This window comes from Amblyomma americanum, chromosome 5 (genome assembly GCF_052857255.1).
Source record: "Amblyomma americanum isolate KBUSLIRL-KWMA chromosome 5, ASM5285725v1, whole genome shotgun sequence".
In the NCBI taxonomy this organism is placed as follows: domain Eukaryota; kingdom Metazoa; phylum Arthropoda; class Arachnida; order Ixodida; family Ixodidae; genus Amblyomma; species Amblyomma americanum.
In genome coordinates this window covers 180,507,731-180,650,884 of record NC_135501.1, presented here as the reverse complement: position 1 = coordinate 180,650,884, position 143,154 = coordinate 180,507,731, and the positions used below count along the sequence as shown (strand labels likewise).

The window sequence follows — 143,154 nt, the reverse complement described above, 5'->3', positions numbered from 1 at the left end:
GGAGCGACCAACTGCGCGGCGCGTGACGTCACTCTTTTTCGCGCATGCGCATAACTCACCAGTTCGGCTCACGCGAAGCTCGGCTATGACCCGCGTAGTGAAGCTTTTTGCTTCAAAAATCGTGCGAACAAAATCCCGACAGCGCAGGACACGTTTCGGGGGAGTATTATAAAGATTGCCAGGTATTCCAAAACAGTCCAGAGGCCTCCACTTTGGCATCTCTCTTAACCCGCATGCATCTTTGAAGCGCTAAACCCCGCATCTCGCACGCTCTAAGCCCATGCGGAGCACAAGAAGCCGCAAAGGAAAGGTGGTTCAAAGATCGCTTAAAGAAACAACATAAGTGTGGTCGATGGCGCCTACTTGTCGGCTCATTATGGTTGCTTCTCAAACCTTGATAAAACCTAATTTCTCGTCAGAGGCAGATCTTAACAGGAAAGAGACATCTCTTAACCAGTTTTGACTAGCCAGGTAAGAAACGCGTTCGTTTCCTTTGTTTTTGAAAAAGCATTTTTTGCGTCCATTCGCTTCTTTAACGCAAAACCAGTGATTTCTCACTGTGTTGTATATATATTGTTCGTTTAGTGTTCCTTTTGCTGGTCAGTGCAGCTTCTGCACGTAGTCTAGAAGTGAGCTGTAGATGTGTTTTTTTTTTGTTACCGCCAGGTCTAGTGCGGCATTTTCTCGATTGCAAACGTGGCAGCCGGCATCACTATCAATAATTAAATTCGCCTTACATCTCCACATAAATCTAAAAAAGGCAAACTTCCAAAACCACAGCTGCTCGCACCCATACTCAGGTCAACGCCCAACGTAATATTCATGACGTCGAAGCCATGGTGACTGCTAGACGGGAGACTAAGGTCTGCGTACCAAACCCAGGAGTGGTAGTCTATAATCTGTTCATGTTCCCTTGTCCATTTCGCGCCTATTCGCACCTCTGTCAGTGGTCACTCAGATATACCCGCGGCTTTCAAGCATCTGTGGCAAGCGACCCTGCCATTGGATAATTGGTGACCGACTTGACCACTCCTTCAAATATGCAGCCAATGGTGAGGTCCGGTCTTAAACCATACATTGGCAGGGTCGCTTGCCACAGACGCCTGAAAGCCGCGGGTATATCTGAGTAACCACTGACAGAGGTACGAACAGACGCGAAATGGACAAGCGGAAAGTGAACAGCTCATGAAATACGGTTCGAGGACACCATTTAGTCATCCAACACCTACGCACTACGACCGGCCACGCTGGCATGGCTGCTACGAAAATTGGCTGCTGAGCCCAGAGACCCTTTATCGAATCACAGCCGCGGCGGCCTCATTTCCTCCATTGCGTAATACAGGAAGCCCTCGAGTGGCGTGCGATATTAGTGCACGTTAACGAACCACCGGAAGTAAAAATTACTCCGCAGCCGCCCAATACAGCATCTCTCAGAGCCCATAAGCAAGTTAGACGCGTCGAACCCTGAAAACCATTTCTAAAGGTATAATACGTCCAAAGCTACACGACAGGCGCTAAGCGCAGACCGCGGTAGGCTTACAGGGTCGTCCTCACCACTAATGCGACGCCCAGCCTCGGCCCTAACATAGTGTTCGACAGGTTGGTAAATGTGTCTCCTGTGCTGTGTTCTCCTTCTTTAGTTCTGTTCTGTGTCACAGCGTTCTTTTCTAACGGCGACTTGCACCCTTAGTGTGCCGTCGCGAGATGCCCCCCACGGCGGGCCCCGCGCCCTCCTCTTGATCTGGGAAGCCACTCCCTCCTGTGGACGCCCCGCCGCCCACTCTGTCCTTCGGGCGGTCAGTTCGGCTTCCGCCTCGGTCGACGCTGGTCGCACCCTCTTCAGTAGTAAATAAATATTGTAAAAGTACCGCGTGTCTTTTGCTGCATTGACAACAACTACCGGACACGACAGTAAAAAAAATATCGTTTCTGATACTCTTACGCAAAATGTTGGGGTAATGTTCCGCAGCCGCGCGCACTCTTCAAGCATCGCGGAGGAATACGGTGGAACGTCACCACTTTTCCGCCGCATACGTAGAGCCTAAACCACTCACACGTGCTAACATCCTAACATCTCAACACATGCTCTAGAAACAACGGAAGCACTAAAGTTGAGGCGTCAGCAAGAGTTGTACAGTAGTCCACACATCTGTCTAGAGCACTGAAATGGCGCACAGGGGAGTACACATGCGTTATTTACGAATGGCGTAAGGCTTTAAACGTGACCTTATCGGGCATGTACATTCTCATGGGCAATGTTTGCCTCCTAATGTCTTGAAAGGCTTTACAACGCCCGCCAGCCGTCGGTGATAGTCGGAATGTGCAACAGAGGGCGCCATTCCAGCGCTGAAGACAAGTGCGTAGACGACTGTCATCCAGCCAGGGTATAGCACCACACGGAGTAAATCCAGTACATAGATGTACTAACAGATTTAGGTGTAGCTAAAGTGAATATTCAGTCAACGGCTCTGACTGCAATAGATGATGAAACTAGAGCTTCTACACAAGCGAAATCAGAACCATATTACTTCGTTCCTACTGCTTGCCTGCTACATACTAAAGTGCACGCTACTACACGTCTTAAAAGCGCATTCGCAACGAAACCGCCATTACGAAGCTCTAATCTCAGACACAATCAGAGCTTGCTCGAGTTTAGTCCTGTTCCCAGTATCCTATTCGGGTATGCAGGAAAGTAAAACGGGCGTTTAGTGAAAGCCGCTACGGATCGAAGAGCAACCGACAACACTTACCCATTGCTTATACACGTGAAGGCGGGGAGTACAGTGGAAACGCTTAGGACTGTTAAAGGGCTGAGCTCGGTGGACGCAAGAAAAACGCAACGGTAGCCGGCGGTTCTCGTCTCGCTCTGCTCGTGCAGACAGATATGCGTGCAGTTGGGGATCTTCGACTTCTTCGGCTGCCCCAGACTGTGCTGTTGTAACCGCCACAAATGAAACTGACTACATAAAGCTTGTACGATTCGCCGAGGAAGGAGCTCACCGAAAGGGCAAGAGCAGCTGCAAGACTAAACGGACGACTGGGATAGAGGGACCCACCACTAACTTTAGGTACAATTAAAAATGTTTTCATCATAATCATCGCTAAGGAAGGGTGGATGAGGATACTAATGCTCACTAAGAAAGTGTTCCAGAAATGACGTGGAAGTCTCAAGTAATTTAAGAATCGAAAACCTCGCTAAAGCAAGTAAAAATCTTCTAGGAAGAAATCCGAATATATAAGAGAATGATCAGCGAATATGAGTCCAACCTTAAAGGATACGTTTGCAGTGAAATTCAGTAAAGGAGGCGCCTTGATTTTTCATGACAGGTCTGCAATGCGGAGCAAATATATCTGTGTCCTGGCGCAAATGTAGAGGCTACTAGAAGAAAGGCAAAGTGTTAATAAAGAATGACGCCGATATACCGGACAGGAGTTCTCTGAAACTTCATCCTCAGTCAGCAGTTCTGGCAACAAGAGCAGAATACTCATTTACGTACTGTGGTGTAGCACAGAACGGGCACTACTAACGATACTGAATCAGTTGAAGTTCGCAGTATGAAACGCCATCGCAATTCTAGACTTTGTTTTAATAATGGAATGAACTCCTTCCATTTGAACAGAGCCAATCACGGTGCTCGAATTCCAAGCAAGCAGCGCCCAACACAGAAAGCCCAGTGTTGCACTGCTCCCACGTCCCTACATAAGGAGACCTCCAAAATATCCTCCCGTCAGCTCCTACGAAGATTTACATTCCTTTCGATGAACCCGCCGGCACATTCACGAATGTCCGGATCTTCGCATACAAATATCTCTTGACCTAAAACCCGCAAGGCCGCGGTAGCGATCCAAGCAACACAAAAGCTTGATCTCAACCTGTTACAAACCCCTATCCTATTTCTTCATTATATATGGAGCCGGGCTTTCCTTTTCAATGATCATTTTCTCATTTCGATAATACCATATTGCTCAAACATTCTCTCAATTTGCAGCTCACGTTAAACACATGTATGAAATAAAAAGATACTTAAAGAACGCAGATTGCACTAGAACTGACTGAACTGCACGGATGCTTAACTACTTTCGGTACAAGAGCTTCTAACATACTCAAATCTCCTGGCCGAGACCTACTTACTACAACGCAAAAAAATGAAACTACGCGCCCTATCACATCGCCTCGTATTGTGTCTACTGCACTTTGCACATCAAATGACATTGCTTAATTTTTTTCGGATAATAACTTTTCGATATTTCTGTCTTCTTTCGCGTCAGTGACAAAAATGCTCCTGCAGTGCCTGGGCCCTTCTGCGGTCAGCCGCACTCAACATACAAACCAACTAAACGTTATTCCACTACTGTATCCTCTCCAGCCTCCCCCGCCCCCGCGCACGCACACACAAAGCAAAGCTTCTTCATAGCCTCTATAACTCCTCAAAAACATCTTAAAGGCAGCGGCATCGGTAGACATGTTCTGCTTTTCTGCTGCAGCAGCCTTGACCTTTCCGCAGCAGGCACATGCATCACCGTGGGCGTTTATGCGCTCCCGCGTTCTGTAAGAGCAGCTGTAAGCGTTGGACGAAGCAAAAGATTTCCACACACATATTCTCCTATTGAGACGTCTAACCTTGAAGCAATGGAGCACGTGCGCTAAACGCACACGCGCAGCAATTCTCGTCGGGACGCGTTGTCTGTGCTGAAGTCCGCAAGGGCTCTATGTTGCCTGCGGGCACTATAAAACAAACTTATTTGCGGCATACAAACAATTTGTACTGCCAACTGCATCTTTTGCTTCCCACACGCCATTTAACTTCATTTCGTTGGGGTGCTGTTTTTCCTTTTATTTTTATGGTGCAATGTCAACGTGAGAATTCACCAAACAGCTTAAAACAAATTCATAATCGAGAATTGCGCTTTTAAAAGTTAATAAAGGTCGTGATGGCAACAAAATATGTTTAGAGGGAAACCGAAATGCATTTAAATTGCTACCTAGGATTCTATAATGTGCTTGCGCCAAAAATATTCTCAGTCTATCTTACTGTCGAGAGAAAATGATCGAAGCATGAAATGCATTTCACAAAGGGCGCAGCGCATTCTAGTACGGCTCATAGATGATGGTACCCGCACTGAAGTCAGTCTTTTAGCCTCTATAATCGGGACCGTTCTTTTTTCATAGCTTTTCTTAGCGAGCGCGAGTGCTCTAAGTTATCTTCGCTCTTTTTAATGGGAGGGGGGCACGGGGGGGGGGGGGGGGGGGGGGGGAGACCCATGCCTTCAACGGGGGCGTACGAAGAAAATGTGTGGCGTAGTGGTCAACAGTGCGACCGAAGCCGCATTTATTGCAGTTGCGTCCACATGGCAGTCGACTGAGCGGAGCAAGGCAGCCTACGGCCGAAGCGAAGGCACCAGGGTTCTGTCGTTGTTGTTGTTGCCTCAAAAAGGATTGCACATACCCCATGTGGGGGATTGGCCAGGGTTTGATGCATATCCAAACAGGAGAAAATTCATCCATGTTTATCTCAAACGGCTCATAAATATAAATAGAGGAATCTGTGAAAACAAATCGCGAATTTTGAGAGATCTCCAGAAAATCGGAATTAAAATCGAGAAAACAAAGCGGTGAGGGTTGAAATAAATTTTATAGCAATAATCAGAAAAAAATTAATATTGAGACAACAGTAAAAGCAGCGAAAAGTTAACACAAAACTTTCCCAGTTTAAATAAAATAACTGTGAAGAAGCTGACACACCTGCCTAAGGGCATGCCCTTTGACGGTCGCACCGAAGGAGAGGAGGACGGGAAGAGTAAACGGCAGCCCTAATTGAGCGAGAGGATTTGAAAAAACTGAAATATCTGCCATGCAAAGCGCCGGGGGGAGAGGATGAAATGATCTATCGTTTCAGCGTCCCCGCATCACGCACATAGATTCGACGACATGAACCCACAACAGCATAAAGAAAGATTGAGGCGAGGAATCCTGCGGCGCAACAGCGTCATGGAAACCTCATATTACCTTGAAGCGCACGTTCTGTGTAGAACGTGCTGTCGCCTCTTCCTCCTTTGAGGCTCGTTGCCAGTGTTGGTCACGCTGGTCACAGCTTTCTCAAAAACTTCGCAGTTAAAAAAATATTCCTCCTGGTCCGGGGTTCTAACACGGGACCACCGCATCACCGGAGAGGTGGTCCCGGGTTCGAACCCCGAACCAGGAAGATTTTTTGTTGAACTGCGAAGTTTCTGAGAAAGCTGCATATCTTTCTTTTTTTAGCCGTGTGGCAGCGCTTGGGGGGATGCCAATGACTAATTACTCTCTTATTACAAATCTACTCCACCTTGGAGATTCCCCTAAACATTTGACCACATATAAAGCATCCTTGAGCACTAACGTCGCGTCTCCTCTAAATGAATCGTATATTCCACGAATGCCCGGCTATTACATGGCTGTCTCCAGTAAATGACGAACTATGCTGTGACCTGCTGTGATGAATGCGACTATCAACGCGACCGCTTACCTCGTAATGCCGGAGCATTAGAAGCCCCACCGTGAAGAATATTGTACGGTTTCTGGCGGCGTAGTCTTCTACACACGCGACACCTGCCACGGTTGCTACGTGGTGAGCCAGCTGCCACTTGCCACGCCTGGTAGATGACAAAGTGGGGAGAGGGAAATCTCTCTTTTCGTGTCAAGATAAGAGGTGGGAGACGCCGGAAGGAGGCTCCCACGGGAAGAACTTCCCAGGAAATGACTTTTGTAAAAGTGACGATGGCTAATAATGACACCGAAAGCTTGTACAAAACCTAGTAAACGCACTGTCATCCCATAACAATTATTACGCGCACCCGTAATTTTTTCGCGATTACCTTTCGTTCATGGAGATTCACTGTGAATATTCTAAGCAAATTTGGGCTGAACCATTCTGAACACATGGCGCCTTACGACTAAAAAGGAAAGCGAATTAGCCTACACAGCTGTAAACCTTTGATACTCCTGCTACTATGTTTTTTTCTTATCATATTCTTTACACATGTCTATCTAGAGCAAGGCACCCTGAGTTTCAGAGAGTTGAGACAACTGGCTCGTGAGCGCACAGAAAAGGCACGTGTATTTTAACTGGCCACTGTGACCATATTGAATCCGACGCCTTCACGATGACGAAATCTCATTTGACTGTGTGAATAAACACTCCCAAACTTGACTTTCCTTGGGAAGAAAAGCAACAGTGATTTCTGTATCGCACTACCTACCGCCGCCTTAATGTGTGCATCCACCTAGCTACTGGTAAACTGGAGCCCGGTGAGTGCCGATCGAAAATTCACGAGGGCGGCGTACACGTGTTCCTAATGACTCTAGATCTATCTGGACAGCATGCTGATGACGATAATGTAGTAATGATCACTAGGAACAATAATCATGACGGATGTGATGACGGTTATGAATGTTAAGCCACACATTGCCATCTTAATTAAGCTCCTTAGAAATTCAAAAAGAAACTTTCTATTCTTTCGGAGGTGGGGCTGATCTTATTGTGTCTTTTCATATACTATATTGTGTCACGGTCCTTTGCACTGAGGCCATGGAATGTTCGACCAGTTTTTGTAACTGCATTTGCGACTTTGTGTAAATGGCGTTTTTTACGTGGTACAGGCCCAGTCAAGCCGAATTCGCTGATATTTTCTTTGTACTCCTGTCATCTGTGCATGTACATATGCAAACAAACTTGAAATGTGATCGTGTAATGAAATTCATGGGGGAAATTTTGTAACGGTCTCTTCTAAATAACTGTTTTAAAATTCGTAAATGAAATTCGCAACGTTTTTTAGGTGTGTGTAAATTAAAGTTTAATAAGACACGAATCCCTGCCCCTAGGCCCGTTTGCTTCGAATGTTATGAAAGAATTAAAGGTCGACGCTCATATCTGCTCGAAAATAGCAAAAAAAAGCAAAATACAACCTCGTCTCTATCTCGCCATAGTTTGGTTTATGGTATAGGGGGGCTTAACGTCCACAAGCGACTGCAGGTTATGAGGGACGCCTTAGAGAAGAGCTCCGGAAATTTCGACCACCTGGGGTTCTTTAACGTGCACTGACATCGCACAGTACACGGGTCTCTATAATTTCGCCACCATCAAAATTCGACCGCCGCGGCCGGGATCGAACCCGCGTCTTTCGGGCCAGCAGCCGAGCGCCATAACTATTCAGCAACTGCGGCGGCTCATCTCGGCACAGTAGCAACTCATGTGTTATTAGGTACGTAAAAAATTGGCTGTGGTTTAGCTCTGGTTAAACCTGGAGTGACGCAAAGCCTGAAGAGCTAATCGCTTCCAAAGGGTTCTGTTTTCAAAGAAAACCGAGTTGAGTTGCATCTTGATTATAAAAATATATGCGTAGAAAAATTAATATCACTGCATTTACAGGCCTCGTGTGCATTTTTCCAGAAGATTCTCAAGATATTTTTTTTTTGCCTTAAGCAGTCGCTTACTTCAGTGTTCAAACATAAGTTGAAAAGAGTGTCATGGACAATGATTTCCTTCATATAGACAATGAGTCCAAGCCATACTTGACCCACAAAACTTTCCTGCAATCACTCAATGACCATTGAATGTTGTTTTAAACTGCTGCTCATCTTAACAGCAAAGTGAATTGTCGAAATCACTGAACTTGTTCACACCCTCCATGGGGTCCAAAGCTCTTGATTTTTCAACCACGCAATACTCCCAAAGAACCAAGGTGATGCAAAAAAAGTGTCTATTCCGGTCCCGGATAGTAGGTGCACAAATAATTTGTTCCTTTTCACGAAGCTTTGCAGTGAATCACGGTTCTTATATTCGCTTCACACATTGTGAAATTAGCATAATAGCTTCACAACGTGTGACACCCATTAAAGTGCAAGTACCACCTCAAAACTTTTTTTTAGGCCACTAAAGAAATGCTGGTGATCATGTGAAGGCACGGTTCGTTTCTCTAGGAGGTCGCTTTAACCCTATCTTCGTCTCTTTTGTTACATCAGTGACAGAACTTCTGGACACCATCAAAAACCTAAGACAGGCCTTGTCCAGTAAGGCTCCCCGTATAACTCACCGCCTTGCGTGCATTTGCAGGTATTTCTACGAGCCCGTGGAGGCCAACACTAAGAGGCCCGGCTGGATTGTGCTTGGTACGGCAGTGGCATTTTCGTTCACCTGGTACTGACATGGTATGCACAAAGATAACGGCATCTGGCGCCTCCTCAGCGTGGTCGGAATCTCCTCCGAGGGGCTGGTGACAGATCCAGGTTTATCAAGAGCTTCGAGGTGAACTTCACTGCTTTGGCGGTGGACATCCGCAATAATGCAATATGTGAAAGTAATCAATTTGGCGTTTATTGGTTTTGGCTCTAACGGTGTACTGAGATTTCATAATTCGTATGAGATAAAATTGAACGTGCGCAGCATGTGTAGTCTGACTACTCCTCCACATTCATTGCTACATGTCATTTGAAGAGCACGCAATAAGAAGTTAATTCGCTGTTCTATGCACTTATCATAAAACGCGGAATATGCAAACGTTACATACTGACAGCACAACGCTACGAATTGCGACTGTCTGATCTTAGAAGTAGCTAACAAAATTTTACACCACAACGTGCACAAAAATTTGAAGTGATTATTCATTCAAGATCTATAAATAGAGCGCCCAAGAACCTTAAAGAGAGGTACAAAAACCTGTAATCTAAATGAGAAAAGGGCAGATTACTTGTCATAAAGAGTTTAAAACACACAATTGATGGACCAATTTGATTACAGGCTGGACACAAAGAATTCAGGAGAAATGGGAAGATGCTCAGACTAGCTGGTGGGGGGATGTTGAAAAACCTTATAGGGCTAACGAAGGCTTTATAGTTGCTGATTTCGGGAGCACCTGTAGCTGCCAAAGGCTTCCGTTGTCCTGTGCGCACATAGCGTAGAACAGCATGGCTGCTGATGTACTCATCGAGCGAGATCCACGAAAAAAATCTTGAGGCTGCATACATTCCCATAATCTCAGCAAAACCTTTTTAATACTTATGAGCTTCCTTCATTTTTCTGCATTACATGCCTAAAATAGTTGCTATTAATGCGAGAGTCAGCGGAGAGCCCGAAAGCACCGGCGGCATGAGAGGAAACGCCATTTGATCAGAAAGGTAGTGATATCAACCGTGCAGCAACGGATTTTAAGTCATTAAAGCATTACATAAACTGCAGCTATGTGGTCGCAGTGTGACTCAACGTCATTACGGCGTTGTGAAAAATCTGTATGAAGAATAAAGGGCATTACATCCAACATTTAACTCAACGTCAAGCCTAACTGAATACTGACGCTCAGTAAGCTGGTGAAGACAATATTATTTATTAGTCCTGATCCTGACGGAGAGGTACCTGTATTACTGTCTGTTTCAAATCAGAGTGAAGTGTGGCAGATCCTTTTGTGAGGTCTGCTCACCTGACCACCTTCAAATACTTGTAGGCGCGGTACCTCGGCTCACCTGAAAGAATGCGAGAGGCTGCAGCTGTCCTGGGCTCTCCGCAATACCTACTCACCATCCTCGCCTGCCTTTTCCACCTGGTGGACGTAGACGTCTTTTAACCATCTGCAAGAGGGCACTGTTCTGTAGGACCACGTGTTCCTTCTTAGGAAGCATCTCTAGCAGTGATACACCCCTTACCAGTGTCAGCGGACGAAAACAATACCCTAGACATCTCACGCTTAGAACAAGCGAGCGGCTTTGATATAATAAGGCACCGCACTGCACATTTTATTTCTAGACGCAGTGTGGTCAACATGCCAGTCATCTGCCGCAGTTTTTAATTTCGGTTGACTTGCGCAGTATACATTTTTGTTTCCATACGTGCTTTGTTTTTACAATTATAAGTTGATGGTATATTATAAAGCTTTCGTTAAATTTGGTATGGATCATGCAATTCGCCTTGCAAAACTACAGGTGAACACAAGCGTTCGTCAAACCAGACACAAAGATATGTGGTTCATGCCTACCCCTAGAACATCTTGTGATGAACAATATTTATCTTACACACTACCTTCGCTGCTACACCTAATAAATTGAAAAGACTGTGATCCAATCTGTTTTTGCCAACTTGTTTTTTTTCCGGACTAGTAAAAGCTTCCATTTTTGTACTCGTTTTTACTGACCGCTGCTTTTTATACTGTTAATTATTGCACGGTCATTTTTGTTTGTTTCGTGTTTTGCCGCTTACATGTTTCGTGTTCTGCCACAAAGTACAATACTGAAAACAATTTCCTTTTCGACTGAGTTAATGCCAAGTATTTCGTCGCAAACTAATTCATCTGCACCACAATTCTCTGTAAAATCCTTTTCCAGGTTTTCCGTTCCCTCATCTGCCTGTGTTTGTAGCCCTGTACAGTGCCTGTCACGTCTCTTTCGACGCAATCGCAGTGGGAGGCAGCTGCAGAGAAGAGGAAGCAAGCATAACCCTCGACGTTTCCTTTGTGTGCTTCGAAATGGACCTTCACATGGGATATACAGGAGTGCTTTTCTGTCGATTCTTTGTCAGTGTCACCGTAATCTCTGTTATTTAATACACACAAACTGTTACGAATAAAAAAAGCTTAACTGTAGGGGAACGACTAGTAAAATTTAGTTCCCTGCTCTACCGAAACACATACAAACGAAGACTGCAGCCACACCACAGAAGTCGCTAAATGTGGATGACTTGAAGAACCACAGGTGTTGAAAGCTCCTTCAAGTTTTGAAGGGTTGGCATGGGGTGACCGTGCATGCTCTGACAGCAGCTGTAATATAGTTATCATACCGATAACTCACTCAGCAATACCATTTATACTGAACGACCAGGGTGCTTCAGTACTCGTCTTAGGACTGCATGACCCGTTCTTCATGTGCCTGAACTTTTAACCAGATATTAATGTTAATTTTTCTCACGAAATGAAGCTTATGACTTCGAGCATTTTTATTTCTCGGGTGTCTTCATCTAGTAGATAAAAACCCTTCCTTCGCAATATCAAATAATAAACATTTAGAAGTAAATTGACACTTGAACACGAAAGCAAAAAATGCGCATCATGTAAATGCAACTGTTTGAGCAAGTTTTTCGGTGACACTAAAAGCAGCGAATTCTGTCCAAGCTTTGGGCTAAGTGATATGCGACGAATGTAATATAGGTCATCTTGACCTTGAAATCATCATAATGCTACCTTTAAGCATCTACTTTGAGCGTAAAGGACGTCTGTACAAGTAGAAAGTGTGCCATTCTTTTTAGACTGAAACTACTCTGACATAAAGTTGGAAGAATGTGCGTTTTATGCTAGCGCACGCTCAGAGTGTAAATGAAGCAGCTTTTAAGTTAACATTTCAAAACACAAGGTTATCCCAACAGCGGCATAGTGATTTTAACAGCAGCTTCTTCGTACAAGTCCCAGTAGTACCGCCCTTATCTTTCTTTTCTTCGTATGTCATCACATACTAAGAAGCTCGATTAATTGAGCGCTATGATTTTATTCGGCAATGCAGCGCAGTGGCCTACGTGGACATCAGCAAATAAGATTCCAAATCAATTTCTGATACACGGAGGTTCTTAATAAGCACTTAATTCTTATTAACGGGCAATTGTCCTCCACCATGAATGTAACTTCGTTAGCGCGCACCTGGCGCCGCGCAAGCCAAGTAAGTCAGACTGCACTTGCTAAGAACGCTGCAGACTAAACGCACGGAGGCGCTAGGCAGATTGTGAAGCATGTTAAGAAATGACATGACTGCGAAGAAGAGCGCAGAAATTTTGCATTCACGCCGAGAGATCTACAAATAAATGTAGAATATCAAATTCGTCGCATTTTTTCGCCTTTAACTCCTGGGCGGCACATATATTTTGAATAATTTTTCCGTGATCCTTCGCTGCAGCAAGAAGCCTCTTTCCGATGTGTACTGAATTTGGACTTGGACTCCCGTTATTAGCATATAGGTGTAAGAATTTTCGTTTCTTCTACTGTCCGAAAACGATAGTTGCCTGCGAAAGAATGTTTCTGTGTGGAAACTTCTTCCAGGCTTTTCTCTAGCGTAGTACCTAATTCCGGTATCGCTAATTCTCCTACCCGTTCACCTCATCCTAGATCCTGCAGCAAATAACCGTAAATGCCGAATAAATTTTAGGAGGCAATCATGCGAATATAATCGCAGAGACACTGGACTTTTCTTACCTGTAAAAAGAAACTGGTGAAAAACACTACTCGAAGGTAAAACACGTTTCACGCGCAAATCATGTGCGAAAATGTGCAGACAGTAAGGATTTCGTGTAAATAACCTTACGGGCCTAAAAAACGACGAGAATCCCTGGAAAAATCACCAATCATGCAGATACTGGCACATGTTGTTTACTAGGAAGCGCAAAAAACGGACGAGTTACGGAGTAGGCGACGCAAAAAAAAAAACGTCCCCTACTCCGTCCCTCGTCCGTTTTTTGCGCTTCCTAGTAAACAACATGCATCACCAACTAGCCCGGCAGCTTGCTCTCCTGAACTGGAACATGTACAGATCTGATAAAACGCACGCTACACCGTGACCATAGTAGTAAACAAGCCGTCAGCCATGGAGACACAATTTCTTCGTAGATATTCCTTGCATACCCGGAAGACATGCTCGAAACGATAAATTATAAGCGCGCATGCAGAGCAAATTGCAAGGAACTACTGAGTCACCCCTTATCAGCTCAGCAGATTGTGCTAAAGAAAAACATTGTCGTAGGCTTAACATTCATCTCAATCAATCTAAAGAAATGTTTAACACGATCAGATAGGCGCAACGATTTTTGATAAGTACTCCTGTATTGGAAAAAAGTATGGCTGAGTATCTACTCTACGGGGACTCTACAGTGGACAGGACCCCGCATTCATAGCCGGACCGCACCCACGACCGTGAAGAATGCCACACGCAACACCAAGGGATAGAAACCAGGCAAAACTGTGTATTCAAGACATCCCAAATCGATTAGCCTCCCTCGGTAGCGCAGGACGCAGGCAGGTATAGGCACAAGACGCTAAATATCTCCTGGGCGGCCGTGGCTCTCAGCGAGGCTCCATTCCCGTCAACTCGCTTTATTTTTCCATTCATTCGCTCCTCTCTCAACCCTGACCGCATCCCCCCCCCCTGGCCGCACCCCCCCCCCCCCCCCTACCGCACCCACGACGAAATGCTGCTGGCGTCTCTCCTCCGCATTTTCAGCTGCTACTACGGGGGACACCGGATTGACAAGTAGTCACGGTGGGCCATGAGTGGCGTAGTCTAAACACTGGCACAGTAAGAAGTGGCGTCAGTAAACTCAGCGAGCATTCCAAAACCGTTGTCAGCAGCTTAGGTATCCTTAAAAGGGAGAATACTGCACAGGCGAAAAAAGGACGATACAGTAACGGCAGATAAGTGACCTATATTAAGTAACAAACAGAAGCCGTTGCCTTCTAAGTGGAACTCGACTGGGGTAACTGACTTATGCGGGACGTGTGTTGCGAAAAAAAGATACCACGTCTGATGGTTTCTTAGTGCGAAAGAATGAATACGGACGAAAGGTATATATTGTCATAAGTGGTAGAGAGCCCTATAAGGGATTGAATTCCGACCTATGCTGGGGTAAGAGTGAACGCTGCTCGCACAAAACTCGGCGAATAAAAGATCCGTAGGAGAAACCTTTGTATTACAGCCGGCGTAATATGGCCACAGATAGCGACACTACAGGCCCTCAAGGGCCATGTCTGTAGCGACTACCTGTTTTCACCGATTCAGTGACCTCCTCTCTGGGATTAGCATTGCCCCCACTTGGCATATAGTGATTGAAAACTGCCATGATTCTTTCCTCGTCTATGAGGGCGTCGTACGGGTAGGCCGAGTAGTGAGCGCCCTTAATAATATGACCTTCTTGATCGGATCTAGGTGAGCATCATTTCGTTCTCGTTCGGAATAAGGAAACTCATCGGGTGATAAAGCTAGAAGGTTGCGGTGTAAATCTCCATAACACGTTAATATGAAAGAAGGCCTAAATATCTATGGATTGTATTCAGTTTCCTTGTCAACGCTTGCGTATCAATGTCTGTGCACGTTTAAAATGGCAAGCTTGGAGACTGGTGCACTGGTTCAGCTTCGGAGGGAGCGCGCTTTACGCTATGTGGAGGCTTTATGTGAGCAGAGAGAAAGTAAAAGCTACAAAGCTTTCTCATAAAAGCATAGAACTAGCATAGAGCTATAGTTAAAGCACCGTTGAAAATTTCATAATAAAGCGCGCTTTTTTTTCATTTTTTTGAGCTCGTTCCACTCCTTCTTTTCATTAATGAAAGAGACTACAAAAAGAAAAGAACCAGTATAACTCTAGCGCATTGTTCAGCAGATGTTTGCAATGCAACGGCTTTTTAGTCTTTTTATTAATACGAGTACATGCGGTACTCGCCATGAAGACCTCCTAAAGAAAACAATAATATTTAACTATCGGCTATGATGTCCCGGAAGCCTCCGTATCTGTTCTAAGCTTCAGGTACTCCTCTAATAACAGGCCTTCAAACAGCATGTCGGCCCAGGTGAAAGTTAAGAAGCATTCAAGAACGCATTTGAAGGGATGTCAGTGCACGTTAAAGATCCCCAGGTGTCTTAATTATTCCGGAGCCCTCCACTACGGCACCTCTTCTTCCTTTCTTCTTTCACTCCCTCCTTTATCCCTTCCCTTACGGCGCGGTTCAGGTGTCCAACGATATATGAGACAGATACTGCGCCATTTCTTTTCCCAAAAAAACAATTATTATTAAGGGATATTTCATTAGGTCTTCTTTTGATAATTTTTCCTGCTTCCCAATTTCATTTGCCGCTTTTTGTTTTACATCCAAGGATTCCAAGGAGATGGACTTTCTCGTCCTTGAGGATCGGTCGGATGTTTTCACATTCTATAAAACATGCTGAATCGTTCCTAATTACGCCGAATACCTTGTTTTAGAGTCGCGAGCTACATTTGCAAGTGTCAGTTCAGAAGCCCTTGTATTGAGTATTTTTTTCGTTTCTTTATTTCAAGAAAAGAGCTTGAAGACATGCGAAGGCACAGGCACTTTCGTGGCTGCCTCAAAGGGTGCGCTCAGCAGGTGGCTCGACCAGGAGAAAATAGAACCTCTTTCCTGCTCACATTCTGCGCCGTTTCAAACGGAGGCGATCAATTTTGTTGTCACTGTACGAAGCTCGCAGGACCTTCAAAAAAGCCCTTTAACTAGACCGTGCGCCTTAATGGGCGAAACTCAAGCGAAGTGCTTGCAGCCGAAATAGTAGTCAGGTGCAGTAGGCCTAGCGAAGCATGCCGAGCGATGGAAAGTGTGCGGAGGGAACTCACAGCGTAGCAGCTGCCTACCGAGGAATAGGTGGTGAAAGGTAGCAAGGCAAGATACCCGCTTATTATAAAATATTTGATAGATACCGATTTAAGTCACATCCACCCGTGGAAGGCAAGATCTAGAGGAGGATAAGGGTGAGGGCTAATTGGTGGCCCATGTCAACTTGTCTCTGTGTGTCGTTTTTTCTGTGTTCGGCTGGAATTTTTGGTCCCAGATCTTGAGGCATCGCTTGATTTTCACCAGTGCAGTAGGTCATCTCCGCAATTCTTGTACGTGTGTCAGAAGGCGTCCCTCAAAGACCTTTCCAGTTAAGGTGTCTCAGTGCATCAAATGAGCCGAACTGATAGGGACAATGACTCAGCTGCATGATGGAGCTTGAAGGTGGAAAAATCTTTGAACTTTCTGCACTGCTCGCTGTTTATGAGATGACGGAAGTGAAAGCTTTAAAAATGAAGCGAGCTGTTTTACTAGTTGAGCCCGGAAAACTAATTCCGCTCAATTCCTCTGTTCATGTACTACTGACAACTTTTCGGTTACGTAGCAGTAGATTTCACCTGTCATGCTTATTTCTTCTTGCAAGTCCATTGTTATTGTCTGAACGTCTAAGCACAAAATACAAACACCGACCAACAAAAAGACTAATTATTTCTACTTATTTAAAAAAAGATGCTTCAGCGTTCTAAACTGCTTCGATTTTCTCTCGTTTGCTTTTTGTTTTTACATCGGGTAGACTGTGGTTGACGCCACTAAAAAGTTGCACATTTAAGCCTCTTAGAACTCTGAAGATCGCCTTTACCTGCAAGGCAATTCCCGGAAAATACTCGGCCCTAGCATCCTGAACCTGAGCACCCCGCGGTCTTGAACAAAATGCCTTCACTTGATGGGGTTCTGACTTGTCCGAGTGACAAATGTATTCCATCTTTTCAGGTCAGTTTTTTGTGTCCCCTTATCACCTTGCCGAAGTTTGTCTCTTATTCGTCCCGTGAGAATGTGCCTATAGCTTTCCTCTTTCACCTTTCCTCCCATCGACCATCCCCATCCTGCCCGACTTTATGTCTGTATAATTTTTCGGCGTCTCTGTCTCTTTAACGCTTCCTTTCTCCTTGTATGTTGGTAATGCAGTTTTTTTCTAAACATATCAACAAATTTTCATTCGTGAAAAGCTATGGGAGGGCTTTTTTGGTGGTCTGTTTTATTCCTGGCAACGTAAACATACGGACAGTAATCACGCAAGCACTTGTAATTTCGAAGGTTGTTCGTAGCGAAAGGAGCTCAGCAGGTGAACTTGTCCGCAACCCGTTTGAATTTTTAATGAAGCCAGCCGTGGAATGCCCATTTCTGACTTGTATGTTACACGTTGCTGCCTGTTATATCGTACTACTATGCAACTATATGTTCCAGTAAGCGCCAGTTGTTACTATAATGTTCTCTTTACAGATGCGTATCGGAAATATTCAATTTGTTTCATTGTGTCGTCGGACTGACAGCGGTGGCCTACGCCTTCTGGCGATTTTCGACCAACGAACAAAGTAAGTCAACGAAGCAGCGATAGAACCCATGGCGTTTCTTTGGTGCTAAAGAGATAAAGCGGCCCCAGAATTTTTAACATTTACCAGGTAGTAAAAAATGACAGTGATAGCAGTGCGTTTTCAGCAGCGCTGCAATCCGTTTTTACCTACGCGAATTTTCATTTTAAGGCGAAAGCCTTTATAGTCTCATGACTCGCCAGTGGAGATGTTCGCCAGAACAGTGTCACATATATAGCTGTCAATCAAACTGATGACGTTGTCGAGATAAGGCACCAAATCAACTACAACAGTCTGGAAGCAGTTGCGCGCAGCCGCAATCAATCGATATAAGTCTGGTGGCATCGCAAAGAAAATGATAAAGCCGCGTGGCTGATGAGTGAGCGTGTGACGTCATTGAGTGGCGCTACCATCGTTCGAGAGGAGCGCTCCCCAGGCAATCTTGCCAGATGCCTCCTGAACGCCGATCTGGGAGGATGCCGCCTAAACGCTCTTTGTAGCCTTCAATCATCATCTTCACCACACATCAGCGACACAAGCAGCAACACCACGCTAAATGCTTTTGCCTCACCGCACTTTATGTCAACAAAGTGCCCCCCCCCCCCCCCCATTTTTAGAATTGCTATCCGCCCCTCGCACAGGAGTGCTATCGACTTCACATCATTCCACCGCAGGCCTACAAGCGTATTCGCTCCGAGCACGAACGCGCATTGCACCTACACGATGCAGTGACATCAACAATAGCCAAATGTAAGCCGCCGTGTTAATCATCGGTAATCTGACCGTACAGCAAATATATCAATGCGAACAATAACCTCCTTTCCGGTTTTCTCTCAAGAAGAAACTTTCTTGTAGGCATGATATATGATATTCAAAAACTTGCGATTTTTTTTACCGGTTGGTGCATGGTTTCACGAACAATAAATGTCTTCCTGCCATCTTCGTGCCTTTCGGACCATTTCTTGTTCATTCGAAGATATTACGCCGTCCTTATATTCTTGATAAAATTATTTCAGCGCCCATTTGGACCACTAATCGATCATATCTTACTACGTGGACAGCAGTCAACCAGCATGCCTGACTACGAGCGATTGAGTGATTGCTATCCTTGACCTCATCTACCGAAACCTCCCTGAAGTCATGAACCTATTGTGTGCGGAGATACAGATTGAGGTTTTTCGAATTTTGTTCTTGCTCACTCCAAATATGTGCTTCTAAAGCCTTCAGGCCACAGAGTTTGTACGTTACCAGCATAGTCGAACGCTTACTATACCTCTCAACGTCGATAAGTTCCAAGGAATGCAAACAAGAGTACACCATTCGGTTGGGCAACAATGAGCATTGAGTGTGTTGTAACGGCCCTATTGCACCGCGCAAAGAGTAATACTGCGACGTGAAGATGTTTAGTGAATGCTCTCTTCTGATAACTTGATGCAAGTTTTTGCAGCAACATACGTTTATTTCCAGACACTTTCCTGCTGCAAGAAATGCGCCGGGCCTTCAAGCCTAGTCCTTACGGGTTTCAGCGAAAGCAGGTAAGTTTTAGTCTCTGCTGATGGCAGCAGCAGCAAAAGACTACATTTGTTGACATGGTGGTTTTGAACCATTGCTGAATGGTTACTTGTGAAAGAGAGAGAGAAAAGTCTAGCGCTTGGCGAGTGAGAAAACAAACACTGCTGCATGCGTCAATCATGCAGGATGACACTCACTACGAATGGCAGACCATGAGGTCTTTCGTTACGGAGAACTGCAAATGGCTGCTTCTACACCCTATGTTGGGAAGGGCAACCGCCTTCGTTGCGCCATCGGTGAGTTCCCAGTTCCTTTTTTCTTTAGCGATCCGTGTGTAGGGGCATACTGCTTGGTAAAGTGGTGCTGACGTCGCAGGATTGTATATCGTGACTGGAAACTGCCTCTTTCCACAAAACTCCAGAGGCAATGTTGACGAAGTGGACCACCCCTTGGTCATAGTACCGCATGTATTCACGTACTTATGTAGACTGGGCATATGGCGCACTCGGGGAAGTTGCTGGCCTGATTTAGATAACAATGCTCGGTACGCATTATGTAATGATTCAATACGGTGTCATTTCGTTTGACCATTGCGCAAATATTCACAAGAAAAAGAGAAAGTGAAACACATGACCAAGCACGGATACGGTGTGTCTGGTCACGGCTCAGCCGCTAGCCGCCCTCCTACCTCCACAAGCAGTGGCTGAACCGTATACGGGACATGCTCCACTTATTCTTCGCTCAACCACCGCACAGTTTTTTGGTCTAGATGGCATTTCGAGGTTATGTTCATCAGGCGGGCCAAAACGTCGTCGAGTTCCGCCATTCCTCATATTGGCCCTCCTCCGCCAGAGCGACATGGACGTGGCATGCATTTATGCAAGTAAGTGACATCATGGTCATGACGTCTTCCCCCACGAGCTACGTCATCGGGAGCAGAGACCAATTGCAGCGGCCCAAACGAAATGAATCTTTACATATTAGAGCTCTGGGTATAATAAAACGCCCGGACAATCCTTACGACCAACCAGATATTTTTAAGCGTCCACAGTTTTCATCACCACGAGTTAGCGCAAACTGCATACGTGGGAGCCTAAATAAGTGTATAGCTAATTTACCTTATCCAAGAGACCTTAGAAAAAAGGAAGAGAAGAAGTAGTCGACAAAAGAGATAGCATAGACAAATAACACGGCATTCTATGGGCGATCGGCGGGAACGCACTTCTCCAGCAACCGCACCCATCGTTTCGCGCCTGCGCCCTAAATGTTTCTTTTGTTATTGCTGAAATACAAGCTTACGAGCTTTCGCCAGGTTTTACGACTCTGCTCACGACATTATTTATTGCCGTCAGAGTGCCGTCTATAATTACTACATGCACATACGTGAGCAGCTACTTAACACTTTCTGGCCTAATACGGCTTGTAGAAGTAAGCTACAGCTGCCGCGAGCAAATCAGGCACCCGATTCCACGAATATGTTCGCCTGATATGGCGAAAGAAACTGGCCATAATTTTGCTCTTGCAAGTCATCACAATGTGCCATGTGACTAGCGTAGCTCTTTGCATTCCTGCATGTAGGATGCTTTGAGCATCCGGCCCCCAATTCGTTGCCGGGCGCCATACCTTCCACACCATCGCCTAAGCACTTTGACAGAGTAATGTTTTCGTACAAGTTCTTCTAACTACACTTGTTTTATTCCGTTTTTTTAACATATGGGCCCCCTTCTTGTACGCTTACAGGTGGTACCCGTCTTCTACGCCACCTACTCTTCGCTGTTTGTGGCTTTCCAGCTAAGCTGGAAGGTGGCCGTAACATTAATGTGTCAGCACGCCGTTTTCTACGCCACTACAATGCTGCATATTCCTGCAGCGACCTACGCTGTAGCGCTGTTGATGATCGCCATGAAGCGCTTCGTGTTCACGTACGTACTGCACGTAAGTCCCGTTATTTCTGCCAGGACCATTTGGTAACTTTAAGCAAAACTACCGATATATAATGGGCGCCTACATTTAGCGTATGGCGATGCGAACTCGGTCAAGAGCCTCAGTGAACCCACAGAGGCCACTGATGATAAACGCTTGGCATATCGGGAAGACACTTTAAGTACACCTTGAACAACGCTGCAAAGGAAGAAATGTTGACACTGCATATTCATTTGCCCCGACCCGCATTGCCGTGTGCCTCATAGCCAGGCTACCTTGCATCACAGAGAGGTTATCAGTATGGATGCCACCCGGCACATAGACCCAGATTTATCACCCCAGTCCCCATTCCGCAGCGTATTCTCATTACCTGCCATTACGCGGAGAATGTTCTGTACCTTTTGACCAACAGTTCAGCAAAACACAACATGAAAAAAATACCTTGCGAAAACTTAGTAAGGTTTATTTGCATGACTGAGCAGCTAAGACAAACGTTTGACTTTTTTTTTCGTAAAAAGTGCGCTTATGGATGATTAAATAGACATCGGGAACTTTTTGTTAAGTGGATCAATATCTCGACTGGTATTGAAAACTAACAAAGCGAATAAGTTGGAAAAAAACGTGAACACTGAGTGCACACAAACGTGTGTATCAATATGAATGGCCATATTAGTCATGCAAAGTGCACCCCAAATGTGAAGGGCAAGCGTGGCCGCCGCTGTGGCTGAGTGGTTACGGCACTCGGCTACTGACCCGAAAGACGCGGGTTCGATCCCGGCCGCGGCGGTCGAATTTCGATGGAGGCGAAATTCTAGAGGCCCGTGTACTGTGCGATGTCAGTGCACGTTAAAGAACCCCAGGCGGTCGAAATTTCCGGAGACCTTCACTACGGCTTCCCTCATAGCCTGAGTCGCTTTAGGACGTTAAGCCCCCATGAACCATAAACCAACCGAAGGGCAAGCGTGTTTTTGTCCCCACCAGCAATATTGCCAACATGAACCCTGGAGTGTTCTCCACACCGCCCTCGCAGATCATATAGTAATGTCACATCGTTTGTCAAGTCGCGTTACACGGTCTATACCTAAAGCCAAGAAAGCGCCAGTTTTATGAAGCACATGCAATCCGTATGTTTACAGTTTTCTTAGACCGAAAGGAGACCTAGCGCATGCAGATCAGTACAGTGAACGATAATACATAAGTAGAATCATCAAAATTCTAGCTGCTTCCCAAAGAATTCTGAACAAAAGCATTTTCAAACGAGAGCAATTTTTTTATATATTGTAAGATTTCACTATACCAATCAATATACTCGTGGACCTCCCATCGGCAGGCTTTGATTGTTTGCGATTATTGTTTTTACTGTCGTCAAAAGCGTTTGCCATTGGTTTTCTAAGGGAGTCTTAACTGCTCGATGCAAGTCATGGAAACACTCTAAAAGAAACGTTTTGCTACATATCGGAAGAAAGGACCATTACTTTCAATATTTCCATAAGCATACCTCCCAATTCTAGCCCAAGAATGTCGTACATGAGGTATACGCTGAACAGCGCGACGTATGCCTTAAATATGAAGCTTTGTTTACAAATCTCTCTATCCATTAGAAATAGCATAGCTCAGTGGCGCAGAGCAAGGCAAAGAACCTCCTCAACGACTGTCCTTGAAATGGCTCCAGGGGTGGCCACACCATGCTGTAAAGCGCAAAACAGTTCCCTCTTAGCACCGCAAAACTGTTGTTTCACTTTTTGTCTCCAGTCCGTGTTCTATCAGTACGGACCCACAAGCTTCACGGTGAGCTACATAGCCTTCCAATGGAACATTCTGCGTGGTCTGAGCTACAGCGTCGACTTCGTCCGCGCTGAGAGGCTGAAACCCAGAGAGAAACGACGCCGACTGCCCCCATACTGGAAATCCCTCGCCTACGTACTGTACCTGCCGACGGTCGTTCTGGGGCCGCCGCAGAACTACGACGACTATGTGGCTCAGGTAAGCTGTCCCTATTTGCGGCTCTATGTTCCCACTGTAGAAACAATGGTCATTTGCATTTTGCTTTTTTCGTGTTCGTCGCGCAGTACTTGACGTAGCATAAGGTTACTCAAACCGGAAACTATGGCAGAGGGTCCTGTAATAAGAGAAACAATGTTAGAAAAAATTGACAGTTCTTAACTTCGCTAACCCTGGAATTCAGCGAAAAGCAAGCAGGCTTGCTAAGATTCTGATGCTCGTCCATGTCGCCTCCGCTACACGCTCGCGACAGCCTTTCTATATATACCTACACGACCACGTGGCTATGAGGTGGTATCACATGGTCTTACGAAACCCCCATCAGATGTCATCACGTAGCTTCACATCACCCCATCGGATGTTCTTAAGGTCAAAGGTCAAACCATTGGTCATCCAATATCAAAGGTCAGAGGTAAACTCAAGATCAGAAGTCAAAGGTCAGAGATCATTAATCAGAGGTCATAGGTCAACTAAATGTCATGGGTGAAGGTGTGAAGGTTAGGGTTCAAGGGTTCGATACCATAACTGTACCACATATGGTCACACACGGCTAACGCGATTGGGCTGAAGGTCGTTCAGGGTCATTCGCCGGCCTACGCGATGACTGCTTTACCTAACGTAGTGAAGCTTTTCACTTCAATAAGATCAAGTCATGCGGAAGTGTTTGGTCGACCTGTGTAAGGTGATGTCACCATCCTTGCTGTGGCAGTCGTTGAGTGTGAGGCGCTAATTAATTTAGCCACGCAATAGTCTCCTCCTTCGGTAACGATCACCTAGAAAAGAAAACGTGCAGCAACTGGCTACTGAGAAACCAACGGCAGACAGAACTGTAGAAGTGTATATTGGAGTTTCATCGCGCTACAGCTACAGTCGGTTAGCAATGTATTTCGAGCGATCCGAAGGGGCCTTTAAGAAATGGTAACCCTTGCAAATATTAATAAAGGGGGCATGTACTAAATATTATCTTAGAGTTAATAAGCGCGCAAACTCAGTGAAACTCTTCAGTAACCGGTCGTCAATGGAAGCATAAATTAAGGGCAAGTGTGTTTCCCTGCCGAAACTAGCGGATACGCATGCTCTAACCCATGTCCTTAAGTCTCTACAGACAGGATCGACTAATGCCATAAGTTATGCCCCGCTAAGAGTAACGCATGCATGAAGGAAAATTTTGAAGCGAACTGCGAAGCTTCTCGTATCATCGATCAACAACCTACATAATTTCACATATTATTTCTGTCTGCATGTTTGCAACAGTTGATTACCATTGCTTGTGTTGAATAATACAGATTAACCTTGCCGACAGTTTTTCAGGAAGAACAAAAACAATTTCCCTTCTTCTAGTCTTCAGTACTAAAGAGGTTATGTTATAGCACTCTTCCACCCAGTGCTCTTTGCATGCTACGCGAATTAGTTAACGCTCAGGTGTTTCACTCTCGATCTCACAGCAGCTGTAAATCGTGTTCTTGACGAGCGTGTTCGCTTTAGCGGAAAAGTCAGTGCCTTCAGGACCACATGCCAATTTATACTCGTAAAATCTTCCAGTTGCCCCGCCGCGGTGGCTCAGTGGTTAGGGCGCTCGACTACTGATCCGGAGTTCCCGGGTTCGAACCCGCCCGCGGCGGCTGCGTTTTTGTGGAGGAAAAACGCTAAGGCGCCCGTGTGCTGTGCGATGTCAGTGCACGTTAAAGATCCCCAGGTGGTCGAAATTATTCCGGAGCCCTCCACTACGGCATCTATCTCTTCCTTTCTTCTTTCACTCCCTCCTTTATCCCTTCCCTTACGGCGCGGTTCAGGTGTCCAACGATAAATGAGACAGATACTGCGCCATTTCCTTTCCCCCCAAAACCAATTATTATTAATATTATTATTATTATTAAACTCTTCCAGTTGGACAAGAAGAGGCCGAAGTGTACACCCCGGGAAGTGGCTTATTGCGTCACAAGATTATTGCGGAGCGCAGCTCATTTTGTGCTAATGGAAGCCATGACTCACTATTTATACAGGTCGGTGCTCATCTTCTTCACAAAAATATTCCACAATAATCCAGGATGGCTTCTCTCTCCTCCAGCCTTGGAAGAAAAAAAAAACTTGGAGGACCTGAATTTCTCGTTAACAGCGTCACTAAAGTCGCACTCTTGTGCACCCTTTCGCAGATAGCAACACGGATGCTTTATAACATACTGTTTTGTAACACGCAACCGTTCAAGCGATTGGTGGCGCTAATTATAACCCTAATTAACTAGGTGTTCATGTAATGTGATTCGCCTACTGTGCACTTCAGGTGCTTGTACATGGCCTCTTTCGATCGCTCGTTCCTGAGTGATGTAGAGGTGCCGCGCGCTGTTCCCGACCCGACCCAGAGGACAGCGGTTCGATTGCGCTGGGCGACCTTTTTTTCTTTTCAGTTAATGTATCCACGTGACCAATTAGAATTTCCTGGTCACAACGGCGCCGATGCCGGCTTTTTCGCCCAACGGGATCATGGATGATATCGCGTTTATAGGCGGTTTTTGTATAGCACACGCAGACATACGCAAAGAGATAGCAGATGCTAATATACTGTGGCTATACTGCGCAAGCACGCAACGCTATTTCAAATCAAAGCTTAAAGTACGCTCGCACTAAGTACGCTATTTCCCGAGTTCAGCGTGCGTGGCTCCGGCGTGGCTGCTCCGGGGTTTTTTTATTGATAAATGATTTGTTTAAAATATTGCCTGACGCGATGATTCTCCCTCCGCGAACGCGAATATGCCTTCAACCCGGCCGTTCCAAAGCGATATAGTTGTAAAATATTTCTTATCTTCTTGATCTCTCAGTTCAGCGATGGCCAAGTGGCCCTGGATGATCGAGCAACTGGACGCCGCAAGCCTTGTGGGCTTCGTTATGGCCTGTCATTTCTTCTTCTACGTCCGCCACGTGTTCACCTACGGCTTCGCCACTGCCCTGGCCCGCGCCGAAGCCGTCGAGATCCCGCCGCAACCCAAATGCATCGCCAGGATAAGCACGTGCTCGCAGTTCTGGAGGTATACTTGCCCTATTGAGTCGGAAGAAATTAAGGGACAGTATGTCTTATGTCCACAAGATGTTTGGAGCTACTCTTATTCGGCAAAATTTGATTTCAAAGCAATCAGCAAGAGCAAGATTTAGAGGCCTGCGAAGTTTTCACGGTACTCTGCCTGAGAAAGAGACGGCGATCTTTCGTGGAGGCAGCAAGAGTACCTAAAGCAGCTTATGGGGGACTATGGACTGAAAAATGTACAGTAATCATTAAAAAACTACAGTTACTAAGGCACTGCTCAATATGAAAAAAAAACAGTGGAAACCTGCCCCCGCGGCGGCGTTTCCGCTGCCGCTAGATTTTCCGTGCGTGCTACTCATCCTTTCGCACACGTTCAGTAGGCGGCTACTCGTTCGGTGGTCCGAGCATATCCTAGACGGCAGCTAGGCTGGATGCTTACCCTTTGTACTTATGATACTTCAAAACATATTCTGCCTTCATTGGCAACAATGCTCAGTTGCAGTGCGAAGCCAGGCGGCTTCGCACTCGGCCTCATATACGGCTGTATTGTGCAGCTTCCTCTTGATGGCATGCCCACAAGCAAGCCAAATCTCGGCTTTCTCTTGCATTTATCTTAAAAATTACTACTCCTCTAAATTTTACACTGCTGAGTCCTAAAAAATTAGAAGAAAAGAAACTATAGCAATGTCCTTGCGAATTTTATTACGATATTCGCTCAAGTTTTCTTTCTCAAATTATAAAGCTCGCTGCGACAAAGACCGGGTCGGCTGAATATGCGTGGGCACCAGACCTGCAAAACGCTTATCAATTTTGTGTTGTAAGCCAGTGCTGCAAAATGCCTTTGGCATAAGGTCACGTGTCCTTTGAACGCTCAAGAAGAGAGCCGTAGTATAGTACTCCAAGCAGTGGATTTAAAAATTATGTGCCTCATTTGAGCAGTAACTTTTAAAAAATAAAGAGACAAAATCCTCGGCATTCTTTTGCGAGATAACTACTCCCAAACTCCAACGTTCTGAATTCATATTGAAGTGGACAGCAGTACGAAAGGCTATATATTATGAACTGTTCTGACCTTTTTGTTAGAGCTTCGGCCCTGACCTTACCTTATTTTTCTGCTTAGGTACTTCGACCGGGGCATGCACTTGTTAATTCGAAAGTAAGTGGCTACGGGCTGTACACAGCAAATATTACTATTTGTTTTACCTATAACAGAATACCTACAGGCGGCATACGAGAAACATTGTGCTTATGTAGAAACTAACAACCGTCTTGCAAAACAATGGCAAGTAAACTAGACAGCCATAGCGGAATCTTGCTTAGCAAGCCAGCACAAACAGTATCCATATTTCTATGTAACATCTGTATTGCCTATATTCACCTGTCATGTTCTGCTAGACGCTCTCTTTAGCATATATTTTTGTGTAGCAAGTAAACAAAGCATAAAATAGAATATTCATCTTACCTGTTGAAATTTATGTGCCAAGAGTCGATTCCACGTCACTGTGCAAAGAAAGAAAATAGACCAGAAAGAAATTTTAGCGCATCTTTAACTACGCTATAAAAACCTTTAACTTCATCACTAAGAGTGGTTTAGAAAAACTGACATAACGACCAGCTGGTTGCCAGATTTTTCATTTTCTTAAGCGTTATTTCGGTGTGCGTTCATAGGTACTTCTACGAGCCCTTGGTGGGCAGCAAGAAAGAACCCGCCAGGCTGGCACTTGGTACAGCGGTGGCGTTTGCCTTCACCTGGTACTGGCACGACATGGAGAATGAAGTTGCCATCTGGTGCGCCCTCAGTATGTTCGGCATCACCATCGAGGTGCTCGTGGCTGAGGCACGGAAGTGGGCGCCCGTCAGGAAATTAGAGGTACGATAAGGAATATAACAACTTTTTCAAGAGTACCAGTACTAAAAACTTCAATTATTCTTTCGGTTTATACTTCATAGACTTTGTAGGGCAGGCCAATAGGGCTTTTAAATCAAGGAACACTGTCCGATATATCCCGTGTAGCACTTCCCAGAAAAAGGAATTGCGTCTGAGAGGCGCCTGGTAACCTACCATGACATCAACCTCCACTATCGAAACGATTGACTTGAATACCTACCCCCGCACAAACCTTTCACTAAAGCAGAGCAGGTTTCCTGGCGGCAGCTTCAGACAGGGACCTTCCCAAATCCTTATATCTAATCCATGTATCCCACGGAATACAATTCCCGCTGATCCAAATGCAGCTGATTGATCTATACGAGTTCACCTAGCAAGGGTGCACTCGAATAACCTGGGGAGGAGGTTCAGAGGAGAGAGAAATCCCAATAACTGTATCAATTTTGGTGCGTAAAATCTCTTGAGTACACCGTGTCCTCAATTCCAACAACAGGTGCTGTACCTAGGCGCTCCTCACCGCTTGCGAGAGGCCGCAGCCCTTCTGGGCTCTCCACACTACCTCCTCACCATCCTAGCATGCCTATTACACGTGGTTGACGTCGACGTCTGGCTCATCGTCTGTCGAAGGGTTCTGCTCGGTAAGCTCATTCATTAATGTCAGAAACATTTGATTTGATATTTTCTCTTGGTAACCACAGTTTAAGGACAAGAAGCGCAGGGTATGATCAACTGTTCGGAGCAAAACTGATGCTGGCCACTCGAGCTTCAGTTAGTCTGCATTGCCGAGTCTTTCTAGAAGCGTCTGATGTCGAGACAGACGACAGTGGGAACATTTTTATATCGGGTCCACGCTAATTTGCTCGTTTCGATCCGGAGAGCTCCTTCTGACCCGAAACATCGAAAGGAGGTGCAAAAAGCAGGCACACCAGCGGCGGCCTAGTTGTTTGAGCATCCCCCTCGCATGCGGGAGGTGGGTTCGATCCCCACTGCTGACGGGTACCCATTGGTGATACGATGGGTGCAAGCTCTTGGCCTGTCTTGTGCAACACGCTTAGTAAATGGCACTTAGGCCCCTTCTTTTGTGAAGAAAAGTACGTACCTTGTGCTATGGCGCTCCTTATCAGAAGCTGCCCTTGCACCATTCAAATTCAATATTATCATCACGAGAAAGTAGTGAGCATGGCCACCACCTGTGGTACACACGACGTTTGCGGCACTCCGTCGGCTGCACTCCTGGCGTTATAATGCCTTAAACAATTGCGACATCCGTTATTACTAACTACAGCCTTTGAACGTTAGGTGCCTTAAAGATCATCGCAGCGTGCTTCGATTACTATTCCAGAAGTAGAAAGACATACACCGTACTTTTTGCGGTAGCAGATTTCGTGATAAGAGCACAAAGACAGTTTGCGTGACTGCTGAAGCGTAAAAAAACTGAAGAATGGAAGACCAAGAAAACGCGGAAATGAGAGTACTGAAATCTGTAGAAGACCTACGAATTTTCCTTGGTTTTAGATAAAGTTTAAAAGCTAGAAATGATACCTTTTCGATTAAAGGTCAGTCTCGTGACAAACCTTATTCTTAATAGAACTGCGCAGATTTCTTCTCTGTGCATTAGAGGGATAGTGTCAAGATGCTTATCCGTTGCCACGAGCTCGTCTGCATATTGCGCGGGACGCGCACCAAGCTACATATTGCATGCAGGGCTGGCGCCTGTGCCTTTGCACTGCGCAAAGTTTGATTCGATCTTGTTCTACCATTTTGCCTCGAGCCTGTTAAACCGGGCGGCTAACATTGCTACCCCGACGCTACCCGTCATAGACTCGAGTTCTGATTCGAGACACGCAACGTACCTGACATTTCTCTAGCTGCCAACATTGCATTAGCCGTACGTCACTACGACTGATAATGCAATAGCTTTTCTTTTCGAACACTGGCGCCGCAGGAAATAATAATAATAATTGGTTTTTTGGGGAAAGGAAATGGCGCAGTATCTGTCTCATATATCTTTGGACACCTGAACCGCGCCGTAAGGGAAGGAATAAAGGAGGGAGTGAAAGAAGAAAGGAAGAATAGGTGCCGTAGTGGAGGGCTCCGGCATAATTTCGACCACCTGGGGATCTTTAACGTGCACTGACATCGCACAGCACACGGGCGCCTTAGCGTTTTTCCTCCATAAAAACGCAGCCGCCGCGGTCGGGTTCGAACCCGGGAACTCCGGATCAGTAGTCGAGCGCCCTAACCACTGAGCCACCGCGGCGGGTCCGCAGGAAACGACAATCACAAAAAGAGCACTCACACACAACCACCCCCAGTACTGCCCGTACTATACTGGCCATATTATTATTGAATAGAGGAAATGAGAGGAAAATTTCCAGCGGAGGTACCTGACACGGCTGCCTCTCATAAGGGAGTGATTACTTATTAGCGTCGGCCCAAGCGCATTCATGCGGCTACAAATGAAAGCTATACAGCTTCGACAGAATCTTCGTAGTTGAAGCAAAGCTCGTCCTGGTCCAGAATTCGAACCCGAGACCACAGCCTCACTGGGGCAGTCGCTCTACGAACTGATTCGTACGTCTAGCATATATACTAGGGCGAGAATTTATCAATGACTCGACATGGCAACACTGTTTTGTCCAGTGTTTTAAGGGATTCTAACTTGGAGGATTCCCCTTGGTGGGTCCATCTCTCTAGCACCCTCCATAGTCCTCCGCCCCTCACAATTTCAGCAAATAATGGCTCAAGTACTACTGCACACTTTCCGCCTACAGCGTAAATCCAGCTACAGCACACTCTACTACCAGCATGCTTCACGGGTCTTTGTTTGTCTTCGTGCGAAGGTGCCAATTAATGCATAAATGCTTCGGTTTTAAAACAGCGATGCCGGCGACCTACATGTACCACTAACAAGCTACTCTTTCCGTACTAGCTCCGCCCTCCGCGCTAGTTCAATGGCTGTGACGTTTGCCTATTATGAGCGAGTTCACGGGTCCTATGCTGGCCTCCGCGGCCACATTGCAATAAAGGCTTAAAACGTGAAAACATCTGTGTACAGCCTTTAATCCTCGATTAAGAATCTAAGTAGTGTGCCTTTTACCAGGTCTTTTCGCAGGGACTTGCCTGACAGCTTCCTGTGCGGAATTTTAGCGCATAAGAAAAAATCAATTTATTTACGCATAGACTTAAATGCTTGACCTCATGTTTTTCTTCAATCTCTTTTTTCCTGCAGACTTTCCGTTCCCGCTGGTACCAGTGCTGGCAGTCCTGTATATTGGCGTCCATGTCGAGTTCTACATACAGGAGTGGGAGGCAAAGGCAAGAAAGAAAGACGCATAGATGTATCCAGGCTGGGCTTCGTCAGTCAGACCAACCAAAGTTTTGTATCAATCTAGAACCAAAGTATTGTATCGACCTTTCTCCCTTTCGCCGTTTTATCTGCCTCGTTTTCATTTCTAAACGTTCACCGATAAAACAAAGTGGTTACGTGCAAAGATCACCGAAATGTAGCAGTGTGTTTTAATTATACAAAATAAAACCAATGAGAGATTCGTAAACAGAAAAAGGAACTCAGTATGACGTGGCACTTTTAACTGTTTTTTACCGTTTTTCTTGATAATTACGCTATGCGCAGGAAAGGACTGACTGCAGTTTAATGCATGTGCGGCACGATCGATTTTCGTTGGTAAACTGGGAGCAGATGGCTGAAGCGAGTGCAAAAAAAATGGCAGTGACTTAACTTGGCTAACCTTCGAATTCAGAAAAAGCAAGCACGCTTGCAAAGCGTCCGAGGCTCGTCCATGGCAGCTCCGCTACACGCTCGCCAAAGCCGTTCTATACACACCCACAGGACCACGTGGCTATGACGAGGTAGCCCATGGTCTTACCACACCCCCACCGGATGTCATCACGTGGCTTCACATCACCCCATTGGATGTTCTTAAGGCCAAAGGTCAACCCAAAGGTCACCCAATGCCAAAGGTCGAAGGTCAACTAAAGGTCATCGGTCAAGATCACGGGTCAAGGGTACGACACCATAACAGTACCCTATATGGTCATACACGGCTAACGTAGTTGGGCTGAAGGTCGTTCAAGGTCATTCTTCGGCCTACGCCACGACTGCATTACCTAGTGAAGCTTTTGCTTCAAAAATAAAAACCAGCGCCTCCTTTTACACCCTGTGGCTGCTCGTATTCTGCTTGCGCCTATCGTCGCAACAACGCGTGGCTGGCACCAGCACTTGGTGATGGCCCGCGTAGCCGCTCTTTCAGACGAGATGCCAGAGTCAACGATAGGATGCCTATTTTGATGCTGCAGAAGCATTTTGGGAGTGCTCAAGCCCGGATGAAAAGCACGGCGTGCTAGGCAAGGTGCCACAAGTCATGTAAAAAGTAAGAGGCCAATAGGCAGCTCGGTCAAGACCCCCGAAAGTTCGTGACGCCGAAGGCGCACCAAACTGGACGCGGCCTGACAAAGGCGGTGAGGCAAGGCGGCTTCAGCGTCAAGACCCAGAAGTGCATGCCGCACAAGTCAATCAGGGCATCGGACTAGATGTCTAATTGATGGCAAACAGCGCAAGGGCGCGGACAGAGCGGAAGAAAATACAGGACATGCGCTGTAGGTCAGCGCTTGTCCTGTATTTTCTTCCGCTCTGTCAGCGTCCTTGCGCTGTTTGCCACCAATATGTACCACCAACTCGCCCGTTTGGCTATTGTAGATGTCTAACTTTGGGTAGCCCGGCAAAGGACAAAAAACAAGCATGTACTGAAAACTTCACAAGACGAAGCAGGAATGCGTCGTAAGCAAGCGAAAGGAGCTGCGAAGGTGTTTCACAAACAACTCCGGGATAAAAAGCTTCGTTATGAGCGTTCTTTTTGTGGGCGCCTATCGCTCCACAGCGCCCTCAAGGCATTATCATAACCTGGCCATTTTTCACTGCAAAAAGCGTTACCGACTCCCGACTACAAAGCCGGATGTAGAATGGTTATCACAAAAATTTGAGTTACATTGCAGTTTTATCAGTTAGCTGGAAACTCTGCCTACGCAGATAGTCTTTGAAAATGTTTTGCTCAGCTTATTATAAATGTAATGAAGCTTCAAACTTGAAACATTCTTAACTTTATTAAAAGATGTTTCAGGGTAGCTTTAAAGCTTAAGATGCTGAAGTGCAGCCGCCATAATGCTGCTTTACACATCACTGTCTTCACCCTTCCCGTGTTCCCCGACAAGCCTTCAAGTGGCATCAACTCCGAACAAATACATTCCTGACTCCCCTATTCTACTCCCTCTCACTGCGTTCACCCCAGTGCCCGCACTACTGTACCCATACACCCTTCCCCACGTGATCTGGCACTGCCAGTTCATTCCTGAGATTACACCCTTCGCAGCCCTAGAACGACCACGTGGCAAGATCAGCTGACCGACAACAGGGCCACTGGCCCGCAGTGGTCTGTGGCGCATGCCAGCCCAGGGTTCCCGGATTGGGCGCCTAGCTACCCACGAGTCTACACAGTAAAATGTATTGCTACTACTGTGGCGCCTTCTGTTAATCTTAATATTCCATAGCCTTGCACATACCGGTCGCAAGGTCTAGAGGGAGTTTCATGTGAGCAATCTTCAGAATTCGATTTATTATACATAAAAAGCTGGAGGGATCAAAAGAGAGAGGCTTGTTTTGTAGCCTTCATTATTTTTTTGAATTTCTACGCATGGCGATGGCGCTGTATAAAACTCCGACAGCGTTGAGCCGACGATTTGTTCCCTGAAACGAAAATTTCTGCGACGTTTTCGGGGAAAATAAGAAATGCAGTATTCATCTCCCAATTGGGAAAGCTCTGTTTTGAGAACAGCTGCTGCTCCAGCTCTGCGTTATTGCAAGCAAAGATGTTTCGTCTTGTCGAAGTACCTCTGACCTTTCAACAGAAGGAAAACGCGATGTCTTGCATAAATGATTGCGCTATGCCACCCATGCTGTAGCGCCGGCACAAATTTCGAGACTGCAAAGCAGAGCATTCGTGCACGTGCGCTAGATTTAGCTTACGTGCTGTAGACTTCTAAAGCTTACGTGGCTTTTCTAAAGCTCACTCACTCTGGTTTCTTTTATCGACGCAACACGCCTGAGCGATGAACAAAGGACAAATTTAAAGAAAGCGAAGATCCTTAAAGAAATAAAACATAATAAATTTCGGGCTTTAACCACTTAGAACTAAACCATTCTCGGTTCAATTCCAGACGGCCGCGTTTTGATGTTGGTGACGCCTAGAGGCGCCCACGTGCTGTGCGATGTCACGGCACGTTAAAAATTCCCAGCTTCCCTAGACGACAAGCGACTAACTCCATCTGTCGACCGCCAGTAGCGAACGCCGCGTAACTGAAAGGGGATAATTTAAACTTCTAATTTTGAGAAGACTAGATAGTCCCGAGAGATTAGAGAGAACAAGGCTGATGGATGGATGGACGGACGGACGGACGGACTGAAGGATAGACCAAAAGAACGAACGAGGATGTACGGTAGGAAGAAAGGAAGGCCGGACGTAAAGACGGAAGAATGAACTGGCCAAAGAGAGGAACGAGGACGTATGGGAGGAAAGAAAGTGCAAGGAAGGAAATAAAGAAAGTACGAAGGAACGAAGACAGAAAGAAGGAAGGGAGGGGGAGGCAGAAAAGAAAAGTGAAGCCCAAAAAAGCAAGGAAAAAAGGAAGGCACTGACGGCGCAGGAGAAAAGAAACAAAGCTGTAATGTTTCCACGCCTGAAAAATCTGCAGACAAGCTGGCTTTCGAAGAGGATGAAATCCAGGAATAATGTAAAAGACATTTGGAACGAAGGGCCAGGTTTCGAAAAAGGCATGTGAGCAGTCACAATGGAGTTCTTGGATTTGACAAAAATATTTGTTACGTGAGAATGTCGCCAATTCTCCAAAATAAGGGTCGTTGCCAGGAGAATCCGTTTCCGCTGAATAATAACGAGCACATGCCTAGTTACAACATGCCACCTCATTTTCTGGGTGCGAACAACATTTCAGATTCCTTTTCAGAAGAAAAAACATTTGAAAGCGATTCCTCTTGATCTGCGAAAATAATGTGCATCCTTCTAAAACTCACATGAATTATCCAGAGAGATTTTTTTTCGTCAGAAGCCGCATGCTAACAGGTTAGGCAGGGCGGGAGTGCAGTGCCTCGAATACTTCTTTGACAGATAAACATCGTGCGCGCCATCTTGCCGTGCTTGTGAAGCGCTTCCATGCCTCATTACTTTCCCGCGGTCCAAATCCACTTCAAACCGGACTGCAGGCAAACAGGGTCATCAACCCGCACGAACCTCAACCCTTGACATTTTGTTGCTTGAGGAGTTTGTGAGCGGCTGAAATTTGCAAAAGAGACATAAGAATTGTTTAGGCAGTATTCCTTTCGCAAATCCCAACGAAACACTTGTGGTACCGTCACGTAATGAGAAAGCATGTCAGCACAGCACCATTTGAGTGCTGTGCTGTTGCTTCGACTCCTTACAGCCGAGCATCACTTTCTCAAGCACATGTCTACAGCATACAAATCGGACGACACCTGAAAACAAAATGCCGACTTAATAAGGATTCATTATATTCGGACCATCATTTACCAGAAACCCAAAATATAGGATACCACCCAGGGAGACAATGCATCTAACTGTAATGTCCTGCGTAAGCCTGGCATAGGGAATAATGAAAATAGAGCGCCCTCCCGTAATATGCGTAGACCCTACTTTAGATGCCAAAAAGTACTATTTTTTTCGATAGCGCCATGAACGCACCACCTTTTTTACCCTCAGTCTTCTCATGATGACGACGAATTCTAGCGCCTTTTTGAGAACGCCGAAACATCTACGCGACTTTTTAAATAGCCTTTCTGTCGAATGTCCCTACTACTATACGTCACCCCACGGAACTAGCAACTAATATGGATGTTTCACGAGAAATACCAGAATGAATAAAAATCCACCTGATCACATAGGATTTTTATGTCCAGAGCGACTCGACGGGCAGGAAACAGAAAAAAGAAAACAGCAGAAGTCCTCAGCAGAGTAAGCACAACTTCAAGCATGCTTCTGGAGTGCACTCTGCCGCATCTTTGTTTTTCGTCAAGTTTTACAGTTTTCTCTTTTGCAACGGCCCGTGTTTGGCACCACTAGATATCCCGCCAAGCCACCAGCGTGTTCTCTGTTGAGTGTGATACTCAAGAGCTTATTGAGAACATTGTCTCTTATTTCTGATGTGTAAACAGCAGATCTCTTAGGGGTCTAATGACGACCCTAAGGAGAGCACTAGCCATGTAACTATTGCTTTCAAGATCATTTAAAGGACAATGCCGCAAAATTTTAGAACAATTAGAGTTGAGGATCGCGTTAAATCTTGAACATCTATCTCATAGCTACGGCAAATAGTTCTGGAAAATAATAATCGGAAATATTTGCAAAAACTAAAAATTGATTCATTGATTGATTGATTGATTGATTGATTGGTTGATTGATTGATTGGTTGATTGATTGATTGATTGATTGATTGATTGATTGATTGATTGATTGATTGATTGATTGATTGATTGATTGATTGATTGATTGATTGATTGATTGATTGATTGATTGATTGATTGATTGATTGATTGATTGATTCAACTACCTACCTCCCTTACTCTCTGTAAAATTGTTGAGAGTGGAGTGGGTGCTACGAGCGCAAGTCTGCAGATTTTAAATCTGTGCCGAGGTTTCAAACACTCGAGGAAAGCGCATTTCTGGATGCCTTCGCATCGCTCTGTTAACCTCTAGTCCACAGAGAATAAGTTTTGGATAATATTAATAATTGTTTTTTGGGGGGAAAGGAAATGGCGCAGTATCTGTCTCATATATCGTTGGACACCTGAACCACGCCATAAGAGAAGGAATAAAGGAGGGAGTGAAAGAAGAAAGGAAGAGGTGCCGTAGTGGAGGGCTCCGGAATAATTTCGACCACCTGGGGATCTTTAACGTGCACTGCCATCGCACAGCACACGGGCGCCTTAGCGTTTTTCCTCCGTAAGTTTTGAAGCGCAGTTTAATTTTTTGGTGTATAAACAGTACCGCCCAGACCGTACCGTTCGGCACATAAGGTGGACATATGGTCTATTAAACCATGACCAGTTTGAACATCTTCACGTTTTTGTGCGGAGGGGGCGTCCACGCAAAATGACATCTGTTAGCAGCTGTGCCGAATGCAAATCACACCGCTGCACACCGCCGGTTCCCTCGTCTCTTAATTGTTCTCCTATTATTATACTCAAAGACGAACCCTGTTTCCTCGACTCCGAGTAAAGTGATGCTCTATACATGCCAGCTTTGAGTTCAAGCCACTCCCGCTTTTCATCTCCTCTTTTCTGTCAGCCCTCTCCGAACGAAGACGATCAATTTTCGAGACATTTGCGGCAACCACCATTGTACGAAGCCCGTGCAGCGAAATCAAAGCCACGTTGGAAACACTTGCGACGCCGCATTTGCTGTCTAGGCGCACAGTGACACAGAACAAGAAGCATGTCAGCGGATATCACCTCTGTGGAGGCAAAAACACGCAACGGAGCTGTTCCACACCCTGAATTAGACAGCCAAAGGTATCGAGGCCAACTTCCTGCTCTTTCTTCTCGTTGTTTTTGCTTAGGAAAAATTGTGACACGAAGTGTAGAAATGTATTGCACTGGACGACACGGGTTTTGATGGTGGTCTGCTCATATCTCCCGCAATTCACGCCGAAGAAGGTTCGAATAAGCACAGTGACTTCAATATCCTGCTATTCTCTTATCTCCTTCATGTTTTTATCCCCTCACCCCTTTCCCCTCGTGCCAGGTAGCAAACCGCTTAATCTTCCGGTTAACCTCCCTGCCTTTCCTCCTCCTCCTCCTCCTTCTCCCTGATTCGAGAACGCGCAGATTTTAGCTATGTTGCTGGTCCTCAACTTAGCGGCCACCATGACGTTATTTCAACTTATTTATGGGTCCTCTTTCGCCAGCGAAACCAAGTCGTCTACAGCCACTGCTTTGGACGCTGTTGCAGACCCGTCACCCCGAAGCTGAGTATAGTAAACGTCGTAGTTTTTACAAATTTTTAAAATTTTATCAGCGCTAGGAATGAAATTGGAAGTCCAGGGCTGAGCTTGAGAACTGTGATAAATTATGCGGCCTAACCCCGACTTTTGATCACAAGACCCAAGCCTGCACTAAACCTTTTCGAAGAAGCCAAATGCCCTAAATTCGTCTCGCCTTGCAAGCAATAACTCGAATGACGAGCTCAGGAGTACCATAAACTATTACCAAGAAATTAATGAAACCCATAGCAGCCCCTACTGGCTGTGTCAGTATGATAGGCGTGCACAATTGGGTGTGAGGTGCACTCCCTTATAAACATGAGGGAGGGGAGAGGTGTGCAAATCTTGTTCTATATTGTTTTTTTTACTACCCAGAAGACATGAACAGGCGAAACCACGAACACCTCCCCCCATCCCCCCCCCCTCTTAACTTTTATGAAGAGACCTTTGCACACGCTATTCTAGCCGTGAAAGGTCGGTGACGACGCCATCTACACCTCCGCTGCATCTCCACACATTAGGCACGTATATTGAAATCAAAGATCTACACTGTATTGCTGCGTACCAGTATTATCAAATCAAATCAAATCAAATTTATTTATTTCACCACATATAAACATGGTAGGAGCTCTTGGGCAAAAAGCTGCTCGGGGCAGCTTGACGAGGCCCAAGAGGCCATAACAAGGTAGAGCTGTGCATATACATGATTGTAATATGGCAAGAAAACAATATCATATGCAGTGTTATATACAAGGAAAACACGGCTTGTGTATACAGTACAAAAATTGACTCTGTATAGAAGTTAGCATATTACATGTTCAAAAACCAACTATCGTAGGCGACGTAATTTGTATTTGTATCAGTATTTGATAAAGAAACACAATGTGATCAAAAACTGGGCAGACAAAAAATGGACAGACAAACAACTTTAACCTAGTGGTTTTTCCCCACATCTCTTCGCTGAGTTGCACACCTTTACTCATATTGCAGTGTCGGCGGAAAAAGAAAAAAAGTCTACAACTCGCCTTCCTGTGCTATATGCTCCATGGTTTAAATGATATTTTACTCCGGCAGTAAATTCCCTCTCTACATGGGTGCCTGCACTAGCGAGACACATAACACATACTTATTTTCACTGACTGCGACCTGGCTGTGTCGGAAATATGTGAGGAAAGATTCATCAAGTGTACGCACAAAAGACACGTCCCCCTCCCCCCCCTCCTCCTCACTTAGTGAAAAATTGTTATACCTACAGAGCACTCACCGCAGTGACCGGGAGTCAAGAGCGACCAACTTTTGAGAGGGAGTGCACAGTCCACGTTTCATGTGAATGACTCAGGAGGGAGAGGGCATGTCAGAAAGTAATTGCGCTCCTCTGCACAGGTGGAAATGGGACAGGATGAAGGTGTTCCACTGGGTCTTCCTGGTGTCGGGCGTGGCATACGCCCTATGGCGCCTCTCGGTGAGCGAAGAAAGTAAGTAGAGAGAGAGGACAATTGTGAAAGATCCTCTGCCTCTCCTCGCGTGCCGAGAAGGAGAAAAATTTGTCAGCTAGGTGGCGCAGTCAGCAGCAATCAGGTTTACTGCACGCAAAGAAAAAAATACGAAATCCACTTAAGCTCCGCCTTAAAGGTATGAGGCGACCGCGTTAGTGGTTATTTGCTGCGTTCTTATTTAGTACCCCTTTCTAAATACACTCACTGATTAGCATACATCAATAGTCATATTAAACCACATGAGACACCAAAAAACGCACAAGCTTTCCAACCCAGTCCAACCAACGTGCCTCAACGGATTTGGTATAGCGTGTCTGACTCGTAACCGCAGGATGACCAGTTCGATTCTCAGATAATTATCCCAATTTTCTTCTCAACGTAATCAGTTACTTTACATCTCTACATTTTATAGCGATATTTCTCTCAATCTACAGCCTCCTAAATCTAATTTACGTCTAGTTCTAATCATTTCGAAAGCAAAGTCCAAAGTGTGACGTCACAACCCTCTTAACCAATCAAAAATAAGTTTAAGAACGCGCACGGCTTTTCCTGGGAACGTCCGCTTATGTTGCAGTTCATCTCAGGTGGCGATTACTGCTTAGCAAATTAGGGATAACGTTCTGAGTGACGTGTACTAGCAAGAGCAACGCACAGCTGTGTTCGTCTTATCATAATCAATCGAGAAATTAAGTTCGCAACGAGGGACGTCAATGATTGATTTTACGCTCAAGACGGCCACTTTTAACCAAGAGGACAATTTTTACAAAAGCATCCCCACTAAAAACAGCACCTCATGTGTAGTGGGAGGAAACCAGTGAGAAAGATGCAAGTTATATTCGTGCCAACATGTGCATTGTGTGAAAGGTGAATAAAATCGGCAGCCTAACTGTAATTTCGCGCTTACCAGGGAGCCATTCAGCTCAGAATTCGAAAGAGTGTCTTTTCTGTGACAAAAGCAACATTTGGTCAACATAACTTAGAGCAGGCACCACCTATCATGCATTCTTCCCAAAACACTTGTTGCATGTCGCTCACAACAACCCTCCTTTATCGCGCGTTGCCTCAAACAGAAGGCATCGCTTGCGAAGTGGCCTTTGTGTAATGCGACTGCGAGGCGCCATATGTTCTCGCTTGGTCTCTGTCTCGTCACGTAGCCTCGCTGGGTAGAAAAATATGATTCTGATATCGTAAATGCTCCACCAACATGATATCTTTGAAGAAAGATGAAAAAATATATCTTAATGCATGCTGGCGTTATAGGTAACAGAATGATCGTTGAAGAACTAATTTGCAGAGAGAGAAAAACAGAAGAACGGAAAGGCAGGGAGGTTAACCAGGCGAGGCCCAGTAGGCTAACCTACACGTGGGGGGGGGGGGGGGGGGGACAAAGAAAAAAAAGGAAAGAAAGAGCGGCAACGAAATTAGTTTTTCACTGTCCATCTTCCACTATGACAAGGGGACGGGACAGATGGCGCACACTTAAAGCTTAAAGCTTATAATCAGGTATGTTTATAGTTCAGGTGTGTTGTAGACGCTCACATTTTACATTCGTTTCATTAAAATTCCGGTGCCACGCTACGTCATCATTATGCCCATAAGATTTGCTGACACTGTAATAGATTATGTTCCATGTTCCTCACTACTGTATTAAAACCCGTGTGTGATATTATTAAACACACTAAACGTTGAACTCATTGAAACTGGCACGGCGGATACTTTTCTCCCAGAAGATTTTTCGAGAAAGTAAAATGTTTCTGAATAGTATGCATTCACGCGTACCCAGCAATTGTAGACAAGTGCTTTCTTTCCACGAGAAATCCTTTATGAACGCAATTTTTTTCGCATATCGTTATATTGCACCATAATTCTCAATATATGCGCAGGTCCCTGCTCGGTACGATTCGAGTTTTCTTCTATTTATTGCCAAAAACGCACAACAGAAGGTTTAACCATTCCTATCACTATGTTCGTAACTGTATCTTAAAATATTTCACATATTTCTCCCAATTAAAAATGGCTGTGGTTTATCTCTGGTTAAACCTGTAGTGACGCAACAGCTACAGCTGGCCGAGTGGAACTCGCTCCGTCGAATTGCAAAGTCAGTCTTTCGCCGCTCCGCTTCAGTGGGCATTCCTTCATCTTCGCCCCTGGACGTGGATTCACTCTCTCTCCCTCTCCACTCCTCCCCCACTCGGTTTCGCCGGCGCGCCGCACCGCCGGCAGCTGCCACGGTGGCCACGGCGCCGCCACGATAAAGGCTCTAAATGCTAGCATAATGTAGGCGATCGGCGCGCACACCAGCTGCGTGCTCTGACGTCCCTCCGCGTATGCGCACAACTGACGAGGCAGGCGGCGTCTGCTCCGCCGTCGGCGCTACGGCGAGGCGCGCGGCGCGCACACCAGCTGCGAGCTATGACGTCACTCCGCGCATGCGCACAGCTGAGGGAGCGGTGATGCCACGGCTCGCGTGCAGCCACTGACATCGCGAAGTGTCTGGCGTAGTGTAGCAATCGCTACAAAAATTATTTCGCAATAAAGCTGGACTTCGAGTCCTTTCAGAACTGCACGGACCGTCGGAGGGTCTCGAGCTACTTGTTTGAAAAAGATTAGTCACTAAGTTTCATAATTTCTTCGACAGTAAGCTCATCTACCATCAACAAGATGCGATTGTTGTGGAACCGCACGATCTAAATTCAACTTTTACAAATCGTATCCTGGTTTTTAGACCCATCATGGCCAGTTGGTGGAATCAACGACCAATGCTTAACATGTGTGCGTAACGTTATAAGGCTTATTTATTCGCAGGTGCATTTCTCGTGAAAGAACTTCCCAGAGCCTTCAAACCAAGTCAATACGGATTTCAGCGAAAGCAGGTAAATATAGACGTATTCCTTCGCAAAATGGCTAGAGAAAAACAGAGCACCTGCCTCTTTGACGGACGAGGATTTAGCTGCCGTTTAGCATGGCAAATTTTTCAAAACACCTTTATATAATCGTGTGGAAAAAAGCGCTGTTTCTTGCACAGTCAGGATACTTCCTTACAGATTTCACATAAACTAGTATTTTTCTAGTCAACCCCGCTGTGCCCTATAGATGTCTTTAAATTACTCAACGACGAGCCGAAGTTCTTAAGTTGTTTTGTCGTAAGCGTCAATTTATTGAACCAAAGTGCTAATATGCTCATCCGTCCTCATTTCTAGCACATAACGGGTAGTTCTAAATCTTAACCTTCTAAACTATGCCAGCTCATACCATGACGCAGCCCTGCTGGCACTGGACACAAATTCCTTGATTTCCCATACAAGAGAATTTAGACCATCGAGAAGCACATGGAACCTTTTAATAGTGAAATCACTTTTCGTGAAGCAATTAACTTCGTCATTAAAGGGTGGTAACGCCACGGATGACCTTTCGGGCGTTTCAGTGACATTACGCCAAACCTGCGGATTCACGTACCTGCCCAATGAGAGTACTCAAACGGCATATAAGAATTACCGAGGGCATAGGGACGTAATCGACAACAGAGCAAGAAACGAGCACTATCAGCCATAGGAGTATGCGTTCCTACTTACTTCCGACAGGAGTGTAAATCTTCTGGGTAGAGTTTGGTATTTATAAAAAGTCCAGAAAGGTGCTTGTAATTGTCTCCAGGTAACGGAATCCTTCTTTGTGCTCTTTCTGTTTTGGGGGTATATCCCTCTAGTTTTTCGTAGGAATTCTAATCTGTCTTTGAAAAGCAAGGTGAGGAGTGTGAGCTGAGCCGGACTAACTCGGTCAGTGTAATCTCAAGCAGTTTAGCCTGCCTTTTCTCTCCCTATTTGGCCCTTATGCCCAGGAGCCCACATGACGTTGTGGTAACTATCATCATTAGACGGATTGCGTGCCAGAAATATACCGGGACACTTAGGAATATTTGCGTCCCTGGTGTAAGCAAACAATTATTGCATACCAAACTCAAAATAGGACCAGTAGGAGGAGCAGTTTTCAGCTCGAACGCTTTGGTAGCTCGGACCACAGGAGTACTGGACTAAGGATTCCTCCATCATGACTCTCGCAACGACCTCTTTTGTTAGAGCAATAAAGTTTACTAGCTCTCTTTCTCTCTCTCGAATCTTCTGCAATGTCCTCGAAATATTTGTTCTCATTTTCATGCGCGTGCACGTATTACAATAATGATGCCTTCCGGCGAGCTGTGTATTGCAATGCTAGCCGCATAAGCCTAGCGCTCCCAGTCAGTGTCCCGTCCGCATGCAAAAAGATAAACGAATGTATACTTACGTACAAAGCTTCCGACTCGAGGGCACGGTCATTCTACACTGGTCTCCGCCTTCCGGTAAAGGCCTATTTAGGCAACTGAATTCGAGCCGTAGCCCCTCACCCGAGCCGTGACGCACAAAACACTTTCCCTCAGCCATGAGGCATGCTGCTGTGGCTGGTCGTGTGTTATCGGTGGCAGTTCTGTGGCGGGGGCAGTCTTTCGCGACGTCGTTATGTGTCAGTCATTTCGCGAACCAGCTGCTGTAAATTTTTGTGTTTGTCTTGAAGTTCTTTTCGTCGGCCACCAAACAGAAAGGTAGGCTTGTTTCAGTAGTAAACACACTTTGCTTAAGGCGTAGATTTGTGCCCCATGGGAGGAAAAGCGAGATAAAGAGAAGAACAAATTGCAAACGTTTACGCTATGTCGTCTAATGAGCCACACTCGGCGGGGACTCAGCTGCACGTGAACTCTTAAAGCTTTTTGCCGCTTCACGTGGCATTTTCAAACGAATTTTCTGCTGGAAACAAGGCTGCACTACATCGCCCTGACGCCCAAGCTTCCATCGTGTTTACCCTCACCCGCTCCTTGCCAGAACATCAGAGCCTTCTTGCACTACAAGTACCCCTCCTCCCCTAGCTTCCAGCCTCACCCGCGCAGAGCGGTGTTGACCGCCGTCAGTTGCAGAAGATGTCGCATGAACAGCTATCGTGGTAACACTTGAGCGCCCACGTCCCAGCCAATTATTCGACGCAGATAAATTTCGCTCCTAATAATGGTTGCTGTAGTCCTGAGTTACCCTAACCGTAGGAGTCTTCCATATTCTTGGGCAGAGTACAGCGAATGCAGCGACCCATCGGGAGAGGCCCGGCCTTTCACCCAAATCTTCAACTGCGTGCTGGTGGTGGAGGTTCCTAATTTTGTTTCCACGTCTCGCGCCATTATCCTTGCAGGACAACACGCACTACGGGTGGCGAACCACACGGTCTTTTGCCACAGAGAACTGGAAGTGGTTACTCCTGCACCCTGTGCTAGCAAGAGCAACTGCGCATTTTGCGCCGTCGGTATGTATACAGTTGGCCTGTTGTTTACTGCCACGGTTTCCTAATATATCCAATACTTCGATTCCATGTCCATGCCTGCCCTCCCCCGTCTGTCCTTCCGCAGTCAAGGTAGCCCCACCTAGCGGTAGACCTTGCAATAGAGCACGACATCTGCTAACATTAGGTTCCTCGCCTGCCGAGGTGAGTTTACGGTGGTGATGACTCCAGATCACTTCAGAACTACAAATGACTGTATGAAAAGATGTCACTCAAAACGACAAGTAAACAGCGGTTGCAGACATGGTGACTTAAAAGCAGGGCAGGGTACTGATTGATGTTTAGGATTTAAAGTTGCTTTATTACAGTTCTTATCTAGTATAGTTCATTATAGTCATTTTAGTACAGCTATTTTTCAAATACAAACCGTGGCGGTGTAAATTCGCATTCGCTGTCCCGAGTAGATCGCCGCGCAACAAACTATTGATGCGCAGTAGGCATGAGGCTGCTTTCACTTCTGCAAGTTCACTGCACGGCTGATAACTAGACCCAGTTTTCACTCGTTTGAGTTTGCGGCGTCTTGACGCACCTAGTTACTACAGACTGCACACAATCTTGCTGCTATTCTTGCGGAATCTCCTCCATATGTTTGATTTGTAGTGGACGGTTTCCTAAGAAGCTTATAGTATTAGTTACATTAGTGCCCTGAATGACACGGGAGATATGCAATTTAAAACCATGGTAGTCAAGTTTATTGCCTTTATCTACGCAACAAAAATTTGGACAATGCAAAGAGTATGTGGCACGCAGCGAAAAGCACACGACCTCCTGGCTTGCTGGGAGCCACGCTCATGACACGGAACAGAGAATAAGCACCACATAGCGAGTTAAATACTTCTATAGGCGGATACAACTCAAGAAAGAAGCGTCTTTTCCCTGTGAGGACCCTTTTTCAGCCAATGGCGTCAGCCTTTTCTCATGACCCTTCTAGCGTGATAATGCAGGGAGTGGCAGATGAAAGTAGATATTCCCCTCTCGGCATTGTCACGCCGCTCCCTGCATTGGCACGATAGCAGAGTAATGAGAATCGGCCGACGCCATTGTTCGCAACGCGATTCTTTGACGGGGAAAACCCACTTTGTTCTTGAGTTGTATCCGACGATAGGGTACGTTCGTATCGCCGATTTGTAAACCCTGCCTTCGCCATCTTCCCACGTATGCGCAGCTGGTGCCCATCTTCTACGCCGCCTACTCCTGCCTGTTTGCCGCATCGCAGTTGAGCTGGGAGGTGACCATCGCCTTTCTGTGCCAACACGCCGTGTTCTACGCAGTTACGGCGCTGCGCATCCCCGCACTGAGCTACGTCGTCGCATTCCTAATGCTCATTCACAGGCGCTTGGGGCAAAAAGACGTATTTTTGGTGAGTTTGCTGGTACTTTTTTACAGCGGAGGTTGTTACATGGGGCGCACAGCTCGTGAGCGTGTTCACTGGTATCTTCTACGGCTCAGGTGGTTGCAGGTAACGTTACAGGTTGCAGAGTGCCGTTGTTTCGTGTGGCAACCGTATATTTTACGGCGGAGGAAGTAACAAATTAAGCACGCGCACCCTTTTGGTGATTTCAATGGCACACTTTAAAAGCTGACTGATTAAAAGCAATGATATGCTTTTTATCGGCGTGTTGGTTGGTTCCTTTTAACGAGGGATGCCATTAAAAGGATAGGCATGGCCGTGGGCGTTTTTTCTTTTACGTTTATGACAGAGATAATTAAAAATTGGGCAGTGATGTTGTTTTGGTGAGTGGACAAAGGAACGGAAAAGAGGAGTTCGTTATGACATACATTACGGAAGCCAATAGTCACTGGAATCAGTCAGCATAGGGGATAATTTCATTTTTTATAATTTTGTAGCGTTCATGAGTGTGAACTTAATAGGTTAGTTATCTTTAGAGGTAATTCACTAGAAGCAGCAGAAAAATAATTACATGCCACCGGAGCGATCCGAACCCACAACCTCCTAATTTCGCGTGCGATGCTCTACCAACTGAACTACGGCGACGGCTGTCCAATATTCTGCCTTCGGGGGTATTTACGTGTTGTGTAACCTAATCTTGAGAGTGTTCAGCAGCGCCACCCTCGTCCTTAGCGGCGAACATCGTACGTCATGTATAACCGCGAGCATCACGTAGGAACTTGATATGACGCTGAAGGCGGAAGCTGTGTGAGAACCCTCTCATGCTACCAATGGCATCAAGACTGCCAGATTCGAGGCCCTCGTTAGCTATTGGCCAGACAAAAGGACGGGAAAGGGGGGCTTGCTTTCTTGTGCCCTAACCCTATAACATAACGGAGAGGAAAACAACCTTATGAAGAGGAAAGGCTAGTGACTGTCCAATTCGAAGTAGAAATTTAGCATGGCGTCGTGTTCCATCCCCACACCATTAACTTCTCCACCTTAATTTTTTTTTCCTTCGTATACAGTCGATTTCATCCAAATACTTCAACCGCTTAGCAGCTGGGTTACCGCAACGCGAGGCAATATCTTTTTATCTTTCGTGATAGCCATATTTTGTATGCACACATGAACAATGGCCACCTAATGCACACGTTAAGAAAACAGATGAAGCTTTGCGTCTATGGCCTGGTTTCTCTATATGATTAAAATAAACCATCATATGTATATTCAAGGAGTAGAAAAAAATTTAGAAAAGATAGAGACAAATTGAGGTAGGGACAACGCTTTGCTGAGCACGCGCGGGTATGAGCACCACACTCCCACAGATTCCACATTTCTTGCCGACTGGTTCATGTCCCTCAAGGAATAGTTCTTGAAAATGATGTACAGCGGTATTATCATCCCAGCGTAACAATATGAGAAACTTTCATTAAGTGCAATGTGTAATTCTGGTTCATATATGCCCTGCAGTATCTGTACGATCACTACGGACGTACATGCTACATGGTGACCTACGTCGCCTTCCACTGGAACATTCTTCGCTGCATGAGCTACAGTGTGGACTTCATTCGCTCTGAAAAACTGAAACCGGAACAAAGCCGCCTCCGACTGCCTCCATACTGGAAAACGCTCGCCTACGTCATCTACCTGCCCACCGTCTACCTGGGACCACTGCAGAACTATGACGACTACACGGCTCAGGTAAAGTGACCTAGGTTGCGGTCATAGATTTCCACAAACAAGGGTGGTGGTGGTGGTGGTAGTTGTTTTATTAAAATAATAGTAAAAAGAAAGGAAAAGATTTTTGCTAGCCCCGGCATCTGCCATCGATACTGAAGCACCTGAGCTGGGGCCGCGGAAATAAAGGATAGCAGGCAGAATTGAGAAATTAAATGAAAGAGGTGAGGGGACAGGAAGAGAGGATAGTGGGAGAAGTAATATGTACAAACTATTTAAACAATAAGGAATGTGTCCAAGTTGTGCGCGTGATTAGTTCTTTTTAGAGGAATTAAAACACACGCGCACAGCACTTTGTTGGCTACAACTGGAGTGGGGCGTCCAGTTATTAATCGTTCAAGATAGAACTCGCGGAGTGTTCGGTCACTGTGTGTAACTACCTGACGGAGAACAGACGGGACGTCAAGCCTGTGTGTTCGAGGAATGCACAGAGGCTTACCAAAGTTCGCTCACGAGTGCGCGCACTCCCCTGCGGCCACAATAGCGTCTCGATGGAGTCTGGTAGTATGCCCTGCGCCCTATAGGCCGCGAGCATATCGTGACGAGCATCGGCGAACGCGGCACAGTGAAGGAGCAGGTGTTCTAGTGTTTCCACTGTACCTCATCCATCACACACATCACTCATCGCGATTCCGTGACGCACCCGTCGTTCCCCGGGCCACACGCAGCCAATGCATTTGCCAATGGCCAATACCCAGCAATGCCAATGCCCAGCAGGCGCATTTTTTGCTGACGACCGTTACATGCAACTATGTCTCTCTGTGTAATAATTTTTCGGCTGTCCAAAGCTCCGCATGCACATATTAGACAGGGGTAATCGCCCACCTCCACATTCGATGACCTAAGCGTGAAAATGAGCGGCTTGTCCTCCAAGTTTATTCTTGGTTGACAAGCAGCAAAGCGGGACAGAACATGAAGGGAAACGACGGGATGATGGGGGCATGTTCTGCCCCTTGTTACCTCGAGTTCTTTCGCCTATTGGCTCCTTAAAACTAAGGATGAACCACAACCAACTAGCCCAAAAGGAAGTTTTCTTGTCCTGCAAGAAAAGTTTCAGTAGATTTCAAAATTATATTGCTCTAAACTCATGAATTTGTGGGCGCCGTGGTTACGCAGAACATTGTTTCAACTCCGTCTCAACAACTATCTCTTCAAACTAAGAATAAACCGTAACCAACTAGCCCAAAAGCAAGTTTTCTTGTCCTCGAACGAACGCTTCATCAGCTTTCAAAAATAAATTGCTTTAAATTCACGAATTTGTGGGCGCTGTGGTTACGAAGAACATTGTTCCAACTCAGTCTCAAGACTTTCTGTACACCTATAACGTATGTAACACTAACTGACTTAAAAATATTTGTTCCATGAACCGTGTACTGACTTCGCGTTTTTTTTTTACTTGCCTTAAATGTCAGTTCCGGGCATTATTTCGGAAGCGGAGGAGGTACCAAAAAATTCACAAAAGAACTGTAATAGATAACGCAGTGAATCATAAAAAAAGAAAACGGACGCAAAACACGCGCTATAAACCGACAACACAACTGGATAAAAGGGGCGTGAAGAACACACGCCAAAAAATGTAGACAACAAAGTTACGCCGAAAAATAAAAGCAATACAGTTATCAACAGTTTATGAAGAGTCAGCACGCACTGAGCAATTCAGTTTGCTGAAAAAAAAAAAAGCGTCGTAATTGCTCCTGGAAACCATCTCTGCAGGTAAATCCAATGGTAAATGGCTAGAAACTGTGGCGAATGACGCATAAGTTGCGTACGAGTGATCTTGCGTGGCACATTTTAAGAAGGTGTCGAATCGATGAAAAAAATGCGAATTTGAAGTTTAAGGTGACATTTCTGTGGATGGCGAAGGATTGTGATAAAGTGTGTGAAAGTGAGAGAGAAACGTAACAAGCCCTCGCTTTTCAAGTAAACATATATTGAGAGATGATTTAATATCAATAATGCTTGAGTAGCGAGAATACTTCTTCGTGACAAACCCAGCGGCTTTATTCTATAGTGATTCGAGTTTACCCATAAGGCATGCTTGATGCGGGTTCTACATGATTCCCGGGTATTCTAACTGCAATCTAACTAAAGTAATAATGCTAGAAGCTTGGTTGCCTATTTGCATAGTGCACGTGACGCCTAATAAAACCAAGGGTCTCGAACCCTTTAGTTTTCATGTAATCAATGGTTTTTTCTTGTTTTTTACACGTTCAATTGGAAGAAATGTAAACGCCCAGGTATTTTCTTGCAGGCGCTTTCTCAGTGGTCACGCAACTGATAAAATAAAACAAAAGCGCTGTGACTCTAGTCCTCGTAAATGCTAGTCTTTCGTCTTCGAAACTTTATTCGCTTAGATGTGCGTAAATTATGCAGTATGACTGCGGTCAAATAGCGCCAATTTTTTCATTGCTTTTTTTTAGCTTTTTCACTTTTTATGTAACTGCATTCACTTTCCCTCAAACATCAAGTTCTAATTCCGCCAGTGATGTGTCCATTTATTTTCAGAAGATATCTCTGCCAAACCAATCCTTGGCAGTTGACGTTCGCCACTTCGTTCAGTGCTACTGGTCACAAATGTCGTGTCATGAGTTACATAAGTGAAAAGAAATTAAGCTATGAAAAGGCACCTGGATGACCTTCAAATGGCAACGCTGCGGTCCCATTCTCCCAACCTGTGGCTCTTAATGACGGTCGAACCTGAAAGCAGTGTAGAGGTGGAAGATATCAAGAAATCGTGATTGTAATTTTTTTCAGCTTGACAAGGAGAGGCCCAGGTGCACGCCGCGTGAAGTAGCTTCAGCCGTCGCAAGGTTGCTGCGCAGCGGAGCCCACTTCGTTCTAATAGAAGCCATGACTCACTACATATATAGGTCGGTGCCCTCTTCCTTAATGTTCAGTTTGCTGAACCTCCTTAGTGTCTTCAGTACTGCATAAATGTTTCCGGTATTTCCTCTGTTTGCCTTCCTCAACGTTTGAAAGTACTTGCCAGTTTATTCAGCCTTGTCTCTATTATGATCTTGCAGCAATGAATGTCTCACACTCGGTGGACGCCTTAAACGCGCCTTGATGGATGTGAAGAAGGTGAAAGTGAAAGAAGGAGCCGCTGAAGCGGAGGGATACGAACTATTTTGGAACGCCTGTAGGGCACTTTAACATGGACTCACTTGGCTCGCATACGAACATCTTCGGCATCTTGCCTCCGTCGAAACGAGGCCGCAGCGCCTGGTATTTCATCCTGCGTCCTCAGATATAGCAGGCTAAGGTCATAAGCGCTGAGCCACCGCGCTGGGTGGACACATGAGAAATATCGCGAAGGATTACGTGCAGAACCTCTTCCCTCTTCTGCCACTAATGCTGTAATGCTGTCCTCAAGAGCCCAGTGTAAATTAAAGAAAACTTTGAGTGTTGCCGTTAAGTGTAGTTAAATTTGTTTCATGGATTGAATATGAGCAGCTTGGTTCATTTTTTGCATGGCGTCAGCTCAACCGTAGCACCAAGAGGTGTCGTTATGCATTTTACTTTCATGTGTTTTTTTGTTATCCTCGACCCTTTGAAGGCACTCCTCAAGTTCTTGAAGGACTCAGGACTGAGTGCAAGGTTGTGAACTATCAGTGTGTGCCCTGTGCACCCTGCAAGTAATTGCCAACGGACACGTGGAAAAGTGATCATCTTTCTATTTCTCCCTCCGTTCCCCTTCCCACGTGTAGGGTAGCATACCGGGCGCTGCCTAGTTAACCTCCCTGCCTTTACGTTTGTCTTTCTTTCTCTCTCTCTCTCTGTCGAGCTTAAGGCATGAAAAAGTAAAAATTAAATGATGAATTAAGGTGAAGTAAAAATTTTCGTGCAACGTAAGGTAACTTGTAGGCTGTATTCTTGCCCAGTGCGGACAAGTAGGTGCCGTGGGGAACCTCTGGGGCCTCAACTTCCCATCTTCCTTCCGCAGTTCCGCGATGGTGGACTGGCCCTGGATGATCGAGAAACTGGACCTTCCCAGCGTTGTGGGCTTAGTACTAGCCTTCCATTTTTTCTTCTACATCCGCTATCTTTTCACATACGGCTTCGCCGGTGCCCTTGCCAATGCCGAGGGCATTGAGATCCCGCCGCACGCCAAGTGCATTGCCAGACTGAACAAGTGCACCGAATTCTGGAGGTGAGTGAGCCCATTTGCTGACATTGGGAGCCAAGGGTGACCATTCCATCTCACCTTTTCTTCGAATTTAGTACTATTCCTTTAACTTGTGCCGTTTTCCTTGTGGTATGACGCGAATGTTACAGATGTTATGAATTCTGTTATTTTCTCTGTCTTCGCTCTGTAGGGATTCTCTGTGCAACTAGAAACATGTATATTTTTTTGGGGGGAGGGGGGGGGTTCACATCACGCTCATTTTTTCTCAGGACACAGACAAAAGTAGCTCCTCAACCCTGTCTTGTGCAGAGGGAACCTTTTTTCTGTAGTCCTTTAAATTCATGCAAATCTTAAAAACAACAACCATGCGTTAAAGCTGACGCTGTTTTACCAAGATTAGAGGCCTCAAGGGTGGAAACGTCATATATCGCGCCATCTCGTAAGGACCAATAAAATTACCCTGCTTTCCTGTTACATGATTAAGGGGCACCTAACAAACAGGCATACAAAAACTAGAAAAATATTGAGGAAAACGTTATCGCGTAAACAATAATGAAGCGTATTATCACTCTGGCGGAAAACTCCGAATGAGACTTGTCAACTTTGATCGCTTCCTAATGCTTACTGAACAGGCCGAAAGTTGGAATCACCAAGAGCTTCCGGGCACTGTCGAATTTAAACTCTGTCCTTATGTTACGCTTCTTTTCCCCTCAGGTACTTCGACCGGGGAATGCATCTACTAATTCGAAAGTAAGTGGTTTCAAAATTGAAAAGTATCGTTATTCAATGCACGTTTAAAAGAACCGCGGCAAGAATTTTACAGGGAAGATATAACGAAGACGTTAATAGGCAGCCTTTTAATTGTTTGTAACACAATTTTGCTCAGCAAAATTAGAGTGACTGAAGACCTAAGCAGGCAGAGCACAACTGTAGGCCTAAAGAGCAATATGAACAAAGCTAATGTCCATCTTAATTTATAAAACGGAGTTTACAATAGGTATACCCTTACTTCAGTTAAAGCGATCATCCGTTCACGTTAACTAATCAATAATTTACACCAAATACAAAGAAGTAACAGTGCGTTTTAATAATAATACTAATAATAATAATTGGTTTTTAGGGGAGGGGAAATGGCGCAGTATCTGTCTCATATATCGTTGGACACCTGAACCGTGCCGTAAGGGGATGGATAAAGGAGGGAGTGAAAGAAGAAAAGAAGAAAGAGGTGCCGTAGTGGAGGGCTCCGGAATAATTTCGACCACCTGGGGATATTTAACCTGCACTAAACATCGCACAGCCCACGGGCGCCTTAGCGTTTTGCCTCCATAAAAACGCAGCCGCCGCGGTCGGGTTCGAACCCAGGAACTTCGGATCAATATCCGAGCGCCCTTACCAATGAGCCACCGCGGCTGGTTGCAGTGCGTTTTGCAGATTCTTGCTTTTAACTGGAAATTAGCGATATCCTGAAAGCGAAAGATACATAACACGCGTATTTTACCTACGTCTGTTGGCCTGGAGCATGGATGCTCAAGAAAAAAGTGTTGTCTAAGAACAAGGCAGTTGGTTGCACAATTGAAATTTACAGGTCTAAACGCCAATGGGCAACTCCAGAAGATTTCCGGGCATATTGAGCTGACAATTGCATTGTATGTCTTTGTTAAACTATGTCACTACGCATGCCACTTCGCGCAACATTGCCCTGTTATGTATAGCGCTGCCTTCATTTGGCCTCGTTGTAACAAAACTGTATATGACGAGATTATCAATATGAAAAATATCTATTAAAATTATACAAATGTGCATTGTATACTCCTGCATCTGTAAAAAAACAATGCCTGCATTGAAATAGTTTCAGCGCACCTTGAACTTTATTTGCTTGCCAGTGTCTTTTCCTTACGGGCTTGTATTGTTTGCATTCGCAGGTACTTCTACGAGCCCGTGGCCGGCAGCCGCAAAGGGCCCGGCTGGCTGGTGCTGGGCACAGCGATGTCTTTCGCCTTCACCTGGTTCTGGCACGACATGGAAAAGGGGGATGGCATCTGGTGTGCCCTCAGTGTGCTCGGAATCTCCTTCGAAGTGTTCGTGACTGAAGTCAGGAAGTGGACGCCGATAAAGAACATCGAGGTGCGTCGCTTTGTGTGCCATTATACGGGTAAATTAGATACTGCCGACTTCTGTTAAAATTTAGCTACCTCAGGCGGATAACGACTGAGGTCTAACACAAAAAAAGAGATCGTGCTGCAAGCTATCCTATTTAAAGCTCTACCGTTGAAACTCGTTATACCGAAGTTACAGGGGCCCGGCGATTACTTCGTTATAGCCGTAACTTCGTTATAGCCAGTGTTGACCGAGCTTCCAAGGAGAATCGTTATTCCTTCGCTATATCCATTATTTCTTATGAGCCGTTTCATTATGACAAGGTTCGACTGCATATACTTCCCTGCTTTGATGAAATTTTCCATTCTTTGCTGGCACAAAAATAAACCATAGAAAGCTTAGGCCTACCTTGCTGCCAGCGCTCGAACATTGCGAGGAGGCGTGAGGTTTCATAACAAACAACCGAAAAAATAAAAATTCTGTGCCAATCTCAAGCATATGCCCAGTATATAAAGCAACATTTCTGGATCAAGGAAAGGGCAGCGCTGGCAAGGGGATAATGCAGTAATCTTCAGATCGGTGTTGCAGATAGGAAGGCTCCGTTAAAAACATTAGGAAATTAGAATACAGGAATGTGGCTGAAAATTCACGCGTTGGCTGCGAGCAATTACAGTAAATTAGATTGTGCATAATATGACTCTCAGTGTTGATCATGACACTTCTCATTACTCCAAACAAATCAAGCACCCCAGAGACACGGCAGATAAACCGAAAATTTGTGGGACGCATAAGATCCGCTTTAATTGTATAACGCCATAGCGTTGATAAGTCCCTTCAGCGGCCTGGGGTCCTCTTTGCATATCACTTCGCAGATACGGCACTGTTGTTTTCAACTTGCCTCATTTTTCACCGCGCTGCCTCATATACGTTGCGGCTCTACAAACACAGGTGATGGGTGGAAATAACTAGCCGTATGCCAATCTTTAGTCGCAAATTTAAGGAAAAGCGGGGTTTATGGCGGGAACCCTATGCTACAGTGTCTGATTCCCTCATCTAGGATCACGGGCATATTTAGCATGGAAGGATATTTGCTGTGCTAAAAATGTCACTCCAACCGCAATTTTTTATTTAGTGCTCTGACTAAGAAGTACCTGATGCTGCTTTCTCTCCAAGCAATTTTCTTATGAACACCCTGCGCTCCGGATCTCTCTACAGACGCGGTACCTCGGCACAGTTGGCCGAATGCGAGAGGCCGCCGCCCTGCTAGGCTCTCCGCACTACCTCCTTACTATCCTGGCCTGCCTTTTTCATCTCGCCGACGTCAACATCTGCCTCATCGTGTGCCGAAGGATCCTGCTCGGTATGTTCGTCCTTCATGACTGCAGTATGAGCGTTATGAGCATATGTCCTCTTGGGAAGGTCATTTTGTTTTGACGTAACAACGGGTACGTGTCATCTGATCGTTATCTTATTGCCTTTTTTTATGTTCCTGCCGCTACACTGTACTCCATAAATAGAGTGACTGCTTCGGTCAACCGTTCAGAACCGACGCATAGACACTCGAAACGTTACTGAGGCTTACGGCAAGCGCCAATATCATTTTGGTCACCAGTAAACATTGCCTAGTTCGGACAAATTATCAAGTTGAGATATTTGTGAAAGCTGAGTCTTGAAAAACAGCTAATTAGTGTAGGCATTGTTGGGGACTGGGGAAAAACAAAATCTGCAACTAAAGCAGTACGACGAGCAAAAGAGTGAGCATAGAAGGATTTTAGAATTCTGATAGCAGGAATACTGAGATCAGTGAGCAGCGTCGCTGAAAATTGAATGCTGGGACACGAGCGGTATGAAAACTGAGCTTTGCTGCAATTGCAGTACGGCGAGCAGTCAGTAACACTCGCTGCTGGGCCAGCTTGGCCTTCATGATAATTGACGAACCACCGAAAACATACAATGGACGACAGGAGACAGAAACGCCGAACAGCTCTTATTCCAGAATAAACGGGGACAACATATTTATAGCTTCTAGTGCAGACCCGTGATCTAGACAGATAGGCAAGAACCATTTTGATTTGAAAACGTGTCAGGAGACACCGAAAAAGACAAGAAACAACAAGACAAATAGAAAAAAAAATTTGCGCCAATAAAAGAAAGAGAGCCACTAGCCAGCAACATATGCCAACCGGATTTATATGACGCATCAAGGCAAAAAAAAAAAAACAGAGGTTCCTGACAAGAACGGCCGACAAGAAACACGGCAAAGACTAACGGTGAAAAAAATACAAGAGATTATATTAAAAACTAAAATCGACAAAGTAGGTGAAGTAGTTAAAGTAGGTAAAGTAGGTAAAGTAAGTAAAGAGGAACAACCAACACGCAATAAAAAAAACGTTAAAAGGTACAATCAAATCTTCATCTTTTTGGTACTGAACCACCAGGCAGTAAACGCGATCCGAAAATGAAGGGAATCAATGCGCGTCCTCTTTTATAATGCGTTCTTAAATTCCTGAAAATAGGTCGATTGAGAGTCGCCGTGCACAGGTCGACGGTTACTGACGATCGCAAGCAGGCGTCAAAACTGATAAGCCATTCAGGATTACACACGACCCTCAAGAGATGTGGCAATTTTTTTGCCCAATGCAAAAAAAAAAAAGAACGATGCGTCCTTACCCGAGCTGCTCCTGCACAGAGTTGCACTTTCTAGATATTAATACGGATTTTTAGGTCCCATGAGAACGAAAAAGATATATACAACTCAGAAAATAAGCACTGACTTATATAAAAAACAGAAAGTATTTGACTTTCTCGTATCTTTAAGGAAGTTTTAGTTAGAATGCATACTAAAATCTATAATGAGCTTTCCTAATACGACGGCGCTTTGCGATATCACTAGGTCCCGTTTAAGTAAATCAAACTTGGATTTAATGAACGATGTAAAAAAAAAGCAAACACCGCTTTTTCCCAAGCAAATTCTGCCCTTTTTTAGTAGGTGTCACTGCCGTTTTGCGTTTGACGCAAAATTTCGCTTACATTTATTCCTTTGTGCTAATGTCTTACTTTAATACTGCTACTGCAGGCTTCCCGTTCCCGCTGGTTCCTGTACTGGCAGGCCTGTACAGTGCCTGCCACGTCGCGTCCTACATAAAAGAATGGGAGCAGACGGCGAAGAAGAAGCAAGCCTAGGTGCGGCCGTTATCTTGGAACTCCTCTCAAGTCGCCCAGATATCAAAAGACCAGGAACAAAGGGAATCCTCCTTAGTCAACTACTGACCATGCTTTCGTGTTCCTGCTGCCTATTCATTGGGCATTTCCGCCAATAAAAGAACTCATTACACAGAAACATCAAAATATTACGGAACATTTTTATAGCGTACCGAAAGGGCACCAAATGCCGTTTATTATCTACCAGACGGCATTTCACAAATTAACTTTTCTCGATAGCAGGATCTAGCAAAGCTGATTCCTACATAACTTCCACCGGTTACCGGCTAAGATCATTTTTTTGTAATGTTTTATTGATAAAAAGCACAGGCCATGGTTTTCTCTGTTAAATGGATCTTATAAGCTAGAATGCTTCAAGGACCGCCTTTTAGCACCCTTAGAATAAACAGGGAGTCTGCTCTGCCTCCTTATTCAGTGGTACACAACCTAAAGGGAACTGTCCATTGCACAGATTTGACCATCCAAGATGCGTGTGCACCATGGCGTCTTTTTCCCACTTGCAAACCGATCACTAGTCACTAATTACACAAATCAACCGCAGCGGTGACCGAGTGGTTGAGCATCCGCCTCGCATATGTGGGAGGTGCGGGGTTCGATCCCCAGTGCCCCCGGGTACCCACCGGTGATACAATGGGTACAAGCTTTCTCTTGGTCTGGTGCTCGGCTTATTTAGGGTGAAATGCTTGGAAAATGGGTCTTTGACCCCCCCCCCCCTTGAGAAGTCAAAAAATACCTTGTGTCATGGCGCTCTTTGGCCATAGATGTCCTTGCGCCATAAAAATTCATCATCATCATTACACAAATTGCTTTCGGCGACAGCAGAATGTTTCCAAAAATTTGGCAGCTCCTTAAGGCATTGTTCGTGAAATGATGATGCAGTGTTTCAGTGGACGCTGTGTTAACACTTGCTGCATCCGGTGCCATCTTATCCTTCCTTTTTTTATTCGTTTAATAAACAGCTACTGCTACTACACTCGCTGCTTAGTTGCTTCAGCAGCATTTCAGCCTGCATTCAATTTGCAGGCTGGCGCGTCTTGACCTACATGACGCTTTTTTTTTTCCTTTATTTCGACGCCCATCGATTTGTCAGCGATGGTGAGCTGCTGTCGATTGCTTCGAAGTGGCCATCGAGCGCGCTGGTTCCGGAGACCGATCCGATTCTCGCATGCGCAACAAACTCACCATTTATTCCTTCAAAAGATTTTTTTACTCTCAAAGTTTATTCAATAAAATTTATGCTGATTGCAGCCAAGACTGCCTTCTATTTACAATAAAGAGGCTCTATGCTGGAAACCGAAAAATAATTTCCGCGCCACGAGTGCTCCATCAGTGAAGATTTCTAGCAAGCCTATTTTAGCGTTTCCTTCCTCTCTAATGTGAAAGAGGCGTCATATTTTTCTATATATGCGTCGGGTACGAGCAACGACAAATGAGTCATTAACAGAGGTTGAAGTAATAACTTTTTTTAATTCCACATTAGGGCTGCGCGTCGGCTAATGTGGAGAATTTTCTACGTGGTAGAGCACCCGCCTCGGCTTCGGGAGGTAGTGGGTTCGACTCCCGCCGCCGGTCGGCTACCCACTGGTTTCCTCAACATGGGTACAAATTATGCCCCGGCCTGGTGCCCAGCTTGCTTGACAAAGGAGCCTGTGGCTCCAAATCCAGGCACTGTGGGCTTGAGAAAAAAGAGCCACAAGTTGGGCTTCTACCGCACAAGGCGGATTCAAGGTTGCTTGAAGGCGGAACTGATCCCTGATTCGTCAAGGCAACGGTTTGGTCCAAGACCCTTATCCAAGCATCCGACACTAGAAGAGCCGAGCACCAGGGCGGGGGAAATCTTGTACAGATTAAAAAACCGGTGGGTACCCGGCGGTACTGGGAATCGAACCCAGCACCTCCCGAATGCGGGGCGGATGCTCTACCACAGGTTTCTCTGATATAGAGAATCCTGCCATTTTTTTTTCTTTACTGCTGTGGAGAATCTTCTTATGTGGAGAATCTTCTACACATATGCAGAGCAGCTTCATATGCCAGTTTTTGCACACATAACTAGAACACTGAATTCGAGAGTTAGAACACCATGCCTGCGCCAGGCTGTATAAGTACCTCCTCGAAATGCATCTTCATTTGTAACCGTCGAACAGTTAAGAAACATTTAAGACGTTCAAAGTTGCCATTTAAGCGTGGTTTCGCATCATGTTGTGTGTGCCTTTCTCCTTTTTCTATAAAAAGCGTTTGCCACCTGGAAATTTTCCAGTAACAGCTCCGTAATTCGTCCAAATTTGTCCCGTTGGCCACCAGAATGCCCACCAGGCGCCACCAGGTTGACAACGGGATCATTTGTGTAAGATAAGACGGATAAGAAAGAAACGCCATTTCCTGTTGACGGTTAGCTCCGACGCAGTAAGGTCAGCAAAATTATTTCTTAAAGCTCCTGCTGCCGTATCATTTCCATTGTGAATTCTGCATATGTGTGCTGTGCTTCCACCCTGCCATCGCCAACGCTCGCAGTAATTTGCAACAATAAAATATTCTCAAATCGCGCTTCTAAATCCCCGAGTTGTTAGCGGAGCGGCACCGCAGCTGTTGCAAAACCGTCCTGTTATTTTCCTGCCGCTAGAATAAGACCTCGAAAGAAACGCAGCAGATTGATGCGCGCTCCTACGCTGTGACATTAGACCTTTTCCCAACACATGTGCGCCATGCTCACCCGCCGACCTTATCTCTCACGCTTTTTGTCTGACGAGCACTGCTCGTGAACTCCCATTCGAAGACACTCGAATGTCTCCACTCGCTTTCCGTCCTTGCAAGCAGTTGCTAAAAATAAATACATTAAACGAACATGACATCTCGTGTAGCTTCCTGAGCCGGCACCTTCTTGGCTCTCTACACACGTCTGAGAAGTAAAGTAGCCAGTGAACGTCGTTGTTAGCTTTTATTTCTTCACTAATAAAGAAAAAGAAAGATGCAGTAGGCATTTAGCGAAAATTGCGCGTAGGTAAAGGGTGGTGGCCTTTGCCATAATAACTCTGGAGCACGATCAAGTCAATACTTTATTGTATGCCGCACACTGGCAAAATCAATGCCGCCACAGCTTTCTTCTCGGGCCAACGCACGAAGTATTTAACGAAGCCGTTTCTGCATTCCTCGGGAAAGCAGTTGTTCAACACAGACAGCCGGTATTTCTTAAACGTGTGTGCGTGCGTGCGTGCGCGTGCGTGCTAAAGGACAGATCAAGAAGGAGGCAGCCGAGACTGGAAGCGGAACGATAAGCTCTTCTGTTGTTCTGCTGACGTCGCAGGGTGTACGAGACATGCCTCCAGGCAGAGGCGCTGTGACTGAAAGAAAGCGCATTTCGAATTCGGAGCAACGCAGTGGCACTCAGAGGTATGCAGGGTGCAGCATTCAAGCTTACCAACTTTAAATGTGCTCAGTTATGTAGCCTCTTATTAGAAAGTCATATCGAGCACGTGTTAATTCATTTGTCCATCCCCTGAACAGCTGGACATGGAACTGTGTGATACTCCTTCATTGGTTCGTCGCCTGCTCATCCGTCGCCTACGCCTTTTGGAGCTATGCCACCGACAAAGCGAGTGAGTAAGATGCACCGTATCAACGCATGATACCACGGTAAAATAAAAATTATATAAAATGTAAAGCATATCGGTTAGCAACCAGGAGAAATAAATCAACCAATAAATATTGAAGGTTTATTTCCAAATTTGACTGCATAAATAAAACAAGTGGTTAACTAGTCTAAAATTACAGTAATCACTTTACTAGGGCAAGTCATTCATACTACGTGCTTGATGCTGTTGTCAAAGTACAAATTTTTCATCTCAAAGACCCTAACTCAATTCGTGTCATTCTTTCATTGGTTGACTTGTGGCTCATTTTGCTTGAGTTCTCATGAAGCGTCTAATTTTTCTCTGCTTTTCTGTTAAGGAGGTTGAAGGGCCGGTATTCAGCTCTCATACAGGAGTACATGACCTACGTAACTTTTTTTCTGATAGCCTGACGCGGATGCAGACTGCTTGAAACATCCACACGGAGCAGCTTAGGAAGGGTAACGCAGGCAACAAAAAGGAGAAGCAGAAAGACGAAGCCACTAACGTGACGCCGGCGCTAATTCGTTTTCAAACGCTTATGACGCATGTCAGAAGCTTTCATAATTCCGTTACCCATAATAGCTCACAACATTTGCAGCGTTTTAGAAGTACGCCAAGTAATGTTCAACGAGCCGTTTGCAGTCCTCACAAATGAATCGCCCGAACTAGTAGTAATCTTAACCGTAAGGTTTCAAGTGCGCTAACAATTCTGAGAGTTAACCATATGTTTTCGGAATTTTATTCTATGAGTAATTGAAGCCATCGGTGAGGAATACGTTCAAGATACCGCACTGGACGTGTTTATGTAGGATCAAAAATGTGGGGTTAAGAATTTTCAACGTTTTCGATTTACGGGCTAGAGTAGTGCTTTCTTTTGTTTGTTATGCTTTCTTTTGTCATTTGTATTATGTATATATTCATCTCTCCACTCTTCCAAGTTTTTATTGCACATGTGACGAAGTGTCTGAAGTATAGCATTCCATTTTTTGGACCCCTTACTAGCCTACGGCTATGGGTGCAAACAGTGCTGGACACACTTTTATTGTGTTTTCGAGGATAAATAAAGAATTTGAATTGGAATCGGGACACTTCTTCAAAACATTTAAACGCCCGCAGTCATTTGCACACACCAGAGGGCCCTCGAATTAAGTTTTGTTGAAAGACAAACAACTTTCAATAGTACTCAAGTAACACTTGTTGCGGGGCTAGTTGGTGCATAGTTCTATGTACAAATGTTGGCGAAAAAAAAAGAGACAATCACAAGATTCTTTTCCACCTTTCTTGCGATTGTCTCTTATTTTTGCGCTAACATTTGTACATATAACTTTCAATAGACTTGCATTCACTGTCCTTCAAACGCTAACGAAGGATTTCGAAATGGTGGCAAGCATCTGTAATGAATTCTTGTGTGGCGTGTTGTGCCAAATTCCAGGCATGTACTAATGATTTCTGCTGTTCCATGCGGACACAAAAAACGCCATCCCAGAAATAAGCCCTCAGTAGTAGGCAACCTCCTAACCCGAAAATTTATTTTTCTATCTTTATTTTTTTCCTCGACCGCATACAAGACCCAATCGGGGAAGTGTGTGTAACAGTCCTCATAAAGCCATTAAAGGTAGATCGCTTTGTCAGAGCCGCTCTTCTGCGTCCAGGTGTCTTCATTAATTATTTTACCCTGCATACACCGAAAGCGCTTAATCATCTATTCAATTATTTTTAGAGAACCACTTGGGGAAACGAACCCACGCTCACAAGATTCGATTGTGGTTCTGGGCAACCAATTTCAAGATTATGGGAGTCGTATTGATCATGGGACTGGAACGATTGTATGTTCAGGCGAAGAAAAAATTCACAGAGAAAAAGGGTCCTTCCGTATACAAAAGACAGCACAAACCGGTAGTATTTACAATGCACGTTATGCTTCCTACAGCCGCCTTCTGCCTACTTCCGACCATCAGATGCGTACGCAGTCACACGAATTTCCCGCCAGCCGTGCGAACCCCTCACGACGCGCTGCGCACACGCAAAAATATCTGAGGTTGTGAAAGAGACGCTTACGTACCATTTGAACCGCCCCAGTGGGCGGTACAACGTGACCTCGCTTGTGAAGGCGGTTGCAGATGCAAGAAAAAAAGCTCTCCTTTCGTGATCCTTCGCTCTTGCGGCACTTTTGGCGCGCAGCTGTCAAGCAGGTCACCTGATCTCATGCAGAAAAGGCGCTCCATTTAAAAGGCCTCTTTATTGGCAGATGCAGTTGTTAGCCCATCCATACCTACTGTACTACATAATTTTGTCTGAGTAAGCCAAAAATTCTGGTTAAATTTTTTTTCCGAAAAGCGTCACATGCTTTTCGCATATGCGCCGTGAGGTGCGATTTATTTTAGCTCTCGACAGGTGAAGATGATTAAGCAATGTTGCGGCACACTCTTGAAAAAAACGCAATGAAAACGCTTTGCAGGGTCCTCCCGCGAGCCCTAAATTCTGGCATTGACCTTTGCGACTTGCTGTCCTAAAATCAGCTCCACAGAACTAGGCAGCAGGTGTTATGTGCCTTGCTTGCGTATTTAAGACGCCTGATTGGACCGCAACGATTGCCTAGTGGCTCATGCGGTAGGTGTGCAGTTCAATCCCTAGTGCCGCCGGGTGCCTATCGGTGATACAGTGGGTACAAGATATCTTACGGCCTGGTGCTCGGCTTCCATGTGGTGGAAAGCATGGAAAGCAGTCTTTGACCCCACCCTGTGTAGACAAATAACACCTTCAGCCATGGTGCTCTTTTGCCGAGCTGCCCTCGCGCCAATAAAATTCATAATTTCCGTAAGAAAAGAAAAGAGGGAAGGAATAAAGAAGGAAAGACAAACGAAAACAGTTTCACCTTCGTAAATGTACAGAGCATGTTTGAAAGGAAGGAAGGAAGGAAGGAAGGAAGGAAGGAAGGAAGGAAGGAAGGAAGGAAGGAAGGAAGGAAGGAAGGAAGGAAGGAAGGAAGGAAGGAAGGAAGGAAGGAAGGAAGGAAGGAAGGAAGGAAGGAAGGAAGGAAGGAAGGAAGGAAGGAAGGAAGGAAGGAAGGAAGGAAGGAAGGAAGGAAGGAAGGAAGGAAGGAAGGAAGGAAGGAAGGAAGGAAGGAAGGAAGGAAGGAAGGAAGGAAGGAAGGAAGGAAGGAAGGAAGGAAGGAAGGAAGGAAGGAAGGAAGGAAGGAAGGAAGGAAGGAAGGAAGGAAGGAAGGAAGGAAGGAAGGAAGGAAGGAAGGAAGGAAGGAAGGAAGGAAGGAAGGAAGGAAGGAAGGAAGGAAGGAAGGAAGGAAGGAAGGAAGGAAGGAAGGAAGGAAGGAAGGAAGGAAGGAAGGAAGGAAGGAAGGAAGGAAGGAAGGAAGGAAGGAAGGAAGGAAGGAAGGAAGGAAGGAAGGAAGGAAGGAAGGAAGGAAGGAAGGAAGGAAGGAAGGAAGGAAGGAAGGAAGGAAGGCCTCAGACGTTGCTGGCACATACCCACTACTGGGGAGTGGCCAAGACACAGGCGGTTAATTACTGGATAAAGGATATCGGAGTTGAAAAGGAAGAAGTGCCGCGTAGCAATTTGATCCTGACGACGGAAGTAGATATATTGAAATGTTGTTATATTTCAAAAGCAGAAAAGCCGCTGGCTTGCGTTCAAACAAGTCTTGTGGATTGCAGCTACCGCATTGTTCCTGCGTGCCTTCCGCGATGGCTCAGTGCTTACGGAGTTTTGCTGCTGAGCGCGAGCTTCTGCGATCGTACTCCCTCCAGCCCTCCCTCGTCCCTCCCCTCACAACATGGCTGAGGTGTCCGCCGTCAAATGAGACAGCTCCTGCTCTGGTCCTTTCTTCATAACCCACCGCTTTCTAGTACTACGATGGATTGCGCACATCGCAATGCTGCATTCCGTAGTTTTTAATTCAGTTTTACCGGTGTATTGATTGCAGACAATGTTACCAGTGTTAATCTGTCGATTAGAAATAGCCGTATTGAGATGGTTACTGTGCAAGGCATACGATGAGCATTTTAGTATTCTCCTACTCTTATTTTGGCTTATTCAATCTCAAATGGACTGCATAATTGACTACAGTATCGTTAAAATAAATGACTACTCCGGCTAATGAGTACTAAATGCTCCTTACTTGCTCTGTTAAATTCTTCCCTTTTTATTTATTCTATGCATTCCTCTCTCTAACTGTGTACTTAATGCTCCTGCTCTCTATCGCTGGTCTTCCAGACACGTCCCTTCCGAAAGAGATGAGGACAGAATTCAGACCTAGTCCCTACGGTTTGAAGCGCAAGCAGGTATGTTACAAGGCATTCACGATGACAGCATATACGCTAACATGTACCGGTGCTGTAAATACAGTGCTCGTAGCGAGTGTAATACGCAACGATATTGTACATTTTTCTCACAGCGTCACTGCAATCAAATATATAGCAAGTTTTCGGACGCTTTAGGAATTCTTCTCTTGCATAACACCGTTGCAGGCTCCTGAAAACAGGCGCCATGGTTGTCTTGGTGGTGTCCTCTGTTTAATAAACAGAGTGTTAGCCTCGCAATATATTTTTACAGTGATAGGCTGTTACGCGTCTGTCCCTGGCTTGTACATCGTCGTTGTCCGGCGTCGGTGTAACCGGTGGGTGCTTTAATGACATCCACCCACAGGGTGGATGTCATTAACACACTCAGGGTGGATGTCATTAACGCACTCACATTATATCGATGTCATCCTGGGTCGCATAAGCCTACGGGTGTCTTTGTTTGGCACAGCCGCCTGCCAGTGCCGGGGTGCATCACGCGACCACTACACCACTGCGATATGAGATCAGTGTATATTTTCTACCTCAGAACATCCCCGAAACATGACGCCTAAACAACTATCACTGAATCTCGCGTTGCACAGTCGTAACCGTCGTGTGACTTTTTTTCAAATGCGAACAGGTTCGTTCCAAAAAAGCGTTTGAGTACTTCAACAAAGCCTCCTGGTGGCATGGACGATAACTATTTGAGGTCATCCGCGAGATATCACAAAAGCAACTGAGCGCTTGCGGTGTGGTGTCCAGTCACTTATTTGGCATTTTTTGACGTGGTGATGCAACAGAGAGAGCCAGGGATGTCGGAATTAAATTTTTTAGTTTGTTGTTAGTCTGTTGGAACTGCCTTCATGAATGCGCCACCCACCTGGTGTGCAGGACATGACCAGCTTTGACTGGGAAATCGAACGCTCGTTTGTATTCACGACATGGAAGTGGCTCCTCGTCCATCCCCTGTTGGCGAGGGCAACTGCCAGTGCTGCCCCGGCGGTGAGTTCCAGAAGCTGAAGAACGATATTATTTTTGTTTACACAATTTTGCACCTTTTTTTTCATTATGTAAGAACATTTTGTGAGGTCGTCCTCGTATAGCATTGCATACGAAGAAAGCCAAAAATCACTGAAACCAAAATAAGTATAGTAGATTTTTTGAATTTTTGGTGTTTTCCATGGGAAATTAGTGGTGTACTGATATTTTACTTGAAACAAGAAAAATCAATTACATGTCGCAGGTTTAATTCGAACGCACGACCTCCGCGTGTCGCATGCAATGCTCTACCAACAAAGCTACGCCGGCAGCTGTCCAACCTTCCCCTTACCAGTGTATCTCATACCCAACAATTCTGAACAAAAGCATTTTTTAACGGGAAGGAGTTTATGAGCGCAATTTCTTCATACATTGCAGGATTTCATTATAGCAATCAATATATCCGCAAACTTCCCGTCGGTTGATTCCAAATGTTTTGCTATTAACGTTTTTACTATCCTCAAATGCGTTTCTAATTGGTTTTCTATGGCAGAGTTAACTGCTTGATGCCAGTGATGGAAAAACTATAAAAGAAAGATTTTGCTACACGTCGAAAGAATGAACCATTGCCTTTATTATTTCTATTGCAGTACCTTACAGCTGACCAATATTCAAAATTTTTGTCCAAGAATGTTGGGCATATCCCAAGCAGCACGGGTAATCGGTCCAATATTAGAAATGGGTGGTTTCACTCTGGTCCTTCATGCGACAGGCGTTTGCCAATACATTTCCAGTAGCGTGGCTTTTTGGGCTTGTTGGTACATAGTTCCAATACACTGTGTAGCGCAGCAAAAGACGAGGACACAAGAGACGAGAGACGAACACCACGAGCGCTAACTTCCAACAAATTTTATTCTCCTGAAGCATCACATTTATACACCAGAAAACAGTAATCACACGTGCGAACAGTATCGATTTCTTAGAAAAACGAGCTCTTTATCTGAGAGGAGAATGGAAGGTGTGCTAACACACGAGCATCCTGACCTATTTATCTTTTCGGCTTCAATGATTTCGCGCGTTAACCTTTCTCTACTTTTTCCTATCACAAGACTTTTATCAAAGAAAGGCTTACAGGATTTTGACTTGCATGCGAGAATGTGGTCAACTAGCGATCCGCCTTGCCCGTTTCTGACGTCTTTTTCAGTGCAAAAACCCATAAACCGGAAAAACCATTCAGGGTGATCATCTCTGAAACTGGCACATGGCAAAAAACGGTTTCAATGTACTTACAAAGCAAACTTAACCTTTTACCACTTGACGACCCCTTTATGGTTAAGAAATCTGACGAAATTTTAGACTTTGTTCGGTCGCGCTCTGATAACAGCATGGTTGCATTTTCAGTGGATGTTCAGGATTTATATTACTCGCTGCCGAACGACAAGGTGCTGTGCTGTGTAGAGGAGTGCATAGATGAGTTCGGATGTGTTGCTTTCCAGAATGCGGCGGGTGTGTCGGCGAGCAGTTTTTTAGAAATTTTAGCTATTTACTTGCAGTCAACGTTCATTAACTGGGAAGGAAAACCCTACCTTCAGAAAGAAGGGATATGCATCGGGTCGTGCATAGCGCCAATTCTGAGTAATCTGTTTTTAGCAAAACTTGACAAGGCTGTTTCCAGCCGCCTTGACAGCTTGGACGTAATCAAGGTCTTTAGATTTGTTGATGACTTTTTTATTCTTGTTAAGTGTGACCAAGGCTCACTTGAGTCAAAGGCTCATAGCATTTTAACTACCATGACAGAACATTTTAAACCGCTTGTTTTAACATGCGAATTGCCCATCGATAACTCCATTAGATTTTTAGATATTAACTTCACCTTTCACGCTCATCACATATGCTGGGCCTACCAGCCGCGAAGCAACAAGCCGATGCTGCCATATCACTCCGCTCATTCAAAACTGATAAAAAGAGGTATTGTCAATTTATGTTTTCGGAATGCTCTCCAGAAATCTTGTCCGCACATGATGACCGATAGTTTTCAAGAGCAGTCCAATAGGCTTACTAATGCCCATGTTCAAGTTTCCGTTGCGGAAAAACTTGTTAAGAGAATGAAACCAGACAATCAATGTTCTCCAAACCCAGTTCCTCATGAACGAAAAAACCTTGTTGTATTACCGTATCTACACAAGATTTCCCACAATTTAAAAAGAATTGGTCAACGAGCGAATGCGACCGTCGTGTTCTCGGCGCCGAAAAAACTTGCAACGTTGTGCAAACTGGGAAAAACCAACACCAACAAAGCGCGCGGATGCGCAACTAGGCACCAGAAGCCCTACGTCACGTGCGATGAAGGTGTTATATATCAAATTCCCTTGTCATGCGGGAAACACTATATCGGCCAGACGGGGAGATGTCTGAACGAGCGCCTAATGGAACACGCTCGTAACGTCAGAAACGGGCAAGGCGGATCGCTAGTTGACCACATTCTCGCATGCAAGTCAAAATCCTGTAAGCCTTTCTTTGATAAAAGTCTTGTGATAGGAAAAAGTAGAGAAAGGTTAACGCGCGAAATCATTGAATCCGAAAAGATAAATAGGTCAGGATGCTCGTGTGTTAGCACACCTTCCATTCTCCTCTCAGATAAAGAGCTCGTTTTTCTAAGAAATCGATACTGTTCGCACGTGTGATTACTGTTTTCTGGTGTATAAATGTGATGCTTCAGGAGAATAAAATTTGTTGGAAGTTAGCGCTCGTGGTGTTCGTCTCTCGTCTCTTGTGTCCTCGTCTTTTGCTGCGCTACACAGTGTATTGGAAATACATTTCCGATGTTTTGCCGATTACCTGTGCTGCTAGGAATGTCTATTAGTCTTCACCGGCGCCACCCTCCGACCGTAGCGGCGCTTAAGCAACTACTCATGGTTCTCTTCCTCCACGCTCCGCAGTTGTTGCCGGTGTTCTACACCGGATACTCAGCGCTCTTCGTGACGTCACTGCTGGGCCCGGAAGTGGCTGCCGTCTTTTTGATCCTGCACGCCCTTTTCTTCTTCGTGGCCAGCATGCGAGCACCTGTGCTTTGTTACGCCACTGCATTCCTGGTCCTCGTCCTAAGATTATCACTGCCGGACAGCTTCAGACAGGTGAGCTTTGCTGATCTTCACTTTGTTCCGCCCTTTTAAGCAGCTTGATTTCATCACTGCAACATTACAACGCTGAACACAGAAGACATCTCTTATAAAAATGTTCTATAGACACTCTAAGGACTTCTTATGTGTAGACTATATTGTCTTCCAATAGATATGTTTGTCTATTCCTAGTCTATCTGCTGTCTATAGACAAAAGTCTACTAAAAGTGTACGGCCATAAACCTATGGATTGTCTATAGACTGTCTGATGCATTTCTATTGCCTATAGACCTTTCTCCAGGATTTGTCTGTAGACAGTCTATAGACTTTATAGACAGTCTATGGACAGTCTATAGGCTGTCTAAGAAATTTATGAGATAAATAGCACCAGAAACCGTTCGTAAGGCAGTGCATAGAGCAGAGCCCCATTAAATTGCGAGAAATAGACCTTAGCAAGTATAAAAGAGGAACTTTGTGCAGCGGATGACCCCCGGTGCTAGTCAGGCTCACAACGGAATCAAGGAACAAATTTTATTGGTAGCATCTGCAAAATGCGCTTAGCAATTAAGAGCGAGCCCGGCGACCTTCCATTACTCTCTGTGCAAACTTGATGCGTTTTATCCGCTTTCACGACCTAAACACTGTTTCAATACACAAAATAGGCGTCGTTGAAATCAAGGTCATGGGAGCTTTTCGCAACTCACTTATATCCACTGACAAGGCGCAGTTTTTACCGATCACGACTACTCAGTTTGACAATGGCGGCGCATTTGAATACCTATATTGCCTTCTTTGAAACTTCATCTTTCTAGAGGCGTTCCCTGCGTACCTTACTTATTATTTAGCGGTTTTAAAATCGTTGTCATACTTACTATTCTTTCAGTAAAACGTCCCATACGAAACAATGTTCTTCTTGAACATTTTTAAACACAGTTAAATGTTTCACTGTAAGGGCACTCTAACGTTATAGCGCTATCAAATCACCAACGAAACTTCGATCTATCGCACTGCATACATTTCTCTAAGAGAGAGCATGTAGTGCGAAGAGCGCTTGCTCAAAATGATGCTGCGTTGTATCTCTTTCATAGGTAAAATTATGTATCTATTCACATTAAAACGTGACCAATAATCACCAACGCTGAGGCAACTTGGATCTATTTAAGCAAAATGCGCCGCAAAGTAGATTTTACCTACGTAACTCGAATCACTTAGCTGATGAGTATGAGACAACTCATTGTTCTTCTCATTTCCACCCCACTGTTTTGTCACGATACATCAGATAAGAAAACAGAATGCGGCAATAAGTGATCATGGTCGTTACCGTCTTGTCGTGGTTATGTTCTCAAGAGCACAAGAGCCGTGATCGAGCTCAGAAAACTGCTCGAATTTCGAATTGCTCCGGCTTTCGTATAAATGGGTTTTGGTTTGGAGTTAACGTACCACCTTAGCCACAGTGCCATAATGTCGATACCTAGCCAAGAGCCAGTGTAGTATACCAGAGCTATCTTGTGCAGCTTTTTTTTTAATAAAGTAGTCTAGAAGTGCCCTTGCAGTGCAGGTAGCTATACACCCAAAATATTAGACAGCAAACAAATTTAAACATAACTGCCTTTTTCTAGAATGCAGCATGAAAAATAACACATGTTTATATAAGTTGCTAGCTATTTTCGAACAGCGCAGCATCGAATAATGGCAGTCATCAACTCTACCTTGATAAATAATACGCGTCATTATACAAAAACACTGTGCTAAAATTCCTCGGTGATGGTTGTGCTTGTTCTACACCGCATTCTTGTAAACAAGGAAGTGTACGCGTGTTTCTGTTTATTTTCCATTTCGGTCTTCAGGTCCTGTACTTTCGGTACGGCGCCCTGGGCTACTTGGTGATCATGGCCGTCGTCCAGTGGACCTTGCTCAGGTGTCTTAGCTTCAGCCTCGACTTCATCCCCTCGGACGGCACAGCTCGGCCGCGAATATCACGAGGACCGCCGTACTGGAAGACGCTAGCATACGTCTTCTACCTGCCGCCTCTTTACCTGGGGCCAATGCAGAACTACAGTGACTTCGAATCCCAGGTACATCGTACTCTATGCAAAACGGACTTTTAAACGGACCATATATTTGAACGTAGTATTTGTCTACATCATCATATTTCCTTCAATCGTTAATGCAAACTATTCAATAAAAAGGACAAACTGTCATGTCGACCAGCACGGCGCTTTTCTGCATACCAAGTCATTACGATTTTGAGATAAGCAGACCCTTTGACTGTATTATTTATTTATTTATTTATTTATTTATTTATTTATTTATTTATTTATTTATTTATTTATTTATTTATTTATTTATTTATTTATTTATTTATTTATTTATTTACGAATACTGCAGGCCCTTCTCGGGCCCATGCAGGAGTGGATACAAGGTAGAAAAAAAATGACAATGGCGGATTGAAGAAGAGAGACAGGCATATGCACAAGTAAATATAAATAAAAATTTAATGATTACAGAAGCATCATGGTGGGAATGATGTTGGATCAAGGTGATTAACACGTTGTAAGAAAGATTCGATTGTGTTGGAGTTCACAACAGTAGATGGTAGTTTATTCCAGTAAGGTATACCTGAAGGGAACAAGGAATATTTGTGAGCATTAATGTGGCTGATGGGTTGACGAAGTGCTTTCATATTGCTCGTCCTTGAGTAGTGGCGGAATGGTTCCTGAAGGTATGTTTCTTTGGTTATGTTGAAGTGTCCGTGGTAAGGTAGGTACAAGAACTTAAGTCTTGATACTACTCTACGCTGAGATAGGCTGTGTAGATCTGCTTTTTTTATTGGTTATAGATGCTGGAGTGCCTGGAATAGTTCGAGTATACAAAGCGTACTGCATGGTTCTGAATTCGTCCTAATCTGCCTATTAAATATTTCTGGTGGGGAATTCAAATAATATAATTCTTAGAAAAACTTCTCTACAATAAGTCTGAGAAAAAAAACAACGCTCAGGGCGCGATAATGCAGCAGTCAGTCGGTGCCTAGAGTTTAGCGTGTCGTTGTGTTGTGATCCTTGGAAGCGAAGGATTTTTCTCTTTTTTTTTCAGGTTGAAAAATTGAGGCCAAACTGCACGCTATCGGAAATAGCTGCCGTATTCGGGAGGCTTCTTCGAAGTGGTGTCCACTTCCTCCTAGTGGAGGGCTTTACTCACTATTTTTACAGGTTGGGAACAATATTTCTCCAGTTATCCTACATACAGGCAGCGAGCCTAATGCTTTTCTTAATCGCTTCTGTAACAAGTGTTGGGCAGTCGAAACGGCAAATGGGGGGTAGCAGAATATTTTTCACTTGTGTTTTTACTTTCCAATGACGTGGATTGTCGCGTGGAATTCGCGTAGAACCGGCCAGTTATACTAAATTAAATATCTTCTCGTGCGTATTTTTTGTTTCAGCCGCAGAATGTTGTCTGTGATGTTACAGATAGGTTGAGAACATGTAAGGCATGCAAATTCTTCAATATTTTTAATGCTTCCTGTTTTATTTCGCCAAAACTTCTACGTGAGCGTGCCACAAGAGACGTATTGACATTTAGTGTAGAAGAAGCTTTTGTACTGCAGTTTATTCACCCCGTTCATGATCTAAATCCTACTTTTGACGTCACAGCTCCTATTGGGTTGATGAATCATGAACTAAAGCTTCATCGGAGAAGACATTTTATTATAAATTATTTTCCGGGAGCAAGCAGATTTGATATGCTGCCTATGTTTACGAACCTCTTTAACGCCAATGCGAAGAAAAACACGCAGCGATAAAAAACTTGGTCCGTGTCTCTAACCCTTTAAGAGTACTTCGTGGCCTAAGTGTACGTTTAGCACATGAAGTTGCAGTCCGAAGCAAAAGTTGTGTCACAAGAGCTACTACTGGGGCAAAAAATTATGTATACTCCTCGAACTTTGGTTAGACTAATTTCCGGACAACTTCCGGCAGCGCCTGCATGCCGGTTTGCTTAGTACAGCGTAAGACTGAGCGAGTTGGTGAACGTTTAGCTTAATGAACAGCGCAAAAAACCAGAGCCTTTTCGTAGAGGGCTTCATTGACTAATTTTGCTCGCTGGGAGCGCTTCGTGCGTCTGCTTCTTTCTTCGATCTGGTAATTTTGATCTGTTCATTATGCTAAACCGGTTTGCTCATTTCGTTCCATAGCGTTCTGCTTGACGAAAACAAGGAAGGCACATGAAAACAACAATATACAGGCGCCAACTCGAGACCGGAAGGTCGATACGGCAATAACGTTATGTGTGGGTGCATGTGCTCTAACATAGTATGTGCCAACCTCTATATCCACCTGTCAGTCTCAAGTTGGCGCCTGTCCCTTTGTTTTAATGTGCCTTTCTGATCCCTGTCTATTTTACGCTGCCCTCATCATCAACTTTACCTATGAACCAACTAGCCCAGGCCATTAAATGCTACTCGATGAGAACGTCAGAAGGTTTCAGCGGAGGAGCTATCTTCAAAACTTTTCTTCACGTTAGTACGTTATTGTGAAGAAAAAAAACGCTTTACTCGCTTAATTTAGCGAAGTTTGCTTTCGTTAATGTTTTCCTTCCAAGTATATCTCTCTTTAAGACCGCCAGAAACCGTAGAAACGATGCATTGACCTAACACTATTCGCCAACACGCAGTTCAGCCATGTCCAAACAGTCCTGGACGGTAGAAAAGCTGAGCCTGGGCAGCCTTCTGGGCTACGGGCTGGCTCTCAACTTTTTCTTCTTCCTACGCTATGTGTTCTGCTACGGCTTCGCCGGATCCCTGGCCCGCGCCGAAGGCGTTGAACTGCCGCCGCACGCTAAGTGCATTGCCACAATGCATCGGTGCTCACATTTTTGGAGGTGAGTACCCCCGCCGGTTCGCCGACCCCCAAGTAAAATTGAGCAGCGCACTCAATCTCCGCAATAATAACACTCGCTGATCTCTGTGAGTGGGTAACAACTGGGTACCAGGCGATACTATGTGACTAGCCGATAAAGAAAGTCAGTGTCTAATGGGTCGTTATTAGTGAAGCCCCAAATTCCCCTCGTTGTTGCTGAAATGTTCTATTCAGAGGAATGTTCAGTTCATTATACGCGCTAAAGATTATGCCCGAAGTCTGTGATCCAATCGACAATCTACTCATGCATGTAGTATTAGCTGGCTGGAAATTAACAGGAAGGGAAGAGGTCAAATCATCTTAACTATCCCATTGAACGGTGGCACCCCAACCATCCCACCGCCTACTAAGACGGCAAAACAGATAGACTAGTTCGCAGGATATCGTGAATCATGTTGAGGATAGATTAGGTAAAAATTTTAAAGTATACTCTATAAGGTAGGGTGCATCAATGCCTGCTCGACGGAAGAGTTTGGGTACAAATGTTTCTAAAGATGAGGCTCGTCCTAAGGCGAGGAACGCAGAGGTTGTAGCGAAAAAAAGCGCTAGGGTACACTGCTCGTGGGGTAGGGTGGGGTGGGGTGTGGGGTGAGGTAGACGGGATGGAGCGCGGCACTATAAAGGTCGATTAAAAAATGCTGAGTCAGTTTGTGGTGGAAGAAGACCGCACCATAAGTGTAAGCGCACATAGCAATGACAGCAGCGCTGCTAAAGAAGCCTCCTTCTTTACCAACAACATGCCCACACAACTCTCATCCTTGGAGTGGAGAGGCACACCAAATGGAGGAGGGGCAAGCCTCGCAAGAAAGGGGACGACCGTTGTGCTAGGTTATAACAAATCAAAAATTCTGCAGAAATTTTATGCGCCCTTCTGAATCCTCACGTATATGGATTCGCTGTACTGGTGGAAGAAGCTAAAAGGGGCCTACGTGCGGCCTCTGTTTAAATGCGTACAATGCACTATGCAAGCCCTGAGAAGTACTTCTAGCACCGTGACTGATGCTATTTAATAGCAGCCATTATTTCAGACAAAAGACGTGAGCTTCCTGCACAGAATTGTTATTGCTCATGTAGATTCCATCACAGTGACGGCTGGCATACTTATAGAAAGTGTCCCTCTAATACTGGCCATTAGCTCCTGAGATGCACGATTCTCAACCAGGGCGACATAATGACATGCGCGATTTTTTTTATACGAGCATTCAGGGACTTCTTCCAAACCGCATCGCATTTGTGTTTTTCTTCTGGCTGTTAGTAAGCAGTCAACAACCTTCACAAAATATTTTCATGCGTGCAGATAGCATAGAAATATGAAATGGGAATTGATTTCATCATGATGCATGAAACAGGGTTCATCTGATGCCTGCATATTTTTTCGTTTGCTTGCAGGTACTTTGACCGCGGCATGCACTTATGGATTCGAAAGTAAGCGTTTTTCTATTCTCCAGATTTCGTAGGCATTAGGTATTCGTTTAGCCAAAAATAACTTGTTTCTCCCAATTCTATCATTTAACATTCGGAAAGCATTAAACTCTCCTCAGGATAACTCACTTAATGGCAAGCAAACTTTCCTTTTTAAGAAAATGATCCTGTATCGCACAAAGGTGCAGTGTGATGCGTGAATGTGTTAACGTGTATAATGAGTGCTCCATCCCGCCGTTTTTTGCAAAAGAAGGCATGGAATACCTCCCAGAAAGAGTGGGCACCAGGGCACATTATCCACTGCAGGTCTACTATAAAAGCACAAGCAGTTAGATTTGAAAGAACCAGGCTAAAACATAGTGGACAAGTGGACAAAATGTAAGCAATGTCCGGTGGTCTCATCACATGCCACCGTTATATAGCTCATGGGGTTTACTAAAGCGAAGGATTAGAGGTCTTAAAGGCACAGTATTTAGGTTTCTGTGGAAACTCACACGATAAATATTATAATGAGATCATTGTTCTTAGCAATGCAACTAGTTTTTTGAACCATTCACGTACATAAGGTTGGGAGCTCCCTTGACACAGCACCTCTAACACAATTAAGCCAGACTTATACATTTGGTTTTTCACGAGTAGCTTATTTGTTTCCTATTCTTGGGAACTGCAAAACAAGTTCTGCACTTCTCACATCATTGGACAGTGTACAGTTTTACAGCGACAGCTGTATATGTCACATTCGGCGGACCCATGCTTTCGTCGATGAAGCCATTGCCCCCCGCGCGCGTCGTACCTTCACACCCCGTGTGGATACTCTCCACCCCTTGGCTGCTTAATGCGCCGGCGGAGTCCGACCCTTAAAAAGAGTAATTTACTGTGGCTCACCCGTGGCACTATTTCAAATGCAGCGGCTTAAAATCAGCTGACCTCCCACACCCCTACGCAGACGTACAAGACTCGCAGTCCGCCATGAGCATCCGGCACCACCTCACCTGTCGCTGAAATCCTTACCACAGGGATGCACATCCGGTGAATTCGAGTAGTCAGTTGTAGCCATTTCCAGTTGTGCTGTGCTATCAGCGACGATTGAAACAGCAACAAAAAAAACTGAGGTGGCAACACAAAAGCACGAACATATTAGCTCCTGGAGAGAAAATACAAGCCAGGTTGATTAACACTTCTGGAGAAGAATCTTCGCGCCTTCAAACTTAAAGTAAGCTGAGCTACCCTATTGAAAAATGTGTACAGGTTTGAATAGGAGACAAATAGGATTATGGCGCATTTCGTTTAACATTATAGGATGAAGCTTCCAAAGCGATTCAGCCTTCGAGTGATTCCTTAGTTGAGGGCTCCGTATAACTACCATTACCCGTGTTAATTACCGTGCACTTACATCACACAGTGCATGCAAGTCATGGATTCGAACCCGCCCACTACCGTAGCACTTCGATGGAGGAAAAATGTGAAAATTCCGTGTACTGCGCATTGTTAGTGCCCCTTAAGAACCCCAGGTGGTCGAAATTATCCGGAGCCCTCCACTACGGCGTCCCTCATAGACTGAGCCGCTTTGGGACGTCCATCCTATAAAGCCAAACCAAATGTGCCATAATCCTATTTGCTGACCCGTTCAAACCTATATACATTTTTCAGTAGGGTAGTATCGCGCTTCCCATGGCTCAAAGCTTCTAATCTTCCTCTTCAGGTCTCAGTTGTCTTGTTGGCGTTTCATTTCTTGCTGCTAGTGCATGCGCCACCAACTCAACCTTGCTTACCCAGGTACGTTTACAATGTCCTGGTCGGTGAAAGGAAAGGCGCCACCTGGACGCTGCTCGGCACAGCGGCGGCGTTCGGCTTCAGCTGGTTCTGGCACGGCATGGATGACGTGGCCACCATATGGTCCGTGCTCAGCGTGGTCGGCATCGCGACGGAGGTGCTCGCAGCCGAGGCCTGGAAGACGAGCACCATCAGGAACTTTGAGGTACGCGAAATATTCCGGATGTCAGCGGACTCACGTTGTGTTTCAAACGCGGGGACACTCCTGTGCTTCAAAGGGCGCTTCGCCGCTTCGGGCTAGTTCGTTTGCTGTGTTTCTTAGGGTTTTCAGATTCAACCTCTTTAATAAGCTCGCTGTTTGTGTCGCCTAACGATTTCACAAGATGAAGCCGATCGGGATGTTATAGCGTCATCCAATCACTCTCGTAGTAAATGTTTCCCGAGTGACTGCGTATCTGCCTCTTGTAGAGCTGCGCAACGACCAGTTTTGAGGAGATTCACTCAGAAGAAATATTTCAGCTTTACTTACACAAATACGGGATAAAAGAAAACAATTGCAAACTTCGAATGCATTACACACTCTATACAAATCGCGAACAGTCACCCTTTGAGCAAAAAAAAAACCAACTGCAAAGATGCCTTTACCACCACTGCCATAATTATCGTTCTTGATATTAAGATTATAATCACCAGCATCATCATCTTCATGCAGATGAAAAACAAATAACCAGAGAAGAAAGCCACCACCCGATTGGACACAGTGCCCACCAGCCTCAGAGATGAGCAGATCCAGAAAAAAGTGAAAGGAAATGAAAACGATCCGACTGCGTAATCAAGGACTAACACAGAAACCTGGATTCCTGGGCAGCAAAAGCACTAAATAAGAATTAAAAGCATGACGAGTCTGCCGCCGCATTAAAGAACACAGCGTTTTAGATAGCTAGTCTTACATGCAACTGTCATGTTCATATGAGCCCAAAATTTTTTTCAAATACCGAACTTGGGTCAGTGTAACATATACAACGTTCACGCGAGTCTATACGTGCAAGCGAATCTACTGCTTAAAGATTGATTGCTTCATGACGCAACAAATGGGACAGCACAAATAGGCTGACCGGAGAAGCGCTAACTCACAACTGGTTATTCGAATAGAATACGCTTATATATGAACATTCGTGAACTCTTCCATTAAACAAAGTAACAAACGCAATTTTTTATCAGAAAAGTTCTTCTTTAAAGTAAGGAACTTTTACTTCAAAGATCTTCACCGCTCTTTACTTGGAGTAACAAACAATTGTGAGCTAGCGCTTGTCCCGTCCACCTTTTTGTGCGGTCCCATGTTTGCGCCATAAAGTAATCCGCCTTTGACCGTGAGACGTCTAGCCCCAAAGAAAGCGTTGCTAAGAGCCTTCTAGTGTTCGCTGTTATAAACTAGCCTCTTGTGAGAAAATTTAGGTGTCCTTGGAGAACACTGGGATTAATCCAAATTTTCTGTGGGAAGTGCTAATTGGGCAGGAAGTCTGTAAGCCGAAGTTTGGAGAATAATGAAAACTACTCTACTCTGTCCTAATGCACAATAAACATTCCATAGGCAGTTTCGAAAGTTGGGAACGTGAACTAACTATTTACGGGCGCAACCGAATCGCACAAGGGGCTGCAAGATATAAGCCAGTTTCAGCGTTTGGTATTCTTCCTGACATATCCGTATTCTTCCGTACCTTCACCTTGATCGAAACTAACACCAGCCCTGGGTCAGAGTTTTTGTGATGATTCTTTTTCTTGGTAGATCCTTGCAGATTTTTATCATTCACCGACTCTGCCGTTGTTAGCGCAGGGGCTGAGTAACATTATTTGCAAGCCCTGATGCCACATGTGTTGCAGCTATCTACTGTGGCAGCAGAAGGCGGAACGTTGAACTATAAAAAAAAATATGTGAAAATATAGCTCCTGTACTAGACGACATGCTCTTGATGATAGGTAGACGAATTGTGGCACATTACATTTCAATATTATCTTTAATGTACAAGACAGCAGAATCTCATAACCCTGCAAGAAATGAAAAAGGGTAAAAAACGGTTCAGCTCACGGGTCCATACTTTTTTTTTCACGAATTTCTACAGGTGAAATACCTCACAACACCTCAAAGGACGCGGGTGGCCGAAGCAGTGTTGGGCTCTCCCCACTACCTCCTCACCCTCTGCGCCTGCATCTTCCACCTGGCAGAAATGGACGTCTGTATCATCCTTTGCAGAAGGATCCTGCTCGGTAGGTCTACATAGTGAAGGGCAAAGACACTACCTCGCGTTGACATCACCTCACAGGCGCCAGGAAATACGCAATAAAGCATTGCAGCAAAATTCACATCAACCGCATTCTACAAGCACGTCAAGAGAGCGAGGGAACCTTATTTTTCTACATCAGAAGCAAAATACACCCATAATGCTTACTGGCGCTGGTAACAGATTGCACCGAAACGTTGTCGCCTGCGCACGTTGAAAGATGGCTTAGAGCATCTACTAAAAGATCCATGAAAGCAAGGACGGCGGTAGTCCCGCCCACAAAGAACAAAAAAGCCTAGAAAGAAGTTATAGCTTGAACTAACAACGTGTCATCCCGGTTGAGATCTCAAATCATGTGAGCTAAGTAACAGTGCATAGTGGCTGTAAAGGGGCTGAAAGTGAAAGAGTGAGAAAATGTGAGGCTCTCGTAGTGATATAGGTAGCTGGAAAGAGCCTGCTGATGCTATCGCCTTGCAAAGAACCCGATGCAGCTATCAGTGGTAAGCATTATGATAGTCGCATCGCACTAACGCAAGAGTTCGGTGGGTCTCAAGAAATATACAAAAGACTGGAGTATAAAATAACGGCTGTTAAACCTGAGGATGGTTGCAACGTGAAAGAGAAAACTGCAACACTAAGGGAAGTTAGAAAACATAAAGGCATGTTTTCTAAAAGAATACATCACTTATTTTCCATGAATTGCAATATGCTGCGTTTTCTCTTAAGTACCGTTTATGTGTTACTGCGTTTATTTTTGATAAAAATTAGTTTGTGAATATGTGTTACGACCTGGTTCTAAGTGCGCACCGCTTATTGTGTAGCTACATCAAACTTCGCATCTTGCTCCTTTGAAATACGCAAATATTCACTTCTTATACTGTAAGTAATGCTCCTACTGCCGGCCAGCACCTTTAAATTGCTAGTTTTTATTTGGTTGGTCTGAAACTGCAAACTTTGATTTAAAAAGCTACAAACCAAAGAAACAATATATATTTCGCTTCTTTGAGCCTAATTAATGCACTAATAGTTAAATAAAAACAAATCAATAGCTCTCTAATAATATTACTCGAATTCATGAAGAAATGGAGGGATATCAGCACATGAGCGGTGCAGCTTTACGAATAGATGCCCTTTTTAATCTGGGTGCAAGTGTAATTACTCATTTTTTCCGTTTGCCACTCGTGAATGGAACAGTCTAAACCCTTCAATAACTAGCAGCTCATCGTTAGGAAAGTTCAGCGCTGCTGCTATCGAGAGCTCGGTATTTAATTGGCAAATATTTTTTGTGTGTGTTTTCTGTGTTTCTAATATTGCTTCCTATTCTGTGGGCATTTTTAATGTTAACTTTGTTCAGGTATACACAGACTACCAGTATTGTTTTCAGAACTATTGCGATGTAACTTCTGTCATGACGCCTATTGTGAGATTAATTTTCCTTGTTTCGATATGGTTATGATACAGTTCGCTGTATTGTTATTCAGCGTCGTTGTATTTTTGGTTGTATTTCCATAGTTAATTACAGTGCCTTTGCTTTACCCTTACTATTAGTTGTCTATTTTACGATCTTCACCAAAATGATGTATTTTTTTAACTGTTATTATTAACCCTATTTTGCCCTCCTGCAACAATCCCAAATGGGATTAGCAGTATGTATAAATAAATAAACAATAAAAACTCAAAGGCTGAAAGAGTAGTCTCAACCCAGAACCAAAATTTATGAATGTCTCTGCTCTACCCATACACTTCATCATTGCTCGTCGGTTTCCCTTACCTTCTGCAATTCTTTGATTCCAGGCTTCCCTTTGCCGCTCGTGCCCGTATTGGTGATCCTCTACACAGGGTGCTTCATTGCACCCGATGCAATGAAGTGGGAAACGGCGGCGAAATCAAGACGGAAAGAAGCCTCCCCATAGCAGCTCGAAAAAAAATGCGCAAGAAACACCTAAGACTGAGCGATTAAAGCTGAATGCTTTCTTTCTTTCTTGTTGAGAACACTCCTATCTCTTCAACAATGTGGAGAGCATCCACATTGCCTCTTATGGTAACTGATCAGATACTGATGCTAACAGAGCAGCCAAACACTCTTGTTTACCTCGAATACGAAACCAGAACCTGTAGGGAGAAGATCAATTAGTTAAGGCACAACCAGGCATATCACCACACAGCATTAGTCAATAGGTACTTCGCAGCTTTCTAATTATTGTATTTAAGCAAAAAGTGAGCTTCGTTCTTGGGAGAAAGAAGTCCGCCTCATCAGGTACTTTCGAGCCAACGACAAAACTGAGACGAAACGGCCAATGTTTTAATATAATTCAAGGTGTCCTTTTCGGGACAATGCGCTCTATTCACATCTTTGCTCTTTTTTTATTACTTGCGGCCGATTAGGAAGCCACAGCTGACAGTGAGAAAGCAGGTAAGTGTTATCTATTCTGGTAGAAAAAAATATGTATTAACTCGTGGCAAGGAGGTTAATAATCAGGAACAAAATTTTTAAAAAGCACGCCCTCAAGTCGACAGAGATGTGATGTGGGGGTGTGAGCAGAAATGTGAGACGTACAGTAAGAGAAATAAAGTGCAATATTATTAGCAATAATAATGGAATAGTTAAAGTCGGAGAGGTATTCGTCAAGCAGCCGAGCACCATAACCACTCAGCCACGGCGGAGTGAAATCTGGAAATCTGAAGAGAAATCTGGAAATAGCTGGCTGGACCGGAATATGGCGAGAAGACAAGAAATGTGTGCGTCCCGTCTACAGAGAAGATTTCGGTTTCTTTTATACTCTATTCTTTCTATTTCTTGCAAATGACCAGTGCGCAACGATGGCGCACAAGCGAAGGCACACACACTTTCCAGTTTGTCTAGATATCCGTTCCACCACGGTTTATTGTATAAATGAAAAATTAGAAAGTAATTTCAGAGTATTTGCATTACTTTTCGGAAGTAATTCTAATGTACTGTCATTAATTTTTGTGAGCAATAATTGGCAAAGTAATCGAATTTCTTCTGCGCGGTTTTCAGGAAAGGAATTAGTAATTCAAGTGCATTAATTTTTAAGAAGTAATTTTGTCATGCACGCGATTCTGCTCCTTTAAAACGGGAGCAAATCTTCATTGCGACAGTCGGCAATGCTAACGAATTCCTTGTAAAAAAAAAGTCAATTACCAGTCTCACATATCATAGGCCTCCTTTTTGCGCCTTATTTATCGCAGCTCATACCCCCTTCCGACCAATCATCGATAGGCGTGGGTAATTACCCGACTTTGTTTTTCAAAAGTAGAAGATAAATCCGTAACTTCCTTGAGCCTCGTATGAGATTTTCGTTGTTTTTCTTCGCGCGTTTATGATAACCTGACATCTGCTGGAGCATGTGTTTATTTGATCACTTTAGTGACGTCACAGCTGGGGAGTGATGGATCTTTCCGAAGCGTGCAACGTTTTGCTTTCGTGGCAGACTCGCGAAATAATTCGTCGCTGAATATATGTCCGCCGCGCCTCACCCGAAGCTCAGCAGCAGCGATCGCTTCGGAATACAATGGATGCCGGATTGTCGGCGGCGTCGTCGACGGAAAAACAGCGAGAAGTGTCTGCAAAGAGGGAACCTGACTGCAGAAGGTACTCAGTGCACTCTCTATTGCTAGTTTTTCTTTTTTTAGTTTTGCGCGTCTCTGTTTCATAACAGCCACGTAGACCACAGGGCGCACTCGAGTAAGCACAGTAAGCTGTAATCATAGCGTTTCTGAGTATCATCTAGAGGGAAAGCTGGTGCCACTGGCACCTCATCCACCCCGGGAATGCCGGGAAGACGAGGTTTCCTATTTGGCTTGGCTAGTGTTGGACCGATTATACGTCGATTCTGCCTCGAAATCGGCAGCTGCGCTGCGAGACTCTCGTCTGCGCGCAGAAGACGTTATTTTTCTAATATTCGTTTTTTTTCTACTTTTTAAATACATTGAACACAGTTGTTAGGCTGATAGAAAAACTTTCAAAGCATTTCTTTGAGGTTTGCAGGGAGAAGAGTCGTATTGTTACGGTTGAATCCACGTTTTACGCCCGGCAATAGCCAAGCCAATTACGAAACCTCATCTTCCCAAAATTCTTGCGCCTCTCCAGGGTGGATGAAGGGGAGCACCGCCAGCTTTCACTCTAGGTATTGTTAATTGTATAACCCAATTACTCGAATGCAGGAGCAGAACGTCTCGTGCCTAGAATACGGGTCGTACTGAGTGCAGCATGACCTTTGGCGACGATACTTTCGCTGAAGTCTTACAGTGGTTGAAATAGGAAGCGACACTCTGTCCAAATACAAGACTCTCGAATACAGGACTCCTCAAACTCGCCGCGGGAGGGAAGAGACAGGTTGCCTTAAAGGAAGTGAGCGACTGTGCGTGAGAGCATGAAAAAAAAATTGAAAAATGGTTATCAGGTAAAGAGGAGGGCTGCAGTTGTCGCCCTCTTAGTGGGCACCTCCACCACGCTTTGAGGTTATGTATGAAGGAGGCCGTAAAACGGAGAAAATAGAAGTGTCGCAGTGGAAAGCACCAGAATAATTTCGACAACCTGCAGTTTTTAACCCATTGCTGCATAGTTATTAAGGACTCAAAGATAAAAATTATTAATTCTACATTAAGCTACCCATCTAGCCACATTCAAAGGCTGCTATCAAACTTTTTGTTAAGGCCGCTAAAGTTTGAGAAACGGGAATGTCGGAAATTGACAAGTAGGATTTGGTCCATTTTTAGCAGATAGTCCAAGTTGTTTTGACATCATAATATTTTTACATCAAGATTTGTTTCCAAGCTCCATGTATGCTCCATCTCAGTAGTTCCTTGCAGCACTACCAAAGCTGCGATTAGGCAGATGCGACGTTCTGACGCTGCATAATGTACTGTCAGTATATAGGGCATATGGGATAGCGTGGATTAACAAAAATGCGTTCTCATTATGAAAATGTGCCACACGCAATTTCAAATCGATCCTTGCAGCACGCTCTCGTTACGTGCGCTACTTCCCGAGTTTAGCATGTGCGGCTCTTACGTGCGCTAAAATATCGGTTCCAAAATGGTGGTGCCCTTCGAAGCAAGATCCCTCGCTTCGGACTGAATTCGTCGTTGTTATTGTCCTTTTCAACACATATCTGTAACAAAATTTATGGCCTTTATTTTTATTTAGAGTGACGATTCTGACGCTTCAGTGCCTAGAGAGAAGCCTCGGTTTAGTGACAAAATCTGTTCAGTTCTAACAATCAGATGGCGCCACTAGGCTCAGCTTATCGTTACATTTCCGTTTGCATACGCTGAACTTGTCGTCCGGATGTGACAAATGACGTTAGCTCCTGCAAAATTCTTGCTTTTAGCGTACGTAAACGTGCATGCGATTATGATAAGGAGATAGCGTTGATTTATACTCTTTTCTAACCATATTTGTGTACGCCGCAAGCAGACGACACGCAGACAAAGAGGCCCGGAGGAACACGTTAAGCGCGCTTTCTTGATTGGCTGAGCAGGTCTCTACTTTCCACAGTGCTTCAAGCAATTTATGAGATGGAGTACAGTAATGAGTAAAGGTATGCAGAGAGTGCACCGTAAATTCGCTACATGAGGGTTGAATAGTTAAGACGCGCTGATATCGCACAGCATGGGCATCCCTTCCATTCCGCCCGTGGCAGTTGCCAATGACAATTAGTTGAATGAATGAATGAATGAATGAATGAATGAATGAATGAATGAATGAATGAATGAATGAATGAATGAATGAATGAGAATACCGTGTCAGTCAGGGAGCAGTTATATGAATGATTTAGTAGTTATCTAGCAAGTGAAGGGATAATTAGCTCAGCAGGTGGAAATCAGCCAGTGAGTGAAGACCGAAAGAAGGGAGGAAGTCAATGCATGAAAGAAACAGATAGGATGAACAGGTTAACTTCGCTTCGAACGCATTCAGGCGAGAAAAGTAATTGCGAAAGTGGTGTCTTTTAAGAGAAGCACAAAACACGCAATGGAAAGGACAGGACAAATCGAATACACACGATGCAGTCACACCTGGGAAAGTAGAGAAAGAAAAATAAAAGAATCATGCTTCGAAAGAGCTGCGAAATGTTATTGCCTCGAGGTGGCGCACAGGGAGGCGTGACCAATATATATTCATAGTAAACCTCGCTACGTACCAAAGCCGTGTAACTAAGAAAATGAATACGTTTCTCAAAGGTGGAGATGGGACCTAGAAAAGTCGATCTACTGGATCGTCACCTTTGCATCCGTCTTCTACGCAATGTGGAGATTCGCAATCAACGAACGAAGTAAGTGATGCACTGCAATATCGCAGTACTGCAATTTCTGCTTACTTTTGTTTCGCGATGTAAAAAGACAGCCAAGTCTGATGCAGCTCATCTGTAGGTTTTCTCCCGCATGTTGTCAACAAACAAATGAAACGCGGACACTAAAACTAAGATGCGATCACAAAACGCAAAGTAGTTATTTTATCACAAAGTATTTTAGTAAGCCTTAATTTCTTGTGGCAAAATAGTTCATTCACTAAATTATAATATTAAAGTATGTCGGAAATGTAATAGGTAAAAGAACCGACAACTGAGCGAGTTGGTGCATCACGGACGTGGTAAAAAACCGCGCAGCGACGACGGACACGTACGAAGAAAGAAGACGGACAAGCGCTGACTAACAACTGAGGTTTATTGGAAAAAACACGGGTATTAATACACTCCAAAAAAACAACCAGGAGACATACTTCTCCGAAAACACTTCTAATCATGGGAAGAAAATGTGCACTCCTCTTTTCCATGAGACGAAAGTTATTCGCAGGCATAGGGAAAAATTAACGAGGGAACTGTGTGAGGCACATCACATCCACGTGAGTGGTGAAACATGTGTTAGCACAGCTTCGATGCTTCTTCGTGATTGTGAGATTAAGTATCTCGATTCCCATGATTAGAAGTGTTTTCAGAGAAGCATGTATGTTGTTTTTTGGAGTGTATTAATACCTGTGTTTTTTCCAGTAAACCTCAGTTGTTAGTAAGCGCTTGTCCGTCTTCTTTCTTCGCACGTGTCCATCGTAGCTCCGCTGTTTTTTACCACGTCCGTAATAGGTAAAGTGCGTGAAAAACACCTCCGGCAAGCATATTAACGCTGGGGGCAAATGAACGCCCAGCATGCGCCGATCTCTAAAACCGCGTGTCGATGCGTGCAGACACCCAGAAATTCCAACGACGCGTGGTTCATTTGGCCTCATGACAGACGGAGGAATTGATTCTGTCGGAAACACAGCAACAGCTCTTGTGTAACGTGGCTGACACTGCTTGGAGTCATTTCACCTTTGAAAGCAGGGAAAGCGAGCCGCTGTGTAAAAAGCGCCTCCTAACGGCGCGCACATTAAGCATGCCCTTCTGCCTGCGTATCGTCTGTCCCCAAGTGCAAGCACATGTGGCTCAAGACGCAGACCCGCTTTGACATTTGTGCGCATGCAATGCTATACGCGCGTTAAACCGGTGCACTCCTATAAAAAAAAAAGAAATTGATCACGCCGCGCAATCGTGCGGTCGCGGCGCGTACAGATGTTCGTCCAATGATATAGGCATCCCAAACATGAGGGCGCCCTTTGCCGTCTGTTCCTCGGAATCAGATAGCTTGAGCAACGGGCCGTAGGCGCCGCTCTTAAAAGATAAGTTTCGAAATTCCTCCATGGCAACCGGTGTCAAACAAAAGTTCTCTCAAATAATCTGTTTAGGGATTAAGGTCCCAAAGAGACTCCGGCTATGAGGGACGCCGTAATAGAGGGCTCCGGATAATTATGACCACTTGGGGTCCTTTAACGTGTACTGACATGGCATTGTAGACGGAATCGTTGAATGTTGCTTTAGTAAAATACTCCTCAACAACACTGACTGCATGAAAATATTTATTTTGTCGCTATAGCATCGCATAGAACTTTCTGGGTAGTAAGTTGAGGTGTCGCAAGTTGCAACCTGTTCATTTCTTACGCTTGATACGTATGTAGGCTTCGAGGCACAAGTATTGCTGGCGTCATTTTTGTTGAGACAAGATTCAGTTGTCACTCGTTTGCGACTGATTACTCTCAGCGGCGTTTTAGCTTCGTGTCGTATTTGGGCACATGTGAACGCAAGGCATAGGTTCTTCAAAGTCTTCATACAGTCAGGTATTGGTCAAGTGTTTTAAGGCTGCGCAGAAAGACAATAACCCATGAGCTCTTATTAGGTATTGAATATTATTAAAATAAGTATTAAAATAATTAAAAATTAAACATACGACCTCAGAGATTTTCTTGGTTTTTAGGACATCCCCATCCTATGCAAAGAAAGAATAAGAACCACGCGCCATATTTGGCAGGTTCCCCTTAAGGAAACGCTGAGCTTTTCCTCAGCATTGTTGAGCTTTTCCTAATCATAAAATTTTATGACCCGTACTTTTGTGGTTCCGTTGGCGTCTGTTCGGCAACAAGAGATGTCTTTACTGCTAACAAGCTTGGAATAGAAGTATTTTTCCCGTTACCCTGTTCTTAGGTTGTGCCGTTGATAAAGCCAACTCCGCCGCGGCGGCTCTGCGGATTTGGCGTTATCCTGAGTTCTCAGGTACAAATCCCAGCCGTGGCGGCCGCATTTCGATGGAGGCGAAATGCGAAAGCATCCATCTCCTGTGCAATGTCAGCGCACTTGACAAAACCCCAGGTGGTCTAAATCAATCCGGAGCCTTCCATTACGGCGTCCTCCATGTGTTCCTTCGAGACGTCACGTGACACATAGCACACCGCATTACATCCATCAATAATTTACCATCTATACCATAATAGCGTCGAGGACGTCAGGAATTCCGCGACTGCCGGCAAGAAGTGGCTATAGTCGAACACAACTCAAGCACGAAGCGGCTTTTCGCCGTCAAAGGACCCACTTCCAGCCAATGGCGTCGGCCGATTCTCGTGATCCTGCTAGCGTGACGATGAGGGAGCGGCGCGACTATGCACAGGGGGGCTATCCCCGACCATGGAGGGAGGACACTATTACATTTCATCTGCCACTCTCTGCATTGTCATGCTAGCAGGATCATGAGAATCGGCCGACGCCATTGGCTGGAAGAGAGTTCTTTGACTGGAAAAAGCCGCGTCGTTCTTGAGTTGTATTCGACTATAGCGTTATAGTTTAGCCTCAGAGACCTGCGATGTTAATTGCACTCGTCATCACAGCAACTAGTTTTTGAAAACGGCGCGCGGATGCTATACTGGAACTTGATTTTAGTCCGTGTAGATTATAGATTATACAATTCCTAGATTATACAATTTCCGTTTCAAGTGAAAAATAGCTCCTTCTCCACTAAAACGTGGTGTAAATTGCTATAGCTCAACTTTAATTGGTTGTCAGCCTCAGTTTCGCAGCTTGTCGGTATAACAACCTCACCTGATTCTCAGATGCAGGCCTCCTCAGGGAAATGAAGTATGGCTTCGCTCCAAGTCCGTATGGACTCAAAAAACAACAGGTAAGTTATGCACTGCTTTAGAGATAAGATGGTCGAAAGCAGGTTTTTGCGACAAAAATAGGAATAAATGAGAACTAAAATATATGCCATAGTGCCATCGCCATTCGAGTTGCTTTGAAACCCTCTCACAACGTACCCATATCGATATCAGTCTCGCGAGAAATAAACCAGCTAGAACACTAATACTACACTGGTGTGGTGTTCACAAAGGACAGACGCTCTAAAGTTGTATTTTGTTTGTTTGTTTGTTTGTTTGTTTGTTTGCTTGTTTGTTTGTTTGTTTGTTTGTTTGTTTGTTTGTTTGTTTGTTTGTTTGTTTGTTTGTTGAGATGTATGGCGCGTAAGTAACTAAGGCCATCATGCACAAAAAAAAAGGCATGGGGAGCTCGAAAGTAATAACGCAAAAGGCTGTCACAGACGACAGGACAGCGGACCCCTTGTTCCCAGCAAATTTAACATCCAAACAATCATGCCAGTGATCACTCTGGTTGCAAAGTGCACTTGAAAAAAAATCAAGAAAGAAAACACTACAAGACACCTCAAGTAAATGTCAGCAAAAACACTGTGACAAACAGTAGCACCAGTCCCGTGTCCCTTTTCTTTCGTGTGCGTGTTCTCTTAGCGCTAAAAATGCCCTCTGAATTTTAAAACATCATACCACCGAAAACGCCAATTTTTTTCTGTGAAGCGCAACCAGAGAAGTTTTACCCGAATGTTTGAAAAGTACTCGATATACGGAACTGTTTTTCGCGGCGACTGGAAGGTATAAGCTTTGGTTTCAAGCTGCGTTTCTTCTAAAACGAGGAGTGAACAAATAGTCGATTCAATTTTTCTCACTTTATTCATAACTTATTAAATTTAGGACGTGATATTGTTGCAGTGTGACCGTGCAGACCATTGAAAATACAGAACTTTGACATCTAAATGGGATCGGTGATCGCATGTTTATCTTATGACGTCATCTGGCGTTATATTATGGATACACAACTTACTGAGTTACAGCAAACAGGTGCTATTAGCTCTACGGGGGGAGTCGAGAAGTGTGCTAACGACCAGGGCTTATTTTATCTACACAGAAAAACTGGTATTCTCGAAAGAGTAGTTCAGTAAAACCGAATAAGGCTATAAGTTCTTGTAAGACAACACGGCAATGATTTACTCTCATTTATGATGTCCGTGAAGCAACTCACTTTCAAGTAAGGCGCCATGAGCATGAGGAGGTGGGGAAAAACGTTTATTGAGCGCTTGAAAGTTAGTTGGTCTCAGTCCATGAGCCCAATGGCCCTTTCCTCCAGTTACTTCTGGACAGTGAGGTCCTTGCTTCGCAGGGTGGCCTCCCAACGCTCATAGGTTGTGTCAAATGTTTCTTCTGAGTTGAAGTTTCTTTGGCATAGCCATGTCATGTCAAACATCGTGCCCAGTTCTCTACATAACGGGCAGGCCGGGTCATGTTTGTCGAGATACGATTAGTTCAGAGTGACTGGATTGGGCACCACAGTGTTAGCGTGAGGCGCGACCTTGTTGCTCGACTTACCTAAGGCATCTTTAGTGCTTCCACGTACGTATGAATGCTAGCTGCAAGCAATCCGTCTGCTTTAACTTGTAAGAAATAGGCTCTCCTTCTCAAGTGATAATGCCACCGCTAATCAACTGCGATCCCCCGGTGATGCCGTTCTTGCCCTCATGTGCAGGACATAACGAATTGGGGATGGCGGACAACGAAGTTTGTCGTCTTCGAAGCATGGAAGTGGTACCTCCTGCATCCCGTCTTGGCCAGGGCCACCGCCCACTTCGCCCCATCGGTGGGTACACGACGTGATTACAAGCATCAAAGAGTAACAACACCTGAAGCACATGCTTTCGTAATGTTTCAATCTTGAACAAGTTCGAGTCTAAACTAAGTAGAGAAGTGTACGAAGCTTACTGCTGCTCCAAGGTTTTGCTGCTCGTGTGTCAGCAAAACCTCGGTAAACGTTTGCGGTAAAGGGTTTCCTTATCTGGATAGCATGATGTCCCGTAGGCGTCTGCATGATGGTCGTTTGTCAGGTTACAGTGTTATTGCGATGATTGTATAAATGTGACGCACCGTTGTAATAAACCAGTTGAAGTTCCGCGCTCTGTCCTGTTGGTTTCTTCCTCGTCCCTTGTCTTTTTTGCGCAGTTTCAAGATGCATTCAATCTCATGGCGACCGTTGTCATCGCTCTTGGCTCTATTTTCGGCAGAGCTCGTCGAGTACTGCGAATCCGTGTTATAACAACATGTTGTGAATTCTCAAGTGCACTCCAACAGAGCACGAAAAGCCTCTGGTGCATGTAATTTTGAACATAGCTAAAGAAAATCAGTAGCGGCTGTTTGTCGAGAAAGAAGGCAAAGCAGCAACCATATTCCAGTCCAACCAGTGTCTCGTCATCAGGCTATTTGATTTTAAGCAAGAACAGTTCCTATGCGAAACATGAACTTGTTCAAGTAAGAGTGGTCCTAATTTAATAAGGCGCATAGTTCCAGCACTAGGACTATTAGTGGCGTCCGTAGCCTAACGGTACCAGCAGTAGTGGTAGTAGTAGTAGCAGTAGTAGCACCAGAAGCAGTAGTAGGACTAGTAGTTATAGTAGTAGTAGAAATAGTAGTAATAGTCGTAGTAGTGGTAGTGGTAGTAGTAGTAGTTGTTGTTTTTGTTCTGCTAGTAGTGATGATAGTGATGGCATGCGTCGTTCAAGCGCTCCATAGAAATGTGTGAACGTCTGCACTGTGCAGCTCACCTGCGCCACACAACAACGCGTTTCTCAAACAGTTTTAATTTCAGTCTTCAGCGCAACTCTACCTTTGTTTTTCAACTGAAATAAAAAAAGCTCTTGGTTTCAAGCCTATTATCCTGCGAAAAAATGGAATCCACAAGGTCTCATATCCTAAGCAGTAAGATGAGTAAACAAACTGAACGGCTCATCCAGAGGGGTTGTAAATGGGTACAGATTTCTACCTTCGCGTGATCTCACCGTCCTTCTCACCTTGCAGCTCCTTCCTGTGTTCTACGCCACCTACTCGATGATGTTCGTGGCTCGGACCTTCAGCTGGGAAGTGTTGGTCTTGTTCCTGGGCCAGCACGCCGCATTCTATGCCGTCTCCAGGCTTCGCAGACCCGTGCTGTGCTACGTTGTCGCATTCGTGATGCACTTCCAGAAATTCGTGCTCACATACGACGCCGTCGGTGTGAGTCGAACAACCAATCCTTGTGCTCCCTTCATCGCGCTTAATACTTTGGTTCCCACGCGTACTGTGAAACGCCAAAAAAAAACGAAAAAACTCTCTTAGTACCGCATTCATTTTCCTCGCTTCACCAGACATTGAACAGGAAGAACTGCCGCAGCCAGAAAAACGAAATCCGACATTTGCTGGGAATTAGCTCAGAGACACATTGCGTTCATTCGTAGCAACATGAAGTCAACAGCAGAAGCCAGGTTATTGGACATACACCAAGGGGACAAAAGTTTGCGGGACGCGAGTTTTTGGAAAAACATTTATTGTAGCTCCACCTCGCTACCAAGTCGCCTGTTAAGGCGATAGCCTTCAATGGCTCATACTCGCGGTGGCCGTCCGTCCGTTACATCGCCACCTAGGTCACGTGATATTGTGGTGTCGCGTGACTTGTGATGTCACGTGATCTTAAGGTCACGTGACCCTGAGACCAAGCAACAACTGCCATCGCGCGTCGCGACTGGGTAGTGAGGCGGAACTACAATAAACGTTTTCGTAAAACTCACGTCCCGAAAACTTTTGTCCCCGATAGTACAGCCTTTGTGAAACGTTCAGAACCTAGGGAAGTTAGCTAACCGGCTCTGCTGTCTGCTGAGCGAAACCACAGTGGAGGCTGGAATGGGTGACAGCGGTTCTGAGCCTTGATAGAAATAAAGATGGCGTTCGCAAGTATATAATATATAATTGGTTTTTTTGGGGGAAAGGAAATGGCGCAGTATCTGTCTCACATATCGTTGGACACCTGAACCGCGCCGTAAGAGAAGGGACAAAGAAGGGAGTGAAAGATAAAGGAAGGAAGAGGTGCCCGAGGTGGAGGACTCCGGTATAATTTCGACCACCTGGGGATCTTTAACGTGCACTGACATCGCACAGCACACGGGCGCCTTAGCGTTTTTCCTCCATAAAAACGCAGCCGCCGCGGTCGGGTTCGAACCCGGGAACTCCGGATCAGTAGTCGAGCGCCCTAACCACTGAGCCACCGCGGCGGGGCCAAACGTAACAAGAAACCGCAAAACAAAAACGATACAGAGCACATCTCCCACACAGCTAGTTGCCATTGTTTTTTTTTTCGCTCATTGAGAAATAGCGTAAACGCTGCGCAGTTTTTTTTTCGGCAGAGAGTCGACCACGTGATCGACTCTTTAAGTTGGGTCAACTGTCTTCTCTCTTCAGTACATGTATCCCAGGTACGGACTGATGCCGTACCGAGCGGCGTTCGTCGCCTTCCACTGGAACCTTATGCGTGGTATTAGCTTCAGCATCGAGTTCATCCGCGCCCAGCGGGCCGAGCCAGACGAAAACCGCCGCCAGAAGTGGCCGCCCTACTGGAAGACGCTCGCCTACTGCTTCTACCTGCCCACGATATACATGGGACCTCCGCAGAACTACGACGACTTCTTGCTCCAGGTATGTTCCGCGGTTGTACGGGCATGTCGGCTCACGTCCAACAGGCTCCATTTCGAACTAATTACCGTTCAACTAACGCCACGCAGATATGGCAGCACATTTGACTGATTGATCGATCGATTGATTGATTGATTGATTGATTGATTGATTGATTGATTGATTGATTGATTGATTGATTGATTGATTGATTGATTGATCAACTTTTATTTCCATCAGAAAAGACACTGCTCCTCGCCCCAGGCACGCAGGCCTGATAGACAGGGAGTTGCGCGTCCGCGGTTAGAGGCTGGCTGGCACTTCTTGACTGGTAGCGGCTTCTTCCGCCTGGTAGATGGTGGTGCGCTGGAGCTCAGGGTCCGGGCTTCTTAGCAGGGTCTCCCAGGCTTCTGTACTATCAATATTTTTGCCCACCCCGGGAGAATTGGGGCGCTCCCAAATTATGTGGTCGAGGGTACCTCTCGCCCCACGGTGTGTGCATCTTTCATGCGACCTCCGCTCTAGGTACACATGGTACGCCTATACCGGGTACATAAACGTATTAGTTTGTAGCCGTGTCCAAGCGACAGCTTCTCTATTATTTAATTTTTGTAGGGGAGGGGGGCACCAGCCTACGTCCCAATTTGTAATGCTGAGCACAAAAAAAAAATTCACAGAGACACCTTCGCGCCCGTGTGTTGGCATGGTGTTGTGTATGTGTTGGCAATGCAATGCAACCGGATGTGAGGTCACTTACATATTTTAGGGGTTGCATTCAGCGAGTGGAAACATTTCTCGGTTACTGAGGTCCACGTATGTTCACGAGCCTTGTGTAGTGCATGGATAAAGGCTCGACTATAACCCACCATTGCAAGGGCGGCAAATTGCTCCGGCGTAGCGACACTTAACATAAACATTAACTAAACTAAAACCTCCCGTGGCAAAGTCTTTTCGGCACTCGTATAACCAACCAAGACCGTTTTTAACTGCCGCAGAATCCATTTTAGGTCCAGTTTGGCGTATCAGCCGCGAGAAGCGAATGTATTCCATAGAGCCATGTAGTACCCTGTCCATCTTCTTCGATGAATGACGCGAATAGGACGAAGTGTTAGACCTGAACTAAAAAATATCACAAGTGGCGACCATTGTGGCAAGACCCAAAAGCTAGATGCGTCTTTCAATCTGTCCATTCATATCCAGCAATTCTGGACAAAAGCTTTTTTGAAGGGGAACCAGTTTATGAATGCAATTTTTTCATACGTTGTAGGATTTCACTATAATAATCAATATATCCGCAGATCTGCCGTGGGCAGGCTTGCATTTTTTGCTATGAACGTCCTTCCTGCCGTCAAATGTGTTCCCGATTGGTTTTCTATGGCCGTCTTAACTGCTAGATTGCGAGTGATCCAAACACTTCAATAGAAAGATTTTGCTATGCGTCAGAATAATGGGCTACTGCCTTCAGTATTTCCATAACAGTACTTTACAATGTACCAATATTCAAAATTTCTGTCCAAGAATGTTGGACATGCTAATCGGTCGAAGACAACTATTAAAATAATTTGGGGTCGGGAAAAAAGTATTTTAAATGTCACTGGCATTCATGCTTTAGTGAACAGATCCCGGTGTCTGAAAAATTCAGTGGTGGAATGATGTTCCGGAGACCCTGCATTCTTCCTTGTTCGCAAGGAAGAACCCCGTCGGCAATCCCCCAGTATGGGCCCTAAAACATCACTCCATCTATGAGCTGGTTTGTGACCGCGATTTGCTGACCTTTACAACGCCTTCCCCAAACGTATTTTCGTGAAACTTCTCCGAGACCTGCTTTTTTCGAGTGCTGTTCTAATCGGTGGCTGTCAGGAAGTCCATGGGGTTCCCGCAAGCCTTACGCATGGATTCTTGGTAGAAATGCCCTGCAATTCACTTCCGCAGATGAACAACACGCGTCCAAAGTGCACTCTGCTGGAGGTGGCTACCTGCGTCGGACGAATTCTCCGCAGTGGAGCACATTTTCTGCTCATGGAGATCATGTCTCACTACTTGTACAGGTCAGTGATTTCCAATACCGTCTACGGGAGCAGAGGTCCCGTTGGTCATGACAAACTTCGCTCATAATCTCAGAAACGCAAGTCGCGTATTTGAGAAGTAATACGTAACTTGGCGCAATTAGTCGGCTACTGTCAGAAGATGGTTGACTAACCCACATTTGCTCCGCAGCTGTTTTTATGTCACAGTCATGCCGAATCTGGCTGTTGAACGCTAACAGGTTAGATGGTGATCTAGTAATACGCCCATCGCTTGAACTACACATCTCGCTATGCACAACAGGGCTATCCCTTGCCGTGAAACAGCAGTCAGAACAGTTCCACAGAATGGCACATGTTGAGAATTACAGGGCATATGCGATCTACCGAAAAGAAGCGTGACAAGAGAGAAGCGTCATCTAACGGCAACTACAAGAGCGATGCTTCATCCCGAACCCTCTTTTAACGACTCCAGCCTTTTGTAAAAATAACCGCCCGGTGGCGCTTCCGGCAGGCGGGAACTCTTTGGAACCACGATGGCCACGACTCAGCAAATACTCCCAGTTCCGCCGTGGCTACCCCTAGTCGATCACACAGCGGCCCGTAAGCGTGACATCACACAGTCGGTGCTTACTCTTTCATAAATAATGGTTGCATCGACGCAAATTTTACTTAGCTCAAAAGTCGGAGCATCACTGGTGGTCGTCCGGTAATTTTTTTTTCCTGCCTTATGAACAACTATAAACTTACCAGCTAAGCCCATGACGTACTCATTCCTTCTTCCCCCGTCCCCATTTTTCTTTGCCCTGCTCTGATTTTACAGTTCGGCACTGTCCAAGTGGCCCATGGTAGTCGCGACGCTGGACCTTCCTAGCCTCGTGGGCCTTGGCTTGGCCTTACTCTTCAACTTCTACGCGCGCTACCTGTTCACGTACGGATTTCCCGGCGCCCTCGGACGCGCCGAAGGCTTCGAAGTCCCGCCGCATGGAAAGTGCATTGCGAGGATGTCTCGCTGCTCTTTCTTTTGGAGGTCAGTACCCGGACTCGTCTTGTGCACAGACCGTTCGCGAACGAAGCCTGAAGTTCATTGCTCGATTACATGAATTCATTACGAGCCTCAGAAGACGGACTGATTTACAATAGACGCCTTTAGCAGTAGCGTGTACCCTGTCACCGTTACCGTTAGCGGAGTTCCGGGAGCCCGCCCACCACCAGCCCTCACGCGCTGATTGGTCGCGATGCGGCAGGCGAGCGCGCAGCTGCCGGGCTCCTAGCGCCATCTGACGTCCTCAAGGCGATTTACGCATACGCACTGATGACGCGCGGGCCCCCGGCACTCCGGTAGCGGTAACTGTGACACGGTATGCTAAAGGTGTCTAAATAAGGAAACAGTGCCAGAAATTCGAGACAGCTCGCAGTTAGTCCCGCTAAGTCTACTGGCCTATAAGGTTCTGCTCAGTACCACCCAGAACACTAGACACATTTAGCATACCGTGTTGCCATTACCGTGACCGGAGTTCCGGAATCCCGCCCACCGGCAGTAAGCATGCGCTGATTGGTCGTGATGCGGAAAGCTTGCGTGCAGCTGCCGGGTACGTGGCGCCATCTGGCGGCCTCTAGGCGATCTGCGCATGCGCAGTGGCGGCGCACGGGCTCCCGGTACTCCGATCACGTTAACGGTAACACGGTACACTGTATACTACAGGTGTCAAATCTCAATGATGATAGGTGCTAATTACAACGTACAGTGACTGCCAAAAATATGCAGCTCTAGTGGTTAGCTTCTCAGTCGTGTAGTGGGGCTTTGTAGCACTCTTGAAAGTGCTAAGTTTTGAAGGGATGAGGACGAGGGTTTGTTTTATCTTCCGGAACAGATGCGAAAAGAGCACCAAAGAACGTCCTGGAAAGAAATTCGGTGGCCTGTATATTTTTGACCAATACTACATCAACGAGGAACGCGGCACCAGCTGTCAGGGACTGATAGCTGCACCTTGCGCAACAAATCTTTCAGCAGGGCTGCATGTTTATTTGTTGCGTAGTGGAGTAGGTCTCTGATTACGGTAAGGAGCAAATTGTCTAGGGAGTCTGGAGACCATACTGTCACGGTCCAGTCAGAACTGAGGACCTGAATCGAAATCGCCAATTGAAACATGTTCTTGGGTTTCACGGAGCAAAAAAGCTTGCTCCTGCTCGCCGAATGGAATCTGCCATGAAGAAGAAAGTAATAAATCAGAAGCGCTTGCTTAGTTACGTATAGTACGAGAAAATACCTTGTTACATCTTCTTTCCAGGCACTTCGACCGGGGCATGCACCTATGGATACGAAGGTATGTCTCTGGATTGTGCATTCTCAACCATAAATATCTATGTTTGTAACACGTACCGACATTCGAATGCGCATGCATTTTTTTTTATTTTCTCGTTGCATAGTCCACATAATTGGTTTCTTGGCGTTAAATCGCCGCACGGACTGCGTGGGCCATCTTGCATGAACATCTGACCACGTATTACTTGAGTGCACCATGCAGGTATTAAGACAAAGGGCCAGAGGTCATTGTTTTTTTCGCGCCAGAAATTTCCTCCAATATTTTGAGGCGTTTCATATCACCGCTAGGAGATTCTTTTAGAAGGGCAGCAAGGAATGATAACGCAAAAGCTTTTTAACAAGAGCATCTCAAGTTTACCTAGGAGCATAACAAATTGGTATTAATTAAAATTCTATGGAGAATTTGTAACGTTTATGAAGTGTTAGTTCCAAGTGGAATATAAGAAGAGATAATTATACACGAAATTAATGCTGCGTTTATAAGCAGAAACCGATTGATTAAGTCCTCATGCCCTCGCCAGTTGTTTCATGTGATGGTGATGAATTTCATGTGCTTCATATGATGGGAGGAGGTTGGAAGGGGGGAGACATTATTCATATTCACGTCATTTCCAAAAATAATTTAATTATCCACACATTTTCATCTTTGTTTGTTGATTTCTTTCTTACCTATTAATTTACCTATGCATTCATCACAATTTTCCAAGCCCGGAAGACGTACCTGAACCTGGCCGATTTTAAATTTTCCAGAAAGAATTAAAGTGACCAAGTAACTTAAACAGAAATTACAACTGGGACATTTGAAATAATAAGCACCCCTTAAAGCTGGGATCTAGGCAGGCAGGCGATTATGGCCTTGTTTGCTCTTCTCGAGAATAATAAAATTATTAACAAGATTAGTAAGACATTGGAAACGCCAATTTCTAGAGGAGAATGACAGTCGTAAATTTTTTCGACATCCAAACAATTCAAGACTGTCAAATTGCTTTCATAATCCTTTGAAAATGAAAATACGCGATTTGAAATTACAACCCTTGAGCAGTGAACTCACTGTGATTCTAGAGTGTCAGCACATTTTATTCGCCCCACGTGGTCCGCACTGAGCCCGAACATCTTAACATCTGAATAAAGAAGTGTCATTACAGCTCTAAGTATGACCCACGAAGGCACCTTCCAAAAGCTATGACGTGTGTATCCAAGCACGACGCTGTCACCTTTTGCATTATAAAATCTGTGCATTTGCCACGAAAGTTTCCAGGTTATTTTTGGACCGATGCATATATCACATGCTGTGAGTCATTTAATACGTCGTTGGCGACCAAACGCTGAACGCTCCTCGGACTATAAACTGTTTTCTAATCGTATGCTTAAAGGGAAAGCGGGTCTTCCATTTTTTTTTTATTTCTGCGACCATCTTGATCATAATTGCTACGAAAGTGTGTTTTGTTACGTAGAGTTCAAAAGTGTAGTTAGATTTTAAAAGCCTCAACTAGAATATGAGTTATAAGGAGTTCTGTGGTTTTAATTTGGCTCTTCGTTGCATGTCGCTAGTCAAAAAACTCACAAAACGGTTATGAGTGTGTAACGCGATGTTCTGCGATAGCTGTCTAGGCGTTTAATTTTGGGGATATATTCCTAGCGCATTGGTGTAGTGGCCAAGTGATGCACCGCTGCACTGGCAGGCGGCTGTTCCAAACAGAGCCACCCGTAGACTTATGCTACCCAGGTTGACCATGACATAAGGTCACGTGACATTTGACATAACCGCACCCACCGGTTACGCCGACGGCGACGGCAACGAGAGAGCCAGGGACGGGCGCCTACAGTTATCGCTGTAAAATGTTCATAAAATATTAGAAATATTCACAGAACTGCATCACCCAAGATGCACATTGTGCGGTGCTGCTGTTTTTATACTTGTCTAGATGAAAATAAATTGGTAAAAAGAAATGTATCGATAGGAAGTACAAATGGTTTGGCTGGCACTGTAGGAAAACCACGAATTTAATTTAATGCGTAAACTCAAAGCCAGAGAAAAACGGATCACCGCGCAGCTTTACTCTTAACCGAATAAACTGATACGCAGCTCATTTCAATTTCCCTGGGCAAACCAGAAAAAACGCCCGTAAGGCAAAGACTCAATTTTTAAAATCACTAACGGAGGTAAAGGGGCTTGAAGTCTCTCTGCACTTCTCGGGAAATCGAGTCGCAGGAAAATGGCTCTAGCGTTCACCTGGCTGCTCAGATGTCAACTTGAAAGATGTCAAACGAAAGTATTATAAACGAGCTTTCAAATGGTACCAAAAATGGTGGCCATAGGGAGGCAATGTTTCGGAATTGCGATCGCATGAAGTGAAACGTCATTTCGAATCTCGCGCTTCGTTTTTAAGCCTGGCGACTTTGAAAATATTAATTTATTTTTTCTACTTTGGATTGCTTTGTGTGTGGATATTTTGCGGAGATATAGTGTGAGGTATATTTAGAATGGAAAACTGTTTTTCAGAAAATCGTCTTTCTCGCAATTTTTCTTCGATCTCAAGACCAGCATCCCTCCTTAAACTCTTTCGCTACAGCGCCAAAGGCCATCTGACGTATCCTTCTGATCAAAACTCCCGCGAGTGTAACTCAATCCGAAGTTTTGTGGACGTGCTGCGCCATCTAGTTTGTATGCTAAACAACTTTTTATTAATGCAGTTTTGGTTTTATTGTTTCGACATGAGGGGGCGCCGTGAAAAATGAAACTTTGTACGGCCGCAGTACCGTAAGCCGAGGAAGATGGCGTCCGCATCGCCGCGTTCTCCTCGAAAGCGAAATCCGACACCGAGCACTTCGGCCGGCTTCAGTTCCGTCTTTTGCGACGTAAGCAGCGGTCATGAGTCAGAAAACGACGTACAAACGTCGGATTTCAGTTCGACAGCGAGACTTCGTCTCAGAGGCCTGGAACGTGAGATCTAACGGAGGAAAAGGTAAGATGAGGTGATGAGATTAAGAACTTTATCGACGTATACGACGGCCGCAGCGGTCCCAGGACAAGGCTAATTGAACGTCAGTTCGAGAGGTCCTTGTGTTTCAGAGGACTTAGGAGTAATTGGCCTTGTGATGAGGGCGACGACGATGATGGTAGCGATAACGGCAGTGATACTGATGGTGGTGGTCTGAAACCCATTGTCCCAGGCGGCCTTTGCGATGTCGCTCGGGATGTCTTCTCTTTGCCATCATTGTACCGCACACGCAGGTACATCTACGAGCCGGTGGTCGGTGAAGGTAAACGCCCCGTCAAGTTGGTGCTCGGGGCGGCCGTGGCTTTCTGCTTCACCTGGGCATGGCACAGCATGGTGAAAGGAGACGCCATCTGGTGCTCACTGAGCGTACTCGGCATCGCCCTGGAAGTGCTGGTCACTGAGATCAGGAAGTGCCAGGCCATCAGGAAACTTGAGGTATATAATTGCACCTTCACTGTGCTTTGATGCAGAAAAAAAGAAATGAGAACTAAAAGGCCGTGCTATGTCACGTATGTGTTTCGTAACGTGCAAGCGTATAAGCTTTGGTACAAGGACAGCTGAGTGTGCGTCAACAGTTGTTTAAGTGATCGTCGTTTCACTTCTGGATCCACGGTGCATTTCCGGATCTTGTGTGTTCAACCCTGTGGCAGGGCCGCTACCTAGCTTCAGCTCACGGGATGCGAGTGGCCACGGCCGTGCTTGGCGCCCCTCATTTCCTCCTCACCATCTGCGCCTGCCTGTTCCATCTGGGAGACTTGGAGACTATCCTCGTGATCTGCAGGAAGACGGTTACAGGTATGTGCGGATTGCGTCGCGAGCATTATATACTGCACGTTGTTTGCGGCGTCTCTCCATCCACCTGCCGAATAGCACCTGTCAACCAAGTGTTGAGCTATCGTCATGTGCAACAGTGCTGAATTCCAGCATAAAGAGGGAGTAGTGACCAGGCATCTCTAGACAGACAGCAATTAGAAAGAAAAGTGTGGACTGAGCTTCGAAATTAGCTTCACTTCTACTTCACGAAGCCAGAGAGAAAAGAAATAGCTTTAGCTTTCATGCATCCTGCCAGTTTAAGTGTACTGGGATAACTGAAGTAGCTATAGCTCACCAGTCAGTGAGCGTTGTAGGTGACGCAAGCTGGCAATGATCAATACAATTCAGGAGAGCAAGCTGCCGGGCTAGTTGGTGATGCATGTTGTAAACTAGGAAGCGCAAAATACCGGACGAGGGACAGAGTAAGGGACACAAAAACAGGTTCACGAGCGCTACTACCAACAATACAAGGCGCTCGCGCGCTGCGCGCACATATATACAACTCTGCTAGCTGTAGAAAAAATATAACGCAGAGTAATAAACGGCGCACGATGGTTTTAACGATTGAAGTCATAGCAGAAATTTTGCCGGATAGGTTAGTTAGTGGTGAAATTTCATCCGGCACTTTTTACTGCAGCCCCCATGAAAGTGAGTGCTGACAGGGTTCACAAAGTTTTCCTGTGAGAGGAAGTTATTTTAGTGCGAGAGCATTAGCTACCGGGGTCATACCCAACCAATAATACTTGTGTGAAGCCTCTGAGTAACGCGGGTAAGCTCGGGTTAGTTCGGGGGAACGTCACATAAGCTGCAGCCAATGGGAGGAATCTCGGGTAAGTTCGGAGGAGTGTCGCGCCAGCTGTAGCCAATGGAAGGAGGGCGTCGACGCGCCAGCTGCCGCCGAGTGGAGAGAAGGGTGTGAAGATGAAGGGCGAGAAACGCGGTTGCGTGCAGATGCAGATGCCAGAAAGAAGAGGCGAAGAATGAACACATGCTTTCGCATGTCTACTCTTTTTAACTGCGTTAAAATCCTACCACTTTTTTACGAGATATCTTGAAGTTGTTTCATACTGATACCGTTGTCAATACTGCCGCCGTTATTGTCTGAATTGTCAATTTGTCAAGCTCTAAAGAAGCATCCAGTTTCTCCTCCTCTTATATTTTTCTTTGTTTTCAGGTTTTCCATTTCCTCTTATGCCTGTGCTGGCTGTCCTCTACTGCGCTTGTCACGCCGCCATAGACGCCGAAGAATGGGAAACGTCGGCAGCTGCCAAAAGAAAACAGGCTTCCTCCTAAACATACACTACTACTTAACCGTTAACTATGACACGAAGCATCTGACGACACAAGGCGACTCACACCGTCTGCTTTTCATTCTGCCTTCTTTATCATCAGTCTTCTTATCATCAGTCTTCAATGAAGGCGTGTGTGCGTATTTAGCCTCTCAAAGATAGGCCTCACCTTTGCAACCTTCGCCCCGAACGGCATCTTTATCGGCCAGAATAATTTAACGATTCCCTTCTGATTTCGTTTCATTTTCATTTTCCCCGCGCTTCGTCATTGGTTGAATCGACGCCACACCCCGAGTTTGCTATTCCTTTATTGGCTCCAACCCAAGCGGGGGCGTGGCATAGCTTGAGCCAACGATGAATTGAATAAAATAGGAATGGAACTGCCGTATTACCCCGGCCCAGAACAAGATCAGGCAGGACAGAGCCGTGTCGGAGTACTTAAATAGACCTCACAGCGACGGCGTCAGGAATTGGCGGCATGTGTCAGGGACGGTTTGGTCTTCAAAATCAGGCTGGGGGCCTGAAGCAAACAGCATCTGTGAATAAAACTCGTTATATTTTTCATTCTGGTTGTACTGTGGTAACAAGTTGAAGAAAAGCGTCATGTCACTGCATGCTCTTCGACCACATTGGTTGGCTGGAGAAGTATTTTTACGCCGTACGCACAATGGAGAAATTCAGCATAGCGATTGCGGCATTCCAGCCGCACATGTGCAGTGGCAGGTGCGCGAGCGGATGGGGACCACTGCGTTTGCGCAGCAGGCATACGGCAATCAGGTATATCTCTCCGCTACCACGTGCCCGCTATGCTAAATCTCTCTACTGTGCGTAGGACGTAAAAAATACTTCTCCAACCAACAAATTCAGTCACGAGCGCATAGGGCCACAGACCTATCTCGACTACCAGGAGCACCAAAATCTCAATGCATGGAAAAAGTGACTTCGATTACCAGGTATTCTTTAAACTGTACAAAATCTCAATGCATCGAAATGTGTTCATTTAGCTTACGCTGAAATGCTGCGGCCACGACTGGGATTCAACCCCGCGACCTCGTGCTCAGCAGCAAACAGCATGCTCACAAAGACACTGCCTCGGGGGAATCAAATAATGAATTAATTCAATAGCAGATGCATTTATTGAATAATTAATTTGATTTTGCACTTGTAAATGTCAGTAGCCAATGATGCTGGCCTCTTCGCAACATTGAACTGGTATGCCATGGATGAGTGATACGTGTGTTGAAATAGAACTCTGGAAGGGGGATCTAAATTTCGGCCATGCGGTGCTAGCAGTCACCGTCCAGCTCTTTGGCGGGAATAACACAAAGTGGCAGCAGGACCGGTTTGGTTGCTCCCTCCTTATAATAGGCCCGTGCTCGCACCAGAATAAAGTTTCGTTTAGCGATTTTGACGCCATTGCTTCAACGAACCGTTTGCAGTGAGCGTTCAAGAGCTCAGCGGTGCTAAACTGCATTTGACGAAGCAAGAGGTCATATTAATTTAAACCTGCCTACAAAAAATGCGCTGCCTTCGCAGATGTGAAAAAAAAAGTTGCAGCTGATACATCGTTTAAGCGAACGAGTCTTTCCTGGGCTAGGCCATCATTTGGGTTAGCGGAGCTAGCCTCAGAGATGCAACTTAAAAAAATAAAAAAATAAACAGCAGCTGCTAACACTGGGCCATGATCCGCGGATTCCTGTATTACTCCGCGAGCCAATCACAACAGTAAACGAAATCAGGTTTCTAATGTTTGACTTTATTAAGCAGGCCAGTTATCAAAATTCTAGAGCTTATATTTTTTTCTTGTGGTTAGCTTCTTGTTTAGGTTGCAATAAAATTTTCAACAACGAACTACTTTTTTGTCGTGGAGGAATTCTGTGCGGCGCTCCTGAATGTTGGCAGAGCTTCGCTGTAAACTTACGCTGTAACCGACTATATAGTGCTGCAATTCAATATTACAGCCGAAGCAAAGAACCACCCGCCGTCGTTAGGACGGTGAACCCGTCACATAAACGTTAGCAGAAGCGATCAAGCAAGAAAATAAGTGGAACGCACGAAGAGCTAATTAGCAATACTTAAGTCCGAGCTAGTTCGTTGTAATGAGACAGAATTGTTCAAATGAGATCTGGCACGACGACACGAGGACGAACACACAGACACACAACTGACGCCAACTACCGAAGCCCAGTAAATACCAACAATAAAGTCAGTTGGTAGTTGGCGCCAGTCCTATCTGTGTGTTCATCATGTCTTCGCGTTCGCGGTTGTGCATGGGCTAACAGCACGCCCAGTCTAGGGCGGCTGCAGAAGAAGAAATGAAAAAATCGAAGGTATAGTTTGGTTTATGGTTTATGGGGGTTTAACGTCCACAAGCGACTGCAGGCTGTGAGGGACGCCTTAGAGAAGAGCTCCGGAAATTTCGACCACCTGGGGTTTTATAACGTGCACTGACATCCCACAGTACACGGGCCTCTAGAAGTTCGCCTCCATCGACATTCGGCCGCCGCGGCCGGCATCGAGCCCGCATCTTTCGGTCCAGCAGCCGAGCGCCATAACCACTGAGCCACCGCGGCGGCTAAACGCATATAGTGTCTCGCGTTTGGATGCATTATGCACAACTGTTTGTATGGTTTTTGAAAGCGCTTCGTTCACCTTGCGGAAGTTGGAACCCATTAGGTTTTTGAATTAACACGAAGGGATGCGATAATGTTTCCTATTATTTTAGTCGTCTGCTTTAAGTGCAGGAAACGAGCAACACGGAAAACGTCGCCAAAGCTCTAGCATGCGCATGCATGACGAAGCATGCGCGTCTAAAGCAATCTTCATATCGCTTCATCGAGCCGCGTAAGGGGCAGACAAAGAAAACAAAAAGAAAAAAGTATGGCCGCAAGAAACGCGACGACGCCTCCCGTCTGCCTACGGAAGCAGCGGCGTGGCCCAGTGCACTGTCACTGTTCCCGGCATCTGCACCGAGGGGGAAATTTTCCATCGCTGATAAGTGCGTCAGCGCAGACCGCCATTGAAAAGGCCTGTAGTGGACAGTAACGCGCATGCGCAAGCTGCTGACTCGCGAGTGAAAAATGCGACGGACACAGGGATCGCCGTTCGTTCTTCGTTGGTGCTAGCCGCGAGAACTTATTTTCGCCGCACGAGCGGCAGTGCTTCTGGATGTGTTTTGTGCCCGGTGCCAGTGGGTTGCTGTCGTCTTCACCGTCTACCGGAGTCGCATGGACGCCGTTGCACTCACGACCGACCGACTACTGCCGAGGAATACACCTCCAAGCCAGGCCGTCGGCATCGAAGGTGAGTGCGAGGCAAGGCCTCGCGGCGAGGGCGACGTGTCCGTGAAACCTGCTCTGGGCTGTTAGAGCAAAATTTAAGCTTCACTCGCGCTATTTCCGCGAGCATTTAATAATAAGCAACAAGCAACACGCAGCATTAAGAGCACGGAGGTTTCATGGGCTGCCGCCATCGGGTTTCTGGTTCGTGACGGAAGGGTGGTGAGCTAGGATTCGCGGCGCGTATACAGCTTTAGGCTTAGCTCACACTAGACAGGACAGCTGTAGGTGTTGATCCAGCGAGGAAACTTCGTATTGAACGAAATGATGAAACAACGCCCACAAACGGTACGAGAGAAAAGGGGGGAGGGACACAAGCGCTGTCCGTCTCTTCTTTTCTTGCGTATCGTTTGTCAGCGCTGTTCCGTCGCTTCGTTCAACATGAACCAACCAGCCCGACTTTGCTCGCTGCCTCAAGGGGGTTTAGATATGCGAGCCCGCTGCCGTTTCCGTCACGAAACAGAAACTCTTCCGCACGGCGTTGCGACCAAGTCACCATGAGGTTGTGGTCGTAGACGGCGTTCGGAAATTCTCGCCAGCCTCGTCCAGCAACTCCGAAGAACGGACGCTGCCTGCGGTCTGCGGCACATCGTGTTTTCCGCTGCAGCCAAGGTCGGTTCGCTTTTCTTACTTTTTTCAGCTCCGCGGCACAAGGCTTCAGTCACGCCCACTCTGCTCTCACGGTGAGTATGTGTAACTGCGATGTGCTTGCGTGTCTGCCACCTCTTCTTTTTTTTCTTTGCAGATATGCTACCTCCAGCATTCTCATACTTGATCCAAAGGCACTGGTGCGGTGACATCTGGCCCGATATGGCAGCTGCGGGTCGTGCAAGGTTCCTTTCGTGCACCCTCTGCCTTTCGTCACAAACGCTGTACTGTCGGGTGACTGCACTGCATCGCAGCGTCGTTTTCTGCGTTTTCGGTAAGCAGCACCGCGACTTACCGAAACGAGGAAACTGGCATGGCTGCAGCGGAGAGCGGTGTTCATTCACCAGCCGCCGCTGAAGGGGGTCGAAGATGTAGTGTAGTCACAGTTCGCGTGGCATAAGCCATGTTTGTTGCCGACAGTGCAGCCAGTGTACAGTGTGACCCTCGGACGACTTTGGAATGCTCGCGAAATCCATGGTTGCAAGAGGAGGGCTCGGTCGGACTGGTTTGTGCGTGTTGGTGGAAACGACTGAACAGAGCTAACAGACGGGTTGGAAGAGAACTCGGAACATGTCTGTGTTCTTCTCTTCCATCCCGTCTGTTCGCGCTGTTAAGTCGTTTTCATCCGTGGTTTCCTTTGGCAAAGGTTCCTTTTTATCTTTGCAGATATGCCGTCTTCGGGTCTCCCTTGGATAAGGACAGCAGGGAGCCGATTCAGCAAGTGCGAGCTCAGAACTCTGGTCTCGGTCCGGCATCGATGTACCGAGCGAGATAATCCCTTCCTGCCTCGCATTGTTGCTGCCTCCCGTCACAAACGCTGTACTGTCGGGTGGTTCGACTGCACTGCATCGCAGCGTCGTTTTCTGCGTTGTCGGTAAGCAGGACCTGACTTACCGAAACGAGAAAACTGGCATGGCTGCAGGTGAAAGCGGCACCCACGGTCTGTATCAGCGCCAGGTGCCGCTGAAGGGGGTCGACGATGTAGTTCAGTCGAACTTCGCGTGGCACACGCCAAGTTTGTTTCCGACAGTACAGCCAGTGTGACCCTCGGACGACTTCGAACAGCTCAGGGCATCCATGGTTGCAAGATGGGTTTATCGGTCTGGTTGGTGCATGTTGATGGAAACGACTGAACAGCGTTGACGGACGGGGTGGAAGAGAACGGAGCATGTGTCTGTGTTCTCTTTCGTCCTGTCTGGTCGCGCTGTTCAGTTGTTTCCATCCATGGGTTTCCTTTGGCAAAGGTTTCTTTTTATTTTTGCAGATATGCCGGCATAGGGTCTCCCTTGGATGTGGACAGCACGGAGCCGGCTCGGCAAGTCCGAGCTCGGACCTGCAGCCCCGGTCCGACATGCCTGCAAGACGTTCCCTTCCTGACTCGTCCTTATTTTTAGCTCTCTTGACACCAGGAGTAGGGTGGTAAGTGCAAGCGAATCGATGCTCGCATGGCATACGCCGCTTTTGCTCCCTTCAGTAGGGTACGTGTTCAGCGTGTCCGCCAGGCACTTATATTGCGTGCGCACGACATCCATGCTTTCCATCTGTCTTTGCAGATGCGCTGAGGTGGCTTCGAGAGCCAAAGTCGGCAAGTGAGTGCTTGGATCTCTGGCTACGTCCGGCGTCCATACACCACGCAAGATATTCCATTTTTGTCTACCTCACGTATGCCTCCTCCATCCCCAAGAACTTTACTACAGAGTCTACAACGCTTGATGGCCCGTTTTACACTCGAGCTGTTCATCCTGACTTTATAAATTCCTTGTTTCGTGCTTGTCTGTCTTGTGCAGTCATTCGTGGTCACCTGTGTGTACTAGTTAACTACCTCTGCATACTTTTAAAGGGGCCCCTTGACCAGGCAAGGTGGACGTCAGTCCGGCTCTTTTGCGGTGTGCAAGGTTCCTTTTCTAATCAGTGCAAGCATTCCTGATCATCTGTATGTGCTACTTACCTACCTTTGCACACTTTCAAGGGGGCCTCTTGACCAGGCAAGGTGGACGTCAGTCCGGCTCTTTTGCGGTGTGCAAGGCTCCTTTTCTCATCAATGCAGTCAATTCTGATCACCTTTATGTTCCAATTGTCTATTCAAGGGTGCCTGTCGACCAGGCAAGGTGGCCGTTAACATGTGCAGAATCGCTTCCTAATCACCGATGGTGCAACGCGGCAAACGGGCTTCGTCGTCTCCTTCCCGAGGCCTACTGACTGGGCAGGGACACCAACGCTTCCCACGCTGCTGTTTCCTGTCAACGCAACGAGGGCCCGCAGGGGAAGTCGACGCAGTGACCTGCTGCTCCCGGGCTATCGCCGCCGCGCTGCGTGGGCTCCAGTGTGCCAGCTCGGAGCTGCTGCCGACGCAGCGTATGGAGCTTCCTCGCCTTGTTCGTCAAACAACGTGCTCCACCGTCATCTACCATCACGATAACGGACTCTTAAAACAAAAGCACTGCCAATAAATCATTTGCACAACAGCCTCGTACGTGCTTCTTGTCGCCACTTCAGTGCTCGCTGGCACCAGCCGATTTGAGCGCGTTGTGGTCGACGCGACTATAACGTTTCTCATTGCTGGCATGTTTAAACTCAACGCTTCCTTCGAATAAAGTCATGCTAAGGAATTTTCACATAACGTAATTTATGAAAATACCAGTACGAATGACACGCGGGCATGCACCAATGCGCGCGCACAACGTCGAAGCGCATTGTCAATTCAAACTGCGCGCTCATGAGATAAAGCAAAAGCAGTATTAACTTTTTAAACTGCCGCATCAAAAATTGTGTTTTATACGTTATCAAATTATTTTTTTACTTTATATTTTTTTATTTATTGAAAATTGTGAATTATTAACGTTCAATTATTTTGTGCGGCACTAGGATCGTCTGCTTTATTATGGCTCTGTCCATGCCATGCCTCTGTGCCCGCAAGCCTGTAACACCTGGGAGGATCCCGTAGGATCGAAAATCTGGTGTGCGTTCTGGAGTTGTGTAATTAATTTAATAAGTAAAGACAGGCTCGCAAACGCTGCTTACTAAGGAGCGGCGCATCATTCACGTATTCTGATCTTTACAGTGTTGTTACTTTTGCTTTTCACGGCGCCCACGCAAGGTGAAGTTCTTGCCCGTTCCCAATGACAGCTGCGCAACTGTTCGTGTCATCCACACCTGTTGCTGAACACTGCCTTAATTTCACATGACGTTAGCACAGAATCGACTCGGATGTACCAGAGAGGTAGGCGCCACGTGTTCCATCGTTTAACATCTTTCGATCGCTCTCCTGACGAGCGAAACCAGCTCAGTCCGATGCTACTTCACGAGGCCTAACGAAAACATTTGACGCCGGCTCCGTTGAAAGCTATCATGACCGGGTCTTCTGTTTCCCCAGACTTGGACAAAACACCATCATTAGAAGACGTTCCCGATAAGTAAGTCTGCTTCTGTGTTTAGCTTTTGAGCGATCTCTCCATTTCTGCGTATAACTGACGTCTAGACAAAGTTTCGGTGCACTGATGATTCTAACCGAAGTTGCTACCCGTGTTTTCTCGCAGACTGGCAGCTACCCTACACAAATGGCAAATTTTGCTGAAGGTTGTGCATTGGTCGGTCTGGACATCCGGATTGATCTACGTGCTTGGTTGCTTCGTGACAAGCGAAACCAGTAAGTTTTCGTCCGGTTTATGGTATCTAGCGCGCAGCTGTGCGATTCGTAATTTTCTGACCAGGCCGAGCGCGGGACATTCGAAGTCTTTTTTTTTTTTTTGCAAACGGCCCTGGTAGATTCTTGATTTCTCACCCCCGTAGATTCCACTTTGCCCCGGGTTGCCCCCGACGAGTTTGTTGACGGCTCGTTTGGCATTCCGCGCGACAAGGTTAAAATCCGAGTTTTTCTGAAACTTAATTATTTTGGTTTATTTTATGCAAACTGCTCTATGTTTTTGCTTGAACTCTCTGTGCAGGACACTGCCGACGAAGAATGGTACCGGTACAGCACTGCGATACGCAAGTTTTGGATTTGGGTGTTGGTGCAGCCGCTCGTCAGCCACTGCCTTTTTACGAAATATCGCAGCGTAAGTGTACCAGATGTATTATGTATATCGCGAACGAAATCTTTGCTCGTCGCACATTCAAAAACAGTTCTTGAAGGAATCTCTTCAAGCACGGCTGTGGAGTCAAGATGATCTTTGTACTTGCAATAACCCTGAAAGCTGAGCTAGTTTTTTACACATTAATTATGGGGAAATCGACGGTAATGAACGGAGAGAGAGGAACATTCTTCTTCATTTCTGTTTGGTGCAGTTGTCACCCTATTGTAAGGATACTTTTTGTTAGAGAGGTGATTAGGGCATATTGCAATTGTTAGTTCATATTTCTTGGTGGAAGGTTTTCACAACGTATCCAGATACATTTTTTTTTGAAAAACAAACTGTTGTCTTAGGCCGTTAGTTGATCAAAACGTCCAACCGTGTTTCAACATTCTACTTTCACCCGTGTATTTTTCACAAATTTTCAGTTTTTGTGACTTGACACTGGTGCGTTTAGGCAGTGTTAGATGTAAACTTCTTCATGAGCGGCTGTAGTAAAAACAGCCTTAGAGTAAATGTTGCTTTTTTTCATGCATATGCATTTACCTCTAATTGTTTTATTTTGCTTTTCTCCATTCAACACAGTGGTTGCCCACATTCTACGCCGTTTACAGCACATTCTTTCTCCTCTGCAATGTCGGCTGGTTGATAACTGCCTCTTTCTACACTTTGTATATTGCCTTTTTCATCTCGGCGAGGCACAGGAGCATCGTGGCGTGCTACTTTCTCGGCCTCGCTGTCATCGCTCATTCCGCCTTTCCGGTGCTTACATTCCTGAAGGTATGTGGCACTTTCTACACTTTGCGAGATGCTGTCATATTATTTTTTATTCTTGTCTGGTCATGAAGTGCTCACAGAAACCCAGACTTTGGCAAAATAACATCTGCAGAGGGGCGGACACTGCAGGCATGGTAAAGATGTGACAACAGAGTGATGTGACAAGATGTGACAATAGAGTAGTGAAGGTTTATGATTTCATTGTCATATCTTGGCGAGTATGGTGTCATTGTATCCATGAGGGGTTTGTTTGTGTATGCCAGTCTAATTTCAGCCTAATCAGATAATGAAGTTAACTCAGTTGTGTATCATTCTTCTTTTGAAAAGCATAACTCACGGCTTCACAAATCTTTTTACCCTTGGGGAACACCAACAGCTTTCAGGAGGAACTCCACGTCTTGGCTTCCATCCCTTCATTCCTAACATGCGTACAAAAAACGGCATGTAAACTCGCAGCCCCTTAAAAAATGGCCAAGTTCAGTTAATCTCTTCAGGCATTAACTATTATTCAGTGGGAAGAAAATTTTCAGACTCTCATATTTCTGTAAGGGGTGTGCCAAGAATCCGCAGGAAATTTCCATCTTCTTTGATGATTAATTATGCAACTCATGCCAAGCCTGCCTGTGCCTATCTAGTGGCTCTAGACTGCTTTTGAGGCCTCAGTTATTCTTCTTTTCAGTTATTCCACAGTATGGAGCTATGTAAACAATTCAGGATATTTCTTACTGTTTAAAGCACATATGTTTGAAGAACAAGCAAATGAAAACGTTGATTCACTGAAGCTGTATCAAAGCTTCCGTACAAACGCGAAGCTCTCCATTTTAAAGACTGTTTTCTGCGTTCATTTCGCATGCCTGGCTTGATGTGTTTCTGCTCCGTCTTTTGTTAAGTCTCAGCATTGTACTGTTTCTGCATTTGAGTACATTACACCCTGTGTATGAGGAATTCAGTCGCCTTCGGGTACATCCACAAATTACATAGCATCCACAAATGTACTGTCACGATCACAATATTGCGGGACGTGGGAGAGCGTGGCAAAACTGCGTTCTGCGCCTTCTAACGGCGCCCGTCCGCTCCAGTTACCCTCGCAGTCTTCTCTGTACCCTTACTCCTACCTTGCGCTCAGCAGACGCAGATCAAAACCGGCGCCAGGTGACGCTTTGATATCTAGCGATAGCATGTGCCCCAGCCGCTGTGATGAGTGAAGCAGATTGCGCGCCGTGTTTCGCGGCGAAACACATCTGGGTGAAGGGGCGTCCAATTATGCTTTGTTTTTATTCCTGTGCTCTTCACAAGCGTTCTCCTCAGGTTTCACCATATGCAAGCAGAACGAACGGAGAACAGAGATTAGAATGTTCACATGAGCAACTGCAGCTCGTCACGATGAACGTTCGAATGCCAAGCCACCTAGGATAAATGTAGTAACACAAAACATGTATGGAAAGGAAACACGAGATTTATTTGCAGCGTGAAAAAAGCAATGTGATAACTATACTTGAGAAAATTTTTTAGATGTGTTACAGAATTTCTATCGAGGCCAATCGTGGACGAGCCCTCATAATAGAAGTGTGCACAGATATTAAGGCAGGAAAACTCAACTCAGCGGGCTGAGCGCGGTGCAATAATCATGACATTCGGCACTTTCCCCGAAATAAAAGAAATACAACACAAACATGCACACTACTAAATCCATCGAACTCGTGGTGGATGTCCTTTAGTCCTTTCTCACGTTGCTAATGTCGCGTGAAATTTCCATCCACGGCGATGACTTCTTGCAGACGACCTGGCATTGAGCGGTATAGAGCCGCAACCAACTCAAGATCAGCGCGCAGAGACTCCCACTCCTCACTGATGCGGACCCACAGCGCGTCGGCAGTACAGGAGCCTATGTTGCCTGAAGATAGGCGCTTTTTCATTAGGCCCCAAACGTTTTCTATAACGTTCAGGTCCGCGCCATTTGGCGGCCATTGCAGGCGGTTCACGCCGCGAGAATTTAGGTACCTTTCCACAGTGCGGGCAGTGTGCACAGGGCTGCGGTCATGCTGCAGCCAGTATAGACCGTCCGGAAATGGGCCACCCAGGATATAAGGCCCTAGGGTGTATTCCAAAATATCCTTGTACGCCTCTGCGTTGAAGCGTCCGTCAATGCGCACCAGGGGCCCAAGTCCGTCCTTTGAGATGGCGCCCCACACAGCGACGGTGCATCGCCCACTTGAAAAGACGCTGTTCATGTAACTTGGTAGATACCTAAACGGGGGTCGAGTGGGAAGAGAAACAGTAAGGCGCATGAGTAACATAGTCGAGCCTGCTTTATCGCACTTCGTTTGCTCTCATGTCAGTGGCGCACATGCATCAGTCGCCGCACGCGAAATTGAGTAGAAGAACAAAACAATATGGCCACCTTATAGGGCATTAAACGACTGCTGTAAGCATGGAGAAATTGAAGCAATAAATCACTCCAGGCGTGTTGCCAGATACCTTAAGACAATAAAGGAATACAAGATGGAAGAACCGCGGTAGGAAGTACGGTCCATTGCATAAGCAGCACTAAGAAAAACTCAAGCATTCGTGCCTTTTAAAAGCATATAACGAGCGACTATAACAATTTATACTCCTTAATAGGAGTGACTCTTGCCTACCTGCAACTGACGGGCCACCAAACGCGTCGCTGTTGATCCCATCGGGTACTAAAAGTGGACTCGTCTGTGAAAACAACGCAGGCCCAGTCGTCCAGTGTCCACTGCTCTAGAGTGCGTGCAAACTCCAGCCTCTGTTTGCGCTGCTTCTCAGTCAGATGGGGCTTCTGAGCTGCCACGCAGTTTTGCAGCCCGGCTTCCCGCAGTCGTCTCCTTATGGTGCACAAGGACACCCAAATGTCCATTTCCTGCCGCAATTCTCGAGCAGTCATAAAGGGATCAGCGACTGCTGCAGCAACGATCAGCCTGTCTTCTTCATCGTCCGTGGCCCTTCGTCGACCGGAGCGCTGTGCGTCCGCTATCCTTCCGTTGTCCTCCCGGAAGGCCCGAATAACACGGGTGACCGCAGATTTCGACCGTCCCGTGCGCCGGCATATTTCCCGCTGAGGCACTCCTTCCACATATAGCCGTGTAATATGTCTTCTTTCTTCAGCAGGAACTCTCGGCGGCATTTTTGCAGAATGCAGACACATGGCAGCGCGACCCGTTTATCTACCTTCAACTAAAACTTGCTGGCCAATTGCAAGGCCGCGGGTTGCAAGGCCGCGGGTTGCAAGGCCGCGATCGCCGTCAATGGCAATTTCACAGAACATTAGCAACGTGCGACTGCACTAACAGAACATCCCCAACTTGTTCGTCGGCTTTAGCAGCCTTCATAAGCGCCTGCATTTCTTTTATTTCGGCGACAGTGCCAAATGGAATGCGCGCTCTGCTGACACAGCCAGATGTGTTTCGTCGCGAAACACGGCGCGCAATCTGCTTCACTCATCACAGCGGCTGGGGCACATGCTATCGCTAGATATCAAAGCGTCACCTGGCGCCGGTTTCGATCTGCGTCTGCTGAGCGCAAGGTAGGAGTAAGGGTACAGAGAAGCCTGCGAGGGTAACTGGAGCGGACGGGCGCCGTTAGAAGGCGCAGAACGCAGTTTTGCCACGCTCTCCCAGGTCCCGCAATATTGTGATCGTGACAGTACATAGCACCTAAAGGGTTTAACAATGCCTGGCTGTCTAGTGGAACAGTCTGCTGTAAGCAGTTACAGTAGGGAAATGGTCTCAGGCTGATGCATAAGGTGGAGACAACATATCAAGAGAGGAGAACACAATAAATATGCAAAACAAGAAGCTAAACAGCAGTGAAAAAGTTGTGGTCAGATAAGTGCACTAATTTGCAGGTAACTTTTTGCAACAGGAAGTAATTTAAGAGGTCTCTGAAAGGGGCTTTCAATAAAGTTGTGGTATGCCTGGGTTGTTAAAGGACATTGTTCCACGAATACCCTCCAGCAAGAAGCACTTTGCAGAAGCTGAGTTAGCTGTTATAAAAATTGGAATTTCACTGTCTTCGCGCCTTTCCCTATCCTCTCGTCAATTTTTTTTACACTGAAAAATCGGCGCTGCACCACTGGCTCTACCGCCAGCGCACGCGGAAATTCCCCTAAGGATGGGGGAGCTTCCTGACCCGCTGGAGCAACATGGCTAACTGGCCACGGCCATGGTAGCTGCCTGAAGCTTGAAAAAATTTAACTTATTAAACTGCACATTTTTCTCCTCTCATGACCTCCTCTCCCGACCTTGTGTGGGGGTTGAGGCATGCACATATTTAAATGCTTGGTGAACCCATAAAGTGCTTACGTGGGGGGATGTGGCTCATAACAACTTCTTTTCTTTTTTTAATCGTTGTATCCGCTCTTATGCCTAGTCTTCTATGCTGTCCCGAAGTTTCATGGCTGAAATCTGCCGGGAAGTGCTCTGATGAAAATTGCTTCATGAACTGCTGTCGCACTGCATATTGACAAAACACCCGAGAAACTGGTGGTTTTCTCCATTCCAGTTTTCTGACTATGTGCTTACCATGCGGAACAGATTTCTTCACAACTTTTTGTCAGTTTTGACCTTGTTTGTATTGTTCCACTCACAGAACTCCATTATATATGATGACAATCTTGGTTTTTAATTTGGATGGATTTCATATTTTTGGACGTGATATCTTGTTCGCAGTTTAAACATGCCTATTCTTACTGCCTCATAAAAAATGAAAAGAGAATTTGTGTTGTGGAAGAAAAACAAACATAAGATTTTCATCACATGTAGAATGCATTCAGAAATGCAGTGACTGCTGAAACAATCCTTTGCCACATTTTGTTGAGTCTGCGGCCTTTCTACAAGAGAAAAAATTTGTAGAAACAGAAGTTCTTCATATGTAATGCTGAAATTTCGTGCTTTTAAGTTTGAAAGCATTACTAATGTGCTGAACAAGTTTCATCAAAATTCATCTAAAAAGTGAGGAAGTTGATACTGAAAGCTCCCTCTCTTCTTAAACCAGTCTTCATACTGCCGTTTCATTTTGTGGCAACGTACCACTCATGCCAGGCATGTCAGAAAATTACAATGCTGACCGTAACCCATTTTCTTCTTTTTTTTTACTCTCTTTTCTGCTGTAGCCTGTTTATTTGTACCATGGAAGTGTGGAGACTTTCCTTACACAAGTTGGCCTTTCATGGACTGCAGCTCGGTGTGTGAGCTTTGCGGTCGATGCCATAAGAATGCCTGCCTCTGAGGGGTCACCTAAAGTTGATACAACGCTTGCCTACGCCCTCTACTTGCCAGCAATGTTTACGGGGCCCCTGCAGAACTACTCCGACTTTGCTGCCCAGGTATGCGCTGGCCTTGTCCCATTATACGGAGTGGCTAACATTAAAACACATGGTGCTTGCATGTGGTGAACTCTATGTGACCTAGCCAGTATGCTCTACCTTGGAAGTTAGAAAAGCATGCTCTTTTAAAACAAGGTAAAAAATTGAATATTAGAAAACATAAGATTTCGTATCTATAAGGTCTTCCTAATTATATCCCAAAAGATTTTCTCCAAAAACAGCCCAGAAGTGACTTTAAAGAAAGATCTCATTGCACATTCTAGTTTTCTCAAAAAGTGTTTTTTGGACCTGACTGCCCTCCTTGCTCAAAGTATAGTGTGACAATGGCTTCATTGATTGTCATGCGGTTTGTTGCATCGCGTTTCTTGATAGATCCTTTGTGCAGTAATGTTCGTATGTATTTCTTAAAAAAGGCCACCGCGATGGCTCAGCTGTTATGGCGCTCGGCTGCTGACCCGAAAGGCACGGGTTCTATCCCGGCCGCGACGGTGAAATTTCGATGCAGGTGAAATTCTAAAGGCCCGTGTGCTGTGCGATGTCAGTGCATGTTGAAGAACCCTAGGTGGTCGAAATTTCTGGAGGGCTGCACTATGGTGTCCCTCATAGCACTAGTCGCTTTGGGACGTTAAACCCCATAAAGAAAAAAAGAAAAGTATTTCTGAAGAACTTTTTCATTTCTTTCACTCTGTCACTAATTTTACATGACAGTAATGAGTACATTATGCAAGCATGGCTATCTTGTTCCGTGTAGAGAAAACTTAGGTTGATAGAAATATTCGGAGAATATCACAGCATGGGCCATTCCTTTGGCTAGAATGTTAGGCAATGCTAGGCCCCCACCATGTTTTTTTTGTCATGCCAGGCTTCCTGCAAGTTTGCATGTTAGCAGTGAAGCACTTAGAAATTTGTAGTGTCAAAACTATTGCAGATGTATAAGTAAAAATTTGTATTTATTCATTTAGTGCACATCTCAATAAGCGCAGCAAATTTTGCCGCTCTATGCCAAAAAGTAAAAAAATTTCACCTCCAAAAGCCGCATTCCTCATAACTTTTTTGAAGTGAAATTTAATTGCATGCTTTTTTGTGGCCTTTTTGTTTTTTATTTGGCACCAATAAACATTGGTATTGTTGAGAAATTTAGCACTGAAAATACTGTATTTACCTGAGTATAACACGACCACAATTGTGACACAACGGTCAACTTTGCTGGCACAAAACACAGAAAAGAAGAGTGCATGAATATGATGCGAGGGTTATTTTTGTTGGCGTGAAACAGAAAAAAAAAGAAGAATTGACTGGACGATAATGAAACCTGATGCGAGAAAGCTGTGGTAGATGTTGGATTTAACCTTGGTAATTGCTTTTATGCTTTTACTCTAACAAATTCTTTTACTCCAAGCTGATGCTTCACACATGCGACAGTAATTTCCCGGAGCCTCCTAGCTAAGGAAGTGGCTGAAGGGCAGAGGTTTTCACTCTCCAAGGGTTCACACAGGCAATGCAGGCATTTTCACAATGTGCCGCTGATGCTGCTCTTGCAGCAAAAGTACACAAACACAACACACAAACATAACACAAACAATGAAGCCAGAGCATACGAAAGGCTGCATAACAGTTTATAAACAAAAGTACCTAAAAAGAAAGAAAAGCCTATGTTCCTTGTTTGCGGACATTTTAATGTGAAAGCATTATATGTCCCATTAGCACAAAACCGGCGTCCGTCGCCATCCATGGCATGAACACAGGCCTTTGGGCGAGTTGGTGCATTGCAATCATGTACAAGCGCAAAAAACAGAGACAAAGAAGGACTGGACTACACGAGCGCTTACTTCCAACTAAAGATTTATTGACAAATAAGCACATTAAATACACCTTGCTGCATGACGTCAAACTGACAGCACTGCCGACATAAGTGGTCGCACACAAAAACATTGTTTCGTTTTTAGTCAGTGAGACAGATGGTGCGCTGACGCAGGATAGACCTGCTTTTATAATCAAATCTGCCTCTATTATCTCTCTAACATCCTGACATCTATGCTTGGCCACTATCTTGCATGCACTGAAGAAAGGTTTGCATGGTTTCTTATTCTTTTCAGCGCAGTCATGACAATGTTGAGAAAGATTACCATCTCTATAATTGAATACCTTCCTCCTGTGCTCCAGCAATCTTTCATTCAGACATCGGCCAGTTTGACCGATGTACCTAAAGCCACACGATAGAGGAATTGTTTGTCAATAAATCTTTAGTTGGAAGTAAGCGCTCGTGTTGTACAGTCCTTCTTTGTCCCTGTTTTTTGCGCTTGTACATGATTGCATGGCTTGAAATTCTGATGATGTCAGAATGCCAGTGTATAAGGTCACAACTCCCGTAAGCCAACCCTTGTGGTTATGAATGATGAAACATAATGTATTGTATGGAGTATGACATTGTACAAAGTGCGCATACTCATGACTCATAGTCATTCTGCAACATAGCATGACTTCAATGCTTCTGCATTCTCACACGTAAGCAGTCTAAAGTCTCTGCTGAACTTTTTTCTGCTTATTCTAAAACTGTGTTGTTGGAGTCCATGCAGTGATACTCTCTTTATTCCATTCGCTGCCCAGGTTGCAAAACCAAAGGAAGCCTGGTCATCTCGAGATGTCCTTCGGCCTATGGTACAGATTGGGTTGTGCACTGCATACTTTTTTCTCCTCGAGGCCCTCCTGCACTGGTTCTACAGGTGAGGATAACTAGATGGTAAAGTGTAGAACTCTTTTTGACCCTTGGATAGATTCATTTATTTTCTTTTCTAATAGTTTATGGTATTGCCACATTGCTTCACACAATTTTCAATCTATGTAATGTATTTCTTGGCTGTTCAGTATGCACTGATGTTATCAGAATTAAGTTGAGTGTTGCCGGGGGATTTAATGGTCATGCTGCCATTGGCGCTAGACATTTCAGCAGCTTGTACTCATAGTATGCTGCACTTGTTACACATATTTGTCACACATACATTTAATACTGCACTGTAGTGCATCTGTGTTTTTTTATTTCGTAAGCGTATTTCCTTTCGTTCTCACAATCTGCATATGTGGACATTTGAAGAGAGTTGCATTGTCGCTAAGCGCACCCTATATATTTTTTTTCACTGTTTTTTTTTTCTAGCCTCGCGATTCTGACACCGTGGATGTTGGTTCTATTTTCTCCAAAATGCACTTAAAAAACTCAAAGTTGTGAGCTGCTAGGAAGTGTGCATTATTTTGGGCACCATACATTTCAAAATTCATTTCGTTGGAGGACCAAAAAGTTTTTTATTTATGTTAAATTTTTTTTAATTACACATCTCCCTCAGACCAACTCACGAATACACAGTTTGCTATTCCTGCTTTGCTTAATGTTCCTAATAGATACCTTTGTGCACTTGAGAAAAAAGTTCCTCGGTACTCTCTTTGTTCTGTTGTAGCTTATGGCAGAAAAAAAGATGGTTATTCACTAAGTCTTATTCACAGTGAAACCTCTGTATAATGAACACAAATATTAAAAATTGTGAACTGTATCGAAATCTGCCTAAGTATTTTTTAAAATGCATGCATTTTTTACTTTAAATGCTGAACGCGGTTGGCCATAAAGCGGATATATCAAAACCCCCAGTGCCATGCGGTGCCCACTCGAATAGCAGGCAGTAGGATTCATCACGTTACACGTGGCTGGTCATGGTGGTGATATGACAAGCATTTGTGACATGGTTTGCACTTTTTTCTCACGCTTGCCTATGGCACCACATGGAGGGTTCGTAGACAGAGTGGTTAACACATGTTCGCACCTGTCGCTCCTATCGACAGCACCCATTTAGCAGCGGCATGGACGGTTGTAGTTTTGCAGCACTATCTCGTCAAAGGCCTCAAGGATACAATACACACAGTAACCATTTTGTCCTCACATCGGTTGTCATGGAGGTGGGGGCAACGGTGATGTCTTTCGCTGTGGTAGCTGCGGTGTGTTTGGGGGGTACCATTTCATTAAATGTGGTGACAAACAAAAACAACGAGCTTTTGTCACCTTTTGGAGGAACGAGTGCTTTGTGCCGCAGCCTCCATGTTAGAACCAATAGAATGTTTGTTTGTCCAGTGGCTGCAGGATGGCGTTATAGGTACCATTGCTGCTTGGTTCATTGTTGCCACAGAGGAGGAGGATTTCATGAATAATTCTGACTGAATTAGTCAAGTCCCCCACCCAAACATAGTTCAGAATAAAACTGACTGCTAAATGCCGCCTCTGCACGAAATTTTAGCCCGAATACGTGACCGGTCAAACAGAGAGGATTTTCTATTCCCAATTTTTCCCCCTAATTCCCATGTATTCTCTGCTGAATAACTTAATGAGGGCATCGATTCTGGCAGCCTTGATGCCATAATTAGCAAGCGAGGGTTCTTGCTCAGCTCCCTTCCTCCCTCTTTGATCGCTTTCCACATGACACACGCGGTAATGCAGGACGTACTGCGTCGTCCGCTGTGGAGGAGGATGGCACTCATGAGCACTCTCAAGATTAGCTTACATGCAACTTAAATACCGAAGAAAGTAGAAGATTGAATAGCCATCGCCGTAGCTCAGTTGCTAGAGCACCGAACGCGAAATTCGGACGTCGTGGGTTCGGATCCCACCAGCATGTTTTCAAAGCGATAGTGTTAAAGGCCCTGTTGTCCAGAAAATCCAGTGTCGGCATTGTCGGTGTTGTGAGCAGAAAATCACGAGCATGACTCTGGCAGGTGGTGCCAGAGAGCAACTTAGGAGGCAGTTGGGCCACCTAGGTTGCGTGACCTTGTGACGTTATCACAACCGGCCCACCAGATAGTGAGCAAACTGACCACTTTGGTGCCGTGATCATGATTATCAGCCTGTCTATGCCCACTGCAGGACAGAGGTCTCTCCCATGTCTCTCCAATTAACCGTGTCCTTTGCCAGCTGCGGCCACCGTATCCGTGCACATTTCTCAATCTCATCCGCCCACCTAACCTTCTGCCGCCCCCTGCTACGCTTGCCTTCTCTTGGAATCCCCTCCGTTAGCCTTAAGGAGCAGCGGTTATCTTCCCTTCGCATTACATGCCCTGCCCATGCCTATTTCTTCCTCTTGATTTCGACTAGTTTTGACTCGTGATTTCGAATGCCCACCGGGGCACGTTGCAGTTAAATTAATGATTGGCCACTCGAAAAGAGCAATCTGGGCCACACAAGCCCCACCGCCGGGAACACCTGCCAATGCAGAGCAGTGGCACATTGCTTAACTGCCACACCACTGCGCCAGGAGGGGTACGAGGACTCCCAGGGATCAATGAAGGTTAAGTAGAGAAGTATCAATTCCACATATATGGGCATTAACCCAATAAAGCTATCGCATCATACCATTAAGGCAGAGCTTAAGTGTCCCCTTCAGTTCTTTTCTTCTACTCTGTAATCAATTATCTTTCGACCATAAAGTGATTACATTCTGACTTCACATCAACACTACAAGTTAAAAAAAAAACACTCCCCTATGCTTTCCATGGTTTCAGTGACTGTTGGCTTCCTTCGTATTTGTGCCATAACAAGCCCTATCATTCCCGTGTATTTGTCTCCTGAAAAGCTCAAAGTAGTGAGACAAGAAGTGGCGGCCGCTGCTGCAGGAATGGCTGCATGCGTTAACGCACTGAAGGCTTCCCACAGGATGTTGCAGATTTTTCGTATAATTTAAAATTTTCAACCACAGGAAATTATGATCCTTAAGTATAACTTTCTCCTAGTATAGCTCTCTTATCAATCGTTTGCCTTTGTCTTTCCTTTCTGTTTTTGAACTGATGAATTGTGTAGTGATTGATTTTTCAGCATATGGTTGTTCTCAATTGCCTAAACTTTCAACATAATGAAGGGCCACAGCGCTAAAGGAACAGGACGGAAGTGAACAGACACACGAGCGGCAACTGGCAACAGAATGCATTTATTGCGCTAACGCATAAATACATGTAAAGAAGGCATGCGCAGGAGCCGAGAAAACATCACCAAAAGCAAAAGCACTAGGGCCTTTCATTGAGGAATTCAGATATGCCAACTCGAGGCGAGACAGGGAGACTGAAGGTTTGCTAACACATGATGCTCCCCTGTTGCAAATATTTCAAAGATTTCCCTTGACCATGCATCAGAGTATTTCCTGAGGATGACGCACCAACCAAAAGTGGTGAACATCCTTTGTAGCGTTTGTAGCGGAACATCAGGCTGCTGTTGGGGGCAGCGTCATATAGGGATTAAGAATGCTTTGTGAGGCGATCATTTATGCATTGCCCCGTTTGCCCAACATATAAGGTGCCACATGAAAAACTGCGTTTCTAACCGGCCGTTCTTTTAGCGCCATGTTCCTTGATAATGTTTGATCACCAACTCGCCGAACTACTTACTTTAATGCCTTAAGCTTTAAAATAGCCAGCTAGGAGCTTACGGTGTAAACTATGATGCTGAAGAAAGCACCTCAAGACCCTTTCAAGTTTTCATCACATGGCCATAAAACCAGACAGATATCGTCACCAGGATTTTTTTTCTTTAATGTTGCACAGCTCTGCCCTGGCGTACTACCCGGACCTTGTCGAAGAGATGGACGACCCAAGCCTCCTGGGCCTAGGGATCTGCCTGACTGTGCTGTTCTTCCTCAAGTACCGAATACTCTATGGCCTCGGTTCTTCGGTGGCTGGCCTCGAGGGTCTCGACCTCCCTGCACCACCAAAGTGTGTGAGCCGTATCCACCTCTGCTCATACCTCTGGAGGTAGGTTGGAGAAAGGGGCTCGACTCTTTCCCTTATGTCAACATTTGCAGTAATTCATTCATTTCTCCCTATACAAACGGCGTGCATTCTGATGTGCTCTATCTCTTTCCAAGTTTAGTTCTTTGTGAAAATGGATCCTATCTGTCTTTCCGGGTGTGGTGCTCATTGATCGGCTGCAGACACATTTATTTCGCACTCGATTCAAACCCATGATGTCTACACCAGAATGGACTCTGTGATCGCTGTTTTGAAGGCGGTGTAGGCTAGCCTCTTGGATCTGTATTCAGAAAATTTATGTTGGTACTCGCAGCTTACTTCAAAATTAGCTGACGGTGGCGACTCTTCATTTTTTTTTGCATTTTCTAATTTGTAAATACAAGCTCTATGCTGAGTGAAAGTAGCATAAGGGTTGAAATGCGGGCCAGTTGGTTCATAGTTTGTGACTGGTTTTTTTCAAGTTGAATGTAGCATCTTTCTTTGTCGTTATAATGCGGTATCTCAGTGGTTCTCAGCTATAAGTGTGTCGAGGACCACTTGTGGGCTGACCGGAAATGGGGAGGGAGGGGTTAGCTTGTGAACAACGTTTTGACATAGAATGCAAGTACTTGCAACATGATATGGACACGGTTTATTGATTGCACAAGCATGACATCATTTATGATACTGCAGCAAATATGCAAGTACATATATACACAAATATGAAATCAACAGTTTATTGACATGCGCAAGTAACACATCGAATGACCCCCTTTACTTCACTTTTGCTAGCTCATCAATTCGTGGTGTGGTTGCACTGCATGTGTGCACTGACGTTCAACTGGTTACGATGCTTGCTTCTCAAGTAAGCAGGTCTTGAAAATGCATCGAGGTAAAAGCCAGCAAAACAGGACACACTATTAAGAAATTAAGTGCACAGGGACAGTGCTGGAACACAACCTGGGTGTTCCAGCATCATCCCTGTGCACCCGTTTTCTTGTGAACGCGCATCCTGTTCAGCTGGTTTTTAGAGTGAAAGCTCTACTTCACGACCAAGGCTGCAAAATTCGGGCCATCACTGAAGCCTTGACCTTGGATAAATGAATAAAAATTAAAATAAATTTTGCTACAACTGGGATTTGAACCTGTGGCGGCGCAAACAGATCAGCTTCTCTGGCCACTGCATGAATGCACTATGCTATCACCATGGCCTATCATGCCTCGTATTAAACTGCAACACACTCTCGCACTGTGCATTGTACATCGTCTTCATCAGCTTCCATCTGCAGTGGGAACAGATCAGGTCAGCTTAATGTTGGTCAGAGTTTAACCTGAGTCTAGTCTAGTCTGCAGATGTGCCGAAGACCCAGAAAAGCAAAACCATGAGCCAGTCAGACTAAACACATGCTTTTGCACGTCTGCTCATTTTAACTACATTAAAACCCTACCATTTTTACCTTGAACCGTGCGCCAACTGGCCGAACAAGCTATGCTACTTGAAAATGCATCTTCACACACACACATTGTTGAAAACTGTATCAACAATCTTACAGCTTTTTCATAGAGCAGGGGAAACATTTCAGCTGCCCCCAACCAAACATCTCACGGTCCACAATGGTAAACTTTGCCTTGATTAGTATAAGATCCATCAGCTGATTTTCAGTGTCAGCACTTTCATAAGTGAAGCAAGTTGCATATGCCTGGAATGGGGTCACAAGCCGAATGTTTGGAGCAGATGGTGGAAAGTAGGTAACTCAGTAAGTGGCTGAGTGTGTCAAAACTGCCATTACTATCTCTTTGTCAACTGCGGGTACTGTCCCAGATGTTGCAGAGTCACTCAGCCTCGGTAATCATCTCTTCCTACATGTCTTGGCCAACCTTAAAGTTTCCTTCAGAAGCTGCCCCTTACTTTGTCTCAAAGCCGTACGTTACTCCCAACCCTTTGTATGCTGGAGTTGTAGTGATTGAGTTGCTCAGGCATGTCACACAGGCTGGCAAGCTTAGTGAGGAATGAAGGGTCATTGAAAGGCTCTCCCGGCCCCTTGTCTTCTAAAATGCTCGCTTCCCCCCAAAGCTCAAAAACCCTGGCCAGTACTTTTGCACACAACATCCATTGCACCTCCCTGTGTAGGAACAGGTGCTAGCAGCATAACAAATGTAAAATATAAGCCTGCAAGTTTATTTCTTAAGCAAACCAAACCCTTGTGTACCGCATCTGTACGATCATTAAATGTGAAAATGGCTAAACGTGCTCTGAGGAAGCTGCACGTTGAGGTCGCATCATGTAAATCACATGCTGGTTAGCTTTCACAGCTGGTCTCTCGTCGCAGAATTCCTTCACGTCTGAGATGGCTCGCATGACCATAGCTGATTGCCTTTCAACAACGGTGTGACCCTGTGTTTTTCTGCAGTTGAGCTCAAAACATCAAGGGACACACTCCGCCCTTGCTCAAACAGATCAGTCAGATCAGCTTAACCTCGATTAGAGCTTAACCTGAGTCTAATATCGTTGTCAGGCGTGCCGGCAACCCAGCGAGGCAAAACCACGAGCCAACCAGGCTTAACACATGCTTTATTTATTTATTTATATTTATTTATACACAGTACCTACAGTGCCCTCATTGGGGCATTATTGTAGGGGGGAAACATCATAAATAAGAACAAACATCTAGTACATAATAAATTAGGCAAATGATGCGGTCTACACAGAAAATACAATAAACCCATGCACACGGAAGCAAAAACAAACAAACAAACAAAATAAAAACCATTGTAGAAAGGCAAACATACCCTAAACACACACATACACACACAAAAAAAAGATACATATTAAAATACAGCACTGCTTAAAACATAATACACTCGGACAAGAATTATTGCACTTATATTGACAGGTGGCTTTGCAAATCGGTCAGAAACGATGTAGGAGGAGCGGTAGCGACCCGCGAAGGGAGACAGTTCCAATCATGCACTGTTCGTGGGAAAAAACTATATTTGAATACGTTTATACGGCAATTGTACTCGCACACCTTGAGTGGGTGGTCAGTGCGGGCGGAAATGTAGCTGGGTTCACTAATGTATTTCTCTTTTGGAATTCCAGTTTTATTATTAAGCACATTATAAAAGAAAGAGAGTCTCAAATATTTGCGCCTGTTTTCAAGTAACGGCCATCCCAACTTCTCGCGCAAACCAGAAGAACTTTTTTGGAAATTGTAATCGGCGGACACAAACCTAGCAGCCCGTTTCTGGACGCGCTCCAGCTCCTCAATATTCAGTTTTGTATGCGGGTCCCAAACCGCGGAAGCATACTCAAGTATCGGACGTACAGTAGACATGTATAATGTCTCCTTCAGCGTAAGGGGAGCGTCCTTAAAGTTACGTCTGAGAAAGTTTAATGTGCGACTGGCTTTAGCAGATATGTAACTTACGTGTGTATTCCATGATAGGTCAGTAGAAAAAAAGACTCCCAAGTACTTATAAGTTGAAACTGCGGATAATTCAGTGCTACCAAGGAAATAGTCTGTTTGGAGGAATTGTTTCTTTTTTGTAAACCGGACCAGATTACATTTGGAGATGTTTAGCGCCATATTCCAGTTGTTGCACCAAGAGAATACAGAGTTGAGGTCATGCTGTAGTGAAATTGCATCTGCTTCAGAAGAAATATTGCGGTAGATACAACAGTCATCAGCATAAAGTATGTCGTATGTCTATTCGGTTTAACTATGTTAAAAACGTACAATTTTTTTCTTAACTCTTTTACAGGCATTTTGACCGAGGGCTCTATCTCTGGATACAAAGGTAAGAGCAAACCTTCTATTTTTGCTTGTAAACAAAGGGCTGTGCTGTGAAAAAAGCTGAATTCTGCTTCATGTCTTGAGTGCTCTGGTGCAAGCGGTGTCTATCTTGAACTGGCCTTTATATAACTTGCACAATTACAGTAAAACCTCGTTAATTCGAAATCGCTTAATTCGAACTTCCGGTTAATTCGAACTGACGGCCGGGTCCCGGCAAAGCCCTGTGTATTTCAATGGGTCAAAACTCCCGATAATTCGAATATGCCGGTATCCACGTCGGTTAATTCGAACTAGGCGCCGATGGCTGGCATTGCTCCTCGCATATAGACGTCACCTCGTAGCAAATACAATGCGCTGAAAATTAAAAAAAATGCAGAATGATCAGAAAAAAAATAAGCCATCACGCATGAGGTGAGACGTGAATTTCGTTGCCCGAACCAACCCTCCGGTGCATGCCGTAGCAGGTTTTCGCTGCCGGAGCGTCGAAGCATTGGCTTGTCTATTTTTGGCTGACGCGGGTCACGTGGGTAGCCACCCTACCGCGGGCGCCGCCTATGCTCCGGCCACGGTGGCTCCGGCGCAAGCCGTTGCAGCAGGTCAACTAAAGGACTACCTTGCCGATTACTCGCTCAGCGATGTGTTCAATGCAGATGAAACCGCGCTTTATTTTAAGTTGCTGCCGAACAAGACTGTCAGTTACAAAGGCGACACGTGTTCAGGCGGGAAGAGAAGCAAGGAAAGAGTGACGGTGTTGGTGTGCGCAAACGCGACTGACTGGCACGGAACGGTGCCGCTTGCTATAAGCCTCGCTGCTCTAAAGGGCTAAAAACTCTCCCTGTTGATTATACTTTCAACAGAAAGTCGTGGATGATGCGAGCAATTTTCACGGATTGTCTGCGCACACTCGACAGGAAGTTCGTGGCACAGAACAGGAATGTTCTGTTGTTCGTCGACAACTGTTCAGCCCATTGCGACATCAGCGGACTGAAGGCGATCCGTCTGGCATTTCTGCCGAAAAACACTACAGCTGTGCTGCAGCCTATGGACCTTGGGGTTATTAAAAACCTCAAAACACTGTACAGGCGCCACCTCCTAGAGCGGATTCTTGTGTGTATGGACAGCGGCAAATCGTACGACGTCAATCTCCTCGGAGCCTGCGACATGCTGGCAACATCGTGGAATGCTGTCAAGGCGGACACAGTCGCGAACTGTTATCGAAAGTGCAGCTTCATTGAAGGCCCAGAAGCTTGCAGCACGGCAGAGCTGGATGCTCAGTGTGATGACTCCGTCGCGCTGCACCCTGCCTACGCTGCTTTATCGGATGGTGTTGACTTCCAGAGCTTCGTAGACGTTGACAGCGGCGTGGAGACATCGGGGCCGTTAAGCGATGCCGAGATTATTGAAGCGGCCTGCGGTGACCAGATGCCGCACAACTCCGGCGCGGCGAGCACAGCTGACAGCGATGACGAGTCCGACGGAGGCGACGATCCATTGCCACCCCCGAGTGCATGTGAAACAGCGTCAGCACTCTATCTGGCTGCGCGCTACTTCTCCGCCGATGATAGTTCGGACGCTGCGTTGGAGCTGTTGGGCAAGTTGCAGACGATGCTTGTCGAGTCACGGCAAAGAAAACGAAAACAAATGCGCATCACCGATTATTTTTCTCTTTGATATGCTTTGCCAATCTGCTGTTAATAAACATGTTTTTGAAGCATAGTGTCATATTTAATCATTAAGCTTGCTGCTTACGCGAATGCATTTTGATGTTACCTCCAACCGCATAAACAAATTAACTTTATTTCCTTCGACATTCGGGCTCTATGATTTTAATTCGCGCAATCGCCCGCCGCAAATGTGTAGTAGCGCGTAGTAAGAGATAACGATCTCAGATATGCCTGTTTTAGCTTCGGCCCGTGCTGCCGGGCGTGATGGCCGCTTTTTTTAGCGCCCGCTCCTTAATTCAAACTCCGCTTAATTCGAACAATTTTCCGGTCCCCCTCGAGTTCGAATTAACGAGGTTTTACTGTATGCACTGCATAGTGTTTTCACAGATATCGCTTTACTGGCATCCAGTTTTGTCCCTTTGGGGAGCCCTCTTGGGTCTTCTCTGTAAGAAAAGTTGCTCGTCGCTTTTTTATTTGCCATATGAAAGGTTGTGATGATGCATTCATGCTGGTGGCTGTTAAAAATAAGAAATTGATGTTTGCAATGGCCTGGGGGAGGCTGTTGAATGCAACTACAAATAAGTTGAAAGCTGGCAAGTTAGCCTCGAATGTTGGGACTGAATTCAGCCGTTAATGGGTCATCCTTGAACAGCGTGCTGAGGAATGAGGATAAAAACAATCTTTGGAGGTGCATTGTTGGAATATTCTTACGAGACCTGAATATACTTTGTGTGCTAGCCTCATCATGTGTCATTGTTACAAGTCTTATATGAATCCTGCTCCTCTTTTTTTTTTTTTAATGCGACCAGTTTTGATTATAGCTTTACATGGTCTTCTTACCTTGCCAATATGCAGTTCTTTTTATGTAATATATTGACATGGTGCATTCTTTATCTTAGTGCTGCTCTGATTTCAAGCATAATTTAAAACACTGTTCACCTGACACCCAGACGTTTTATTCCCGAATCCCACCACTGCTCTGCGGTCTTCATTGTACGGCTGGCCTTGTCCACACACATGACAATATTTTGGACTGAGCTCGATAAAATGTGCATTTTTCCAAAGATCCATGTGTGCTATTAAATTTATTCTTATAACAGTTCGGGGCCCATTACATGTCTTGATTTGCATGCCAGACATTGCCAGTATGGAAAGATTTCGCTTATTTTCTTTGCTTTGTAGTATATTACACATGTAATAGTGCCGAAGTTATGTTTGCTCACAAAACTGCAGACTCCTCTCTTGGCCTGGGCCAACACTAGAATGCAATTCATAATAAATTAGAATGTTAGTCACTGTTTTGATGACTACACATTGTGCTTGAATTGGGTTTAATGATATGTAAATAAATTAATTTGAGCGCGCACCCTGCAGGTACATATACAGGCCTATAGCAGCCCACGGTGGGTGGTCGCTGAAGCACCGGCTGATGGGAGCGGCGGCCAGTTTTGCCTTTGTCTGCACCTGGCACGGCATGGACAGGGCAGTGGTGGTGTGGTGCACGCTCAACTTTCTCGGGATCTCTACCGAGCTTCTGACAGGGCTTGTTAGGAAGCAGGAGGCCTGGCAGAGCATCGAGGTTCGCTCTTTTCTGTTCCGATCTTACTATAGTAGTTGCTCTTTCAAAGAGGCTCCCTTAAAGGCACCGCCCACTGATTGAAATGTGCCATGAGATTATGGCGGAAATCAAAAGATCATGCCTCACATTGTAAGAATTGAGCACTGCAATATCAAAGAAAAGAGGATTTAAAATCTTACTCTGGCATTGAAAATCAGGTAAAAAGCCATTTTGCGGGGAAACCCGCTAGTGTCAGTGTAGCCCAACACATGACCACATCTCGGTGAAAGATCGCTTATGTGTTTCAGGTGCACAGTGTTTTTTTTTCTTTCAAGAGTGTTCGTCATAATTTATTATAGTTTACGCCCTCTCCACCACGCCTTTGATGGGAAGCAATGCTCCCTTCTCATTGTTGACCATGTGCTTTTAGCTTTTGTACGTATGTAGATGGTGCCGCAGTGTTTTGAATTCCTTGGATGAAGTGGCTACCACGGTCTACTAAAACTTTAATCGGCAAGGCATACATCACTGCGCCGTAACAGCGTTTGGCGTGGAAACTAAAATGGACGCTACTCTGTACTAAAAATATCTGGCGGGTGAGATTTATATTAGTTTTTGGTACAGCACATTTGCCGACATGCAGTCGCCATCGCGCACGCTGATCATGGTTTTCAGCACCAGGATACAGTGTTAAAGGATAAGCTTGCCGAACATGCAGAGGAATCAAAAGACAAGGATTTGTTTTCAGGGACAAGGGAAGCTCGCACGAAAACATACAAAATGCAAAAAGTAAAGATCTTTGAGCGCTTGTGTTTGGAAAAGCACACCAAAGTTCAGAGCACTTTCCAGTGCTATTGGAAAATAAATTTAAGTGTTCTTGAAATTCTCTGCTGTAATGTATTATTTTCTTGCTCTTTCTTCTGTGGGATCAATATTGAAGTGGGTGCAAGTGTATTGATATGTAACGTGTTACGCTGTACCATCTGGCCACATTGGTCAGACCTGCGGGGTATAAAAGGAAGTGCAGCAGAATAAAGGTATTTATTCCCGTGTCCGTCACAAAGTCAGCGTCCTGTAGCTCGAAGCAGCGAGGGCGTGATAAGAAAACTTGGGAGACTCTTAAGCTTCGCCTTAAGAGTGACACGTGATAGCAGGCCCTCGTGGTCATAAAATGGTATTTTCACATTATAGCTTCGGAGCTGGAAATATATAGTGTGATACTTCCCAGTGTTCATTTTTTCGATGCCACTTCTTTCTTAGTTTATCATTGCCGTAAGCACTGTCGCTGTAGCAAAAACCTGGGTTTTGGTGCACCGCACTAGAATCAAGTTTAAAGAACTGTTTTACTTTAACTGACCTGATTGTTTTATAAGTTTAATCAAAGAAGCGTAGGCCTTGTTGTACGATTCACGTCCTGTGAATTGCTAATAACTGTGCTGTTCATTTTTGCAGAAAGCTTACTTCACCGGAGCACGGTTGCAATTCCTCAGGGCCGCTGTCTCGACACCACACTTCCTCTTCTCGATGTTCTCCTGCATGTTCTTCCTTAGCAACGTGGACATTGGACTTATCTTTCTTAGGAGAGTAATATTTGGTAAGAAAAAAACTCTTTTGTTTCTCGAATGTAACCTTGGCACAGTACTACTGCGGTTTAAGATGTTTTGTTTCTGCTTTCCTTCGGCGCGCCGCGAACATATTGGCTGCTTTCTTCTGGCTTGTGAAGTAGAGCAAGCCAACAATGCATGAGGTTGATAATGACTACCAAAGACTCTGAGTAGCTTTTGTGAATTTTGAGAATTTTAATTTGCCTCCTATGTTGTTCTTGACAACCGTGAAACATACGCAGGCCTAGCATCACTGCTAATAAGGGCAGTTATCATGGCAGTTAGGCTAAATCGTGGTGTAAGAATATATTTAGGTGTTGACACTCCGCTCGAAAGCATGACCAGATCTTGTTTGCCGCTCCTCGTGCATTTTTTGAACAGGCACAGATGACACCACATGATGTAGTCCTGTCAAGTCACCGAGCTGCGGCGACCGCGCTGCAGATATAGAAAGATCGTTCAGTGGCGCGGTGTTTATGCGTGCTTGTTTAAGTGCAGCAGTGCACAGAGGAATTGAAACTGATGTCGACACCGAGTCATCTGACACTATTTCGTGTTCTACTTGCTGGAACTGCACGAATAGGCGGAACAGTGGTGAGGATACGGCCTTGTAGTCGTTTGAAGCCTGTTATCGAAATGTGTTCATTGAAAGGCTTTTTCATCCGCCTCTTAAAGATAACCAGTTGGCCTCAACGCACATGCTCCCACATTTGGGCTTAAGAGCCTCTTCACTTACATTCAAACATTGCTTGAGCAGTATAATCAGCCGACACAGTGGCAATAGCAAGTGTGCCTCGTAGAGAAGGCAATCAACTTCGGTGACCTGTGCTCTTTGATGTGCACAGAAATCTGAAGGGCTCTTGCGCATTTTGCCTGCATCGCAAATACTACCTCCAAAGCCGGGAATCATTCCCGCGCTCTCGTGCTCGATAGCAAAACTCCGCCGCTATACGCGCAAGCACTGAGAACGAAAGGAAACCGTCAGTGCAGTGCATTGGTCACAGTGCAGCATTTTAGTGGCTAGTAGTACAGTGCACTTTTAGATAAAAGATAAAACACTTGTTGCTGTAAACTGGACTTGGTGGATGTGTTTCGAAGAATTGCAGTGCACCTGCTAAAGTGACTATGTTGTCCTTAATAATGTTCTGCCACCGATGTTCCACTGATCGATCATTCCAAAGTCGTGCAAATTATGTTCCAGCATATATGTTATGAACGTTGCCAACACGTTCTCTGCCTTTCATACCACCGTGTTTTGTGGCGCCAAAATATGTAGCGGGTGCAAACTGCTTGGGGCCATGAGATCGCTGACCAAAATTATTTGCTGCACTACCGTGCCGTCTCACATCCAGTGTGCCTGTGTAGCAGGTTCTTCGTAACGTGAAGAGTGATGCACACAAAGTAAGGAGGGTCCAGGCCCCATTATTAGCACTAAATGTTTTGCTTGCTGACATTGTGACCTCAATACTTTTGAACCCGGGGTAGCTCAGTGGTCAGCGCTTGGCTGCTGTGCCACGGGACACCCAGCTGCGGTGACCGCATTTGGATGAAGTCGGAACTTAAAAGGTGCTCATGTGCTGCGCGATATGAGCGCATATTAAAGTGTCCCAGGTGATCTGAATTAATCCAGAGCCCTCCACCACGGTTTCTATCATATAGCCCTTGTGTCACTTCGTGACGGTACACTGCACAGTTTTCATTTCTTAATCCGTTGCGGCTGCCCTGAATAGTGATTCCGTGCAACACACAAATTCAGTTCAACAAACAGCCTTGCTGGGCGGTGTGAGTTCATGTATTCGCAAGGTTAGGCACTGAACCATTTAGTCACAGCTTGCTGAGCATATTTGGGTAGCCAGGAGGCCAGACCAGGGCAGCAGTTCTGGCAATCACTGCATGCGTCTCCTTGGACGATGACTTGTTCGACTTCTTAGAAACATGCATCCACTCAATGCCGAACTAATAACCACATAACAGACTTGGTCTCTTGGCTGCAATACCCTATCCGCTCCTGGGATTACCCTGCAACATATAGGTCCAGACAAAGCCACCGCGATGGCTCAGTGCTTATGGTGCTCGGCTGATGACCTGAAAGACGGGAGTTCAATCCCGGCTGCGACGGTCGCATTTCGAGCGAGGCGAAATGCTAGAGGCCCATGTACTGTGCGATATCAGCGCACGTTAAAGAAACCCAAATGGTCGAAATTATCCGCGGCCCTCCTCTACAGCATCCTAATAGCCTGTGTCACTTTGGGACGTTAAACACTTTGAAACCGAACCAAACGGGTTCAGGTGAGCATGCAGTGAAGGAGCTTTAAAAAGCGGCATTCGATCAATGCAAGTCTGCAAGCCCAAACTGCAGTTGGGTACAAGGCGCATTACCCATAATCACGGAGAGTTGGCTTTTCGACCCAGCTAGGCTTTGCAGGTAAGCCGCAACAACAACTAACTCATCACAGCCACCATGCACATAGGCTGCAACGACAATCCACAAGCTAGGAATGTGCAAGCATGGGAGCTTGCACAATGATCACCGTTGGAGGTAGCAGCCCTCAACACAAAAGCCTAGTTTTAGCAAAACTTGTTTGTGCATGCTGACCCCTGCAACATAGATGCAGAAAACCTAACGTTCATGCATTGAGATGCATGCATGCTACGTCCGCCTTTCTATAACAGGTTGGCCGACATGCTGCAGCGCCACTGCTGTTGATGCATGTACTAGAGTGCGAACATTATCTGTGCGTGCTCTCCGCCATGGCGGACAGTCAGTGTCAACACCTAAGTATGTTTTTACACTGTGGTCTAAATTTATGCCGGCCACTGCATCAAGACCTGACACGCTAGTGTTACCGACATTTGACAGATTTGATTCCTAGTTTTGATATTCTCTGAATGTTTTCTATTTCAGGATACCCTGTGCCTTTGGTGCCAACACTTCTTGTGATGTACTGCGGTTGTCACGTCTCAATTGACATCATGGATTGGGAGATGAAGAAGAAGAAGTCGTAGTGTCTGCTGCACTAGCGGCTCCATCCAAAGCTTTTTTCTCATTGTGCGATCTTACAACAGCAGAAAGAGCTGCTCACTGTCGTGTTTACCATAGAACAGCTAAACAGTTGCTTGCAAAACTGCCTCAGATTGGGTCATCCTCTTAGTCTAACCCAAAGAGGACCCTCCGCGGTGACTCAGTGGTTAGGGCGCTCGGCTACTGAGCCGAGGAATCAGGGTTCAAGACCTGGCTGTGGCGACTGCATTTTTACGGAGGCGAAACGCAAAAAGCGCCAGTGTGCAGTGCAGTGTCAGTGCATGTTAAAGATCCCCAGGTTGTCTCTATTAATCTGATGCCTTCCACTACGGAGCCCCTCATAACCCGTGTGTTGTTTTGGGGCATTAAACCCAAAAATTTACAATTCCAAGTCGAAGAGGAGAGAAGTGGGTGCATTTAGTAGTGTAGAGCTAGGCTTTTTTTTCTAATGCATTGTTTTATGCTGATTAAGGAGTGCTTACTGGTCACACCACTTTACCTGCAGCTGAGCCAAAACAAGGTAAAAAAAAAAAGTGACGATGTTTTGTGTACTCAGACTTTGGACACAGCATGTAATGTGTAAGGGTTGTGAATTTAGGACACGTTAGTTTATTTTGCTTGTTAGCTATTTATATTTGTACTCTTTATACACCTAACGCCAATGCTTTTGCTTGTTTTTGTATCAGCAGACTGCTACTTTTTAGCTATTTTCACAATAAAATAAAGGTTACACTTTTTTCAAACCAGTTTGCTGCGTCATTGGGACTTTTCATTGCAGCGGGGTTCTTATGGAGATTGTATGTGCACAGCATGGTACAGGAATTCAATAGACATTATCTATATGGTTTTTGAAAGGTCACCTTACAACTGGGCTGTGGATGTGTTAAATTTATGGTTACATTATACTATTTCTTAGACTTCTCTCTCTTTGTTTCAGCAAGTCATGTTGCATAATAATGAAGGCATTTTTAAAGAAGCAGTGGTTGGGAAACTGAAGCTGGAGGCCGTGCTTTCCACGACACAAAAACGCCATCATACACATTAGTATCAGTGAAACTCACATGCGCATGTGCTCAGTGGTTAATGGGCAACTCCAGGGGTGTTTGGAACATTGAGATGATCACCTCATGAGCTTTGGAAGCCCTTTCTCTGGTTCAACAAAATGCAGCGGGGAACTTTCTCAAAAACAAAACTATTTTAAAAGACCAGTTCAAAACAAACCGAGTAGTGTGGCTAGGGTGGGGATGGTGTCACATTATTTGAAAAGTGATTGTGAGCATATCAAATGGCTTAAATAGCAACTGAAAGCAAACACTGTGCTCATAAACTTCTCAAAAGGACCTAATGTATAATCTCTAAACTATTTTTTTCACCAAGGAGGGAACGATTATCAATACTGGGGTAATATTTGCGATGTTGCAAATGTAGTGTTGCTTGGAAAAATCTTGAAACCAGGACCATGAAATTGGCTGACTTTAAAATCATTTTGCACGGGTATCAAACGCCTAAATATATGGAAGTTATCAGGGCAGGGGAAAATCTAGAGGAAACATTTCATTTTTTTTTTCAGAGATAATGAAATAAAAAAAGTCTTGGTGTGACCATTTAAGCTTGGACGAGGCCCGCATTTTCTCTTCAGCTAGCACAGAACAAGTGTTGATTGGCAGGTCCTGTTATATGCCACTAACATCGTTGGCTGTAAGAATAATTTCACTCCAGGTAGCAAATTGTGTGGCTTTAAAATGTATTTACAGATTAAACAGGACTCCACACGGCTTTGAAATTTGTCACGAACCATCAGCAGACAGGAGAACCACAGGCATAAAGTATTTCTTAAAATGTATGAACCTCAAAAAGCTTTGAGTTGCTTCCTAAGCCTCTAGGCATTGTGGAGCTTAGCTCGTACTTCAGCTCTGCAGAGACAAGGCTCAACGGCCCTTTTTCTATGTATGACTGTTTTCACATTCTTGGATGTATACAAATATTTTCTTGTTCTTGGTGGCTATGTTTTCCGCTTTCTATTGTTTTGTTCAAGTTCTATCAAAGCCCTTGGTTTTTGTTTTTCCAAGTTGCCGAGTAACAAGCTTATTTTTGATAGCTTGCAAAAAAAACAACAACTAAACCTGAGTATTTGGTAACACGTATGCTACTCTTTTAATTATTTCTTGTGAAATTGAAATCAAATGGTAATTGAGCTCTTTGTTGCAGTCAGTTTGCAATAACCACGTATTGCCACACTGGCCACACTTTTGCTTATTAGTGGCAAAGTCTAGATTGTTGTATGATGTATTAGGCAATCTTGTACACGTTACAGAAAATAAGTAACCGAATACAATTACAAATACTCCATCTGAAATGTAACTAGTTACAGTGGTCAATTACTGCCCCAGAAAAGTAACTGAATAATTAGAGAATAGTAATTGATTACTATTGCCTTACTGTTCATCATTTTCACTTCGTTATCGAAGTCAAAGCATCAGTGTTCACGTGGCTCGCCTAATTAGTGCCATTTATCCAGCATTTATGATAGCCTGCTCTGCAAAACAACAAACAGAGATAGAAAAGCGAAGCACGAAGCGAACAGTCAGGTTATTTCGTATTTCCACGGGCACAATATTCAGAATATGGCAAGCAGATATCACATCAACGTGGGTTTCTCTGCCCCGTACAAGCTTAACAACGTCTGTGCAATGCTTGGTGATCAAAAGCACAAATCATGATCTGGAAAGCATGTCACCAAATACATTTCACCTGCAATAGTGTTTACAATGGATAAATGGGAGGATGTTGTAAAGATGGGGCCCAAGAACACAACTTGAACGTAAGAAATAAATCTATTGGTTTATTTTCATAGCATTATAATAGCTGGGGTTGAAAACCCATCTTCAAAAAAACAAAGTTTCTTGCATATGCCAGAGGCAAATTGGAGCAAGAGATTATCCAAGCATTTTAATTTCTATAACTGCGATTTCTGGACAGACACGTGTAGGCTGTTCCTTTTTTGTGGAAGGTAATACCTGCCGTCTTTTCTGCGAGTTTCATATGTCTTGATTACCCTTTAGCTTTCTTCATTTTTTACACTGTTTTGCTATGAATGGTTTTAACTCTACACTGGTTCCTTGTCCTCTTTCTCTTGTGACGCACCCGAGCTAAGGGATATACCATTCTGTGTTTGTGAACACAGGTTATTTGTTTTTTATTCTAGGTTTTAAGCCGGTTTTATGTTGATATTCTTGTTTTTTGCTCTCTAGAACTGCGGAGTGTGCTGATAGCAAGCGACTGCACGGGGAAATATAGCCTCATCGCAAGATCGTGTGATAGATGTTGTGCATGGGTGATAGTTGTCAAATGTGTTGATTTGAAGCTAAACGAATCGGTTGGTAGTCAGCGCCCGTCTTGTCCTTCTTGTTTCCCACGCCATCTTTGTGCTATTTCTAACGGTTCAAGGAAGAAGCAGTTTCTTTATTACCATGAATTAGCTAGGCATGACGTATTTCAAGAAGTATCCATGGATGGCACCAGCTACACGAGAAACGAATATTGCAGAAAGTGCAACATTTCAGGCAGCCATACGCACCTTCGTGCGTGGCCAAACCATTTGTCGCAATCACATCGTCACGGACGCTTTGCCCGGTAGCCTTTTTTGCAAAGAAGTAATTTATTACCGATCATCGATTACAGAAAAACAGTAACCGAATTAAACATTCTTATCTGAAAAAGGAATCATTTGATTACAAAATTGCACAAAATGTATTAATTACAAGTAACCAATTACATAACACTGTGGTATTAGGTGTGAGGTGTAGTCAATGTGAATTCCACTTGCAGTAGGCACCAATCTAGCAAATTTGGGACTTATTTTCAGCAGTTACATGTACACATCACATAGAAGTAATGCAGTTAATAGAGTGAACCCAGTGTCCATGACTTTTTCTGCAGAATTTTTACTGTGCATATTTTAGTAAGTACATGTATTCATAATGCGATACAGCGCGAATAAAGACGGGGACGAAGCGAGACAAGACACCACAGCGCTGTGGTGTCTTGTCTCGCTTCGTCCCCGTCTTTATTCGCGCTGTATCGCATTATGGAAAAATACCAACTAGCCCGATCTGCCACTCTTGCAAGGTACATGTATTGCGGGTGTTCGTCATTTTTTTTAGGGTGTGAAAAGTTACATTTCAGCGCTTTTCACATACGCTCTATGTAAGTGTGGACTCAGTACTGCTATTTCCACATAATATAAGCACTGCTTTATGGTTCTATTTTTATTCCTGCCCCATGAGCCGGAATAACAGTGAGATAAATAAGCAGGCTCCGCCGCGGTGGCTTAGTGGTTAGGGCGCTCGGCTACTGATCCGGAGTTCCCGGGCTCGAACCCGATCTCGACGGCCGCGTTTCGATGGAGGCGAAACGCTAAGGCGCCCGTGTGCTGTGCGATGTCAGTGCACGTTAAAGATCCCCAGGAGGTTGAAATTATTCTGGAGCCCTCCACTACGGCACCTCTTTTTTCCTTTCAACTTTCACTCCCTCCTATATTCCTTGCCTTACAGTGCTCTGTGGGGGTGCAGTTCAGGTGTCCCTGGACATGTGTGAGAGATACTGCTTCATTTCCTTTCCCCAAAAAAAACAATTTTCAGTTCCTGGGTTGGAACCCGACCACAGCGGCTGGGTTTTTATGGAGGAAAAACGCTAAGGCACCTGTGTGCTGTGATATCAGATCCCCAGGTGGTCGAAATTATTCCGGAGCCCTCCACTACGGCACTCCCTTCTATCCTTTCTTTCACTCTCTCCTTTATCCCTTCCCTTACGCTGCAGTTCAGGTGTCCAACGATATGTGAGACAGGTACTGCACCATTTCCTTTCCCACAAAACCAATTATTATTATTATTCAACAAGCAGCGTTTGCAAATTTTGTGTGCCACATAGTATGACCTCAACCTTATTTATCCGTCTGCTGCGTCCAGTCTTATACTGGAGATCAGATCGCAGCGGCCGCGTTTCGATGGACGCGAAAGGTGCCCGTGTGCTGTCTGATGTCAGTGCTCGTTAAAGATCCCCAGGTGGTCGAAATTATTCCAGAGCCCTTCATTACAGCACCTTTCCTCTCTTCCTTCTTTCTCTCCCACCTCCCTTCCTCCCTTGAGTATAACACTCAATTTTGGTGGGATCTATTCTTCTCTACCATGAGCAGGAAACTATATATTATGAATGAATTACCTTGTGGTATTTGCCTACGACCAATAATTTATAACTGAATTTTTCTGTTAGGTGGTTTCGGTTTCAACAGCCGAACGATGGCTATGGCGTCAAAGTGTGGTTATATGTCACGTGAGACATGGAAAACTGCGATATAATCGTTGCTTCATCGTTTTAATTCACTACGGTACTGAAGCGGTTGTAGGAGAACGCCACGTAGTAATCCGATTAGAATAATGCCTTACGCCTCATTACAAAAGAAAATGCATTAAAAAGTTAATTATACCCTTTTCGAAAGTATAGTGTCTGCTTTTAATATATAGGTGTCCATACTCTGTCTTTCCGGTTCTTCAGGAAGGCTGGCTTCAGCACTGTAGTGCATTAAAACGATGGAGCAGCGATTATAACAGTTTTTCCATGCCTCACGTGACATATAACCACACTTTGACATCATAGGCATAGTTCGGCTGTTCAAACCGAGATAGCACGTCAGAAAAATTTGATTACAAATTATTTATTGATCGTAGGCGAATATCCCATGGTGATTCGTGCACAGTAGTGTCTCCTGCATCATTTCAGAGAAGACATGCCACTAAAATTGGGTGTCTAAGTCTCCACTTTGAAGTGAGTCTTACATAACCACTAAAAACGTTTCCGCTGCCGCGTCCACTGCCCTAGAGCGGGGTAAGGGCAAGGGGTGAACGCAACAGCCCAGCGAGCAACTTGGCGACGCCCAGGGACCGTTCAATGAAAATGTCTACACGGTAACATATGAGCTTTTAAAACAAAAATCTATTTCTTTTTTCGGCGCAGAACCGAAACAGTGCATGAGGTAAGCACGAAGGTCACTGGCAACGCAGATTGGTATATCGTGTTTATGTGCCCACAACACGAGCCAGTGAAAACTTATCCAGGGACTCTTAACTACAGTGCCCTATTTGGACCATCTATACTATTCTGTCAAGTCATGCACTTTCTTTGCTCCATCGCTTGGTGCAAGAAAAAGCATAGTTGCCGCCAAGTTCCACATGGCCTCCGTTTCTCAAAGCGACTAACCAAAATAGAAAGTTTTAGCATAGTGCAAGCCGCTTCTGCGGGTACCCAGCTGTGACTACGCAGTATCGGGGGCGAGCTTTCCGCGTCATCTGCGCATTCGCAGCTGGTGCTGCGAGGAATAACCTGTTCGTGGTAGCGGATTGCGCTATGCTAAATTTCTCTAATATGGATGCGCGGTACAATAGCGCAGATGGTATGAGTTGAGCGCCTCGGGCATTGTACACATCACTGCCAGACGGTGCGTCTGCGGTGAACTCCGTGCGCACTTAATGCTCTCGTTTTCGGTTTTGTCTTGCAAAAAAAGGAACTATTTCCTCGCGCTGCCGAGCTTCAGAGAACGCCTTTTGCTTCGTAGTAAAAACTGATATGGCGTCCTCTTGTCCGTGGCTACGAACTCTCCATGGGTTCTACCATCGAGACTGCACTAAATGAACAGCCAACAAATATTAGAGTGGTTTTCAAAACTATACTGACGTGTGCTGCAGCTGGTAGTTTGCTACTGAACAGATTTCCTTTCGTTTTGGACCATATCACCTTATTTACCTCAGTACGCATGGCATATACCCACGCGGGGGGATTGGGCAAAGTATATATATATATATATATATATATATATAT

The 143,154-nt window shown here is 45.3% G+C and overlaps 5 protein-coding genes and 1 long non-coding RNA gene across 6 annotated transcripts; all 6 read left to right on the top strand.

Annotated features, from left to right (window-relative positions):
- The first annotated feature begins 17,808 nt into the window (after positions 1 to 17,808).
- Positions 17,809 to 19,690, top strand: LOC144133112 (uncharacterized). The gene is made up of 3 exons (XR_013314991.1): positions 17,809 to 17,882; positions 19,347 to 19,414; positions 19,577 to 19,690. It is a non-coding gene; the product is annotated as an uncharacterized LOC144133112 (long non-coding RNA).
- Positions 19,691 to 20,249: 559 nt separating this feature from the next.
- Positions 20,250 to 31,561, top strand: LOC144134424 (protein-cysteine N-palmitoyltransferase HHAT-like). The gene is made up of 10 exons (XM_077667340.1): positions 20,250 to 20,274; positions 20,970 to 21,046; positions 21,132 to 21,326; positions 23,067 to 23,297; positions 25,203 to 25,318; positions 26,132 to 26,338; positions 27,455 to 27,490; positions 28,003 to 28,204; positions 28,716 to 28,860; positions 31,455 to 31,561. Exons 1-10 carry the CDS (start codon positions 20,250 to 20,252, stop codon positions 31,559 to 31,561), a joined length of 1,341 nt encoding a protein of 446 aa, XP_077523466.1.
- Positions 31,562 to 37,662: 6,101 nt separating this feature from the next.
- Positions 37,663 to 57,859, top strand: LOC144133109 (protein-cysteine N-palmitoyltransferase Rasp-like). The gene is made up of 12 exons (XM_077665966.1): positions 37,663 to 37,835; positions 39,689 to 39,780; positions 42,607 to 42,674; positions 45,010 to 45,120; positions 46,322 to 46,516; positions 48,020 to 48,250; positions 51,041 to 51,156; positions 52,230 to 52,436; positions 53,127 to 53,162; positions 54,335 to 54,536; positions 55,725 to 55,869; positions 57,586 to 57,859. Exons 1-12 carry the CDS (start codon positions 37,759 to 37,761, stop codon positions 57,690 to 57,692), a joined length of 1,587 nt encoding a protein of 528 aa, XP_077522092.1. The 5' UTR covers positions 37,663 to 37,758; the 3' UTR covers positions 57,693 to 57,859.
- A 2,755-nt stretch (positions 57,860 to 60,614) lies between these two features.
- LOC144134422 (uncharacterized) lies at positions 60,615 to 69,788 on the top strand. The gene is made up of 5 exons (XM_077667339.1): positions 60,615 to 61,118; positions 61,233 to 61,324; positions 65,570 to 65,637; positions 66,529 to 66,639; positions 69,555 to 69,788. Exons 1-5 carry the CDS (start codon positions 61,045 to 61,047, stop codon positions 69,786 to 69,788), a joined length of 579 nt encoding a protein of 192 aa, XP_077523465.1. The 5' UTR covers positions 60,615 to 61,044.
- A 1,796-nt stretch (positions 69,789 to 71,584) lies between these two features.
- LOC144133111 (protein-cysteine N-palmitoyltransferase HHAT-like protein) lies at positions 71,585 to 104,271 on the top strand. Its single transcript, XM_077665968.1, has 16 exons — positions 71,585 to 71,809; positions 72,828 to 72,943; positions 74,403 to 74,609; positions 76,037 to 76,072; positions 77,846 to 78,047; positions 79,963 to 80,107; positions 89,552 to 89,619; positions 91,311 to 91,421; positions 92,633 to 92,827; positions 94,046 to 94,279; positions 96,188 to 96,303; positions 97,103 to 97,309; positions 98,571 to 98,606; positions 101,841 to 102,042; positions 102,258 to 102,402; positions 103,595 to 104,271. The coding sequence occupies exons 1-16, from the start codon at positions 71,624 to 71,626 to the stop codon at positions 103,711 to 103,713; spliced, it is 2,325 nt and encodes a 774-aa protein (XP_077522094.1). The 5' UTR covers positions 71,585 to 71,623; the 3' UTR covers positions 103,714 to 104,271.
- A 1,860-nt stretch (positions 104,272 to 106,131) lies between these two features.
- On the top strand, positions 106,132 to 137,024 carry LOC144133110 (protein-cysteine N-palmitoyltransferase HHAT-like). Its single transcript, XM_077665967.1, has 12 exons — positions 106,132 to 111,108; positions 111,232 to 111,341; positions 111,485 to 111,552; positions 111,640 to 111,750; positions 112,351 to 112,545; positions 117,677 to 117,889; positions 120,497 to 120,612; positions 124,457 to 124,663; positions 128,402 to 128,437; positions 131,472 to 131,676; positions 133,108 to 133,249; positions 136,165 to 137,024. The coding sequence occupies exons 1-12, from the start codon at positions 111,044 to 111,046 to the stop codon at positions 136,263 to 136,265; spliced, it is 1,569 nt and encodes a 522-aa protein (XP_077522093.1). The 5' UTR covers positions 106,132 to 111,043; the 3' UTR covers positions 136,266 to 137,024.
- The last annotated feature ends 6,130 nt before the right edge of the window (positions 137,025 to 143,154 follow it).

What these genes read in the sequence shown, in the direction of transcription:
- LOC144134424 (XM_077667340.1), top strand. Translation starts at nt 20,250, where the DNA reads ATGGACGTGGCATGCATTTATGCAA. An exon ending in TGTTCACGTACGTACTGCAC is followed by an intron (nt 21,327 to 23,066) that starts GTAAGTCCCGTT and finishes TTTTGTCTCCAG; the next exon opens with TCCGTGTTCTATCAGTACGG. An exon ending in ATGCACTTGTTAATTCGAAA is followed by an intron (nt 27,491 to 28,002) that starts GTAAGTGGCTAC and finishes GTGCGTTCATAG; the next exon opens with GTACTTCTACGAGCCCTTGG.
- LOC144134422 (XM_077667339.1), top strand. Translation starts at nt 61,045, where the DNA reads ATGCCTCCAGGCAGAGGCGCTGTGACTGAAAGAAAGCGCATTTCGAAT. An exon ending in CAACGCAGTGGCACTCAGAG is followed by an intron (nt 61,119 to 61,232) that starts GTATGCAGGGTG and finishes TCCCCTGAACAG; the next exon opens with CTGGACATGGAACTGTGTGA. An exon ending in ACGGTTTGAAGCGCAAGCAG is followed by an intron (nt 65,638 to 66,528) that starts GTATGTTACAAG and finishes CCTGGTGTGCAG; the next exon opens with GACATGACCAGCTTTGACTG.
- LOC144133110 (XM_077665967.1), top strand. Translation starts at nt 111,044, where the DNA reads ATGACCGGGTCTTCTGTTTCCCCAGACTTGGACAAAACACCATCATTA. An exon ending in TTAGAAGACGTTCCCGATAA is followed by an intron (nt 111,109 to 111,231) that starts GTAAGTCTGCTT and finishes GTTTTCTCGCAG; the next exon opens with ACTGGCAGCTACCCTACACA. An exon ending in CTCCTGCACTGGTTCTACAG is followed by an intron (nt 120,613 to 124,456) that starts GTGAGGATAACT and finishes AATGTTGCACAG; the next exon opens with CTCTGCCCTGGCGTACTACC.
- LOC144133109 (XM_077665966.1), top strand. Translation starts at nt 37,759, where the DNA reads ATGTCAGCGGATATCACCTCTGTGGAGGCAAAAACACGCAACGGAGCT. An exon ending in ACGGATTTCAGCGAAAGCAG is followed by an intron (nt 42,675 to 45,009) that starts GTAAATATAGAC and finishes TTATCCTTGCAG; the next exon opens with GACAACACGCACTACGGGTG. An exon ending in ATGACGACTACACGGCTCAG is followed by an intron (nt 48,251 to 51,040) that starts GTAAAGTGACCT and finishes AATTTTTTTCAG; the next exon opens with CTTGACAAGGAGAGGCCCAG.
- LOC144133111 (XM_077665968.1), top strand. Translation starts at nt 71,624, where the DNA reads ATGGCCGTCGTCCAGTGGACCTTGCTCAGGTGTCTTAGCTTCAGCCTC. An exon ending in GCACCATCAGGAACTTTGAG is followed by an intron (nt 78,048 to 79,962) that starts GTACGCGAAATA and finishes GAATTTCTACAG; the next exon opens with GTGAAATACCTCACAACACC. An exon ending in CCGCCCACTTCGCCCCATCG is followed by an intron (nt 91,422 to 92,632) that starts GTGGGTACACGA and finishes CTCACCTTGCAG; the next exon opens with CTCCTTCCTGTGTTCTACGC.